Here is a 103,024-nt window from a genome sequence, read left to right on the forward strand (position 1 = left end):
GGTGGTGGTGTGTGTGTGTGTGTTTCTCGCGGGCAGTTTCCAACACACACCAGCTACTAATTGGCTTTCTCCAGGGAGAAAGATGTGGCGCTCACAATCTGTAAAAAACGTAAACCCTGAAAACCCGATGGAGCAGTTTCATCCTGTGCTTCGAGGTCGCTGATCCTGGAAGTACTTCACACAATTGCGTTTGGTTTGGCTAAAAAATCAAAGTTTGGGCTCTGAGCTCACACGTGGAGTAAGTAGTAGGAGAGTGTGTAACAACACCCGTATTCACTCCCTTTGTGAGTTCTGTGCATTCCGTCCTGGGAGGCCAGCCTAGCATCCAGAGGCAAAGTCGCGGGCCTGATAGGCCCCACCGGACCTGGGACAGAGTTTTTCCATAGGTGACAACCAGGAACGGGTCCTGCGCACCAGGCCAGCCCAGCGCCCCGCGCCAAACGCGGGGGACTGAGAAAGGCACAGCATTCTCTCTGCTGAAACCCTTCGCGGTTAGAATTTGGATTCCGACGTTCATTTAGGCTTCAGCTGGGCAGCGCGCAGCCCGCCCACCCCGGAGCCCTGGTGTCCGCGGCGGCGCGCGCCTCTCGGACGCCAGCCCGCCAGCCTTCACTTCCTCCTCTCCCTGCTCCGCCTCGCATTCCCGGCCGGGGGCCAGGTGGACGGCTCCCGGCCCAGGTGCGGGACGTGCGGCCGGCCGGATGCCCCTGGGGCAGCGGGCTCTCCAACAGGTCGCAGCTGGAGGCGCGGGCGGGGCGGGGCGGGGCGCGGAGGGCGGGGCACCGTGGGCGGGGCACTGTAGGCGGGGCGGCCGAGGGGCGGGGCGTGACGCAGTCGGAGCGCTGCCCGCCCTTTGAGTTCCAGGCCCTTCCTGGCCAGCGCCGCGGACAGGCTGGCTCGCGCCCGGGAGGTTTCCCAGCGTGGTCTCCGGGGCGGTGGGACTAGCGAACGCCCGTCCTGGTTGCCTTCGCGCCCGCAGCGCCCCCAGCCCAGGCTGCACGTCGCCGCGCCCCACCGAACCAGCCATGAAGCCGTGCGGAAAAGACGAGGCGGCGCCGGCCGCGGGCGACCCCTGGAAGGAGTGTTTCGAAGTGGCTGTGCAGCTGGCACTCAGGGCAGGACAGGTCAGCGGCTGGCCCGGGGGGGTGGGGACGCCCCCCGGGCCGCCCCTCTGCGCGCCCGAGCGCCCTCTGTGCGCCCCGCTCCATCCTTTGCCCCTGTGCACCTCTCCACTCTATTTCTCCCCTGGGCGCCCCCTCGAGCGTCCCAGAGGGTCCCTATTTCCTTCAGCATCCACGTGGGGCAGGCAAGGGAGGACTTGTTCTGGCCAGGTCCCACCCACAGGGCACTTTTCACCTGGTTACCGTTGTTCTGCTATCCGTGTGGTCGGCAGTTCAAAACCACCAGCAGCTCTTCGGGAGAAAGATTGGACTTTCCACACCCCTCAGCATGGACTCGATGGCAGTGAGTTTGGATTAAAAAAAAAAAAAGATAAGCAAAGGCACACTGTCCCCTGCAAAGACGCAAGGAGCCTCCCTCTTAGACCGGTGGGGCAGCTGGAGGCAGGAAGTGGGGGTGGGAGGCGATGGGTAGTGGTGGTTGGGCACTGTGACCGCCTGCTGCTTCTGCTGTCGACCACCAGTCCACCCGTTGCAGCTTGCCCCTGTGCTGGGTGTGAGACCCTGAAAGAAACTTTAAAAAAAAAAGAGAAAGGTTTTGCCGACAAACCTACCCTTTACCTTCCTTTAACCCCAGGGACTGGGGGAGGGGATCGCCTCCTTTATGTCTTGTGGCTTTCCCTAGAGTGGTGCAGGCAGCCACCAGAGAGACTGGGGCTGGGTGACCTCTCGTCTTTGGCCACTGAAAGGCTAAGTGTTATTAAGCTAAGGTGACTCGACTTTTGTTTTTGAGAGTGAGTTAGAATATATTAACTATGCAAATCCGTTCAGGAGTTTAAAAATCCCTCCAAGGCTAGAACACAGGCCCTATAGATGGATCCTGTGACCAGGCCATTAGTGTGCATATCCCTGGGTGTACTTCCCAGCCACGTGGAGATCTGGCAGATCCCAAATGACGGAGTGCTGCCTAGGAACTTCTCACACCGAAGGCGGATGAACACTGGGAGGCGGGGCCAAAGAGAGCCAAGGGCTACACTTGAAACTGGTTTCTCAGTTTGTGTGTTTGTACTGTGCATTTTCCTCAGTGCCCGGCCCGGTGTCTGTCTCATAGTAGGTCTCCATAAAGGTCTGCGGGGAGCAGGTGGTTGATGGACAGATGCCTTCCCCTGTGTTGGTTTCCTATTTGTGTAAGGCACAGGATTGGCTTCTTGGGGAGGTGAAGATGGCCAGACGGAGTGGTGTAGGCTCATACACCTTCAAAAGAGCTAAACAGAAATTGTTCTGATGTAACATCTGGAAACGCTGTTATCAGTTACCCCCTACATCACTGGTTCTCAACCTTCCTAATGCCACGACCTTTTAATACAGTTCTTCATGTTGTGCCGACCTCCAACCATAAACTATTTTTCGTTGCTATTTTATAGCTGTAATTTTGCTACCGTTATGAATTGGGCGACCCCTGTGAAAGGGTCATTTGACCCCCAAAGGGGTCTCGACCCACAGGTTGAGAACTGCTGCCCTACATGTTCAGCTCACAGTGTGACTTAGCCCAATGTGCAAGGTATGGTCAGACAAAGTGGATATTGCCTTACCTTGATGTTACCTCTGTGAGACAAAGTGTCATGGCACCGATTCTGACTCACGGCAACTCTAGTTGTGCTGACGTAGGATGATGCTCTATAGGTTTCAGGGTCTGACTCTCCCAGGCCTCCAACCAAACCTTTCTTTCCGTGTGACTCACCCCTTTTGCTTGTCAGCTGAGCATTGTAATTGTCTGCCCCTTCCTGGGGTTCCATGGTCTCTGACTCCTTTCACAGGTAGGCCCCACACCAGCGGGCCAGCCCCTCTTTGTTTTAAGGATGCCCGGCTGAGCTTCCAAGCACGTGTGGGTTGTAGGGAGTGTTGTGAAACTTCACCCTTGCCTCCATTACCTTCCCTGTGGGAGGAAAGAAAGGACCCAGACCCCCATGTGAGTCAGCTAGATAATGACTGCACCAGAGTTCTTCCTGTCCAGTCAGGGATGGAGCCCTGGTGGTGTGGTGGCTATGTGGTGGGTGGCGATCCTCATGGTCAGCAGTTCGAAACCACCAGCAGCTCCGAGGGAAGAAAGAATGGGCTTTCTACTCTGGTAAACAGCTACCGTCTCGGACACCCACAGGGCCTGTTGCTCTGAGTCAGCATTGACCATGGCCGTGAGTCTGTGGGGAGCCCTGCCCTTCCTACTCCCACCTCCCCTCCTTACAGGGGTTAGGACACAGCTACAGATCGTCATCACTGTGAACCAGGTGAGGGTCTACAGAGCGGATCATAGCCGTAGAGTCCACATTTTGTACACATTTTGTTTCACCTCATTCATGGCAAACAATGGCAGTATACCATCACTCACCCTAATTCCTCCTGGTGCTCCTGTTTCCATTTCTCCTTCCTAACTCTTTGAACTTGGTCTTTGAATAAACACTGCCCTGCTGCTCTTGAATGATTGAGGAGATGTAGGGACTTTATGCTCCACCATAAAACACTTCTTGCTTGAGACTTTGAAGGGAAGCCAGCTCAGGATCCAGAAGCTGCTGTGTAAACTCAAGTGAGCTAAATTATGTGTATTAGGCTTTTCAAATTTATATGCTTGAAGAAACAGAAGTGTTTAATGTGGTTTATTTTATTCAGTGAATTTATGTAGAACTTTAATAGGGCAGGCACAATTCTCAATGTCCTACAAACTTTAATTTATATAGGAGACATTTTCGGTCATTGCCACTTGCCAAAATCAAAAAAGCTTTTTCCTTTTGAATGGGAGGAGGGCAGAGTGAACCAAGATGCTGCCATTAGGAGTCTCCTCAGGAAGCCCATCGCCATAGGGTTCTCTTCAGCATTATGCTCATGTTTCCTGCCTGACTGGCTCTCTGTGAGTATCAGTAATGCCATTAAGTCAAGTTCAACTCAACAGAACCCTGAACAACAGAGGCAACCCTATAGGGTTTCCAAATCTGTAATCTTTATGAGAATCTGGCTTCCATGGAGTGGCTGGTGTATTTGAACTGCTGACCACTCAGCAGCAAAAAACATCACTGCATCACCTGAAGTATTATATATTATATTGTTTGAACACACCACAATTGATTTATTCATTTACTCAAGAGGATTTTCAGTAATTTCTAATCTGGAGTTATATCTTGAGTAATAATGTTGCTATAATTATCTTGGATACATCTTTTGGCTACATGTGCATTTCTGTTGGGTGATATATTATGATAGGATAGAATTGTGTCATAGAATATTTAAATTCTGTTAGTCATTTCCCAAAATACATCACTAATGTGCACAGTAAAAAAAATCATCTAACACCATTCATAATGGCTAAAATGGAGGGGCGGGGGGACTGACAGACAGCAAAAGTGTTGCTGAAGACATGGGCAATGGAAAGTCTTTCCACTGGTAAGAGTGTACATTGGCAGACTCTTCCATCAGCACATTGAACTTGAACCTCACTCTGACTTGGTTTGCATCTTCTCTGTCCTGTGGAACAGAGGGAAGAATTCAGCCAAGGAACAGTGTTGTGACAACATAATTTATTACCCTAGTTCCTACCTCATAGGTATGGGGCCATGCCTTAGTCCCCTGAGTCACTCATTCAATGGCGCTGAGAGTTACAGGAGACTCATCTGCAGACTCCCCCAGTCACAGGCTAATCAATGATCTCAATCTGTTTATGCAGACCTAGAGAAGGCCTCCAGGGAGAAACTATACTTGAGCTTCGTGTTAGAAAGGAAAAATTGGGAAGTAGCACAGCCAAGAACATGACGACGGTATGGTATGGAATAGAACACAGCACCAGGAAATTGCAAGAAATTTACTTTGGCTGAAAGATAAGGATGAATGTGAAGAGTCAAACCCTAGGGTGGGAGAAGATGGGATACAGTAGAGTCATGGGTTGAGGATCATATCCAACTGATCTAAGGTAGTATTGATTGGTTGGTTGATTGATTGATTTTGTAAGTTAAAGTAGACTCAGTGAGGAATTACAAGCTGAGGGTGAGAAAGACCTGGGAGTAAAGAACTTCCGGGGTCTGAATTCAGCCATTATGGGGATTTCATGGCATTACAGTGAGGTCTGGATTGGAGATGAGTGTATGAGACCTGTCCATCCTAATAGCTGCACAAATGGAGGGAGTCAGTTCAATTTAGCAACTAAGAATTTGGATCCTGGGGCCAGATTGCATCTGTTGGATTCCCTTTTCCTGCACTTTTAGCTGAACAACCTTGGACAACCGCCCTCATGGCACAGTGGCATAGGATCCAGGGAGGGTAATGAGCCAAAAGTTGACCAGATTTGGTCCTGAGAGCCCTTGTGCTACAAGCAAAGGGTCTGCCCCTTTCCCGGTGAGTTAGGAAGACCACAAAGGTTATGTAGTGGAATCCCATGAGATCTGGCTCTTGGAGAGGCCACTCTGCTCACGAGGAATGAGACCGAGGCAAGCAGAGCGTTTGGGGGCTGTTTCAGCAATCCCAGCAGGACTGGAGTAATCATACAGAATGGGCACTGTGGTTTGGGAAAATTAATCGGAAATAAAATCTAACCATTTCTGTGTGTAACTAGATGTGGGGTGTGTATAGGCGGAAGGAGCTAAGAATGATCCCTGATTCCCATTTAGGCATCTACATGGATGGCAGTACCAGCTCTTGAAAGGAAAGAGGCAGCTGCGAGGTGTGGCTCAACATGTTTCAGCAGAGGTGTCTGAGGAGGAAGGTGTGGAAATCCTGGGTGTGGTGTCTGCCGCAAGGGAAGAGAGGGGAAGTGTGGCTTTAGTTACAGACTTTCCTCTGATACATACCGGGGCACCCCGTCCCCCCCAAAAAAACTACCTTGATTTTGTCCCAAAGATATGTCTTTAATTTTTTTTTTTTAACAAAACAACTTCATCACCTTCAAAGAGCTCTCTGTTACACTTATTTGTCAAATCTGCAATTCCATTCTTGGATACATTTTTCAAACTCATCAGTTTGGATGGCTAACAGCACCTTCCTCATCTTTTTTCTTCCACCTCTTCTACATCGTCAAATCTCTGTCCTTTCATGTCCCTCTTCATTTGTGGAAACAAAAAGAAGTTGCATGAGTGAGATCAGGTGAGTCAGGTGTGTAGGACAAGAGAAGCATTGCTGTTTTTTTTTGTTTTTTTTGTTTTTGGCCAAAAACTGGTATCCTGAGATGGCTGCATGAGCAGGTGCATTGTCATGGTAGCAAAACCAGTCCCCCCGCTGTCACCAATTGTGCCTTTTTTGTTGCACACTGTTACTCAATCTTTTCAGAACCTCTAAATAGAAAGCTTGATTAGCAGTTTGACTTTGTGGAATGAACTCCAAATGTATTACAAGTCAATATTTTCGTCCACTGGGGAAGTTGACAGATGTCCAGAACAAGGTTTGTCATCAACCAACATTTCACCTGTTTTGAAATGAGAAAACCCACTTGAGTTTTCCTATACTGCTGTCCTTGTAAGCTGTGTTCAGCATCACAACAGTTTCTATGGCATTTTTCCTGAGCAGGTACCAAAATCTCACAGCCACACACTGTTCTCTTAAACCAGCTATCCCAAAAAAGGAGGTTCTAGTGAAACTGCTTTTATGAAAAATTCACTGTGACCAGAGAGAACCTCCCCAGGCGATGCCACTGGGTGCACTAACAGTGAGTTGCTCTATGCTCACCTCCTGGGAAAAATTCATACTACCAAAGCTGCTCTCTGGCCTAGCATAATTCCTGTTTTTTGGGGGGTACCCCCTTATATTCCCAAAGAAAATGGATAGAAACAATCGCGAAGATTGAAAAAAAAAGGAAAATTTAATCTTCAAAATTATATAATCCAACATCCTACTTATGAATCCTTAAAAGTTCCCTCCTATCCTACCCCCAAAGTATGCCCAAATTAAAGTATGCCCAAATTAGATTAGATGTATTCCAAATTGCCCACAGAGTCCCCTGACACATGCATCCTGTTCATGTACTTTGGCATAGGTTCTCAAACTTATTTGGTCTATTGTCCCTTTTCAGGAAAAAAAATAAATTCCAACACCCCTTGGCAATTAACCATAGTTTGGTTTATTTTGGATCAGGAAAAACAGTTGCATCGATACTGGTTAAGTTAGATATGCTTACCAAGAAGCTTGTTAGAAGTCTCCTGGTGTCTAGTTACCTTCGAGTTCAGTCCACCACTGATCTGCCAGTTGTCACACTGGGCTGGCTTGTATGATGCTTTTATGTTGGGACCTTTGCTGCTGCTGTTAAAAATGCCAGAAGGGTCCCCCATAGTAGTAGACAGGTTTCAGTGGAGTTTCCAGATTTAGACAGACCTGGAAAACTATTTCTGAAGAAAATGGGCCAGTGAAACCTTATGAATAGTTGTGGAGTGTTTGATAGACTCTCAGAAGATGAGCTCCTCAGGTTGGCTGGCATGTAACTGGGAAAGAGCTGCCTTGTCAAAGTGGAGTCGACTTGAATGATGTGGATGAAGTCAAGTTTGGGGAACCTTCACTTGCTGATATGGCATGTCTTAAAATGAGAAGAAACAGGCATAAATATCCATTAGTAATGGAACATGAGATGGACCAAGTGTGAATGTAGGAAAATTTGAAATTAAAAAAATAAAGATCAAAATCCTAGTTATTACTGAGCTGAAATGAATGAATGTTGACCGTTTTAAATCAGACAGTTGTTTGATATTCTATGTCATGCATGACAAATGGAAGAGAAAAGGCATCGCATTCATTGCTAAAAGGAACTTTTCAAGACCTATCCGTTCTGTCAGTGATAGGATAAAATCTGTACACAGAGAGAGAACCTACATTATACACTAACCACTCATGCTGTGAATAATGAAATTAATTCTACCAACTTCTGTCACCTGAAATCAAACAAACATGCAGTCTAGGTACACTGATAATTATTGATGATTTATTGCAAGCATTAGGAACAAAGAAGATGGAACAGGGGTCAGGAAATAGACCCTGGTGATGAAAATAAGGCAGGGCATCACACGATAGAGTTTTGTAAGACCAAAAACCTTTTTATTGGAAATGCTTTTTTTTCTTTTAATCATGTAAACTGATTATACATGTGGACCCAGCCAGATGGACTACATAGGAATCAAATAGACTACACCGATAAAAATAACAAAATATAGAAACACTCAGCTGAAAAATAACAAAAATAATGAAAAGCAGAACAAATTTAAAATAGGACAACTAACAGGCTAAACAGACTCTTACATTTTCTTAACTTTTTGAATTTTAACATTTTTATCGCTATTTCAAATGTAGACAGCTCAGTAGTTTAAACATATTGAACCGAGCTGTGCTCAGTATTAGCTCCCCATTTCTTGTACTCCCCCTGCTATACTGCTAAGAAACTATTCATGCAGTGTTGTTGGTATAGATTTGCCTATTCAGGATTTCATGTAGTGAAAAACAGAAAAACTAACAGGAAAATAAACTGCACCAGTAGTAACAACAAAACATAGAAAAACTTCGGTTGAATAAATAACAAAAATTAATAGAAAGCAGAACATATTTAAAATGGGTCAAAGGGAGAACAAATGATGAACTGTTCAATTTTTACCTAATGGCCTCAGCATGAATCCACTTTCCAGTGCACTCTGAGAGCAAAGCTATTGAAATTGCTGGTCCATGGTCACAGGAGATTCACTGGAGAGTCAATCCACATGGGGACCTGAGTCTTTCACTGTCATCTATAGCCTTCTGCAAATTGGATGCTCAGGATTTAATCTTCTCTGGTCTTGAGTTTTATTATTTGCAATCCTTGGATCGTACAGGTTGGCGTGCTTCTTCTATGTGGGTTTAGCTGTCACCTCACTTAAATGGCTGTTTTAAGACAAATGTTTAAGACACCAGATGTTATTATTTCTTTAAAAAAATCATTTTTTTGAGGGGAGATTTATTCTTTCTGATGATAGGGTGCCATTAGATTTCTACTCCACATTTTGCTGTAGCTCCCTCATATTTTCCGGGATTTCTTCTGGAGGGTATCCAATAGAACCATGTCAAAAGAACTAGTTGTTCTTAGATTAGGGCTATGCTTAAGTGGGAGCTCAAAATTCATTCATAGATCTATGGTCCCCGACTATGTCTGTATCTTCTGTCTGTCTGTCTGTCTGTCTGTCTGTCTGGTCTACTTTAGAGACTTCATTATCCTTTTATTGGGAAACATGATAAATCATCCCTATTTGGCAGATGGTAATTCTATTGATCGCATCAATAATTTAGCCAATGATACAGGATTTCAAGTACTATTTGGAAAATGAAAGTATACCTATAAAGGACAATTAAAAAATTTTTTTTACCCAAACACATGGATGGTTGACCTGTACATACTGAAAACTCAAATGACTGGACACTATGCAAACAATGACGGTTGGAGATAGGGCAAAACTTTCAATAACACTCATTCCTAAAGGCAGAGCCATGCCGGCTAGACGCAGACATGAGTTTGACTATAAATCTAGATTTCAAGAGCATATTCCAATTCACTTGATTTAAAACATGAAATCGGGATGATAGTTTTGACTTTACGCTGCTGTTGTTAGGTGCCATCTGGTCTTGTCTGACTCAAAGCTACTGTGTGCACAACAGAACAAAATACTGCCCATCCTCACTCTTTGTAGGTTTAACTCCACGGTGGCAGCCATCTGTCCGCACCCTCCCTCGTTTCACGGCCCCTTTAAGCGTGATGGTCTTCTCCAGGGACTAGTCTCTCCTGACAGTATGGCCAGAGTGTGTGAGATGAGGGCGCACGACCCTAGCTTTTAAAGAGCCTTCTGGCTGTAGGTCTTCCAAGACCCACCAGTTGTTCTTTTGGCAGGCTAAGGGACCTTCCAGAAGTAAACTCATTGGTTGTTGTCTGGTCTTCCGTACACACTGTTCAACTTTCACAGGCACATGAGGGGAGTGAAAGTGCCATGGCTCGAGCAAGTTGCACCACAGTCCTCAAAGTAACATCCTTGCTCTTCAACACTTTAAAGAAGTCTGTAGCAGATTTATCCAGTGTAATAAGTTGCTTGATCTCTTGGCTGCTGCTTCCATGGCATTGATTTTTGGATCCAAGCAAGATTAAATCCTTGAGAACTTCAATCATTTCTCCATTTGTCATGATGTTGTTACTTGTTGGTTCAGTGGTGAGGATTTTGGTCTTGTATACATTGAGTCGTAATCCATACTGAAGGCTACAGTCCTTGAACTTCATCAGCAAGTGCTTCAAGTTCTCCCCACTTTCAGCAAGCAAGGTTATGTCTTCTGCATATCACAAGGTGTTAATAAGCTTTCTTCCAATCCCAATGCAGCATTCTTCATATAATCCAGCTTCTCTCAATATTTGCTCATACAGAATACATGTGATGCGAGGCTAAAAACTTAAAAATTAGTTTTATTGACATATCTTACACAATCCAATATATCCATTCATATTTCTGTTGTTCCTCCCATCAAGTGGAGTTATACAATCATCAGTGCTATCAGCTCCCCATTTCCCCTCATCCTCTTCCCATACTCTCAGGGAACCATTACTCTTGTTATTACTTCTGCAGGGTTATTTATCTTGACTTCATGTACTGAAAAATTTTAAATATATAAATGAACATACTCAAACTTAACATGATTAATGAGGTAAAACAAATAGCAACCTTAGTAGTAAGAGGAGGAAATATTAAAGAACTAATGGATAATTATGTGGTAAATCAGTGCTATACCTCACCCTGGGTTTATCATCCTTCCCATGTGGCTCTTCTGAGATGGACTCTCCAGGTGAGTTTGGGGCCTTGCATCCATGCTCCTTCATATCAAGTTGGTTGCATGTTTTTGAACTTGTGATACCTCTTCCCATCAACACCTCATGATCACACAGGTTGGTGTGCTTCTTCCATGTGGGCTTTGTTGCTTCCATGCTAGGTGGCCGCTTGTTTAATTACATGCCTTTAAGAACCCAGACTGTATCTTTTGATAGCTAGGTACCGTCAGCTTTCTTCACCAGATTTGCTTATGCACCCATTCTGTCTTCGGTGATCATGTTGGGAAAGTGTGTATCATACAGTGCCTCATTATTAGAACAAAGCATTCTTACACTGAGGCAGAATTTAAGTAGAAGCCCTAAGTCTATCTGCTTCCTTCTTACAATGTACATGTTTCTATTTATATTTTTATTGTTTTTCCTCTTCTGCCCTACAGTTATGTTTAACCATCATTCACATGTCAGTAATTGAGAGTATACCACTTTGCCACACACGTTTAAAAACAATTAAAACCATGCACTATTCCCTTATGTTTTTACAACTATTTCTTGATCTATGTACAAGTTCTGCAAACACACAATGAACTGTTATGGAATTCCCATTCTTCTCAAGACTACTAATATTTTGTTATGTTTCATGCAGCCAAATGCCTGTTGAAACATTTTAATTGGCCTTCCATCAATTCCTGAAGCCTTGTTTTTGGCAAATGCTTTCAGTGCAGCTTGACCTTCTTCCTTTCGGTCTTGCTCACATGCTCCCTCCTGAAATGGTATGATGCCTACCAGTTCTTTTGATACAGCGACTCTGTGTACTCTTTCCATCTTCTTTGGATGCTTCCTGCATCATCTTACATGGAAAACTCATAAACTCAGATTCATAGAATTACATGGGGCAATGAGGAGCCATGTCTTCTTCCTTAAATGCCGTTTCATGGTCTTTTGTAGGGGAACAAATGGAGGGCAGACCTCCATGATGAAACACGTTTCTATGCCCAGAATAGTGGTTATTGCCCTAGCAGGAAATCTCAGAAATTCCTTTGGACCTGCAGATCTATCAGGAATAGCGGAAGTCAGTGTCCGTGGATCACACCTCTTGTGCCCACACAGGGCTTCCAGACTGAGCTTCAAGAAGTCCAGTGGAGGATTCTTGGAAGTTTGACTCACTTTTTACTATATTTCAGATTATCAAGAAAGCCTTGACGGAAGACAAAGATGTCTCCACGAAAACATCAGCTGCAGACCTTGTGACCGACACAGACCACCTGGTGGAAAATCTAATTATTTCTGAGCTGCGCACCCAGTTTCCTTCGCACAGGTAGGTGTCATTGTCGGGGTGAACACCCCACAGCCCCCTGCCATATTTATAAGCAGCCCCAGAATCCCACAGAAGGACATTGTGCCTGAAGTCGACGATGGAAAAACTCACACAAAGTAAGATTCATAGTCGGAGCCCACACACTTCAATTGGGTAGCAACCAAGATGGTCCTTGGTTTCCTTCTTCGCTCTCTTGTCATTGTGGCAGGGGGCCTTCTTGTAAGCAGATGGAGAATGAGTAGGGCTTCATAGGTAGCTGGCTTTTTATTTCACAGATAGGACTGGAATTGATTCCTCACGTCAGGGTAAACCAAAATCAGAAAATCAAACCTCCGCTATCGAGTGGTGTGTTAGTCTGGGTAGACCAGAGAAACAAATCCACTGAAATGCATGTGTATATAAGATAGAGTTTTATATAAAGGGAAAGTGTATATTAAGAAAGCATCCCAACCCCGTGCTGTCCAAGCCCACAAAGCCAACATTAACCCATATGTCTGACACCAATCCACAAAGTCCTCCTCCATCTCACAAAACACACACTATGACGCCGACTGCAGGAGGAAAGCCAAATCAGTGAACGTGTAAGCATCTCAGCGCTGGCAGGAGTCTCCACACGGGTGCTCCAGCACCCAGGGCTGCATCAGGGTAGGTCCATGTGGCTTCTCCTCAGGGATGTCTCACAGGAAGCAGGGAACTGGCTAAGGCAGCTGTACTCTGGTCTGACCATCAGAGAGCAAAAGACCCGAGAACTAGAAAGGCGAGGCTCACCAAGCCATTTATCTCTCTGCCCTTCAATTAATCCTACATGTATTTATCGGCCAGGTTGGCACAATGAACCTGAACTATCTCAAGTGGTTTCCGACTCATAGTGACCCTGTCTAGGGTTTCTGAGACTGTAAGTCTTTATAAAAGTCAACAGGCTCATCTTCCTCCCATGCCATGGCTTGTGGCTTTGAACACCTTTCCTTGTGGTTAGCAACCAAACGCTGATCCACAGTGTCACTGGGGCTGCATTTATGTCAGGATACTACCTTATAAATATGGAAAAGTAATACTTTTATAGCACTTTCAGGGGATAAGCCATTTGCCATACGTGGGGCTTCAAAAGTTCCAGGGAAAATTCCATTGTCTCTTAATTTCTGTTTCGTACTAACTTGTTAAAGACCCTTCATGTTTCTGGGGTTATTTAGTAGGAGAACAACCTACTCCAGAATGTCTAAGCAGCCTCTTTCCCCAAAATGGGGCACAAGGTGATGTACCCCTACCCGCTGTCACAGATAGACCCCTTATCTAGACCACAGTTGATCCAGGTCCTGTTTTGTTTTTTGTGTTTTTTTCTCTCCTAGATATAACAAGGGCATGTGTGAGAACCCTACTCTGCTCTCTCTCTTTCTAGATCAAAAGTTCCTAAACTTTAGAGGGGTCACCCTATAGAGAACCTGATATGAGTTATTCGTCTTTTTCCCAGGAAAACGTACCTCCAAATGCACATTTGCATTTTCCTCAGTCGTGTTTGTAGAAAGCTGAAGGAGTCTGGCACCAAGCTGCAGATTCTTCTTTACCTCCGGGGCCTACTCAAGCTCATTCTTTACTCCTGGGGTTCTAGAGAACATATTTGAAAACCATTGTTTTTGAGGCAAGAGATCTCTTTCCCTTGTTTAGAATCACCTAAAGACCTTCCATTCCAAAAATTACAATACTAGTTATTTGATTACTGGACATACATTTCTGTGGCTGACAGATTCCATGTTCATATGTGTTTACATGGCCGAAGTATACATGAATGCAGTTTGTTAGAGCAAAATACGTGTATTGTTGATTTGTACCGATGAACAATTCACATGACTGCACACTGTTTACACTTACCATGAAAATTGGAGCTAGGGCAGAACTTTAAAAAAAAAATCATTTTCAGGGCAGAATGTTCTTTCACAAAGGCAAAGCATATATGAAAATAGCACATATTTGGTAGCCTTGGGTGCCACTTAACGGGCACCCTGAAGGGCAGAATTCTGAATTGAAGTCCCGTTACTTCCACATCGATATCCTTGCGATAGTGTTTATCTGCGGCTGCTTCTGTTGGGCATATCAGCCTTAGGCACCTGGGAGTATTTCAGGTTCTTTAATCTGTTACCAGTATGTTTAAGGAAAAGTCCAGTTCACTGAGTGGGAGCTCCACGTCGAATACCGCTGCTGTGGTCTGCTGTGCCACTGACGTCTTGGTTCTCTCTAGTACACGTCCTGGGTTCCCAAGGGTTCGATACAGAAAGTTCAAATATGGCCAGTTAGGTACATACTGAGCTTATTTTCCCGTGGTGATCAATATACTTAATATTGAGCAGTATTCCCAGTGCATGCTGCCCCACCCGGTGTACCCATTGATCAAAGGCGTACCCTTTGATCAAAGGCGTAGTCATTGATCAAAGGCGTTGTACCCATTGATCAAAGGCGTAGTCACTTTCTCCAGGACCGACATGCCTTCTACATCACACCTCTTGACTTCGGGTTCCAGTAAGTTTCACTTATCACTAATCCCTCTTGTAGTAGTGTTTGTCAATTGGGTTGACCATAGAGTCATAGTGGTTAGGGACTGAGATCCGCAAGGTCTGCAGTTCAAAACCACCAGCTGTTTCTGGGGAGAAAGACAAGGGAAGTTCTCCCCGGTCCTGTAGGATCAAGATGAGTTGGAATCAACTTGATGGCAGTGAGTTTGTTTTGGTCCAGTAGAGTAATGTGAGATGGCAGCCACTGGCTGGGGTTTCCCCTCCCTCTGCATCATGGGAAAGAGACTCAGCTGAGATAAGGCCTCCCTGTCAGGGTGGTTTTTAATGTATGAACAAGGAGTGATTTAAGGTTCATGAACTCTAGGAATGCATATACCTCGTTGCCTGGGATACTGGAACAGAAGATTATATGACCTGGTAGAAAAACATCATGGCCTTAGAGTTGGAGCTGCTCTTAATCCTTCTCTCAAGAAAAACTTTTGATGTTACAGAAAGATTGTAGTAACCTGAGTATTAGAACCAACCCCCCTTCCTGTATACACACACACACACACACACACACACACACACACACACACACACACACACACACACAAAGAAAACAGTTGCTGAAGGTGCCCATGGAGAAACTGACAAAAAGAACCTGGAAAAAAATTTAAAAGCCAAGGATTCTTCAACCTGGCAGGACACTGCTGGTGTGCCAGCCCCTCAGGATGCCAGTGGTGAGCACATGGCTTACCTGCTGCTCACATAGCTCACATATCCTGCTGCTCATCCATTCTGCTCCCCCAGCACAAGTGGTGATTAGCTGAGTGGGAACGTAGCCAGGGGCATTCATGGCCCTCTGAGCTCCAGGACAGGGAAGGCCAAACTTGCTCAATGTACAGGCTGGAGACTTGGGTCTGTGGTGAAGAACTGTCTCCCAGCATCTGGCTGAAGCACTTGGAGTTTTGGTTTTGGCAGAGTGTCCTCAGAGCATTGGGAACTGACCATCCTGAGCAGGTCCAGAGTCAAGAGGGCGTGTATTAGGGAAACTCAGCTCAGGAGTGACTGAGTGTGTCTTCTTGGGCCCACGACTCATAGTGCTAACACCTGCCTGCCCACAAGCCCAGGCCCAAATTGTAAATGGGCCCAGCACCAGCATACAAATACCAACCAACAGAGAAGATACAACAAACTGCTTTGAAATTGGAAAGGAAACCACACCAAAAAAGCCCTACAAGTGAAAAAAAAGAAAAATTCAACAAAACAAGCTGAAAACAATGTAAACAAGACAAACAATAAGATAAAACCAAAAGAAGCAGAGATATCAAGAAGACAACCGAGAAACAAAAGGAACACAACATGAAAAATCATCATGAAAAATAAACCAGTAACACCATTACAAAAATAAGAAATGTTGACCAGCGGATGTACACTGGTACAGATAGGAACTGGAAACACGGAATCCAGGACAGATGATCCCTTCAGGACCAGTGGTGAGAGTGGCGATACCTCAAGGGAGGGTGGAGGAAAGGTGGGGTAAAAAAGGGGAACTGATCACAAGGATCTACATATAACCTCCTCCTTGGGAGATGGACTACAGAAAAGTGGGTGAAGGAAGACATCAAACAGTGTAAGATATGACAAAATTATAATTTATAAATTATCAAGGGTTCATGAAGGAGGGGGAATCAGGAAGAGAGAGGGAAAAATGAGCTGATATCAAGGGCTCAAGCAAATGTTTTGAGAATAATGATGGCAACAAATGTACTTGATACAATGGATGGATATCTGGATTGTGATAAGCATTGTACAAGTCCTCAATAAAATGATTAACAACAACAACAACAAAAAAAGAAATGGCATCAACAAAACCATGTTTACCAATAGCACCACTGAATATGAATGGATGAAATTCACCAGTTAAAAGACACAGACTAACAGTATCCTAAAAAAAGTGAACCTTTAATATTCTGCTTATAAGAAATGCTCCTTACATATAGAGGTAAACAGTGTAAAACTCAAAGGATGGGAAAAATTATCAAGTTAACAGCAGTCAAAAGAAAGCTGGAGTAGCAATAGTAATTTCAGACAAAGAGTTAAAAGTTAATGACATAATGAGAGAAAATGAGTGCATGCTTTAGTTATGAAAGCTCTAATTGAACAGGAAAACAAGCTTAATTAATGTATGTGCACCAAATGAAAGGCCACCAAAATACATTAATCAAATTCTTATAGAAATAAAGAGGCAAATAGATTATAACACTAGAAGACTTCAATACATCACTTTCAACTAAAGATTGATCAACTAGGAAGAAAATCCACAGAGATACAAAAATATTAACTAACATAATTAGCTTAATCTCAAAGAAATATATAGAACACTTCACCCAACAAAAATTCAGTTTACTTTGTAGGACCTATGGTAGCTATTCTAGGATAGATAATATTTAGATCATAAAGCATGCATCAATAAATTAAAAAACACTGAGATACCACAAACCATCTTTTCAGATCATAATGTAGAATTAGAAATCACCATAGAACAATCAACTCAAAAAAGATAAAAATAAAATACATGGAAATTGAGCAACACTTACTTTAGAACCACTGGGCAATTGAAAAAAATAAAGAACATAATCATAAGATCCCTCGAAACAAATGATAATGAAAATAGAACATATCAAAACCTTTGGAACACAGAAAAAAAAGAGTATTCAGTGGGCAGTTTATAGCAATAAGTGTACACATAAAGAAGGCAGAAAGAATTAAAATAACACCTTAACATGTCACCAACAACTGGGAAAAATACAACACAACAAACCATTGGGTACAAGAGGAAAAGAAATAAGAGCAGGACAGAAATAAATGAATCAGAAATTTTTTTTAAAAACTAAAAAAATGATTAAGACAAGAAGTTGGTTCTTTGAAAATATTAGTAAAATTGACTGGCAAACCCAGCAAAGCAAACGAATTAGAAGAAAAAAATTCTATGAATAAGAAATGAAACTGATGGCATCACAACAGAACCAAATGAGATAAATATATAATCACAGTATTTTGAAAAATTGTATTCTAACAAATTTGAAAATGTTGAGAAAATGGATAATTTTTTAGAAGTGCAATATTTACCCAAGTTGCCATAGAATGATGTAGAAAATCTCAATAGACCTATACAACAGGAGAAGTAGATATATCATTAAAAAAAATGCACTACCAACAAAATCTCTGTCAATATCAAAAGTCTGGGCCCAGGTGGTTTCACAGGGTAATTCTATCAAACGTTTAGAGAAGACTTAATACCAATTTTATATGAACTATTTAACAATATAAAGTGCACCCGATGCAAGTCAGAGTATTTTTTTCAGTTGCCTCGTATGCGTGTGAAAGCTGGACATGGACTAAGGAAGACGGAAGAAGAATCGATGCATCTGCATTGTGTTGCTGCAGAGGAATAGTGATGGCACTGTGGCCTGATGCAAGCACAAGCTGGTCTGTCTCGGAAGTACATCTCGAGTGCTTGCCCCTTGGAGGCAAGTCTGGAAAGACTTGGACGTACTTCTCTGGACATGTCAGGAGAGACCCGCCCCTCAGGAAGAACTTCATACTTGGTAAAGTGGAGGAGCTGCACAGAGAGGAAGGCCCCCAGTGAAATGGACTGACACCGCAGCTGCAGCGAGGGGTTCCAGCATAGGAAGAACTGTGAGGATGCTTCGAGAGCGGGCAGTATTTGCCTTGGTTGTATATAAGGTCTCTATGGTTGGAGCTGAATGATGGGACCTAACAACATTCCACAATATACAAATGGACGACATACCACCAAACTCCTTTTCTGAAGCAACTATAACTGATGCCCGAATCAGGCAAGGACATCACCAGAATTGAAAATTACCCAGATCAATATCTGAATGAATATAGATGACGAGATCTTCAATAAAATCCTAGCCAATAGAATTCAACAAAGCATAAAAAAATAATACCTCACGATTAAAAAAAAGAAGAGGAAGAAGAAAATTAGAAGAGTTGGGAACAGGAGCCTACCTTTATCTTGTTTATTTTTATAGCAGTTGTCGTGTAATATTTGCCCGCTTTCTATGCTGTTCCACTGGTGTACGTATCTATCATTGCACCTTACCAGGTTGTTTGACTGCCGTAGCTAGGTATTAGGCTTTAAGGTTGGGTAGTTTGAGGCCTCCTATCTGAGTATTTTCGACAAGCCTTGTACTTACCTTGGGTCTCTCCCCTCTTCGTGTCGCTGTTGCTGCTAGGTCATGAGTCATTCCGCCCCACGGTGACCCTGTGCACAACAGAGTGAAGCACTGCCGAGGCCTGTGTCATCCTCACAGTGGTTCCTGTGCTTGCGCCCATTGTTGTAGACGTGGGATGAACCCATCTCCTTGGTGGCTTACTGCCTTTTCACCGCCTTGCGCTGTACCAAATATGATGTCCTTCTCCAGAAACTGGTCTTTCCTGACAACATGTCCAAACTATGTAAGATGAAGCCTTTCCATTCTTTCCTTTAAGGAGCAAACGCTCTTTCAAGAGAGCTCGGCTCCTTTTAGCAGTCCATGGTATTTTCCATAATCTTCTTCTCCAGCACAGTTACCGTGCATTCATTCTTCTCTAGTCGTCCTTAATCAAGGTCCAACTTGTACATGCGTATGAGGCCATTGAAACTACCCTGGTTTGAGTCAGGCTTGCTTTAGTCCTCAAAATAACATCATTGCTTTTCGATACTCTAAAGAAGAAATCCAGTTTAGACAACTATTATTCAATTTATTCACAACCATAAAGATAGTGATAAAGAAATTAAAGAATTCTACCAATGACTTCAGTTGGAAATTGTTCAAGCATGCAATCCAGATGCATTGATAATTATTGGTGATTGGACTGCAAGAGTTGGAAACAAAGAGGAACAGTAGTTTGAAAATAGGGACTTAGTGATTGAAAGAATGATCACATAATAGCAAATACCATTTTCAATTACACTAGAGGCAACAATATGCATGGACTTTTGTACATGGAATACACAGAAATCAAATGAGCTACATCTGTGGGAAGAGATAATGGAAAAGGTCAATATCAGCAGCTAAACCCAGTTTAGGAGCTGACTGGGACAGTGGTAATCAGTCTTTCTATTTCTGTAAAGAATGAAGTTGAGATTTGGATAGGGATTATGGTGTATATGTAAATTGCTTCAGGTAGTATTGACATTTTCACAGTTTTGTCTGCCTGTCCAAGGACATGGGGTACCCTTTCATTTATGAAGATCTCTTTTGGTTTCTTGTAATACTGTTGCATAGTTTTCTTTGTACAGGTCTTTTGTTTCTTCTGTTAGATTTATTTCTAAGTATTTCATCTTTCATTAATGTCTACTTTGCAACTCTCTTAGCTAGTATACAGGAATCCAGTTGATTTCTACGTGTTAATCTGGAGTCTACTACCTTGCCAAATCTCTTATTGATTCTAACAATTTTTTGTGGAATCTTTTGGGATATTATATCAATCATTTAATCTCATCTCCACCTCTACGTCTACCTCTCCCTCCACCTCCATCTCCATCCGGTCTGCAAATAGTGTGAGGGTTTCACTTCTTCTTTGCCCTTTTGTATTCCATTTGTATTCCCTTGATTTCTTTTTGTTGTCTAATGGCTCAAGCAGAGACTGCCAGTGCATCATTGAATAAGAATGATGACAGAGGGCGTCCTTATCTTCGCCCTGTTTTTACTGAAATAAATGGTTTTTTCGTTTTTTCCTGTTGAGTGTGCTGTTGACTGTTGCCTTTTCATATACCGCCTTTATTATGCTGGGGAATTTCCCTTCTCTTATTTTGTTGAAATTTGGAAGTCAAAGATGAAGTGGATGAATGCACAAAGACTGATCTCCCAGTCGGTCGTAAGTTGAAGTGGATGGGTACTGGCCATTTGGAATCAGAACATCATATGGTTTACTGTGCCAGGCACCATCAGCTCCCCTTTTTTATCCTTTCCCTTTTTCTTTTCTTTCATACTTTTTCTTCAAAATAAAAGCTTGGTTTTATATTTTCTTTCATCGTTTGAAAATAACGATTTTTCCCCCAAAACCATTTTATTTGGAGTTGATACAGACTGGGTGGAGTGCAACTCCCTTATTCTGTTCACAGTACGGACACAGCATAAGTGTGGCCTCATTGCTATCAAAGTTGACTCTGTGGAGAACTTGTTTGCATCTTGCTAGTTCGGAGCCTACATTTGGTTGGTTGACACCTGGGTCTTTGGACTTAAGCCAACAGCCCACCATATTGCCTGTTGACTTGCCATCTCACCTACTGACCTTGAATTCTGCAGCCTTAAGGCTAACCTGAGGACCTTGAATTTATCCGTTCTCCATCCACCATGCTGTGGTCTTCCTGCTGCATCTTCCTGCTTCCTAGTTGCTCTTCCTGCTTCCTGATTCTGCAGCCCTCACAGCTACATGGGTCAGAAGTTTCCAGATTAACTTTTGACCCACAGACTTAACTAGACTGGACTTATCCACTGCTATAATTCTGTGAGATTTTTTCTCAAAAAATAGATAAAGATGTAGATATAGAGGTAAATGTAGTTATATCAGGGGGTACCAAAACAATTTTTTTCAAAGCTATATGCTTAATTTTTTTTTTTTTTACAAAACAACCTTATCGTCTTCAAAGTACTCTCCATTACACTTAATATATTTGTCAAATCTGCAATTCCATTCTTGGAAACATTTTCAAACTCACCTGTTTGGACAGCTGACAACACTTCCCTCATTTTTTTCTTCACCTCTTCTAGGTCATAAAATCACTGTCCTTTCATGACCTTCTTCATTCTCAGAAAGAAGTTGTACTGAGGGAGTTCAGGTGAGTAACGTGTGTGAGGCAAGAGAAGAACACTGATCTTTGCCAAAATCTGGCCTACAGAAATGGGTGTGTGAGCAGGTGCATTGTCATGGTGGCAAAACCAATCCCTGGTCTACCACAAATCAGGCCTTATTTTGTCACAGAGTGTTATGCAATCTTTTCAGAATCTCTAAATAGAAAGTTTGATTAGCAGTCTGACCTGGTGGAATGAACTCCAAATGCACTATCCCTCTCAGATCATAAAAACAAATTAAGATCATTTTGATCTTTGATTTCACTTGACAAGATTTTTATGGGCGAGGTAATGATGGTGCCTTCCACTGGCTTGATTGATTTTTGCTTTCAGTGTCATAAGAATACCACAATGTCTCATCATGAGTGATGACCTTGGGAAAAAAGTCTATTCTTTCAAAGCACCACATTTATCCAGTTGAAGCTCATTTTGCTGGTCAGTCAGAATTCGAGGCACAAATATAGCAAGGACCCTTCTCATTTCCAAATCTTCCATTAAAATTCATCGAACTGAGTTCCAAGATAATCCAGATAACTTCCCCATCCAGATAACTTCCCCATCTCTTCTCCATCTCGTCAGTTTTTGAGCACAAGTGTGCAAATTTTGTTGATAATTTTGTCCATTCAGAAAGTTGACTGATGAACGAGGTTTGTCCAGAATGAGGTTTGCAATCAATTGACAATTCACCATTTTAGAAATGAGAAAACCACTTGTACACTTGAGTTTTTCCCCATAGTGCCGTCCTTGTAATCCTTGTTCAATATCACAGTAGTTTTGTGGCATTTTTCCCAAGCAGAAAGCAAAATTTCATGGACACCTACTGTTCTCTCAAATCAGCCATCACAAAAAAAATGAGGTTCGAGTGAAACTGCTTTTACAGAAAAATTCACTGTGATCAAAGAACCTTCCCAGGTGATGCCGCTGGGTGCACTAATTCAGAGTAAGTAGTTCGATGCTTCCCTAGTGGGGAAAATGCAGCACTGCAAAAGCTTTGTCCCACAGAGCTTTTTCCTTCTTTTTTTTGGGGGGGGGTGGGGTGTGCGGGGAAGGGTTCCTCCTTGTAGAGGTAGATGCAGATATAGATGTAAATGTAGATATAGATATGTAGAGATGTATGCCAATGGTTTTGCTTCTCTAGAGAACCCACTCTACTACACACATCCATGTTCATCACAACACTATTCACAATATCAAAGTGATGAAACAAAGTAGCAGATGAATGGATCAACATGTATTTTACATACACAAAATAGAATACTTTGTAAAGTTAAAGTAATGATGAATCTGTTAATTGCTCGTGTGATATATTATAATGGATTGCATATGCCAGTGCCTGTGGTCCTATTTTGGAGGTCATGATCTGCTAATAGAAATAAGATGAGATTGAGCTCTGACCTTCGTGGAGGATGTGAATTGCACGGCATTCTTTGTTTAATGGCTGTTTTAGTTACTATTACTTACAGTGGATGCAAGAATTGTACGCTATAGTTGAGAGGAGAAAGAAAACTGTTTCTGGAGTGGCCTGAGAAAAAGCCTGGCTGACTAAGACTAGTAGGAGACCAATGCCCACAGGAAATACCTTACCAAAGGTCCCAGCCCATATATGCGTAAATAAGTAACAGTCCAGGAGTAGAGAATAGATAATTCTTTGGATGAAATTTGATTGGGCCGTGTAACCTCCCCAAGTAATTGTTCCTTGCCATGGGTTTGGAAAGAAGGTGAGGGAAGATATTGAAGTACTCACCTGTGAGCAATTGTGAACAGGATTCATTAAGATACCATCCTGCTTCGAATAGAAACTGAGAGCAGGGGGTGGAGCTTATCCCAAGCAAGAGTCAGGAGTGAGTGGTTCTTCTGGTCCTCATCTGACCTACACCTGCCTGACCTTCAGATTTGGGACCAAAGTATACTCACCACTGTGTGATACATTACCTTGAACTTATGTGATTTCTTCTGGATACTGCACCTATTCATAGAACCCAAACCCAAAGAGTAGACCCACAGGAGGTGTGGGGGAAATCCGAGGGGTTACCTGCCAAAACACTGGAAAACAGCTCTGTTGATTTAAGGGAGATAGTGCATTCGGAGTTCATTCCACCAGATCAGACGGTTATTCAAGCCTGCTATTTGGAGATTCTGAAAACATGTGTAACAGTGTGCAACAAAATAGGCATGGTTTGTGGCAGATAAGGGACTGGTTTTGCCACCACGACAATGCACCTGGTCACGCAACCATCTCAGTGTGGCAATTTTTGGCAAAAACAGCATGCCTCCCTTGCCCCACGCACCTTACTCTCCTGACCTCACTCTATGCAACTTCTTTTTGTTTCTGTGAATGAAGCAAGGCGTGAAAGGACAGCGATTTGATGACAAAGAAGAGGGGAAGAAAAAAATAAAGAAGGTGTTGTTAGCCATCCAAACAGATGAATTTGAAAAATGTTTCCAAGAATGGAATTGCAGATTTGACAAGTATTTTAAGTGTAATGGAGAGTACTTTGAAAGTGATAAGGTTGTTTTATAAAAATCAAAATTAAATACATAGCTTTAAAAAATATAAAATTCCATGTTTTTTGTATATAGCAGACTATCATAAAGGCTCGGCTTTTTGGACTTTTTTGATATCCAGTTTCTTGGAACTAGTTTGGTATTAACTCTTATAAAAGAAATTATTGCCACAGATATTTATAATATAATTCATGGGCCATCTAGTTAACATTTATTAACTCACCTCTGATGGCATGACCGAAACTGCTTGTCTTCGGTATGAGCCTTGTGCTGTTAGCTGGTATTGATGATTCCATGGGTCTTATGGTTCTCAGGTTGGACATTGTTCATCTCTGAACTGGACGGTAGACACAATTTAACTTGAGTGAAAGCAAAAGCAATACATAAAAAGGGCGAGGTCAGAAAACAATGGTGAGGCTAAAGAAAAACAAGGAGAACAAGTAACAGACGCAGATACTATGATATACAACCCGGCAACAATTGTAATCTATGAGTGGATGCATAGATACACACAAGCTTAACTAATATGGATAGGAGAATTGGACTACACCCATGAATGTACATAGGTTTGACAGAATATACTTGTACACATGTGTTTATCTTTGCTGTAAATATAGCTATGAATATTTTAAAGCCTACAGGGGGCAAAATCATAAAAAATTTTATCTTTAAATAGAAACCTTGTGGTAATTTCATGTCAACTAGGTAAATAGAATGTAGAATGGAGTTTAGCCTGTCAATCAGGTCACAAGGTCACATCTACCAGGAGGATCCTGGGAACTTTCTGCCTTCCTCCCTGGAGGCAGAATGCACTCTCTCTCTGCTTCACCGTTCTGTTGACAAGCCACATGGAACCACAATGATGGCAGCAAGAGCCTTGGAGATGTTTTAGCCACCACTGGATCCACAACATTTTCCACCCACTATGTGCATTCTTCCTGCATTCGGTATCATTTGAATGTGTTGCATCTAAAGAGGATTTTATGGACCAGACTCAGACATATGGGCTAGTATCAGATATATGGGCTAACATCAGAATTCTTGATCTGGACTTGATCTGTACTGGGCTGTGTTTTTTTTTTTCAATATAAAATTTCTCTTTGATATAAAGCTCTCTCTTACACATATGTGCGTGTCCCTGGATTTGTTTCTCTAGTCAACCCAGAATAACACAAACTTTGAATGAATGAATTTCTGGGTCTAGGTGCCCAGAATCATAGTCATGGGGGAAAATGTAATTCTAATCTTACATTAGTGAGTAGCTTGTGAGTGACACTCTAAGGTGCAATTGTTGGCCTCTCCCTGTCCAGAGCAAAGAAGAGTACAGAAAATGATAGCAATGCCTGGAAACAATTAGAGCACACATCCCAGCTTCTATAACCCTGGGACTAGAAGAACTGGATGGTGCCCAGTAATTGCTACCAACTTGTCTGAAAGGTTTTATACTAGAAAGTCCCGAATAGAGTGAGAAAAAAATGTGAAAGAATACTTAAATGATAAAGACCTGGTTTACTGATTAGATAGACTCTGTTGGAGCCCCGAAGATTATGACCTTGAGGCATGACCCTCATGGCTCACTTAGACACAGTTGTATAAGGTGAACAAGGACACTAGGGAGGCATGCAGGCCTTAGAAAACCATTTGGACCAAAAGGGCAGCATTTGCCCAAGGAGAGAGTTCACAAAGGAGGAAGGGTTAGGAAAGAATGGGGTCTAGAAATGGCAAACATAGGAAGACGGATGCAAGTTGTTACAGTGTCAAGATATCACTGGCATGATACTAAATGAGTATCATTTGTTGAGTGGAGAACTGATTTGTTTTTAAACTTTCCCACAATTCACAATCAAAAGTTGATAAAGAACAAGTAAAATAAGACAGGGAAGATTTTCTGGATATGGTCATCCTTTATAATATATAGCATTTTATTTTACAAAGTTACAAGTTCAGAAAACACTTTACAAAAAAAATAGAGAGGTGAGTAAGAATGCAGGAGAGAGAGAGAGAGAGAGAGAGAGAGAGAGAGAGAAGGAAAGCTTTTCCAAACTATTCCAAGGTATTGAACATAGGCCGTGACCCAAAACTAACTGGCTTTCAACTGATTGGTGGCTCACATCAGATCAAAACGGAGGAGCATGCCTTTGTCTTACACTCTGACAGAAAAGCCAGTGCCCCACCTACCAAACCAATGGGAATCATTATGTGGTGATGTTCACCCATAACATTAACCATCATGGTTTACTCCTCAAATTGGAACCTGTATCCCCACTGCCACCGAGTCCCTTCTGATTCACGGGAACCCCAGATAGGCTTTCAGAATCTGTAACCCTTGAAAGCCCAGGCATGCTCATCTTTCTCAGAGCAGCTGGTGTTGAACCAGTGACCCCGTGGTTAGCAGCCCAGTGCTTAATCCATTTGTTTATTTGAGAGTTGCTGTCAAGTAGATTCCTACTCATTGGGACCATATGCACAACAGAAGGAAACACTGCTCAGACCCATGCTATCCTCACAATTGCTGTTTGGCTCTGTTATGGTCTGTCTTTTTGGGGACTCACTTCTTTTCCAGGGACTGGCCATCCCTGATTTATCCTTTCTGATGACATATCCAAAGTACAAGAGACAAACTCTAGTCAACGTTGCTTGTAAGGACATTTCTCCAAGACAGATTTGTTTGTTCTGGCAGTTCAGGGGACTGTCATTATTTATCAGCACCGTAATTCAAACGTATTATGTGAATTCTGGCCTTATTTAGCCTTCATCTTCCAACATGCATATGAAATGATTTGAAAATATTGACTTTTGTCAGATGCGCCTTAGTCCTCAAAGTGATATCTTTACTTTTTAATACTTTTAAAGAGCTCGCTTACGGCCGGGTTTCCCTATGCAGTGAGTTATTTTTGATTTCTTGACTGTTGGTTCTATGAGCATAGCTTATGAATCCCGGCAGAAGGAAGTCCATGACAACGTTCTCTGTTTATCATGATACTGTTGTGGGGTCCACTTTTTAGGAGGTGGGGTTTTTTTTGTACATTGAGTTTTCATTGATATTAATGGATGTGTTCTTTGATCATAAGTGAATACTTCAAAAAATTTAAGAAAGAAAAGAGGAGAGTTAAACCTTACTCGAGTTTTGGGGGAAAATGAATAAAAGAAAAAAATAAGTAAATATTTCAAGACCTATTGACTTTTAGCAAGCAAGATTGAGTTAAGTGCATTTGGCAGGTTAGGTGCATAATCAGTTTTCCTCTAATCTTGATTCTGAGGTTTTCATGTACTTTAGCTTCCAGGATTATTTGCTTAGCATACAGATTGAATACCTATGGTGAAAGGCTACACCCGGATGCATGCCTTTCTTGATTTTACACCACGCACCATACCCTCATTCTGCCTGCCTGCTTCAGGCTTACAGTTAAGAGTTCTGGGATTCCTCTTCTCCTTAATGTTATCCACAGTTTGTTACGAGCCACAGTTAAAGGCCTTCGCGTGGACAGCAAGTCAGCATCTTCATCGCAAGTCAGCATCTTTGGTATTTTTGCTTTCAGTCCAGTTTCACTTGAGTGGACTGTGATAGCCTTTATTTCGCATCTTCTCCTGAAAATGGCTTGAATTTCATTCAGGCCCCGTCAGTATATTCCTGCAATTGTTTTTACATACGCATCAGCAAAATGTTACTTGTATTTGATACCAGTGACGTTGTTTGATCATTTCTACATCATTTTTCTTTGGGATGGGCACAAATATGAGTCCCTGTCAGCTTATTTGCGAGGTAGCTGTGTCCTCAATTTCTTGGCATAGATAAGTGGGTGTTCTCCGTCCTTAGTTCATTTGTTGAAATACTTACATTGCTTTTCAGTCAAGTTCTAGATCCTTATTTTCACTAATGTCTTCAAGGCAGTTTGGACTTCTTCCTTCATACCATTGATGCTTGATCATATGCTACCTCTTGAAATGATTGATGGCTACCAATTCATTTTTGGTACAGTGACTGTAATTCTTTGAGAAGTGATCTCCCCATTTTCTTCTGATGCTTCCTATGTTATTCAATATCTTGCCTATAGAATCCTTCAGTATTGCAACTTGATGCTTGACCCTTTCTTCAGTTCTTTCAGCTTGAGATCAGCTTGAGTGGACTAATGGGGCTCTGGTGGAACAGTGGTTACATGTTGGGCTACAGTCCACATGGTTTGTAGTTTGAAACCACCAGACTTGGCTTCCTGCTCCCATAAACAGTTACAGTCTTGGGAATCACAGGGGCAGTTTGACCCTGCCCCATTGGGTAGCTTGAGTCAGTATTGGCTCTGCCCTATAGCGTAGCTAGGAGTCAGCATTGACCCTGCCCCATAGGGTAGCTATGAGTCAGCATTGGCTTTGCACCATAGGGTAGTTATGACTCAGCATTGACCCTGCCCCATAGGGTAGTTATGAGTCAGCATTGACCCTGCCCCATAGGGTAGCTATGAGTCAGCATTGGCTTAATGGCAGTGAGTGAGATGCTTTGATTTTTGACCTTCTAATTCCAAGTCTTTGTACATTTCATCATAATACTTTGTCTTCTTGAGCTGCCATTTGAAATTTTCTGTTTCCTTCTGTTCCTTCATCATTTCTTCCATTTGCTTAGGTTACTCTACATTTAAAAGTTTTTTGAGTTTCTTTTGTGATCCTTTTTAGTGTTTTCTTTTTTTCTTGTCTTTTGTATACCTTTGGTTTTCTTCCTACATGATGTTTTTAATCTCATCTCACAACTCATCTGGTCTTTAGTCATTAATGTGCAGAATATCAAACCTGTTCTTGGCATGGTCTCTAAATTCAAGTGAGATATTCTCAGATAATATTTTGTGAACATGTTTTAATTTTTTCATTGCTACCACCACTTACATAGAAGCAATTGGTGATATGTCCCACAATAGGACCCTACCCTTATTCAGACTGATGATATTGAGTTTCTTCATTGTCTGTGTCCACATATGTGGTCAGTTTGATTTTTGTGTATTCCATCTGGTAAATATCTACATGTATGTTGTTGGAAATAAAAAGGAATTTTCAATGATGCAGTCACTGATGTTGCAAAATTCTACCAAGTGATCTTTGTTACTATTATCAAGACCCTTAAAAAAAAAAGTAGTTGCTGACTTTTTGTTTCCAACCTTTGCAATCCAATCACCAGTAGATTTCAGTGCATCTTGATGGCACGTTTGAACAATTCCAGGCTGCACCACTTGGTAGAATTATTCATATTTTTCATCATCAGATTTGTGGTTTGTGGGTAGATTTGAAGAATAGTTGTATTAGTTGTATTGACTGGTTTTCCTTCTTTGTATATTTTCTTATCACAGACAGCATTGTACTTCAAGACAGATCTTTACATTTTCTTTTTATTAGTGATTATGTCACCATTGCTCTGGAATCTGTTATTCTTGGTGTAGTAGACCTCTAGAGCAGTTAACTGAGTCAAAGATGCCAACAAGTACTCATTTCAGTTCATTAGTACCTAGATATCAATATCTATGCATTCCAGTTCATTTTTGTTGACATCTAATATTCCTAAATCTGCATTCGTACATTCTCCATTCCTACTGTAATGGATATTTGCCGCTGGTTCCTGTCACTTAGAGTCATGCTTCATAACCAAATGAGGGACCTGAGAACGTTGCCACAGCCATGTCATCAACGTTGACTCTTGAGGAGTAAACTTTTTTCAAGTTGCATTTTGAGGACTTTCCAACTTGAGAGGTTCATTTTGAGCCCTGTTTCAGGCCGTGTTCCACTGCTATTCTTATGATTTCTAGATGCTAACCCCTCAGACACGGATCACTTATTCCTGCTTCTTAGCATATCCTAGTCTGGACACTCCACTGAAACCTGTCCACTGTGGGTAGTCCTCCTGAAATTTGAAATATTGGGGACATAGCTTTCGGCAATATGCATGCCATCAGAGCCCAACAAACTGATTAGCGGTGGACAGTTCCTCAGAACTCTCCTTAATTAAAGACATCTAAACACAATTATAATGTCATAATTGTGCCTAATATGATACAACTGGAAATGTACTGACCTAGTTTATACTTAAGTCTTATGAGTCATGGTAAAACAAACAAACAAGAAAATGCATATGAAGGAGCTTATACAAGTTCATGGAAAAATGAAACTAAAAGGTAGTAGAATTTACAAGAACTTTTAAAAGTCTCACATATGTACACATGTGCATGTATAATAAAACAAGAAATATTCTGAAAAAATGACAGTCCTTGTTTTTGCAACTGATCAGATGATCAAAACTGGTACTTAGAATACGTTCTCCCACCACTCATTCTGTCTTCCTTCTAGCCTCTGCAGGCATCCGATCATTTTTCCCTGACTTTCATCACTGGGCCTGATCGTCCTAACACACATACTAGGGGACTCTTCTTTATCTCCGCTCTGTAATACCAATTCGATTTTCTCTGGATAATCAGAACCAGTCAGAGCAGCCAATATAGTAACCCCCTTTTCGCCTGTTGATCCATGGGCATGAGGGGCCTCAAGTGGTTGGGTGGGAACTAATTTCTAGTTCAATGGACTTTGTGTTCTCTCTATAAGTATGTCTCCCTTTGGAATTAAGACCTCTAGATTCACACAACATACTCATGGAAATAGGAAACCGCAATTTTGTCAAAGGGCCACTAGAGGCAGCAGTGAGTGTTGTCACTGCTTTTCCTGCCCCTTATTTATTGGCACTCTAGGCCAAATCCTGATGATTGTGATGGTCCGTCCTGCAGAGAAAAGCCAGATCGGACGTTTAGCACTGGATTGCCATCCACAGGGGAACTAACAAGCTCCACTTGTGTGATTTGTAGGGAGCCAGAAATACGATTACTCACTCACTCACTCGCTCACTCACTCACTCACAGCTCAGCAGAGTTAAGGCAGAGGCTTACTTAAGCATGGGGTCACTTTAAAAGAGCTAGAGCAGGTCCCCCTTGTAAGTGAGAGAGGAGGAGGATGATGGCTAGGGGTCTTGTTTCTACAGAGCACATTCAAACAGACAGAGGTTGTAGCTCACAGAAGTCCCTCTCTAATTAATTACTCCGTTTGTCACTGGGTCTTCTATATATTTCTTTCTAATTTATCCCAGGTGACAGTTCTGTGTCAGGATATCTTGAGTCTTAGTTTAGGCTGGGTAAAACGTTGCATGATGTCCCTCCCCAAGCTGTGACTGCCTAGCCTGGCCTCAAGGTTGAGTCAATCACCAGGCTCGTTCTCTCAGGGCTCATTAGTGGTCAGAGTATTCATTCTTAGCAAGCAGAGTGTTCATGCCTGTCCGTTTTGGAAAAAGCAGCACCATATGTTGGACACCGGTTAGCATTTATATCGCCTTCTTGAGAACAATTTCCATGCCCTGCAAGGTCTCACCACCTAACTGGTGCCATAATTGTGTTCTTAGAAGGCCACTGCATTGTTCTAGCGCCAGCTTCTTCAGGGTGATGGGAAACATCATAAGACAGTGGAGTCTATAAGCAGGAAACCACTGCTACATGGCATTTGCTGTGGATTCAGTTCGCTGGTTGGAGGCAACGTTGTATGGGATATCGTGGTGGTGGGTAGGCATTCTGTAAGGCCACAGATGGTAGTTCGGACAGGCACGCTGTGTACAGGGAAGGCACACTCCTCCTCCAAGTAAGAACCAAATGCAGCTCTTCCCATAGAAGGGGTGCGATGGAATCGGTGGCCCGAAGGTTATGGGTAGAACACGGCAAGGCGTAGAGCTACAGGAAGCACGCCCTGTTGGTCTTGCTGCTTGCAGGTTGGGTACTCCAGTCCGCGTAGCAAAGCTGACTTTAGGGAGAGGAAGCCCGTGTCGACGAGCTTAATGCATAACCTCTATTGCTGCCACAAGGGCCACTGTGTTCATGAGCTCGCCAGGTAATGAGCGAATGGTTGTGGAAAGAAGCGACTGGTTTCCACAGAAAGTATCATCTTATCCACTTGTTAAAACCTTCTTCTGCCAAGGTCATCCTGTGGTGAGCATTTACATAAGACACAGATATCAATTAATTTATTTTTTATTTAAAGCTTTTTATTTGCAAAGAATTTTGACATAATACTTCTCTCATAAACATTCATGATCGATAGTATCAAATCTCCTGGGCAGATGAAAAATGGCTGGTTTAAGTAAGAATGACTCTTCTACTGCCATCAAGTCCGTTCTGACTCTTAAGGACCCTCTAGAGCAGTGTTTCTCAATCTTCCTCATGTCACAACCCTTTAACACAGTTCCTCATGTTGTAGTGACCCCAACCATAAAGCTTTCGTTGCTACTTCATAACTGTCATTTTGCTACTGTTATGAATCGTCATGTAAATATCTGATATGCAGGTTATATTTTCATTGTTATAAACTGAACATAATTAAAGCATAGTGATTGATCAGAAAAACAATATGTAATTATAGATTGTGAAATATTTATTTCTAATGATAAATAAATGAAATTTTGTCTTGAAGCATGGTGTAGCATGGGCAATAGTCTTCACGCTGGGTACTCGTCTGTGGGCGTATTTGCATGTGGGCGGACCCACCTGGAGACGATAGAGGAGCGGTGTCTCCGTTCCTAAGACCATCGGAAATATGTGTTTTCTGATGGTCTTAGGCGACTTCTGTGAAAGGGTTGTTCGATCTCTGTGAAAGGGTTGTTCAACTCCCAAAGGGTTAAGACCCACAGGTTGAGAACTGTTGCTATAGAGGACTTATGGGACTTTAATTTTTAAAACATTTTTATTGGGGCTCTTGCAGATATTGTAACAATCCATAAATCAATTATTTCAAGCAAATTTATACATATGTTGCCATCTTCATTTTCAAAACATTATCTTTCTACTTGAGCCCTTATTATCAGCTCTTCTTTTTTCCTCTCCTGCCCCATCCTCCCGCCCTCGTGAATCCTTGATAAATTATAAATTATTAATATTTCATATCTTACACTGTCTCCCTTCACCTATGTTTCCGTTGTTCATCCCCCTTGGTTGGAGCAGGGGTTATAATTTGTCTTCAGCAGTTGTGTTGGGAAGGGGAGCATCACAGAATGTCAGGTTATTAGAACAAAAATTCTTGCATTGAGGGAGGGCTTGAGTGGAGGCTGAGATCATGGATATTTTAAAACATTATTTTTTATAGCAACACCTTTTGATTGACCCTTGTAAATGAAGGTCCTACATCCTTCTCCATGAACCAGGGGACCGTTTTTGGTGGCCCCATAGACTGACGATAGTGCATGTCTCTGTCTACCTCTAGCAGGGCATGCCTTGAACTGCTGTCCTTCGAAATGAAGCAGTAAGAAAATGAATTGATGTTCATTCCACATACATTCACATGGACAGTTGAACTAATGCATCAAAAATATAAAGAGTAAATAAGCGGAGAACTCCAGGACATGAAAAATCAACTATGGAAGTCTGGGGTTCAATAAACATAAGTAAGAGTTACTTCCACCAAAAACTGCTCTGTAAATCAAAAGTGTTGCTAACCAGAAGTGTCATAATTACCGCTACAAGGACATACTGCTGGGTGAGTCCCACAGACAATAGACAATGTTGGCACATGGTTTTCTCAGGACAAAGAGCCATTGTGACCAAAAGTGTCATCTCTGTGAGCAGGTGAGTGGCCTTTTGCTTCTCCAGGGCTGTTAGGAGAAGCTGCAAAGAGACTCTTTCCCCCTTTTTATGCCAGAAGACATAGCCATTTCTTTCCAATTCCAGTAGGAGCCAACTTCCTGCTTAAACTCAGCTCTAACGAAGAGTGGACTGCCCTTCTCGGGCCCCCCGGGCACCCACCTTTGGTTGAGTCATCTCCCTGCCCTCCTTGACGTGAGCATGTTTCTTTTTTGGCTTTTCTTTTTTTAAAAATTGTTTTATTATGGGCTTATCACAATCCATGCACACATCAATTGTGTAAAGCACATTTGTACATTCATTGCCCTCATCATTCTCAAAACATTTGCTCTCCACTAAAACCCTTGGCATCAGGTCCTCATTTTTCCCCTCCCTCCCAGGTACCCCCTCCCTCATGAGCCCTTGATAACTTATAAATTATTATTTTATCATATCTTACACTGTCCGACATCTCCCTTCACCCACTTTTCTGTTGTCCGTCCCCCAGGGAGGAGGTCACATGTATTTCCTTGTAATCGGTTCTCTCTTTCCAACCCACTCTACCTCTCCCCTCCCAGTATCACCACTTACACCGCTGGTCCTGAAGGTATCATCCACCCTTGATTCCCTGTGTTTCCAGTTCCTATCTGTACCACTGTACATCCTCTGGTCTAGCCATATTTTTAAGGTAGAATTGGGAGGAGGAAACATTTAGGAACTAGAGGAAAGTTGTATGTTTCATCGTTGCTACATTGCACACTGATTGGCTCATCTCCTCCCCGAGACCCTTCTGTAAGGGGATGTCCAGTGGCCTACAAATGGGCTTTGGGTCTCCACTCCGCACTCCCCGCCCCTCATTCACTATGATATGATTTTTTGTCCTGATGATGCCTAATACCTGACCTCATCCATACCTCATGATTGCACAGGCTGGTGTGCTTCTTCCATGTGGACTTTGTTGCTTCTGAGATAGATGGCTGCTTGTTTACCTTCAAGCCTTTAAGATCCCAGATGCTGTATCTTTTGATAGCTGGGCACCATCAGCTTTCTTTACCACATTTGCTTATTCACCCGCTTTGTTTACAGCAGTTGTGTAAGGAAGGTGAGCATCATAGAATGCCAATTTAATAGAAGAAAGTATTCTTGCATTGAGGCAGTACTTGAGTGGAGGCCCAATGTCCTTCTGCTACCTTAATATTAAACTAATAAATTTATGCTCATAGATCTATTTCCCCATCCTCATATATAAATATATTTGCATATTTACATGCCTTTATTTAGATCTCTATGAATGCCCTTTGCCTCCTAGCTCTTTCCTCTATTTCCTTTGACGTTCCTCTTGTCCCACTATCATGCTCAGTCTTCATTTGGGCTTCAATAATTCCTCTTGGTTACATTACCCTTGATCACACCCTACCAGGTCTCCTACACCCTCCTTCCCACCGATTTCGATCACTTGTTGTTCCCTTGTCCCTGGGTTTGTTGGCACCACTACCTTTTCCCCCACCTCTCCCTCTCCCATGTCCCCCAGGAACTGTTGGTTCTGTTGTTTTCTCCTCCAGATTGTTCATCCAGACTATCTTATTTAGACAGACCTGCAGAGATAATAACATGCACAAAAACAAGATAGAGCAAAATCAAGCAACAATATACAACAAAACAACAACAACAAACCAGTGACAACAAAACAAAGTAAAACGCAAGAAAGAAAAACTTGTAGTTGTCCTTTAGGAGGGTTTTCAGTCCAGTCTGTTGGGGCACAAAGTCCTGGCCCCAAAGTCCACCTTCAGCATTCCCTGGGGACCTCGCTGCTCTGTTCCCTTGCTGTTCTGTTGTACCCCCTTAGTGTTTTGCCTCGGTGTGGTGTGATCAGATCGGCCACAATTCCCACAGTTGTCTCCAGTGTTGTCCCCTGTAGGGCTATGGGTCAGTGAGGGGCGTCAGCGAGCATGCTTCTTCACTGCGCTATCAACTTTGCACCCAAACCAGACTTTAGTCCTTGCTACCGAGGGATGTGTGTGTGTTTGAGGTGTGAGTCCCTTTTTTTTAAAGATAAAGTTGCATGCCATGTCAGGGCATTAAATCGGGTTGCTAAGGAAGAAATCACTGAGCACAGACAGGGCTGGTACCAGGTATAGTAGCTATTTAGTAGTTTGTACACAGCATTGCCATTGTGGTCAGGAGCTTCAGAATCCGCAACCCACCATGCCCAGCATGGCTTTTCCCTCATCAGACCTTGTACCCCGCCTTAGTTCCAGCCAGCCTTGTTTTGAGAACACTGGCCCCTGGAACAGGACTCCAGCTGCTGAGCTTTATGGCCCCGCCCTACAGTGGTGTTGGGCACCTTTGTCTAAGGCCTCACCCAAAAGCACACAGAGGAGAGTGAAAGAGACCGTTTCCAGAGGGACGGAGTGAGGTGCAAACAAAAGGGCACCCTGAATCGGCGACATCTTAACTGTTCTGCCCACCGGCTACACACCGTGTGTGGAGGCAGGTTGTGCCCACAGAGTGCTGGTTCACAGACTTGGGTGTCTCTTATTTGCTTGCAACCTTGCGTCTGTTTTTCGCATCCGATCCTGGGCAAGCCAGTGAGGGCCTGTGCTGGGAGCCGTGGAGAAAAGGTGGCAGAGTCTGCAAGGGGTTCATGAACCTCAGCGAACACAGCATTGACCGGAAAGTGAAGGACCAGGCACTCTGTGGTACATTGAGCGTGTCTCCCATGATCTCTGGATTGGAAAAAATATAGGAAAAAAATTCCCACATTGCTATGGGAATGATTTACAGTGACTTATGGATTTTTTGTTTCATGTAGTTTACATATAAACAGCCCCATGTGGCTACCATATTGGACACCGATAGGCATTTGACCGTCCTTGCTGTGGATTGGAGGAGGATGAAGAACTAAGAATGATTGCCAGTGATGTGATGGACTCAAATAGAGCCAGCCTGGACTTCCACTTTGTACGGTCCTTTGTAAGATGTTGGTTTTCTTAGATTCCTGGGAGGAAATAGCTGCATATTCCTGTGAGGATCAGTGAATTCAAACTCACCGCCGTTACGTCGATGCCAATAATACTGACGCTATAGGACAGGGGAGAGCTGCCCCTGTGACTTTCTGAGCCTCTAATGGTAGCCGAAAGCTCCTTTCAATTAGCAGCCCAACCTGTAACCCATGTGCTACTGTGGTGCCTGGGGAGACATTCAGGAGACTCTATTTACAGAGGGACTGGCTATGAAGCCAGGCCTAGGGCCCCCCCTGCAGAGAGTGCAAATCCCAAAGGGGACAGCAAGAGACATTGGTGCTCCTGGGCTGGAGGGGTAGGGAACTGAACTCAAAGGAAGACGCTTAGAGGATTTCCACTTTGGAAAAGTGGGGAGCACTTCACAAGGGGAGGGTGGGAACAAATATTCCAACCTTACTCTGCTCCTGCTTTCTCCCCTCCTGCTGTTCCCATTGATTAAGCCGAGGGCAAGCAGCAGTTAATGCCTGCTGATGCGGAGACTAGAGAGGACAGGGGCTCTACAGAGGGCAGCAGAGAATCAGTAGGTGCCATGTTCCCTCAGTACCCAGGGAGGGGCAGGTGCACACCCACCTGGGTTCAAGCTGCAGGCCTAGTAGGCCGACTTGGGACTTGTCAGTTGTGGGTTTTTTGTGCCTCAGAACTGATGGGAGTCAGGCTCTGTGTCAGTCGGTGTTCTCTGCCCTACTCTGGTGGTTCCATTTTCTCTGGCCCACTCTCATCCAGACTGCATTTCAAACAGGTGGTTGGCTTTTGGTTTTGTGACCTCTATTTCCTGTTGTTTTCCGTCTTCTGTTCCTCCCTGGCTCCTTTCGACTCCTTGATGGTTTCTACACGCACACTCACAGCTGTGTCACACTGCTGCTTCAATCCCGACCAGCAGGTTAGCAGGGAGATCAAAAGCAAACACGTCTATTTAATCCAGAGAAACCATAAAGAGCTCTCTCTCTAAAAACAAAAACCAGTCAACAAATGAGGTGTGAAGTAGTTTGAAGCATTTTGCTTTGAGTTATGGAGACGTTTTCTTGATATTAGCCGATTCCATGCACGTGTAAACTTCTGCCCTTTCCACTACAGGTTCATTGCAGAAGAGTCTGCTGCTTCTGGCTCAAAGTGTGTGCTTACTGCCCACCCCACCTGGATCATTGACCCCATCGACGGGACCTGCAATTTTGTGCACAGGTAAGTGTAGCATACAACACTCCCCAACCCCGTCAGTGTTTAAAATGTCCTTTTCTCTAAGTGTTCTCTCTGCAGAAGCAGCATTGTTTTTTAAAGGCAGGAATATATAAGCAAAAAGAATCCTGGTACCACAATGGTAAAATCCTGCTGCCACCTGCAAAAAGGTGTCAGCTCAAAGCCAGTAGTGACCCCTCTGGACAAAAGACCTGGAGATCTGTCCCCTTAGAGGTCATGACTTAGGGAACCCCATGGGGCAATTTGATGGCTCTGAGTTGGAATGGACTCGGTGCATGACAACAACATAAAAACAACCCTGTAGAGGCGTTTCATGGTCACTAAAAGATAGCCAACACGCTTCCTGTTTGTGAGGAACCCAGACTATGTTAAAAATGACTGCTTGCTAAAAGACTATTGTTTACATTTAGAATACCGGGTAGGCCTTAAAGATTCTTTAATAAACCCTCTGGAGGAAACACATAGGATTGGGAAAATTAAACCAATGAGAGGGGAATCCCAGGGGGACTGGGACATCAGACCGAGTTGGAACAAACCAAGCTAGCATGGGAATTCTGGTTGGAAGCAGCTGGCCGCCCCTGACTGGTTTCCAGTGTGTTTGGGCAGACCACAGCCAGAATGTATGTGGGGGTGGCTACAGGCGCTAGTGGAAGTGAGGACAGGACATGCAGACCTGGGGGGGCTGCCCTAGCTGTGGGGACATGAAAAGAGTCTGGTCTCAATGTGTTCTCAGTGGAGGGAGCGGCACGTGCCAGACTTTAAACCTTGAGGCCGAAGCTAAACGTGCGTGTCCAGGGCACAGGTGTTTTCCACAGGGTGGTTCCTCAGATTTTAATGTGAGTAAAAATCCTAACGGAGTGATGAAATGATCGAATAATATCATGGATCGAACATGGAAGCATTCAGTTGAAGACAATTCTGAAGTAGCTGCTGCCACAGAGCCGCCAAGACCTTCAAGCCAAGTTCAGAAGGTGGTTCTTGGCTGAAAGTAGCGAGTCTCGAAACCGTGCTCCCCCGGGTTTTATCAACAATGCAAAGGCTTTTGATATGTGCATCAAAACACCTATGGATGGCACTGCACAAAGTGGGACTTCAAGAACATTTATGTGCGTCCAGTCAGGGCCTTGACTTAAACCAGGAGGCAAATACTTGAACAGAACAAGGGGATCCACTCTGCGGCTTAAAACAGAAGATAAGCAGCAGGGTCAAGTTCATTTGCTCTGCATGGGTTCTTCAAATCGTTTGTGGGGAAGTGGAATGAAAAGATGGCAATATGAAATATAAACTTTATTTCTCAACACAAGCTCCATCAAGGTCAAGCTATTTTTTTTAAGTGATGATACCAGCCACTTAGTCTATCCCTCAAGGACTGAGGGTGCTGAGTTAACCATGTCAGTTCAGTCTTCTTTTATTGCTAACTGAAGAATGATCCATCCATGCCCTTTAAAGCAGTTAAGATTCAGAAACAAAGGAGGCAAATCGGGACTGTAATTTGGATATCTTATGATGCCCTGTCAAAATGCCTGGTGGAAAAGGACTTTATGTAGACTCTTTTTCTTTTTTTTCTTGATAAAGCTTTTGCTACCTTTCTCCAAAACTCTCATAATAACAGATGTTGTTATTCTTTGCTCTCAAGTAAGTCAACCAGTACAAGGTCTGGAGGAGACGCATCTCCCCCCAGCTGGTTGCCTTGGCCCTCACTCTGCCTTTGCTTTGACTGGCTCCTTCCCACTTCCTTGTAACCATTGCTTTGGTTGCGCTTTGTCTTCAGGAGCATTCTGATAAGTCGTGTGTCATCGCCGGTCAAGAGACGTCGAAGAAATGCTTTAGGACGTTCCCACCACTGGTTTACAATTTCCTTGAAAGCTTTGCGCGTAGCTGCTGCTGATCTAGGTGCAATAGTTTCAGCATCAATTCAGCACAGAATTTACTCAACTTAAATTTTTCAGTCATAAAAATGTAAGCAGAATCAGTTGAAGGATCTGTGAGGTTGACTATTGCTTCTGCTTTTAATCATCCAGTTTTTTTTCTTCAATTACGATGAGAGAAAGATCAGTTTCCCTTGAAAACTGACGTGGGTCGTATGCCACTGGAGGCTCCACCATCTCGAAACAAGCTAGACATTTGCAATTGCTGCTTTCTTTGGGGGCATTATCCCCATAAACTTTTCATAAAGGAGCACTGATTTCACCACTCTTCCACCCAGGCTTCACCATAAATTTGTTGCTTGCTCTTACTTGAATTTTAGCAGAATTCATGTTGCTCTGATAGAGTTCTTTTTTTTTTTTTGTAGTTAATTCAAGGATCATTTGTTGACCTTAGGAGTGTTTTCCAGTCCAGTCTGTTGGGGCACCACGCCCTGGCCCCAAAGTCCACCTTCAGCATTCCCTGGAGACCTTGCCGCTCCATTCCCTTGCTCTTTTTATGCATATACATTCTCTTTTTCAGTACCTCAAATAACTTCTTGCCCTGACATGTTAAAACAGGGTAAAATTTGTTTTGGTTTCAAAATTTACTAAACCCCATGCAGGATTTTTTGCATAATAGCCATTTCCCATTAACTTTTTGCAGACTCCTTTTACTTATTGAGTGCATATGCCACGTAAATGTGAGAAACTGGGCTGTATGAAGAAGAACGTGGCCTCAAGGTGAGAGGACGACTCATTCACAACGTGCAGTTAGGCGCATGGCACAACCTTACGTGAAAGTGAAGAGGACGCGAAGCATTTCCAATGATGATCGAAGACGGAGAAAGTCTGAACAGAAAGAACATAAAAGTATCTACGACTGGGGCAAAGAATGACATCAAAATACGTGGCAAAGAAACTCACCTTAGGGAGGTTTCAATCATCTTCCCTCCACATCCGTTGTCCACACCCACAAAAGTAACAGTAACAAACTGAAGGCCGCTTTGTAAAACCAGAGCTCTCTTTGAGGAGGATTATGGTACGCCTAGTGGCATGGTGGTTAGGAGCTGGGCTGTCATCCCCAAGGTATGAAGTTTGAGACCACCAGGCACTCCACAGGAGAAACACACCGTTTTTTTACTCCCCTAACGAGATAGTCTCAGAAACCCACAGGGTCAGTTCTGTTCTTTCCTATAGGGCAGGGGAGTCAGACTCTATTAAAACGCGGGCCATTGGGTGCAACAGGCTAGATTCACGCGGGCCACGTCACATTTACAAACTTTGTTAAATTTATATTTTGAAGTGAGGATTCAGGAACAAGGAGAGGATAATTAAAACACTATGTAACTGTTTTTATTTAAACATTTGTTTTATTTAATATATTTATAAAATTTAAATTACTCTTTTTTTACCCGAAACTTGCTAGGGCTTTCCTCCTGCTAGTTTGCACTGGCCTCTTATGTTGTGATCGGAAAATATAACAAAGTAACTAATGAAAAACACAAAATGTTGGACAGCTGACAAACATGATGCTCAACTTGTAGAAACTTCCCTCTAACAATGTGAACTAGCGCTGCCGCTGGGTATGATTCATAACAGCACCACCCAGAGTGCGCTTTTGAACCTTTTCGCTATTGGGATCTGTTTGCATGACGTGACACTGAGAGTGGCAGACATATTGCTTCCAAACGTCGCCGGAACTGAGTCAGCAAGTTTAGACACGTCCACAGGCCCCCAGCAAAGGCACTGGGCCACGTGTTTGCTCGTCTTCAGTAGTTATAGCATTAACGGGGGAATTGTGTGCACCGTGTTGCCTTGATCTCCCCTAAGCACTAATTTCTTCAGAACACTTTTTCCTATTTTCATTTTATTTCAGAGCATCGCAGGCCACAAAAAATTACCTTGGGGGCTGCGTGCAGCCTGCGGGCCGCCAGTTTGACACCCGGGCTATAACGTCATCATAAGTTAGACTTGACCAGATGGTTCGTGAGGGGGTTTTGGTTGGATTTAATCCAAGGTATCTTTGGTCACAATGCCCGTGAAAGCCAGGCCATGCCTAAGGAAGACTGAAGAGGCAGGGCGTGTTGGAAACGGGGTTGGTGTGGAGTGCACCGTTGGCTGCTCAAGAAGGAACTCACCTGTCCTGAAAGAGGCACAGCTCAAAAAGAAAGGAGGGCGGCACACAGTGTTTTGGCTTCCTTTTGGATGTGACCAGAGAGAACTAATCCCTGGAGAAGGCCATGTTGCTTGGTAGAGTCGGTCCGATGGTTGCCCCAATGACTCAAGCTCAGGAAAGGTTAGGAGGCTGGCGCCGGACTAGGTAGCATTTGGCTTTGCTACGCATTGAGTCACGGTGAGTCAGACGTGACTCAAAGACACCTGATGACAAAGAAACCCCTGAGCAGCTGGTGCAGAATGGCCCTGATGTAGCAAGGCCGGGCAGGGCCCTGAATTGCATTTCTAACCAGTTAACATGTGACCTTTTGAGGCAACAGGATAGTGTGTCATTTGTTAACAGTTTTTCTCTGGAGGTGTTTGTTTCTTTCATTCATCCTTCCAGTGATGGGGGTGCAGGGGTGGAGCTCTACCTCGTGGGCAGTCACTCGTCTGACCATTTGAGGGTCTCTCATGAAAATTTGGGCTCTAGATCCAAGGTTTCCTGGGATTTTATTCTCTGCAACCCACCAGGGAATGTGGGGTCAGAGAAACAACTTGGAAGACACAATTTAAAAACAAGCTGTATTATGGACTATCATATTTCTAGAAGGCGGGGCTTTCTACGCCTGTACAGAGACATGGTGTTGGCACTCACTGGGGCAGCTCTAGGCTGTCCTGTAGGGTGGTTGTGAGTCGGCATCAACTCGTGGCAGTGGTTTTGTTTGTTTGGCTAGTTCCGGAACACATGGAGGGTCACCGCCACAGAAGTAAGCTCCGGCTAAAGGTATCTTTTGTAACTGCAGCACAGATGTGAGCTATTCGTATCATCACCCTCAGTCCTGGGACTAAAGCTGGTGGGAAATGTTCTGAGAGGGGGTGTTAGAGGAAAGCAGGTCTTGGCATACTCTCTGAAGGAGCCGCAGTTGAGCACCCCAGCCTTGCAGGCTCCCGCCCACCTCAGTTACCACTCTGGTTAGCATATGATTGAGTTCTTTTTTTCTTTTCTGTAAGGCAGCAATGTCCAACTCTCCCTTATGTGGGGGAAAGGGCCAGTTCCCCACTACTAATCGCGGGTTCAGTAAGCACAATTATATGGTTGAGATGCATAAAGATCATAATAAAGTCATAGAGAGCATGAGAGATAGAAGAAAGATTGAAGTAATGGAGTCAGACCCAATTCATGGTAGCATGCTCACCTCAGCTCCGCTTGGTGGTCCTTGTGGGGAGAGCCTGGCAGGAGGCTCGAGGACCCCGTTTATTGCTAACCAAGGGTTATAGCTGCTTCAGGGGGCGTGATTGCAGGTAACTACACATCACAGGAAGGGGCAGTACAATAGACATAAGTGTGACAGGAAGGGGATGAGCTAGGGCTGTACACATGATAGGAAGGGGAGAAACTAGAGGCATACATGTGACAAGCTGGGTGGACCCTAGATTCATGATGGCGGCCTAACCTTGGCCACCCTTGCGTGGGCTTGACCACTCTTGAATCTACTACGAGGAAATAGTCAACTACTATCCTTATCAGAAGGGACTGGATCCTACTTGTGGGATAAACAGTGGTGACTGTTTGCTCTAGATGGCTGATAACCCTTAGGGAGAATAATCCCCTGATATACTTCTGTTGACCTCCAAGTGTGTAGTCATTCGCAAGCAGGTAAAGTTGGCATATATTTGGGGGAGACAACTTGGGAGAAATCATTATGTTTCCCACACCCTTTTTCTGCTGGTTTTTGAATTCTAATGATGTTCACTTAAAGGAGAGAGATCATTTTGAAGACACTGAGCAGCCGTAACAAGTCTCAAAATTGCAAGATGACAGCCACCTTCCCACGTCTCCTGCTGTTGGCCCGGTAGAGCTGCGGTAGGAGCAGGGCCAGGAGAGGATGCTGTTGTTATCTGAAGGCAGGCCAGGCTCAGGCCTGTGGCGCTGCTTCTCTGTCTTTCCTCATCCCCAGGATGCAGGTCCCCCTTTTCCTGGAGCTCTCTGATATCAGCGCAACTAGATCTTTGAATGACATTCTTAATTGGAGGGGCATCATTGAATTACATCAGTTTTGTTTGACTTTGAGACTGTTTGCTTTCAAGTTAGGTATCTGCCAAGCATGGTCAGCTCCTCTTCTTGTGTTGCACACAGTTGTGAAATTGTGGAAGGTAATTAAAGAAAGCCAGAGCCTCACGTTGTAGAAAGGGCCCTCTCTCTGCCAGCGACAGTGCCACCCAGGAACTGCCGAGTCCGTAAAGTTGGGCAAAATCATTTTTGTTCTTCAAGTGTCATCCCCCTATTTTCCTTGCAGATTCCCAACCGTGGCTGTCAGCATCGGGTTTGCTGTGAACCAAGAGGTACTTGGCATCCACCCTTCTTGCTTCTCTCTGAGAGCCCGTGACTGCGTGCTGTTTATGTCTCTGCTTTGTGCTTCCACCTCTGGGCTCTTGTTTTTCTCTCCTCACCATATGCACTAATCTAATTGTGTGTTTTTCAATCTTGAAAGATAAACTCAAGGAAGTGAGCCAACCCAGGCAGATTTGGGTGTGGCTGGGTATTGCATTGAAAGTTTCTGTAGGAATCCTGCCTGCGTGGCACAAGTTTGGTCTCCGTATGATCCCCGAGCTTGCTGGCCTGGTCATAAACAAAGCAGCAATGTGATTATTTCAGGGTTCTCCGAGGAGTCCTGGTGATGTAGCGGCATCAGCAGGTCAAGTCCACGAGTCCCCTCACATGAGAAATATCACAATGTCAGTTCCTGTAAGGAGAAAGTGCCCCATAAACCTAAAGTACATCTTCAGGGTCTCTGAGTCAGAATGTGGATGGTTGGTTTGGTCCATACCTTCTAATCCAACAGTGTCAGAGGGCCAGCATACCAGACTGAGGATGATGGGTTAAGCTTTTCAAATCAGTTTAAACTATATCCCGTAGAAAAGTCTTTACTGTCTTTGCACTTCCGGTGGCCCTATTACATAGGGCTAGATGCGCTGTGTTTTCAGCGGAATCCCTGAAATTAGCAAAAGGTTTCTAGCATGAAAGCAGAAATTTATGCTTATCGAAGAGTGTTCAAGTAAAAAACCAAACAAACCCAGAAGTTTTAATGCTGTCCAGGGGCTGACCAGGATTGCCTATGGGTGAAGTGTGTTTGTAGTCTTGTCTCGTCATGGCCAGGGTCCCAGTGACCTCTCTCCTCCCTGCCAGCCAAGCCTCTGGGTGCCCCCCTCCTCCCCCTCTGCACCCTTCCATCTGCATACTCCACAAATGCAGGGCTCCCATGTGGCTGCCTGGATCTACCGCAGGCTCAAGCACCAATACAACACGAAGGTGGCTGTGGATCTGAGAATTGCATTGAAGCTGAGTACGTGGGGAGGGGCACGGGTAAACATTTCCTCTAGGTAGTGGGTTATCAGTAAACCTTGATTGACCTATCCCTCTGGAAACCAGCCTTCCTCTCCGGGCTCTGGACCCAGTCTCCCCCCAAGGGCAGTCAGGACCTTCTTTCGGTATTTGGCTGGGTGCGTCTCCTCAGTGCCCAACCCCAAAGCCGATCACACTTGTTGTGGTCACACCTGCATGGTGGGCAGCACAGAGAGGACAGTGACAAATGCCGGGGGAACAAGCGCTGAAGGAAGTGAGGGAGCATGATTGCCTTGGGTTCCTCATCACCATTTCTCTCTTCCTGCTGGGAGCTTCCGGTCTGCTCTTCTCGCCAGTCAGTGAGGCAGCTGCTTGCCCCCGTGGGATGAACTTCTTTGGGAAATTACTCTTCCTGGGGCTGTCCTTGGTGTCTGTGGCTCTGTCAATGTTACAGATGGGTTCATAATTCATTTTGCACCAGCCACTTTGAAGATTTCCTCTGCGGGACACAGGAGCCCTCCCATCTCCACCTACGCACACACACACACACTCACACACATGCGCACACACACACAGCCATACACACACTCACATACACACTCACACACACACACTTACACTCACTCACACACACGCGCGCACACACACACAATAAGTCTTCCTAAAGCATTCTTTTTTCCATAACTGTTGGTTACCAATGCTTGGTGACTATATTAATGTCAATATTACTTTATTGCTATTGAATATAGTTTTTTAAATACAGAGGAAGTTGTATTTTTTATCCGGGTCTAACAGTGAACCTAGATAGTGCTTGTTTAAAATGCCTTCTCAGAACATACCGTCCAGCACGTAAGCCACGGCAGCGGCTTAGCACTTGCAGTAGCTTCGTCTTTGAATGTCTGTGTCAGTGAGTGACTGCACTTGGTTTGTGCCCTGCCTCTGTTTTCACAGCTGGAATTCGGCGTGATCTACCACTGCACTGAGGAGCGCCTCTACACAGGCCAGCGCGGTCGGGGAGCTTTCTGTAATGGCCAGCGGCTCTGGGCCTCCAGAGAGACAGGTGGGCCTCTTGCCACTATCTCAGCTTACTGAGGGAAGATGTAAATGGAATGTGCCCTGAAGTCAACGTTGCACCAGACAGCAGCAATGATCTCCTGCTGGTGGTTTGGTCTTTTTTAAGGGACATTATAAAACACCCTTTAAGTAATTCCTTTTCTTAATGTGGTCACGGACATTAACTAGATCCATTCTACTTTGAACTCCAAACTTCCATCTTTCAGACTAAAGGAAACTCATTTGCAGCCATGGTTCGGTCGTAGCGGGCTTGGGAAATACACGGCCATCAACAGAGGGACAGTCATGCTGGCTTCCATGCTGAGGTGGCTCAGCCAGGCCCTGGTCCCCACCTGCAGTTCACTCTCTGGCCGCAGGAATAAGTCATGTAAGCAAATGATGTTTTCACACATCAGGGAAGTGTCTTGAACATCGCAGTATTATTCATTCAAGGTCTCAGGGACCCCCAGCAGCTTCTATAAAGTCTCCTATGGTATCTAAGCTCCTTGTACCTGCCATCTCTGAAAATGCCAATTTAGGGTTTCCTCCGACTCTTGCAGCTTTTCTACCTTACTGTTTAAACGACTGATATGCTACTGCTGTTGTGTTGCATTGTGAGTCAGGTATAGTGGGGAACCCAAAAGTTAAGACAGGGGAGAATAGTCCCGAAACAGTTGCATGAGGATTAGCACGTAATCAGAAGCTGGGTCAAATGAAAAGGAATGTGGCATCAGGATCAGAGGAAAGCATATTTGTAACCTGCACTATACAGACGGCTTGCTGAAAGTGAGGAGGACTGAGTGTACCTGCTGATGGAAGTCAAGGATTGAATCTTTTTTGGACTATGGATTACAACTCAGGGAAAAGGAACCCAACATCTTTACAATTGGGCCAATGGTAACATCTTGTAAATGGAGAAAAGATTACAGTTGTCAACTTCATCTTACTTGGTTGGGTTCACAATCAATGTTCATGGAAGCAGCAGTCAAGAGATCAAGCAACACACTGCATTGAGTGAATCTGCTGCACAAGATCTCTTTAAGGTCGTTATTTTGAGGACGAAGGTGTGCCTGAACCAAGCTATGGCATTTTCAGTGGCCTTATCTGCATGTGAAAGTTGAACATTGAGTAAGGAACACCAAAGAATCAATGCATTGGAGTTATGGTGTTGGTGAGGATGATCAAATTTACCATCGACTCCAATAGAGCAACTGAACCTGTCTTGGAAGAAGTAAAGCCAGAAAGCTCTTTAGAGGCCAAGATGGCGAGACTTTGTGTCAGGGAGAGCCCGGTCCTTGGAGAAGGACATAATGCTCTATAGAGTCATGGGGCAGTGCAAAAGATGTTTGGCGAGATGGATTAAGAACACTCGTAAGAAAAAATTTTAAAAATAAGAAGAAGAGCACTTGTGAGGGTTGCATAGGACTGGACGGTGCCTCATTCGTCCGCTGGGTAGAGGGTCGCGATGAGGCGGTGCCTCATTCGTCCGCTGGGTAGAGGGTCGCGATGAGGCGGTGCCTCATTCGTCCGCTGGGTAGAGGGTCGCAATGAGTTGCAGTGGACCTGGTGGCCCCTGCAAACAGCACAGCAATAGCTCCCTTTGTCCATCTTTTTATGCTCGGAAGAGTAGAAAGCACAGCTCCTGTGAACTGGCATGTTTCTGAAGCTGAATGCCCCCAAATCACCGCTGCCACCCGTTATTTCCATCCAGCATCATCCACCCGTCATCAGCTTCAGCCTGCAGGTTTCAGCACTTCCGCGCTGGCCTTCATCTCACCAGCAACCCTCTGTATGCATTCTCTTCGTGTACGTGCGGTTGGCATGCAGTAGATATACCAATTGTCATCCCCACTGTTGTAAATGTTTTGCATCAGTCATTTATGTTGTGCAACCATCCCCACTGTATTTCCAAAAGTTTTCCTTCACCCCAAATTTGGAACTTAATGCACTTTTAAAATAACTCCACTTTCTGTCCTCCCCACCACCTCGGATAACAGCTGCTACAGGTTTCTCTCTATGCATTTTCTTATTCTAGATATTTTGTGGGGAGAGGGATCATGTAGTATCTGCCCTTTCCAAATACTCTTTCCCAGTCCTTTTCTTGCTTCCTTTCTTTATTGTCTCTCTTTATTCTGTCATTTCCTCCTCTCTGGGTAACAATCATGTTGCCTACCTAGACGGCCTCAGAAGCCGTGAAGAGGCATCGCTGTGGTCCCTGCACTTCAGTGCTTCGCTGTTAGTGAGTGAGCCTCTACAGCACTGAGCACAGAGTACTCCCAGTGAGCACAGAGTGGGCCCGTGAGAGCCCCAGGAGCACACCATGCTCTCAGAGCAGCAACAAGGAGTCTTGCAGCGGGGCCATACCTGTACCTGTTGCGTGTACCACGTGAACACGAAGAACAGAACTGCTGGGAGATTCAGGGGGAGGGAGACACAGAAGTGGCTATTGGGAACATCGAAGAACACCACCCAGAGCAGAGAGGAAGGATGGAAGCCACCAGAGGCTTCCCAGGTAGAAATCAGCAGGTCTTGCTACCCATTCACTTCTTCTAAATACCAGAGGGATTTCAGAGCAGTTTCCAGCTGTGTCCCATTTCTCTCTCTCCCAGAAATGTTTTGTTTGGCTGTGTAAAAACTAGCCTTAATTATAATGTAGTATGCTATTAAAATTTCTTTAGATGAACATTGTTCTGTATTCCATATGATTATAATACTAACCTCTATTTACAAACACTCCAGCTTCCTGATTGACTAACTGTGTAGCGTAGACATTCGTTACAACTGCGTGGAATGCAGGCTCTGGCTCATTTCAGCCTCACAAGAGCAGACACTTTATCTGGTCCATCAGTCGGCACTTGAGAACTGTGATTAAAATGAAGATGTGTATTACTCAGCTACTGTGATAAGACCTGCCCTCAGCAATAAGAGGACATCGTCTCCTTTACACCATTGCTGTACTCATGGTCCCCAGCCCTTCCCAAGTCGCCCATCTTCCAAAAGTTTATCTATTATTATTGTTATTTTAAAAATTCTGGTGTGTAAGGCCCAGCGTGTTCCTGCCACCCACAGTGGTTTCCTTCTTATGGTGATTGGATTTCTGTAGAAGGTGTTATCATGCACCCGCTAGCAGTATGGCCTTTACTGGTCCTACAACTCACTGTCAAGTTCAGATTCTGCCAGCTTCCACGTGTATGACTTACTTGCACAAGCTCATGAACCTCTCTGAGCCTTTGCCCTCACATATAAAATGAGGATGATAATAATAATAATTTGAGGATTAACTCTTTGATGTCTAATCTTAATAGAAGACACCTGCATTCTCATCGCTTTTGTATTCTGTATGTTCCAATGTCTTCTTTTGATTAAAACACTTTGTCTTACTTGTCTGGGGCTACCATAGCAGAAAGACCACATAGATACCCTTTCACTTTACTAATAACAAGCACACTTATTCTCCCAGAGCTTAGAAGTGTGCATTCAGGGACCGGACGTGAACGGAAGGCTTTCTCTGTGTGTGAGCTCTGGAAGAAAGAAGGCCCTTGTCTCTCTTCGTGTATCTCGGCATCAGTCTTCCCCTGGGAGCAGACTCCCAGAGCAGGGATCCTGAGGCCAATGGATCCTCTCTGCTCCAGACTCTTTATTCGTGGTGGTGTTCAAGGTCCCTTTTGCGCCAGTCCGCTGGCTCTTGGTCATCAGGTCCATCTCGTAGGTAAAAAGGTAATGCAGGCCACACCCCAGGGACACGCCACACAGGGGGTCAAGACTGTACCCTGCCTGTGGGTGTTGCCTTCCACCCTAGTCCTGCCCCATATTTAGGATCAAGAACATAGCCTCGTGATCACTGGCAAAACTTAACCCTGCCTGCAAATGGAGGATGCTTACACTAGATCATGTCATGGAAGCGGGTTATATTCATTACTTAATTGCTGAGCAACATCAACACAATTACTCCTCAGCCACAACGAATCATGGTCTAGCCAGGGTTGACACACCATTGGGGCCATTTACTTAATTTAGAGAAATTGATTTTTAAAGCATTTACTTTATGTAAAAGAAGTGTATCTTTTCAAAGCCAGATGCACTTTAGTCCTCACAGTAACAGCCTTGCTTCCCAGCACTCTAAGAGGCTTGCGCCATAGATTTCCCCAATGCAACTCGTCTTTTGGTTATTTAACTACTGCTTCCATGAGCATTGATTGTGGAGCCACGCAAGACAAAGTTTTCGACAACCTCAGCCTTCTCTGCATTTATCATGAGGCTACTGTTGGTCCAGTTGTGAGGATTTTGGTCTTCTTTACACCGAGTCTTCAGCAATACATACTGAAGACTGTAATTCTTCATCTGCATCAACAAGGGTCTGAGTGACTGACTGTGTGTTTGGCACTTTGCCATTTAAGTAAAAAGTACTGTGTGCCCTCCAGATGGCAGTGCTTTGCAGGGCTGAGCCAGTGTTTTCCAGGAGTCTCCACGTGCTCCCAACCCGTGTCCCAGATATGGTGCTGTTTCTCCAAAAGCCGGAGTTCACTGGTCTAGGGACCAAGGGGTGGAAATAGGAGTGGCACTGTGCACTAATTCTTTAATGATGTACTTGCAAAATTTTGCTTCCTTTCCAGCAACCCTAAAAGCTACAGATAAGGAAGTCTTAGTTCCAAAAGGAACAATGTTGCCACCTTTAGACACAATATTGACGCCACTGCGTTGCATATTCAGACTGCCACGTGGCTGCTTTGGGCTCCTCCCCCCTCTGGATCAACAGGCAAAGAAGGGAATTACTGTATTTGCTGGTGTGTGGATATTACATCATGGAGATAACAAATAGTATATATGGAATATAGGGAATTCTCTAGTACTTGGGATTCCCAAGTCTCATTTTTAGTCTCTTAGTACTACCACATGACTACTAAAGGCCCCAACCCTTCAGGAATGATGGTTTGGGTCACCCGTCAAGGAAAGAACTACAACCAGATGAGTGGTATGCTGAAGGCAAAGGGAACATGGAAAGGGTGGTGGAAAAAAGTAGTTCCAAATACCAGCTATAACTTTTTGCCCAGTTATAGAAACAACAAAAAAATTATCAGTATTTTATTCTTACATGCATGTGCAAGATGTGAAACAGGCTAGTGCATTTTCAGCTGTTTGTCGATTTTAACATGTTAGGTGCAAGTACAACTTTGTAATTTTCTTTATTTGGAGATGGTTTTGTTTATGGCTTAAGTAGCCAAGTACAGGTGCCACGTTCATAAGGGGTAAACTGTGATGGTTAAGGTGTATATATGTACCATAGTGCATTCATCTGTTGATTATGAATTTATATTATTTCCACCTCTTGTGAATAGTGTTACAATGAACATTGGTGTACAAGTCTTTTTTTGAGTCTCTGTTTTAGTCTTTTGAGTATATATCTAGAGGAGGAATTGCTGAATCGTATCATAATTCTTTTCATTTGTGTGTGTGTGTGTGTTTTTTAGCAACAGTCAGACACTCTTTTCCACAATGCTTGTACCATTTTTTATTTCCACCAGTAACGTATAATGGTTCCAATTTCCCCCCATCTTTGCTAACATTCCTTCTTTTCTTTTTTAAAATCTCACTCAGCCTACAGAGAGGACAGTGGTATATCTTTGTGCTTTTGCTTTGCGTCTCTTTGATGAGTAATTAGGCTGACATTATTTCATTTGTTTGATAACCATTTGAATAGCTTCTTTGGTGAACTGCCTTTTCAAGTCCTTTTGCTTGTTATGTTTGGGTTGCTTTTTGTTGTTGATATTATATATAATTATGTGTTATTATATGCATAATTATATTCATGTCAAATATCTGATTTCCAAAGATATGCTCTCACTCAATAACTTGTTTTTTAACTCATTTAATAAATACTTTTGGTGAACCAAAGCTTATTTTATGAGATCCTATTTATTTTGTCATGTAGTGTTTTTGTTATTGTGCTAAGTAATTCATTTTTGAAAGCCAGGTCTGATGGGTGTTTCCTCTGGTGGCTCTTTTAAGAATTTTAGTTTTTATTTGTACATTTAGGTCCTGAATAATTTTGAGTTATGCGGTTTCTTTTTGTTTTCTTTCTTTTAGATTATTTTGAAATATTATATAAAGATATCTTCCCTGATGTGGACAATTTTTTTCTTTACGTTCTTCCATTGATTGTAGAGATAAGAGGTTACTCTCCTCCTTAGTCTGTTTTCATTTAATAATTGTGTATATGCTTCATTTATGATTATTTTTGGCTACTTTTTAGTTTGAAATTTGTTTTACAGAATGCGAGGGGTGGTGATTTTTGTAGTTTCCTACTATAGAGCTCTCTCTCCTGTTTGTGTGTGTGATATTAAAAAAAACTGACTAAGAAGGGATGCCTGCTGGGTAACTTAAAGAGTTCATCAAGATTAGTGTGCACTAATTTAAAAAAAAACCTTTTATTGGGGGGATCATAAAACTCTTATCATAATCCATCCATCCATCCATCCATTGTGTCAAGCATATTTGTTGTCCTCATCAGTCTCAAAACATTTTCTTTCTACTTGGGCCCTTGGAATCAGCTCCTCATTTTTAACATTCCCTCCCCACTTCCCCCATAAACCCTTGATAACTTAAAAATTACTACTATTTTGTCATGTGTTATACTGCCCAACATCTCCCTTCACCCACTTTTCTATGGTCTGTTCCCCAGAGAGGGGATTATATGTAGATCCTTGTAATTGGTTCCCCCTTTCCAACCCACCCTCCCTCCACCCTCCTGGTGTTGCCAGTCTCACCACTGGTCTTGAGGGATTCATCTGTCCTGGATTCCCTGTGTGTCCAGTTCCTATCTGTACCAGTGTACATTCTCTGGTCCAGCTGGATTTATAAGGTAGAATTGGGATCATGATAGTGGGAGGTGGGGGGATGCATTTAAGAACTAGAGGAAAGTTGTATGTTTCATCGTTGGCTACCCTGCTCCCTGACTGGCTCATCTCCTCCCCGTGACCCTTCTGTAAGGGGATGTCCAGTTGCCTACAGATGGGTCTTGGTTCCTCACTCCACACTCCCCCTCATTCACAATGATATGATTTTTTGTTCTTTGATGCCTGATACCTGATCCCATTGACATCTCGTGATCACACAGGCTGGTGTGCTTCCTCCAAGTGGGCTTTGTTGCTTCTGAGCTAGATGGCCGCTTATTTATCTTCAAGCCTTTAAGACCCCAGATGTTATACCTTTGGATATCTTGGCACTATCAGCTTTTTTCACTACATTTTCTTATGCACCTGCTTTGTCGTCAAGGATCCTGTCAGGATGGTGACCATCATGGAATGCCAGTTTAATAGAACAAAGTAGTCTTGCATTGAGGGAGTACTTCAGTGGAAGTCCAATGTCCATGTACTACCTTTATACTAAACCTATAAATATATGCACATAGACCTATTTCCCCATCATTATATATAAATATATTTACATATGTACATGCCTTTATTTAGACCTCAATAAATTCTCTTTGCCTCCTAGTTCTTACTCTATTTCCTTTTACTTTCCTCCTGTCCCACTATCATGCTCAGCCTTCATTTGAATTTCAGAAATTCCGCTCGGTTACATTGCCCTTGATCAAGTTCTGCCAGGCCTCTTACACCCTCCTTGCCACCAATTTTGTATCACTTGTTGTTCCTTTGTCCCTGTGTTTTTGTTAGCACCACTTCCTTTCCTCCACTTCCCCGGCTCCCATGTCCCCCCAGAACCATCTGTCCCATTGTTTTCTCCTCCAGATTATTTATCCCACCTATCTTATATATATAGACCTTCAGACATAATAATATGCACAAAAACAAGATAAGGCAAAACAAAGCAACAAAAGAAAACAAAACAACAAAAACCAATGACAAAAAAAAAAGCCTGTAAATAGTTCAAGGTCTGCTTGTTGACCTTTAGTAGTGTTTTCCAGTTGAGTCTGATGGGGTGCTATGCCCTGGCCCCAAAGTCTATTTTTGGTATTCCCTCAGGACTTCCTTGTTCTGCTCCCCTTGCTGTTCTGTTGCACGCCCTTAGTGTTTTGCCTCGGTGTGGTGGGGTCAGATCAGGCACAATTCCCACACCGTGTCTCCAGTGTTGTCCTCTGTAGGACTATGGGTCAGTGAAGGATGTTGTGTCTCCTGGTGGGGCTGGCCAGATGGTCTTCTCTGTGGATTGGCTGCTCTGAGTGGGGATATCATCCTCAAGGCTTGGTGGGCCAAGATGTGCTCCACTCTCTCTTCTTCCACCTTCATTTGCTCCCATGTGCTCTGACATGTCCTTTCCCGGAGCTGTATCTTCAGTGCTGTCCTCTGAAGTAAATTCTTCTGGGGGAAGGAGGAGTTGTCCATGTGGTTGGTATTGGGGATGGCCCTCTGACCCCTCTACTGGTTCCCCGCTTCATGCTGTATGTTGCATTCACATCTTGGAACACATGGTTGAAGTCTGGCCCCTCTTTCCCTGTGGAGATGTAAACAATACCCTCCCCTTGGGTGGGTTAGTCCCTGCTCCCCTCTACCCATTTTCCCCCTTATTTCCCCCTCCTTTTTAGTTGGCTACCATAAGTATCCCTGGATTTGGTCTGGCCCCTGCCAGACCCCCTGGACCTCACCCAGGATTGTTTGTATATAGTAACTTTTTCCCTATACCCCCTTTGCATTTTTTTAAGCTTAACTCAGCAGACTCATGTTGTACTTGTTCTTTTGTGCTTGGCTTACTTTGCTTAGCATAATTTCCTCCAGTTCTTCCCATGTGGTGATGTGCTTCATGCAATCCTCACTGCTTTTTAGTGATGCATAGTACTCCATTGCATGTTTGTACCACATTTTTTTAATCCATTCATCTGTTGATGGAAATTTGGGTTGTTTCCAACTCCTTGCCATTGTGAACTGTGCCGTGAAGAACATTGGAGCACAGATGTCTGGCCATGGTTTGTTTCTTGCCTCCTCTGGGTATATATCCAGTAGGGGGGTTGCTGGGACGTATGGTAGCTAAATTTCTATCTGCGTGAGAAATCACCAAATAGATTTCCACAGTGGCTGTACATACCTACAGATTCATCAGCAGTGGATGAGAGCTCCTGTCTCACCACAGCCCATCCAATACTTGCTGCTTTTTTATTTTTTGAATTGGGCTATCTTTAAGGGTGTTAGGTAGTATCTCATTGTTTTAATTTGCATTTATCTTATGGCTAAAGATAAGGAACATTTTCTCATATGTTTATTGGCCATTAAGATTTCTGTCCCTGTGAAACTTCTGTTCAGGTCCTTTGCCCACGTCCTTACTGGACAGTTAATTTTTTTCTTTTGGAAGCTAGCAGAGTATTGTAGATTTTATCAATAAGGCCTTTGCATGATATGTCATTTCTAAAGATGTTTTCCCAGTCTGTGGGCTCTCTTATTACTCTCTTGGTGAATTCTTTTAATGAACAGGTGTTTTATCTTGAGTATATCTCACTTGTCAATTTGTGACTCATCTGTATTTGTGTACTTCCCTATTTCTGATAGTCTGTGTATCCCCTGTGCCAAAGTTCTCAGATTGGCCCCAATTCCCTCATTGATGGCCCTAATATTCTGAGGTTTTACCTTGAGGTCTGTGCTCCACCTTGAGTTTATTCATATGCATGGAGTGAGATAAAGGTCTTGCTTAATATTTCTGCAGGTAGATATCCATTTTTTCCCAGCACCACTTGTTGAAGAGGGCATCTGCTTTCCATTTGATATTTTTTGGGCCCTTATCAAAGATCAGTTGTCTGTATGCTGATGATTTTATTTTTCGGTTTTCAGTTCTTTTTCATTGGTCTGAGTATCTGCCATTATACCAATACCAGGCAGTTTTGACCACTGTTGCTGTATAATAGGTGCTAAAGTCAGATAAAGCAAACCTTCCCACTGTGTCCTTCTTCTTGAGGAGTTCTCTGCTAACAGGGCTTCTTCCCTCTCCATATGAAGTTGGCAATCAGTTTTTCCATTTCTTTGAAGAAAGATGAGGGTAATTTTATAGGGATTGCATTCAATTTATAGTGCCTTGTGCAGAACTGACATTTTTACTATATTGATTCTTCTAATCCACGAGCATGGTTCTTCTTCCATTTGTTGATGTCACCCATGCTTTCTTGTGTTAGTGTTCTTTTAGTCAGGTATATCCCTAGATATTTCAATTTCTGCTTGACCATTGTGAAAGATACCACTTTTTGATTTCCTCTTCTGTGGTCTTATCTGATTTGTATAGCAGTCCGATAGATTTCTGTTTGTTCATCTTGTATCCTGCTACTCTGCCACATTCTTCTATTGCTTTCAGTACTCCACTTGTGGAGCCTTTGGGATTTTCCATATATAAAAATATATCATCTGCGAATAATGATGGTTTCACCTCTTCCTTCCAGAGGCGAATACCTTTGATGTCTTTTCTTTGCCTTATGCTGTTACTAATATCTCCAGTACGATTTTAAATAAGAGTGGGGACAAGGTGGTATCCTTGTCTGGTTGACTTTCTCAGTGGGATTGTGCTCATCTTTTCTCCATTGACTACCACGTTGGCTGCTGGTTTTTCATATGTAGCTTGTATTGTCTTGAGGAATTTCTTGAGTGTCTTAAACAGGAATTGGTGTTGGATGTTGTTGAATGCTTTTTCTGCATCTATTTATATTATGTTGTTCTTTTAGTTTTTCATATCAATGTCGTGAATGATGGTAATGGTCTTTCATATGTTGAATCATCCCTGCATCCCAGCCATGAATCCCACTTGGTCTTGTTTTATATACTTTTGTATTCTATTGGTCAATATTTTAAGAATTTTTGCATCGATGTTCATTAGGGCTATTTGTCTGTAGTTCTCAATTTTTGTGGGATCCTTGACAAGTTTCGATATCACAGTTATACTAACTTTGTAGACGTTTGGGAGTGTGCCATCTTTTTCTATTTTCTGTAAGAGTTTGTGTAGGATTAGTGTCAGTTTTTCCTTAAATGCTTTCTAGAATTTTCCAGGGAAGCCATCTGGTCCAGGGGAATTTTTTTGTTGGTAATCCCTTGATAACTTTGTCTATTTCTTCTGTTGCTATGGGTCAGTTAAGATTCTTGATGTACATTGGGGATAGTCTAGGGAGGGTTTGTTTTTATAAGAATTTGTCCTTGTCTTCCAAGTTGTTGAATTCATTTGCGTATAGTCTTTCATAGTACTGTGTAATTATACTTTTGATTTCATTAGGGTCCATTGTAATGTCCCCTCTTTCAATGCTCATCCTTGCTATTGAAATTTGTTCCCTCCTTTCTTTTGGTTAGGTTTTTCAGCGGTCGGTTGATTCTGTTAATCCTTTCAAAGAACTAACTTTTAGCAGCATTAATTTTTTCTATAGTTTTCTTATTTTCCCTCTCCTGAATCTCAGCCCTGATTTCTATTATTTCTCTTCTTTTGCTATTAGTAAGATTGTCTTATTGATTCTGCTCTAGTTGCTGTAAATTTTGTGCAATCATAAGTCTCTCTTTTTCAGGTGTACATTTATTTCTATGAAACTTCCTCTGATAATTGCCTTTGCTGTGTCCCATAAATTTTGGTATGTTGTTGATACAGTCACTGAAGATAAATGGGTGTATAAGCAAATGTGGTGAAGAAAGCTGATGGTGCACGGCTATCAAAATATATAGCATCTAGGGTCTTAAAGGCTTGAAGGTAAACAAGTGGCCAGCTAGCTCAGAAGCAAAAAAGCCCACATGAAAGAAGCACATCAGCCTGTGCGATCACAAGGTGTTGAAAGGACCAGGTATCAGGCATCATCAGAACAAAAGTATCTTACCATAGTGAATGAGATGGGGAGTGCAGAATGGAGACCCAAAGCCCATTTGTAGGCCATTGGAGATCCCCTTGCAGAGAGGTCTCTGGGAGGAGATCAGCTAGTCAGGTGCGATGTAGCAACGATGAAACATACAATTTTCCTCTAGTTCCTAAATGCTTCCTCCCCCACCACTATCATGATCCCAATTCTACCTTACAAACTGGCTAGACCAGAGGATGTACACTGGTACAGATAGGAACTGGAAACACAGGGAATATAGGGCGGATGATTCCTTCAGGACCAGTGGTGTGAGTGGCCATAGTAGGAGAATGAAAGGAGGGTGGATTGGAAAGGGGGAAACGATTACAAGGATCACCATGTGACCATCACCTTGGGGGATGGAAAACAGAAAAGTGGGTGAAGGTAGACGTCGGACAGGGCAAGATATGACAAAATAATCATTTATAAATTATCATGAGTTCATGAGGGAGAGGAGAGCAGGGAGGGAGGGGGAAGAGGAGGACTTGATTCCAGGGGCTTGGGTAGAGAGCAGATGTTTTGTGAATTATGAGGGCAATAAGTGTACAAATTTGCTTTACACAATTGATGGATGTATGGATTGTGATAAGAGTTGTATGAGCCCCTAATAAAACAGTTTTTAAAAAAGGAAAAAAAATTAAACCCAGGAAAAAAATTTGGTATGTTGTGTTCTCATTCTTGTTGGTTTCTAGAAATTTCCTAATTTCCTCTCTGATCTGGGCCAGTACACACTCCTTTTGCAATAGAGTTATTCATCCTCCAATTGTTTGCTCTTGTTTTCTTCATCTTCCTTTGAATATGTTACTCCATTCTCTGCTCTTCTTCATAGTGTCTGCTGATAGGTCTGAGCATATTCTTATTTGGGAACCTTTATATGTGATTGCTTGTTTTTCCCTAGTAGCTCTCATTAGTTTCTCCTTTTCCTGAAAGTTGGTGACTTTTTCTTGGGATTCAGTCTAGCTGGTGTTCTTTCAGCCTCCTGAATGATTGGCTCGTTTTCGTTCATTAAGCTATGGAAGTTTTCCTCTCATAATTCTCTCCCTATGGTTCCAGATGACTTCTTTGTTTTTTCTTCCTCTAGTAATCCAATTATTCTGATTTTGTACTTCTTCATAGCATCAGACATAGGTCTTCGTTTTCTTCAGCTTCTCTGATGATCTTATTATATTTTGTTTACATTTGTTAAAGTCTGCTTGCCTGTCCTCTAGGTCACTCGTGTGGTTCTCCTTCAGTTGATTGGTGAAGTTTGTGAGTCTGTTACTGGTTTTTGTTATCTCGTTTCTAAGCTCTTGAATTTCCCCTTGGTGTATGGTCTTTATCCCGTCTATGATTTCATCCTTATTTGTATTGTTTTCCTCATATCCTGTATTACTCCAAGCAGCATTCTGCAAATTTCTTTCTGTTGCAGATCAAAGTCTGCTTCTTTTATCCATATTGTTAGGTTCAGGACATCTTCTGCCATTGATTTTTGTTTCTCCTGTTTTTCGGTGAGGTTGTTGGGGTTGATTGCTGTTTGTATTGCGTTAATTTGGAGGAGCTAGGTGCCATTTTCCAGGGAGTTGAACAACACTGGCTGTCTCTGGAATCTCATTGGAATGCTTCATCGAACTGCCCGCAGCTATTTTCACTATGGAATTATCCTTTCACTTTATCCTTCTGTGGCTTCACTCTTTCCCTATTCAATCATTATTTTGTTATTTGGAGGGTAAGTTGGATGGTCCTCTCAGGGGATGCTGTTAGGGTTGTTGTGGACTCACAAGGTTGGTGCTGTACTGGATGATCTGGAAGAAGCTGTGATGGTGTGGCACACAGCAGTTTGGGGCAGCGCAAAGGGCATGCAGGAGTTCCTGCTGCAGTGGGAGTGCCATAAAAGGCTGGTGGGTTGCCCGATTTGGTGTAGAGCACAGCGAATGGTGGGTGGAATTTCCCTGGTCAGGTAGATCATTGTGGATGTTTGGGTAGAAGTTCCCGCAGCAGCTTGGAACATGGGCAAGTGTTGGCCGATCTGCCTTAGGCCATGTGAGGCACTATGGTAGGCTGGAGGAAGTTCCCTCAATCATGTGGGACCACAGTGGATTGGTAGGACCTCCCCAAGCCATGCAGGCTGGATTTACCCCGAAGAAGTTCAGCAGGGTTTCCCCAGCCACATTTTAAGCACTGCGGAGGGTGGGTGGGTTGAATTTCCCCAGGAAAAAGGTAGGTAGAATTTGTCCTGGAAGACGTTGGGCGGGATATCCCTTGGTAGAGCTGGGCGGGCTTTCCCCAGCCTCGGGTTACACTGCAGATGTTGGAGCTCTCCCAGCTGGATTAAGGGCAGGCGTGAATACCCTATGGTAAAGCGAGTGATCTGGAGGTCGGCAGTGCCGTGTGAGGGAAAAGGGAAAAAGAATGAAAAAAAAACTAAGCCTGCTGCGACTGTGAGGGTACAGAGAAGAGAGGGAAACAAACGTACCTATAGCTGATCCCCGATCCCTTCCTGTGAGACTGGAGAGGTTTAATCCCTTCCCTGAGGTGGTGGCAAGCTGTGGCTGTGTTTTGATTAAGCCCATTTGCTAACTCCAAGTAATCCAGGCTCTGGCTGAAAGCCCCCAGCTCCTCAAAACCTGTGGACATGTGCCTACTTATCTTTATGATCCTCCTCCTATAACACAGCAGTGTGGAGTTTCCCTCTTAGTAATTCCCACAATGATTTCTGCAGTGGTCCTCTGGTATGTTACTCAGTCGCCATCTTCCCGGAAATCCCCCTAGTGTGCACTATTCCTTTCAGACCATACATATACCCTATACCAGCAGTTCTCAACTTGTGGGTCATGACCCCTTTGGGGGTCGAACGACCCTTTCACTGGTGTTGCCTGATTCATAACAGTAACAAATCTACAGTTACGAAGTAGCAACAAAAATAATTGTATGGTTGGGGGGTCACCACAACAGGAGGAACTGTATTAAAGGATTGTGGCATTAGGAAGGTTGAGAACCACTGCCCTATACCAAGGGCCCATGAATTGGTATGTGCATAGCCTCCTTTCTGTCTGTGCTGCTCTCACATTGGCCTACAGTGGTTTCCTGTGAATGTCTATTGATGGTTTTGAGTTCTTATATTATCAAGTTCCGTAGTTGGCTAATAGAGCCCTCCTCCTCCTTCTCCTCCTCCTCCTCCTCCTCCTCTTACTACTGCTACCCAGGTACTGAGACCACATGGTAAGTGGCCTTAAGAGGCTTACCCACCCACTTGTGTTTCGTGTTTGGATATATACCTTCTGGATCTACTTTTTTGTTAGATGATGTCCCCTCCGACTTGCTGTTTGTTGTTATGAAAGGACATTTGGAGAAATTTAAAGAGCTATGCTGCTGTTACATAGCTATTCCAATTCAGAACTTCCCAGCATTTTAATCAATCTTCATGTTTTAGGTTTGTGTTTTCAAATAGTTGATTATAAAAAAATAATTGAAGTAAAATTTAGATCCCCTAAAGTAACCATTTTAGTGTATCATTTAGCCCATTCATAAGGTTGCACAATTAAAACCCCATACACAGTGATCACTTTCTCCCTGTTCCCCCAGCTCCTAGCTCTGTCCTCTAGGGCCTGCCAACAGACTCCACACAGTATTTATAAGTGCCCCTGACACTTCAAGCCCCATGAGGACACCGTGTCATATGGCACCAGTGGCAGAGTGGTTTACCTGGCAACCTGAACCTGTTGCAGAATTTTTTTGTGTTACTTGAAAAATGAGCTGGAGTAGCACACCCACATGAAGGACGTTTCCTTTAATATCCAAAGAGGTTCACCAAATACTGTATCCTTTTTAGTTATTGGAGGGGCCAGATGCAATAGCTTCTCATTCACTTTAATGGGAATAACTCAGCATACCTCACACTGTACTCATAAATTTCTCTGGGGTAGCAGAGACCTGAATTTTTGCCAAATTACTGCCTTACTTCTTAGCATGCAACGTCCTTACCATTAAATGTAGAACCATTGTTAACTTATTCATTACAATGTCCAGTCAGCACAATGTCATCAGTGTAATGGGCCAGTGTAGCCTCTTGTAGAAAGGAAAGGTGATCAAGATCAAGTGAATGAAATGATGACATAATGTTAGAAAGTTGATATATTTCTGAGGTAGGATTTTCCATGGACAATGTTGGTAGGAGACTAGGTTTTTCTTCAAGGAAAACCAGCCTTCCCTTCATTCAAAGGGTTGGAGGATTTTCATAGAATTGGTTGAGGGTCGGGACTCTCTAGCAATTCAAGTTAGATTGCTGTTCACTTGACCTAGATTTTTCAGTTGTAAAGGGGTACATGAATATTGAGTAGATTACCTATATACTTTAATCGTAGAGATACCGTGCAATATCCATACAAATCAGACTATGCTGATTTTTTTATTTGACCTTCCTGTCCATTATGATGACCATTTTGTCTTTGTTGATTAAGCATTGCCCTTTGCCCCTTCCTTCATATGATTCTGGAGAAGCTGGATATCACATGATAGAGTTTTGCTAGACCAACAACATTTTCATTACAAATTCCTTTTTTTGCAACAACACTGGGATGTATCAAGATGGAAAACACAGAAATCAAAATTGATTTCATCTGTGGGAAGAAATGATGGAGAAGCTCAATAGCAGCAGCTAAAATGAGGCCAGTGCTAACTTGGGACACACCGCTAATTATTCATATGTAAATTCAGGTCGAATTTGAAGAAAATTAAAACAAGTCCACAAGAGCCAAAATAGGACTTGAGTTTATCCAACCTACATTTTGAGAATGTCTGAAGAATAGATTTGCTGCATTGAACATTAGTGACGGAAGACCTGAGAGGTTGTGGGTGGCCACCAAGAACATCATTCTTGAAGAAAGCAAAAGATCATTCAAAAGAAAGGAACGAAAGAAGAGATCAAACTGGGTATCAGAAGAGACTTTGAAATTTACTCTTAATCATAGAATAACTAAAACAAATGGAAGAAATGATGAAGTCCAAGAGCTGAATAGATAACTTCAAAGGGCAGCTCGAGAAGATAAGTTAAAATATTACAAAGAAATTTGCAAAGACCTAGCATTAGAAAATCAAAAGGGAAGAATATGCTCAGCTTATTGTAAACTGAAAGAACTCAAGGAAAAAAATTCAAGTCTCAAGTTGCAGTATTGAAAGATTTTATGGGAGAAATATTGAATGGTATAAGAAAAATAAAAAAGGAGAGATGGAAAGGATACAGAGTCATTGTATAAAAAGAATTAGTTGACATTATTTCATGAGGTAATATATGAGCAAGAACCAATGGTCTTGAAATGAGGTAATATATGAGCAAGACCCAATGGTCATGAAAGAAGAATTTCAAGCTGTATGGAAAACATTAGCCAAAAACAAGGCTCCACAAATTGATGGAATACCATTGAAATGTTTCAGCAAGCTGATGAAGCTCTGGAAGCACTCACTCATCTGTGCCAGGAAAGTTGGAAGACAGTTCTTTGGCCAGCTGACTGGAAAAGATCCTTATTTGTACCCATTCTAAAGAAAGATGATACAATAGAATGCTCAAATTATAGAGCAATATAATTTATATCACATGCAAGTAAAATTTTCCTGAAGATAGAAAGCTTCCAGAGGTCCAGGCCATATTCCAAAGAGGCTATTGAACAAGGGTTATATCATTGCTGATGTCAGATGGATTTTGGTTCAAATCAGAAAATAGAATGACGTGTAGTATATTTGTGTTTTATTGACTATGCTGAGACCTCTGACTGTGGATTATAACAGACGATGGATAGCCTTTGGAAGAATGGGAATATAGCACACGTAATTGTGCTTGTGTAGAATTTGTACATAAAGAGGCAGGTATGCCAACAGAACCAGGGAGTGCTGTATAGTTTAAAATCAGGAAAGGTGTGCATCAGGTGTGTATTCATTCACTCACTGTACTTATTCAATCTGAATGCTGAACAAATAATTAGAGAAGCTGGATTACATGAAGAATAATTTGGCATCAGGACTGGTGGAAGACTTATTAACCACCTGCATTATGCAGACAACACATCCTTGCTTACTGAAAGGGAGGAGGACTGGAAGCACTTGCTGATGAAGATCAAGACTTGCAGCCTTCAGTGCAACTCAATGCAAAGATGACCCAAATCCTCACAACTGGATCAATATTAACATCATGATAAATGGAGAAAAGGTTGAAGTCTTGCTTGAATTCAGTGCTCATTGAATGAGCAGTCAAGGGATCAAAGACACATCACAATGGTAAATCTGATGCATCATACCTCTTCAAAGTGTCGAACAACAAGAGGGTTACTTTGAGGTGCTTGATGTAAGCCATGGTACTTTTAATCACTTTATATGCGTGTGAAAGTTACATTCTAGCTAGGGAAGACAAAAAACTCCTCAAACACCCAGTGTATTGGAATTATGGTGCTGGAGAAGAATATTGAAAGTCCCGTAGGCTGACAAAAGGACAAACAAATCTAGCTTCAAAGAAGTACAACCAAGATGCTCCTTCCAGGCAACGATGGTGAGACCTTTCAGGAGACACCAGTCCCTTTAGAAGGGCATTGAACTTGGCAAAGTAGAAAGGCAGCAGTAAAGAGGAAGATCGTAAGTGAGTTGGATTGACACTGTAGCTGCAGCAACAGGCTCAAACATAAGAACAATTGTAAAGAGATGGCATGGGACCTGGCAGTGTTTCCTTCTCTTATGCACAGGCTCCTACGAGTCAGGATGGACCTGGAGGCACCCAACCACCACCACCACCACCACCATGAGATTCAGTGGACTCTATTGTAGTTAGCTGTCTTAATTCCCACGGCCAAATGTGGTATATAAAATATCTGTCACCGCAGTATTCAAGGCTGCTGGGCTCCATTCACAAATGTGCCCTTACTGCTCTAGTAAGCTCCAGGTGTGAGCCTATGGGTCTGAGCTGATAAATCCACACTAACACGCCAGTTTTACAAAGCCTTTTTGATACCTTCTTCTACAGTGTGCCAAGGAAGGTCTGGCACTTTATGTGTTGTTGTTAGGTGCTATCACTTTGGTTCCAACCCCTGTGCCCAACAGAAGAAAACACTTCCCTGTCCTGTGCCATCCTCTCATTTGTTCCTACACTCAATCCATTGCTGCAGCCATTGGGTCAGTCCGTCTCACTGAGGCCTTCCCCTTCCTTGTTCAAGGCCCCTCTACTAAGCACAATACCCTTCTTCAAGGACTGGGCTTTCCAGACAACATGTCAGAAGTCTGTGAGACCAAGGCTCACGACCCTTGCCTCTAAGGAACATTCTGCTCGTCCTTCTTCCAAAACAGATTTGTTTGTTCGTTTGGCAGTCCACGCACTTTCAACACCATACCTCTTGATTGTGTCATTCTCGGCATAGTAAACTATGTGTTTGATTTTAAATGGCCAGTATCAGTCAATCTTAGATAACTAATAACCGGGTTATCAATCTTTACACATTCTAATTCATTTTTGACAACTTCAGGTTTTCCAGATTCATACTTCATACATTCCAAGTTCTGATTGTTACTCCATCTTTGCCGCTATTTCTTCTCCATGAGTTGTGCGCATTGATATGTGGCGATCCCAAAGGCCCTCCCACAGGCGTTACTCCATTCACGTCACCTGGTCAATTTTTCTTTGAGAAAGCAGCTCCTTCTCAGTCACATTACCCCCCACCCCCACCCCAAGCAAAACTGTATCCAGCATTATTAGCTATTATTTTAATAAGCAATCATGCGGTTCTGGCACCATCATTAGCTGTATACAACAACTCTCAACCTCCCTTCTTCAGTGGACTACTCAAATCAGAAAGCCCCATCAAACCCAATGACGTCTTCACCCGATGCCCTGAACCAGGAAAGCACAGAGTGAGGACTGACATTTCACCTTCAGCATGTGGTTGAACTTTTCCTGAGTAGCCCCTGACTTTCAGAAAATGAACCCAAATGGGAGATTTACCAAACCGAGATTCACAGTCTAGAAAAGGAACCGCTACACTCTGGAGGGATGCCACGAGGAGGGCGCCTCTTGAAATCCAGATTGCCGGGTACGCTAACAACCAGTGTTTTGAGGTCAGGGCCCGTTAGGTCTCTGGGTTTATGGAAGTCAAATCTGTGCTGAGGTCTGTGGGGGAAAAGAGGATCGGAGGATGTAAAAACAGATAATACTTTTTGTGTCCATCTCACAAGGCATTTGGGTCAAGGTGGACAAAGTGCATCAGTGTCAGGGGACCCCTCCTCCTGGGAGCCCAGAGGGAGCCTGTCACAGCTAGCAGGGCAAGGTGCCGTCCCCACAGCAATCCAGCTGTAGAGACATCCTTTAGTGACGTTCACCCTCCCCCGCCAAACCCCCTCAAAAAACGAGCCAAGAAGTATTCTGTGTGTTAACAGCAGAGCTAAAAATTCTGTATTTTTATAAAACTTGATAAAAATTAGTGTTGTGAACTGTTCAGTCACCAGAAGTACACAGTTATCAAAAAAGCACCCTCTTCACTTGGCAGCTCCAGCACCTTCAGCTTTCAGTGCCTGCTCTGTTTTGACATCTCCATTTCCTGCAGGGCAGTCCTCGCCGGCGTCAGCATTCCTCTTTTCCTTTGTGGAGAGTTCCTTCACTCCCTTCTTGGCAGGGGCCTTTTTCAGGCTTAGGCTCTCAGAGGAGCAGGTTTAACAGGTGCTCTTGCAGAGCTCCTCTGAGGTCCATCTTTCACCTTGGCTTTGCCTCCCTTAGCATCCCCTTCGGCCTTTTCTCCGCAATCACCTTTTCAGTGCCATACAACTCAGGCGGCCAACCTCAGGCAGAGACTGTCTCTGACTGTGTTCTGCTTCCATCCATCAGGCCTTCAGCACTGACCATGTTTCCAAGCTATGCATCAGGGATTCACCAGCCACTTACTCTTAAGTCGGCGGCCGATTCCTTCTTCATAGTCTGTGCTTAGTCTGGATGCTCCACGGAAACCGGGTCACTTTGAGTGACCTTGTTGGCATTTGAAATGTCTGTGACATAGCTTCACAACATCACACAAGCCACCGCAGTGTGACAAACTGACAGACAAGTGTTGGCTTACTGTAGGCCATCCCATAGTCGATTCTTCAGTGAACCTATCAAATAGGCTATTAGATACTTTGCTAACCTCCTGCATTGAAACATTGAAGGAAGCAGGAATGAGTGGGGAGACGAGGTCCTGGGGATGGTTTATAATGGTCAGCAATGGTTTATAATGCCGTAGACATCATCTCAGCAAGCCATGATGAGTGAGGGTAATATCATCAACTGTGGGCAAAACCGCTCCTTGTTGTCCTGATCATTGAGTAACTCACAAAGATGGAGTGGCGGCTTCAGAGAGGGGTGTGTGAGTTGTCAGGAACAGTTCTTTGGAGCTCCGGGGTCCAGTGTCCTTATCCTGATTTTGTACTCACGTCCCCGCCACAGCTTTCAAGATCCCATTTTTCCCAATCAGTACTTTCACATCCACCTTCAACCCCATGCAACATGTTAAATCCAAACTCTGGATTTCATTCCAGTATTATCCGCTCTGTTACCAAGAAGGCTTTCGGTCAGGGCACTCGTGGCAACTTTCAGGACCTTCAGACAGGATACAGCCATGTGGCTCTTGAGGCCCTAAACTCATCACGCTGTCTTGTGAAAGTCTGACCAACCAACCTGTTTCTTTATACTTTTCACTCTGATAAAATTGTAAAATATTTAATAAGCAATTACTTAGAGCCTTGCTTCTCACAATTATGTATCAGTTCTTGGCGATGTTTTGCAGACTGCTATTGCCACCTCACACCAGGGATTAACAATGCTCTCTTTAGTACTGGAGGCAAAGTTATCAGTGGCTTTAAGACTAGACGGACTTGAGAATCAGTTTATAAAATGCATTTTGCTTTTTCTAGAACCACTCTCAGTGCCAGAAGTAAAACCCCTGCAGCTTCTATATGTTACAGAGTCTAGCAAGTCCCAAATCTGCAGGGCAGATGCTTCTTCAGACGCACAGAACGGTAGTGGCTGACAAACCCAATAGTGGCAGCTCAGACAGCAGACTCACAGTCTGCACAAACTGGTGAATCCAAGTTTGACAAGTACAATGGTGGGCTGCTGCCCCTCGAGCTGCGTTGGCTAATAAGTCCAAAGGTCAGCAGGCAGTATGGCAGTTGCTGACCAAAGCCCCTCGATGAGAGTTAGATGCAGAACCCAGAATGAGCCCAGAGCTAGAGAGTTTTGCCAGGACATCCATATATATTCGATTTAAGATTATATCAAGTCAGGGCCGTGATTGGATTAAGGATGCTATATCCTATCCTAGTCCCCTTATATTGAATAAGGGCTTTAACTTGAGGAAGGCTGGTACATCGCCCTATAATCCTATCAGATCAGAGTCAATCACATCAAATCTTATCATGCGGAACGATTACATCCCTTCATAACTGCCAAGCCAGAGAATCACGGCTCAGTCAACTTGACACTCAACTCGAACCATCACAGAAGCTGACTGTGTACAAGCCTACAAAGCATTGGGCCCGCTGATGGAGTGATGTGCTGTAGTCTTGGCTTTCCCTCCACTTCATGGAGTGATTTCTTTTTGTTCCTTGACCTCACTTGGTGAGGCTCTTTTATGCCAGAGCAGCAAAGCCTGATGCAACATGACCCAGCCGAAAGTTGGCTGTTTTAGTCTGTTAGAGTGTATTGAAAAGCCAGGATGGACTTCTTATTGATCCTCCAGCAGCCCTCAGGCTTTCTGGCAGTAAATCCTCACCATGGCATAGCTTCTGCTACTTCCCCTTTGAGAGATTCATAACCCCTTCTTTTACGTTGAGAAACTTTCCTACTGAAACATCTCTTCCCAAAGACACAATTATATAAGAGTTTCTGTATCTACAATGGTATAGCTATCAGTGTAATCATGTTAGTTAACATTTTATAAGGAGAGATTTAGTTGATGAGACGTTCCCCCCTCCCCAATTGCTATCTTGTCCCTATGTGGAGTCATTTGCTTTGATTGGCGATTGAACAATGTGAGGTGTTACTTTCTTCAGGGTTCTCTAAGCAATCTGTGTCTGACAAAGGATTCCTGAGGAGAGATTGGCTAAGACCTATCCCCTTAACACTCAGGAACAGAGAGCAGCTTCCAAGAACGGAGGATTGACATCCTTAATTTTTAGTATAGCTACCAGAAGAAGAAGAAAAAAAAACACCCAAACTGTATTTATAGCATAAACCACCCCCAAATGATATATATTCTGAGAAAAAAAATAAGTGGTTGATCTTTGACGTTTGCTTCAGGGAAAACCCCAACCATTCAATTTGAACCAACAAAGCTTAATTTTCCTGATTATGAGAAATTCTTTCTTTTACAGATCTCTCCAAGGCCTTAGTTTTAACAGAAATTGGTCCCAAACGTGACCCTGCCACTCTGAAATTGTTCCTGAGTAACATGGAGAGGCTACTCCACGCCAAAGCTCATGGGTATGGATCTTCTATTCTTGGAAGCCCCTGTGACCAAAGGGAAATTTTCCAAATGCAAAACTTGTTAAAACCTTCCCATGGATTTAAAGGGGAGCCTGGAGCTACATGAGCAATAGACATGGCAGAACCTCCTGTTATGACTTTAGATATCATGTGACCCTGCCCTCAGCCCAGTGATTGATCATCTCAGCTGGGAAGCACAAGTAGCCAGACAGCAAGATGGGCAAGGAGGGCTTTTACTCCTTCGCTGTCTAAGTTTGGCGAAGGCAAGTAACTGATCTCAAGCCATCACCAGTGGAACCCCAGCGCTGAGAAACCTTACTTGAAGATGTATCACAGCATACGACTGGGCTGCCCTTGAATGGGCGCAGACAACTGCTGAACTGCCTCTTCCGTTCTCCTCCAGGGTCCGTGTGATCGGGAGCTCTACTTTGGCCCTCTGCCACCTGGCTGCAGGTGCTGCAGATGCCTACTACCAGTTTGGCTTGCACTGCTGGGACCTGGCTGCTGCCACGGTTATCATCCGAGAAGCCGGTGGGATTGTGATAGATACATCCGGTGAGTCTTCCTCTCTCAGGCGACAGTGGAGCAGACACTAAGGCAGGTAAAGCCACCCGTGCAGTGGCCAAGGCTCACACATGGCTAATTTTCTCCATGTCCTATACCCACGAACCACTACCAGTGAAAGTTTCTATCAGTGAAGCACTAAGCAAAGGCATCGTAAACGCTGTGGGCCCAACATTGGACTGCTTTTTCTTCTATCCCTTTGGGACTACAGGAGACAACATGATCAGCATCTGCTGCCTGGAAAATGGCAACATTACACGTTGAGATAACATTTCGACATTACACATTGAGATAACATTTCGACACTGTGACTAGCTTTTAATGTTGGATATATGCAGCTTTTAATGTTGGATCTAGGGCCTTCTATTCCTGTGATTTCTATTTTTTCCTTTGAGAGGCCCTGAGGCAGCTAGCAGATAGGTACAATGATGAGGGGGGTTCAGCGTTAGGTGTCAAGGTGAAGTGGGCCAGTCTCACACTTACCAATTTAGATACTGACTTTCCTTTGTGGCCCCCAGGGTCACACAGCTTTCCCTATCTCATACACCCCTTGGGGAGAGGCGGGGTCTCGTGCTGTACCCCCCTCCCCCCACGGTATTATGCTGGTGCACAGAGACAGCAGCAGCACTGGCAGGTGGTCAGAAACGCCGTCTCCAACCTACACCGAGCCTGCAGTCTCACAAGATTCCCAGGAAGCATGTGCACATCAGAATTTGGGAAGAACTGTTTCACCCTATGTGGATAACTGAAAATTTGATTTTTTACCTCCAAATATTGAACACAAACCCTCCATTCTCCTAGTAAGGTTCTCTCTGACTTACCCAGCTAATATGATGTCTGAGTATGCTCCGATCAGGGATACAGCAATGATGAAATGCTTAACCCACACCTTTGACCTTCTTAACATCATGACTATCTAGGGAAGCTGGTGAGAGCTCGAGGTGTGCAGAATGGTGGCATGAGCTTTGTTCCTCCGTGTGTGCTTGTGTGGTCAGCACTTCCAGTGATGCACAACTGTCCCCCCTCTCGTCCTCAGGTGGGCCTCTTGATCTCATGTCTTGCAGAGTGGTCGCTGCGGGCACCCGAGAGATGGCAGTGCTCATAGCTCAGTCCTTACAGACTATTAACTATGGGAGGGACGATGAGGAGTGACAAGGAGCAGACGACTCAAAGAAATGCTGAAACAAGGACGGGCCACCCTCTTGGACTCAAGAAAGACCCCACCCTTTAACTGCTTGCTCTTGGTGTCAGATATTCGGCGTGTACTTCATCGCCCCAAAGGGAGATGTGCCACGCATGTGGCCGTCTTTTTGAATCCGTGGATTTGGTGTATGCCTGGGTTTTCTCTGTAATCTCACTTAAACCTTTTCAGGTTGGTACAGGTTCTTCTGTGGGGGCCCAAACCTAGCTCTTATATGGCATCCTATTTATGATTCTGCCTTGATTTTTTCCATGTAAATCTCAGGTAATAAAGCATTAGCACTGCTAATAAAGTGGATTCATTCTCAGGCTCACCCCCATTGTGCTTACGAACACAATAAATCAATGTCATGGCACAGCTGGCCTGGTCCCTGTCATGAGTGTTTTGCTCCCAACCGACAGCGTTCAAGGTTAGGCTCTCTAAGAAGGTATGCATATGAAACCCAGAGAGATAGCGTTCTTATTTATCCCATGGTGCTGGTAAGCAAATTTACTTCAGTAGTTGTGGATCAAACTAGTATTCAAATCCAAGATATGGACGGAGACATTACAAAAGCACAAAGCGCTCAAAAACAGATCTCTGAAATGCCGTTGTTTTGTGGGTTGTTCATGAGAAGAAATTATATTTTCTGAACACTTCCTTTTTTAATTTAAGAAGTGGACTTGTGTGAGAGCATAATTCTTATCAGGAAATAAATTGACTCACCAGGTGTCTTTTCTAAAATTAGAGTTAAGAGAGTCAATCTTAAACCAGAGAGGAAATTCCAGGCCAAGTCTAGAACTTTCTCTCATATGCCGAACACTTCGTTCCTAGTTTGACCTTACCAACAACAAATATGGAATATTTTAAGGGTCCCTCGCTCGTATCTGCTATCTCTGGCCTTGGCAATTCCTCGGGGGGGGGGGGGGGGTGAGGTGGGGGGAGTTTAAAGCCATAGTCATTTGAGTGCCAAACTGTGAGCTCTGGTACCGAGTTTAGTGTACATCAAGAATAGCTGATGGAGGTACCTTGGTTGGTGGAGTAGTTTGGGCATTGGTCTGCTTAGAAAAAATAAATGTCAGAAGTTGAAACCCAACACTGTAGGCTATATTGACACTGACTCTGAGCTGGTCTTTATTGCCCTGAATGAGCTTGCATACACTATAGTGGAGATGTCACTCTAAAAAAATGTAAGGAAGTTTTCCTTAAAACCTACATGTAAGGAAAAAGAGAAACGTAAAGAAAAACAATTCCAAAATATGATGATAAAATGTATGTCATTTTCAATAAAATGAATAACATAAATGTAATCTGGGACTTTTAGGACATCGATGTGAATTAGTGAGCATAAATGTTTAATGCTTAAAGATAGAGGAGGAATGTGTGGGAGGCATAGAAGAAGAATGCTGGTTCTGAATTCAAGTCTTTATTCTCTTTTAATTAGTTCTGTGCCCTTGGGCCATGTTTTAAAGGAAATCAAGGCCTGAAGTTTTACCATAAGAGATCTCTAGGGCTTTTCTCAGATTCAGTGGCAAAGAGCCTGTGAACAAAGTGAGTAAATGCTGTGCCTTGCCAGAGCCTGGCTAGAAAAAAGAAGAGTGTGTGTTCCCAGCTGTGGTGTAAGGAGATAAATTTTGTTTTCGTGAGATCTGAGTTATTTTTGTATATGGTTCCATTGATCTCCTTTAAATATGGGAAGTATGCTTTAGCATGTTCTGTAATAGTTTCCTCCTTAAAGAAACAGAGCCTCCACAGTGTGAAATCAGCGGGCTGCCACTCGGAGCCCTGCCCCCACAGAAGAGCCTTCTGGGCCCCTCTCAGGGCAGAGTCCTTCCCGGGTCACACGTACAGTCGTCTTTGAAGAGGACTGTGCTCCTTTTGTTGTGGAATAGCTTGCTAGTCATTTTATGGCTTTTTTAGCTTTAATTTAATTTAGTGAAATGTTACAGTAAATGTGATTACCGTATATACTCGAATATAAGCCGACCCGAGTATAACCTGAGGTACCTAATTATTACCTGGGAAACTAGAAAAACTGATTGACTCGAATATAAGCTATTGGTGAGTTTCAATAATCAAAACAAATGAAAATAAAATTACTAAAAATTGAGACATCAGTGGGGTAATGTATTTAAATATTTATTTTAAATTAAAAACATAAATAAAAGGACCAGTCATTTAACATTAGTAAACCAGCACAGTAAGTGGAAAATAGGTTCAACAAAAACAATAAGGTATCAACAATGATATCTTAAGAGTACTATTCCCTGAGCTCAATCAGCAACCAAGCTAAAATGTAAAGAGTTAAAATCTTTCAAAACTGGATTCCTCATCATCATCCGTATCCCAATGCAGAGCTTCAGCTGGTGTGAGGTCATCATAGACACCGTTCTCACTGAGATCGCTGTCATCAAAAAACAAAAAAACCGAACAATACAGGAAATGTTGAAAATCAGATCAGGTCCAACGTGCATCTGAAGTGGGATCAGTTGACAAGGTTTTAACCATCGAAGTTGGGTTTATCTTGTATGATCATCTCTCCAGTGCTCTCTGTTTAGTAAGTACTTTCCTCCCATTTTACTACTTCCTTTGCATCATCAGAGGAGATCACCAGAGGTTATTTCCTATGTAGTTCCCACTGTCTTCCATAACCTTCTGTAGCCATTCTGACAATTTAAGCTCTGATACTATTCCCTCCTTTGGTTCAGATGATGGGATTTACAGTCCTTCAATGGCTGGTGATGGTGTGCTTGTTCCATGGGACTTAGTTGACATCTCACTTAGATGACTGCTTGTTTGGGGACAAGCCTTTAAAACCCCAAATGCCATTTTATGTGATAGCCAGGCACAATCAAATTTCTTCCCCACGTTAGGTTAATATCACCCATATCTTATGAAAGCTTCTTTAACAACTTGAGGGAATGAGTCACTGGGCCTGGAGGCTTTGGTCCATGGTTGCAGGGGACATGGAGGTCAACGACATAGCATGTCCAGAAAGACAATGTTCCCCATTCTAGATGATGTACTACTGGAGTCTCACAAGCAGTTGAGTGGCCATCTGAGGTGCAACTTTGGTCTCACCATATATGGAGGAAAGACAGGTAATGAAAATTGAAAACATGCAAACAATGAGTCCAGTGGACTAATAGACCATGCAAACATCAGACTTTCTGACCCGGCAATCAGAAGAACTAGATAGGACCCAACTACTACTTCCAATTGCTCTGAAAAGCATCCACAGCAGAAGATCTTGGATACAATGTGAGAAAAATGTGGTGCAAAACTCAAAATTGTAAAAAAAGAAAACCAAACCAGAATTACTTGGTTGCATAGAACTGAACTCACTGTGGCTCAATTTTCAGACAAACCATCGATGTATAAGGGATGGTTACATAACCATAACATGAGTGAGGTGCACATGCCATAGCATAATCTACCATGTGAACAGGGCAGCGTTTCCCCAAGGACAGAGTCCAGAAGGTGTAGGGCAGGAGGGATCATCACAGGAAACACAGGGTGGACATGGAATAAATGATGTTGCATGTGACATGACACAAGATGTGTTTGAATCGATGAAAAGAAAACCGATTTACTCTCTACACCTTCATTGCAATTTACAATAAAAAGTTTTCTAAAAAGATCCTTCTGCAGAACACTTACTTGTGTGAACTTAAAAGTCAAGAAATCGCAGCTCACCATTCCATTTCCTTACAGAATAGTGTTCACCTAATTCTCATGGTTGTACTTCCCCAAATGCTTTACTTTTGTCCAATAGTTTCCTTTTGTTAAAAGAGTTTTACTCGGAGCATCTTGTGAATGGGGTTCTTAGGTGCTATTTGAATCATCGGCGATCCAAACTCAGCAGGTGAGAGATGTGGCATTCTACCTCTGAAGATTTGCAGCCTTGGAGACCCTAGGTGGCAGGTGTACTCTGTTCTATAGGGTTACCATGAGTCTGAATCAACTCAACAGCAGTGAGTTTGGTTTATCCTCTAATCTCAAATTATATGTAAAAAAATTCAAATAGACCAGCAGTCAGGACACATGGATTTTGGGTCCCAATTTCCCCTTAGGGTTGCTGTGTGGCCTTGAAAGGTTTATGATTCTCTGTACCTTTGGTAAAATATGTAAATCTGAACTTGCCCTACCTATTCCACAGGGATAATACGAGGATGCCATGGGAGAGTATATCTATAAGTATCGAATGCAGTGAGATATTAGATAGTATATTTTCATTATTAAATACTACTCAAGAATAAAATGGACCATTATAACTTTCATTTCCACATGGCATTGTCCAATGCTAGAAATATTTAGTTAGTCAGATTGTACCCCACTTAGACTGACTGCCTGCTTTTTAAAACCATTTACAATCCATGCTAAAATTCTGCAGGTAGTCTCAAAAATAATGTCCAAAGCTTTTTTCAATAGTAAAGAATACAACACTTCCATCTTTATGCTTTTTACTATGTTGGCAAGATACAAGGAGAAGATACTGTGAAAGCATCAGCCAAGAGTGAAATCAGTGCTTTCAAAGGATGGATGATTGAGAAAAGCATGGCTATGAAGGTCGCATCTCTGTAAAACTCTCTTCGGACAAAACTTTTTTAAAAATGAGTGGACAAGGCTCAAGAACTTGAGTTCTGAATATCCCTGGAAGAATAGAAACCTCTACCAGATACAGCCTGGTATTTCAATGGGAAGAACCAGCATAAAGAACCTCCCCCAAACCAAGGATTCCACACTGCCCAGACCAGGCACTTAGAGAGCCGCCCCTCCCACAGTGTTCTGGTTGTCAGCAGAAGAGGAGCAAAGTCTTCACATTTTCCGCTCACCCCACCAAGAAAGACACTAGCACTTCAACTCAGAGGGGTGGAGGCCGCTCTGGGAGGGGGGGAATGTGACTGAACTCAGGTGGGAACAGTCCTAGGTTCCATGCATTACATGATTGAAAGAGTGGCAGCCCATTCTGCCTTCCTGGCAGACAGGAGTGATTTACACAGGCTGGAAGCTAACTCTCAACACCTAGCTGGAACTCTTGGAAGTGGATATGTCCTACAGAGGGTGATTGGGCAGGAAAACATTCAAAACATTTGTATTCAGAGAAAACAATAATTATTTGGGACCTAAAGGAAGCAGGAAGTATACAAATGACTTTCAGCATATCTTAAATTGGCATAACTTGAGGGAAGAAAAATCAGATCTCAAGTTAAAATATTGAAAGATTTTATAGGCAAAACTTGAATGATATAGAAAACATCAAAAGAAGATGGAAAGAATACATAGAATCAATGTACCAAAGTGTAGTATTCAACACTGCAGCATTTCAGAAGGTAGCATGTGAGCAAGGACCAGTGGTGCTGAAGGAAGAAATTAAAGCTGTACTGAAACTATAAACCAAAAACAAGTCTCCAGAAATTGATGAAATACAAATTGAAATGTTTCAGCGAGCTAAGGAAGCACTGGGAGCACTCACTTGTCTGTACCAGGATATTTGGAAGGCAGCTACTTTCCAACCAATTGGAAGAGATCCTTCCTTACTTATACCCATTCTAAAGAAAGGTGATCCAACAGAATGCTCAAATTATAGGAAAATATCATTCGTATCACATGCAAGTAAAATTCTGCTGAAGATCACCCAACAATGGTTGCAGCAGTACAGTGACAAGGAGCTGTCAGAGGTTCGGGTCTAATACAGAAGAGGATGTGGAACAAGGTATAACATGCTTGATGCCAGATGGATCTTGGCTCAAAGCAAAGAATACAAGAAAGATGTTTTATTGAGTATGCCAAGGCATTTGACTGTGTAGACCATAAAAAACTGTGGATGGTCTTGAGAAGAGCAGGAATTCCAGAACACTTCATTGTGTTCATGCAGAACTTGTACATCCATCCAGATGCAGTTATGCAAGCAGAACAAGGGAATACCTCATGGTTTAAAGTCAGGAAACGTGTCTGTCAGTGTTGTTTCCTCTCACCATACATATTCAATCGGTATGCTAAGCAAATAATCAGAGAAACTGAATTATATGAAGAAGAATTTGAATGTGGCATCAGAATTGGAGGAATTCTTATTAACAACCTGCTATATGCTGATGACTCAACCTTGCTTAGTGACAGTGAGGATGAATTGAAGGACTAGCTGACAAAGAGAAAGGATCGCATCTTTTAGTATGGATTACAAATCAATGTAAAGATGACCACAGGCTTCTCAAATGGAACAATAGGAAGCATCGGAACAGTTGGAAGAAAGTTTGAAGTTGTCAGAGATTTCCTCCTGCCTGACTCCACAATCAGTGCTCCTGGAAGCAGATCAAATGATGATGCATTAAATCTGCTGCCCGTGACCTCTTTAGAGTATTGAAAAACAACCATGTTACTTTGAGGATTAAGGTGCATGTGTTAGGTTGGGTTGACTAGAGAAACAAATGCAGAGATTCTCGTGTATGTAAAAGAAGGAGCTTTATCTAAGAGGTAATTGTATATCAGGAAAACATCCCAGCCCAGTCCAAGTGAAGTCTGATACTAGTCCATAAATCTGATACTAGTCCATAAGTCCAATTCTAGTCCATAAATCCCTCTTCAGACTCAAATAGCCATAAGCAATAATGCAAAATGCAGGAAGATCACAGGCTGGTAGGTGCAAAATCTTGTGGGTCCAATGGTAGTGGGGAACATCTCCACAACTCCTGCAGCTCTCAACATGACTCATCATCAGGAAGGTGAAGGCACAGAGAGTGGGTGGCCTGCCTCCAGAAAGTCATTTATCTTGGTGGGACCTTCAAAGGTGGTCATCAATCTGCGACCTGATTGACAGGCTAAACTCCACTCATATTTTCTTATAGGTGCCATGTTGCCAAAAACAAAAACTATCACAGTTCACCTGACCCAAGCCATGGTATTTTTAATCGCCTCATATGCATGTGGAAGTTGGTCATTGAATAAAGACAATGCATTTGAATTGTGCTGCAAAAGGCTATTGAAAGTACAATGGGCTGCTAAAAGACAAACCAATCTGTCTTGGAAAAAGTATGAAGAGGAAGACACTACAGATGGATTGACACAGTGGCCACAACAATGGACTTTAGCATAGGAACAATTGTGAGGATGGTGCAGGACTGGGCAGTTGTTTCCTTCTATTGTGCTTCAGGTCTGTTGTAGTTACATAATCTGTTGTCAGTTTGAGACTTAAGAGTGCAGGGGTGGGGTTTAGCCTGTCAGTCAGTGCGCAGCTTGATGACCTAATTTGGAGGCACCATGGAGATACATAGCTCCCTGGAGGCGGGACACAGTCTCATTCCCTGCGAGACATTGCTGGCTATGAGCCTGATAGAGCTGTGCAGATGCAGCCAGAGCTCTGGAGCCAGATGAGCCATGTGGAAACCTCTGTCAGTGCTGAGATGCTTACACCGCCACTGGATCCATAAGACTTTCCACCCACTGGCCTGTGATCTTTTTGCATTCAGTGTCATTGCATGTGTTTCATGAGGCTGAAGAGGAATTTATAGATTGGTATCAGATGTAGGGGCTGATATCAAACGTATGGACTCGATCTGGACTGGGCTGGGATGTTTTCTCAATAATCAATTGCTCTTGTATAGAAAGCTCTTTTTGGACACATATGAGTGTCTGTGAATTTGTTTCTCTAGTCAACCCAGACTAACACAAGGTCACAATGGGTTGGGACCAATTTGATGGTACCTAAAACAACAACATCAATAACATAGAGGATGTAAATGGATTAAATTCACAATTTAGGAGACTGGCTAGCAGAATAGATTTTTTTTAAAGCCAAGAAATAATTGACATATAAAGCCCCAAACAGACTATAAATCAAAGGATTGAGAAGAAAAAAAAATAGTCAAGTTAATGGTAGCTCAAAGAAACCTAGAGTCATTGTTTCAACCATTGGGTCAATCCTTCTCATTGAGCATCTTTTTCTCTGCCCTTCTACTTCACTGTGTTAGTCTGGGTAGACTAGAGAAACAAAATTCATAAACATTCATATTTATATAGTTTTATATAAGGGTACTGGATCATTAAGCATCCCAACCCAGTCCTGTCCAAGCCCATAAGTCCAACATCGATCTGCATCTCACAAAACACACACAATGATGCTGACTGCAGGAGGAAAGCCAAATCAGTGAACATGTAAGCATCTCAGTACTGGCGGGGTTCTCCACACGGATGCTCCAGCACTCAGGGCTGCATCGGGGTAGGTCCACGTGGCTTCTCAGGGATGTCTTTCAGGAAGTGAGCCTTGCCAGCTGAGGCAGCAAACTAGCTAAGGCAGCAGCAACTGATCTGACCATCAGCAAGCAAGAGACCAGACAGGCGAGGCTCACCGAGCCATTTATCACTATACCCTTCAATTAATCACACCAGTGTTTATTGGCCAGAATGGCACAATAAACCTTAACTATCACATTCACCAAGGACAATATCTTTCTACAGGGACTGATCTCTCCTGAAAACATGTCCAAAATATATGTCTCACCATCCTTGCCTTTGAGGAGCAAAGCGCTCTTGCCGTACTTCCCAGACACATTAGTTTGTCCTTTTGGCAATCCGTGGTTCTTTCAAGATTCTTCACCACCATTCAAACACATTGATCCTTCTTCAACCTTTCTTAGTCAATGTCCAATTTTCACATGCAAATGAAGCAATTGAAAATACTGTGGTTTGGGTCAGGGGCACATTAGTCCTCAAAGTAACATCTCGGCTTTATAATATTCTAAAGAAGTTTTAGGAAGAAGATTTACCTAATATCAAGCGCCTTTTGATCTCGATTGCCTCTTACATCAGTACTGATTGTGGACCCAAACAAAACAAAATCCTTGAACATTTCAAACTTTATTTCTCCATTTATCTCTCCATTTATACTATCGGTACATTTGTATAAATGCCGGTCTTCTTTACATTGAGTTGTAATCCATACCGAAAGCTATAACCCTTTCCCCTCATCAGCCAGTGCTTCAAGACCTCACTTTCAGCAAGCAAGGTTATGTCATTAGCATATCACAGGTTGTTAAGTCTTCCTCCAATCCCGATGCCACATTCATTCTTCTTCATATAATTCAGCTTTTCTGATGATTTGCTCAGCATACAGGTTTTGATTCGTATGGTGCGAGGTTACAATTCTGACAGACACTTTTCCTGATTTCAAACCGTGCCGTAATTCCTTGTTCTGTTTGCACAACTGCCTCTTAATCCATTGCAAGTTCCGCATGAGCAAAATGAAGTGTCCTGCAATTCCCATTCTTCTCAAGGCCATCCATAGTTTGTAATGATTCACACAGTTGAATGTGGTGGCAGAGTCAATAAAACTCAAGTGAACATCTTTCTTGTATTCTCTGCTTTGAGCCAAGATCCACCTGGCATCAGCCCTGCTGTCCCTTGTTGCACATCCTCTTCTGTATCTGGCCTGAACCTCTTGGCAGCTCCTTGTCACTGTAGTGCTGCAACCATTGTTGGGTGATCTTCAGCAGAATTTTACTTGCATGTGATACAAATGATATTGTCCTATAATTTGAGCATTCTGTTGAGTCACCAGGGTATAAATAAGGATCTCTTTCAGTTGGTTGGCCAAGTAGCTGCCTTCCAAATTTCCTGGTCCAGGTGAGTGATTGCTTCTAGTTTTCATAAGCTTGCTGAAACATTTCGATTTGTATTCCATCAATTTCTGGAGCCTTGTTTTTGACTAATGCTTTCAAGTGCAGCTTGAATTTCTTCCTTCAGCATCATTGGTTCTGGATCAGAGGTTGCCTGTGAAATGGTGTAATATTAACTAGTTCTTTTGGGTACATTGCTTCTGTGTATTCTTTGCGTCTTTCTTTGATGTTTTCTGTAGTGTTCAATATTTTGCCCATAAGTCTCTCAATATTTGAACTTCAGAATTGAATGTTTTCTTCAGTTCTTTCCACTTAATGTATTGTGGGTGTTACAACTTTTGAGGGGTGGTAGTGGTAGTGGTAGAGAGAAATTGATTTCTTAGAAATTTTCTCCAGTGCCAGTAACCCACAGAAGAGTCACACTACCAAGTATGCCTCCCCTGATCAGACATTTCAAAAGAAACGAAGGGAAAGAAACGGGATGAACAGCCTGTGGAAGACACTGGATGTTAGCAGCACTGATTGAATAACCAAATATATTTTTTTTCAATTATCACCATGATGGGAGTTTATTAGGGAAGTTAACAAGCCAGAGTCAGAAAACATTAAGAATACAGTCTTTTGTCCACAGCAGTACATCTCCCCAACCAGGAGCCAGATATCTCAGCTTCACAATCACATGATAGTGTAGTCTCTTGTCTGCACGGGCCTGAAAGCCCAGCTGCTGCTATGCCTTGCTCCTCTGCACAGTTTCAGGTCTCCTTGCCTCCCCTCTGCTCCCACCACAGCATATCCTCTACCACTTCAGGCAGGGATTTCACTCTTCCTCTTTCATGGCCTCAGGACTTGACTCTCTTCCTGATTCTGAGATATTTCTTTATACGGAGGTGTTTTGTTTGGTCTCTTTCTTTCTTTTTTTAAAATCATTTTACTCATACAACTCTTATCACAATCCATACATCCATCCATTGTTTCAAGCACATTTGTAGCCATCATCATTCTCAAAACATTTGCTTTCTACTTGAGCACTTTATATCAGCTCCTCATTTCCCCCCTCACTCCCTACTTCCCCCTCCCTGATGAACCCTTGATGATTTACAAATGATTATTTTTGTCATACACTGTCCGACGTCTCCCTTCACCCACTTTTCTGTTGTCCATCCCCTAGGGAGGAGGTTATATATAGATCCTTGTAATCGGTTCCTCCTTTCTACCCCACTTTCCCTCCACCCTTCAGGTATCGCCACTCTCACCACTGGTCCTGAAGGACTCATCTGTCCTGGATTCCCCGTGTTTCCAATTCCTATCTGTACCAGTGTACATCCTTTGGTCTAGCCTGATTTGTAAGGTAGAATGGAATCATGAGAGTGGGGGGAGAAAGCATTTAAGAACTAGAGGAAAGTTGTGTGTTTTATCGTTGCTACTCTGCATCCTGACTGGCTCATCTCCTCCCCGTGACCCTTCAGTAAGGGGGTGTCAAGTTGCCTACAGATGCGTTTTGGGTTCTGCAATCTGCACTCCACCTCATTTACAGTGATATGATTTTTTGTTCTTTGATGTCTGATACCTGGTCCCTTTGACACCTCGTGGTCACACAGGCTGGTGTTCTTCCATTTGGACTTTGTTGCTTCTGAGCTAGATAGCAATATCTCATATACAATAAATTCTGACTGAGACTAAATTTCAGGTCCAAGTGGAGGCACCAAAGGTGGGCATATCATGCCAGGATGAGGTTGAGGGGTACCTGGACATGTAGGGAAGGAGCCTTGGTGGGAGTCCTTGGGGAGAAGGGCCAGGAGGAAGACCTGGAGGGGAACCTGGTTGTGGGCCTGTGGGTTACCCAGAGGGTAGTCCTGAAGGTGAAGGCCCTCAGAGTGCTGGCATTCCAAATGTCTCCGGACTGAAGATGCTCCTGGCGGTGGTCCAGGGGGAAGGCTCATAGGCAGTCCAGGTTGCACTTCAAGATGGTGGTCAAAGAGGAGGTGGCCCTGGCCTAGGAGGGGCTTGCATCTGAGAAGGAGGAGCAAACTGTGGAGGTGCTTGCTGCCGTGAAGAACTAGATGTGTCATCAGAGAGAGTCATCTTTAAGTTGCTTTTGTACTTGTTTATCTGCTTCAGAATAATCTTCAACATCTTATGAAAATTCCTCTACTTCTCCTCTCTCCTCTGGGATTTCCTGACCTGCTATTCAAAGCACCATAACTTGATGGGGTGTCAGCTCCAACGTGTTCTGTTCTTTTTTCTTCCTTGCTTTTCCAGGCATATCTGCAAATCCGACACTCAGACCTAACTTTTTTCTTCATTGTTGTCTCTCTCATCATCCTGGTGCACAAATTCATCAGGTCTGTCAGTCTGGTTGTCCTCAGTCCTGTCATCATGCGTATCTTGTGCCATGTCCTTGAGTAGCCATCACCTTCACTAGTGCTAGGAACTTCATCATGACCTGGCTGAACAAGTTCAGGATTTAGAACATATCTTCACCTCATTTAGGAATGGAACGATCTAGAGCAAAGCCCACTTTACAGCCACCCATCTGTAAGACTTGAGGAGGAGAGCCTGGAGGACGTCTAGGAGAGTGTCTGCCAGGGGGAAAACATGGAATGCCATATTCAAGAAGAGGAAGTATAGAAACTGCTCAAGTTGGAGGTCCATCAGCTGTGGTCTTCTTACGCATGGAGAGTGGCTGAGCACCAGGATGTGGAATGGCCTGGATCAAGGTCAGCTTGTTATTGGTACAGATATGTGCACCGATGATCAGAATGGACAACCCAGAAATACAGCCAGGCACCTACAGATGTCTATTTAATTTTTTTAAAAAAAGGACTAAAGCACATTAAATGGAGGGAGAGATAGCCTTTTCTTTTGAAAAACTTCATTTTATCAGGGACTCATACAACACTTATCACAATCCATACATACATACATTTTAAAATTTGTTGCCCTCATTATTCTCAAAATATTTGCTTTCTACTTAAACCCTTGGTATCAGCTTCTCATTTTTGCCCCCTTCCCTCCCCGCGAGAGATAGCTTTTTCAAGAAGCAGTGCTTGAAAAATTGGACGTCTACCTTCAAAAGAATGAAACTCTCCCTAAACCTCATACCATGTACACAATGAGCTTAAGATAGATTAAAGACCCAAATATAAACCCTAGAAGCATAGTAATCATAAATGAAACAGGAACAAACAAGCATAAATACATTACTAAACATAATGAAAAAACACCCACACTGTTGAGAAAAACAGAGGACCGTGACATTTCAAAACACAGTGATGGACATCAAAATATTTCATCAAAAGTGTAAAAAGGGAACCCACAGATGGGACAGCTATTTGACAATAATATATGAGATAAAGAGCTAATTTTAAAAGTCTATAGAAAACCACAACACCTTAATACGTAAAACACAAATAATCCCAGTCCAAAAATGGCACAAGGTATGAATAGACAATTTAATAAAAATGATACCCATCTAGTCAATAATCCTATGAAGACATGGCTTATGATCATAAGCTATAAGAGAAATACACTCTAAGAGAAATACATCATGCCAAACATTGATGAGATACACCTCAAACCAATACTCATACCAACAACAACATTTTAAAAACAAGCTAAATGCTGAAAAGGATGTAGAGAGGTTGGTATTGGTGGAGTGAATTTAAGGACACATCTTCTCAAGCATCACACTTGCGCATTGCTGGTGGGACTGCGGAATTGTGCAGCCACTATGGAAACATAACATGGAACTTCCTTAACTAAATGAAAATCAACCAAGATACCACGGGATCCAGCAAGAACTACTCAGTTAAACAAAATAGGAACAGATACATGCACATTCATGTTTATCACAGCAATTTCTATAACAGCAAAAAGATGGAAATAATCACAAACCTTGTTTGTGGAGGAAGGGGTAATGCACTGGTGCATAAGCCCAAGAGACTATTATGCATTCCTGAAGGTGAGAGTGTCGAACATATCCTGACATGGACAAATCTGGAAGACAGGACATTATGCTCGGCAAATCACTCTCATAAAGATAAATATTCCGTGACAACATTATTCTAAAGGAAGGAAAGGACACGAAATAAAATGACTTTCACACTAATGAAAAAGACTTTGAAGATGATGATGAGGGATGGGGGAAGGGCCTTAGTGATAGCCACCCCAAACTGGCAAGCCACAGAGTCTCCTACTTTTAACTTGGACCTATCTCCTCACACATCATGCATACACATACATGCCGATATCACCCCAACCCTACAGCTTTTGTAATAAACACCGAGGGAAAGAGGGAAGCGTGACAAACACAAGAAGAGGCTGTAGAGCTCCAAATTAGAAGGCACAGTGTTCAAACCCAGGAGAGTGTACAGGGAAGCTGGCGCGGAGCCAGGCCACCAGGACTCCACGTAAATAGAGAGCCCCAGAGAATCTCAACTTGAGTTCAGACCAGGAAGATGAGAGGAGGTAACACTGTGGATGATAAGAGCAAAATTATTCTGGCCTCTGAGAATAACAAGATCTGTAGGTGTGACTCAGAGCATGTGTTTATTTATCTATATACAAGAGGCAAACAACTTCCTTGATTACGTTTTTTTACTAAGGCTACTAGGAATGCAGAGATTTCTATTTACAACTCTTCACAGTTCCCAAGTCACCATTTAAAAATCTGGAAAGACATCTCAGCTCTCAAGAAAGCGACCAGACCTTGAAGCTTCCTGGGGTGCCTGGTTCCTGGTAGGTTCACTGGGGAAAAGCCCTCTCTGGAGCCAGGAGGCCTGCAAGGGAGACAGGTGGAGAAGTAGGTCAATCAGAAGGAAGTGCCAGACTTCCTGGAGAGAATGGTGACGCATCTGAGCTTTGTGTAGTGAATAGGGGTTAGGCCAAGAGTCATGTGTTCCAGGTGGAGTGAGAAAGCACGCCATGGCTGAGCGCGCTGGGTAGGGCAGTGTCACTGGAACAGAGATGATTAAGGATCCTGTGGCCACTCAGAGCCTTGCGCACTAAGCATGAGTCAAAAGGCACCCAGAAAACATTTGAAAAATAATCTGTCACTAATATGTGTCAACATCTAGTGGTGAGCTAGTTATGAAAATTTTAAGTGAAAGAAAATTCTTAGGTGCAATGTGATTCCATTTGATCAGTTATCCCTACATTCACTCATTCTTCTGTTAGAATGAATATGTTGACACATCTGTCCACAAAATAAGTTCAGGACTTTGACAATGTCTCCTGGACTTTTGTTCTGAATGATGTACCTCAGCGGCTGGTACCTTCAGACTCACCTGGCCCGTCTTCCCAAAGATGAGGACTTGATCCCAATCCCCAGTCCCGCCAGTGGTGCCAGCTCAATTGTCGGCCTTAGGGCAGATTGCAAGCCTGCCTGCCATTTTCAACCAGCAAAAGTAAAAGTATCGCTAAGTCAATTATCCAAGTCAACCTCCAGTAAAGGAAGAGGCCGTGCAAGATCATGAATTGCTCAGGTCAAATAGATGATCAATTGCAAAGCCACCTCTCAGGGACAGAATGTCCTTGGTTTGGAGACACTCCGCACAGGGTATGTGTTGTTCTTAGCTCCCGCAGGGTGGCCTCATTGCTCAGTGTGGCCTCAGTCAGGTGCTGGTGCCAGGTTCGCCAAAACCAAGATGATGGAAAGCTCTTTCAGCCTTATGTTCTCCCTGCCGCTATTTTGGGTCGCTGCACCGATTGCTGCTTCCCCGTCATGTGGTGCTCCACATCTCAGCACAGGATGTCAGTGAAAGGCCCGTCTTCCATCTTTGAAATGAAGGTGGCTTCTCATTTTCCCCACACTTTGATTTGGGACATTAACTGCATTTTTATAAGGACTTGCAATTCTCTGTATCCCCGCCCATGCCCCCATCTTTAGTGGTCATTCTTATCTCAGTACCTACATTTCTGGATGCTTCAGCACAGCCTGATCTACATCCTGGATTTTCCACTGCAGTTACTCAATTCCCTCTGGATGAATAAGGCAACTTTCATTGTCCACCTACCTCTCAGTCTCCACAGTGGTGGTGCATTTCTTGTCAACTCTAATTTATTCTCTTTTCTTTGATTTTGAGATTTATGCCTTTAGATGTTTCACAGTCATTTTAGTGAGTTTCTGTTGGAAAGAGGGATGAATGTGTGCATTAAATTCACTGTGTTGAGTCAATTAAGTCTTCTGATAGACTCTCAGGGCCTCAGTAACTCCATATTCTGACATGAAAGAATTCTTCCTTTTTCTGAGTAACCTTTTAATTTGACCTGTTTATGTGCTGTTTATTTGACCTACATCTTGACAGTAGTAAACCATTCATTGATGTTCTCCAATAGAACTTAGTCATTTGTATGCTTTCAAATAGGGCAGGCATGTATCAGTCTGTTATACGATGTCCTTTTCCATCTTCATAAAAACCAATTGTGTTAGCAATTATATTTCCTTCTTGAGAAAATTGGGATAATGACCCACTAGGGAAATTTAAGATCATCCAACAAGAGTTGCAGCAGTACATTGACAGAGAACTGTCGGAAGTTCAGGCTGGATTCAGAAGAGGACATGGAACAAGGGATAAGATTGCTGATGTCCTATGGGCCTTGGATGAAAGCAGAATATATGAGAAAGATGCTTATTTTTATTTCATTGACTATGCAAAGGTCTTCTACTGTGTTGATTATACTAAACTGTAGATAATCTTGAGAAGAATAAGAATTCCAGGACATTTCACTGTATGCATTAGGAACTTGTACATGGATCAAGAGGCAACGGTCCCAACAGAACAAGGGCATACTTCAAGAAAGGTGTGCATCAGGGTTGTATCCTCTTGCCATACTCGTTCAAGCTGTATGCTCAGAAAATCATTAGAGAAGCTGGATTATATGAAGAATTAGGATTTGATGAAAGGCTTATTAACAACCTTCACTTTGCGGAAGACACGGCCTTGCTTTCTGAAAAGCGAGGAGGACTTGAAGCACTTGCTGATGAAGCTCCAGGCTTGTCGCCTTCAGTGTGGATCACAACTCACAGTGAGGATGACAAAATCCGCACCACTGGGCCAATAGGTAACATGATAAATGGAGAACATATTGAAGCTGTCAAGGATGTGGTCTTGCTTGGATCCGCAATCAACACTCATGGAAGCAGTAGTCAGGAGATTAAAAGATGCATTGCAGGAGTTGAATCTGCTGCACAAGACCTCTGTAGAGTACTGTAGAGCAAAGATGTTGCTTTGAGGACTAAGGTGCACCTGACCAAGCCATGGTATTCTCCTTCGCATCCTATTTATGTGAAAGCCGGACACTGAGTAAAGGAGCCTGTACAAGAATGGATGCATTTGGATTGTAGTGCTGGAGAGGAGTATTGAAAGTGCATGGGCTGCTAAAAGGACAAAGGAAAGCAAGAGTGCTCCTTAGAGGCGAGGATGACAAGACTTCATATACATACTTTGGACACATTATATTGTCCAGTCCCTGAAGAAGGACATCATGTTCGGTAAAGTGGAAAGTCAGCAAAAAAGAGGAAGGCCTTCGATGAGATGGATTGACACAGTGACTGCATCAGTGGGTTAAGGCTTCATAGGATCCACTGTTAGGATGGCACAGGATTGTGCAGTTCCATTCTGTTGCATTTAGATTCACTATGGGTCAGAGCCAACTCGATAGCACCGAACAACAACAGCAGGGAAAATTCTGTGCCAGCCTCCTTGACTCGGAGCAGATACATTTCACCGAGATATCTGATCATTGAAGACACACACACACTCACACACACACACACACACACACACACACACACACACACACAGTAAGTTAATTAAAGTCTTTCTCAACTCACTGCCTTGAGTCAATGCTGATTCGCTGTGGCCCCCGTGGGTTTTGGAGACTGTAACTGTTTATGGAAGCAGAAAGCCCAGTCATTCTACTTCAGAGCTGCCGGCAGTTTTGAACTGCAAACCATGGGGATCACAGCCCAATGCATAATCACCATGCCACCAGGACTCTATATAAGGATCACACATATACTTTAGGTTTTAGACCTACACGTGGGACTTTTTATTTTGCTCCTGTTGTGTGACATCCTGGCGTCTTTGACCCAGCCTTGTAACCCTTTAGATCACGGGATTCTGATTCTCCCCTCCTTATTTCAATCACGATAGCACTAAGGCACCCAGATTGAAGCACACGTGTTTTACCCAAGCCCCTTATTTCACATCACCTAATCCCTGCTGTTGGGCTGCTAACCACAAGGTCACTAGTGTGACCCACCAGTGGTTCTTAGGAGAAAGACGAAACTGTCTGCTGCTATAAAGAATTACAGTAAGAAGCCACAGGGAGCAGTCCTACTCTGTCCTACAGTGATGTTGGGAGTCAGAGTTTACTTGACAGCAGTTGATTTTGTTTTGATTGACCCCTGCCTCATAGCCAGGTATTCTCCGAGCACACAGTAAGCCTGCAAGTCCATTTGCTGCAGGAGAAATGGGTATTAGAACAGGATGTGTTCACTAAGGACCTCTTGAAATTAGCCACCAGTGACCCCAAAATTGTTGCAATCACCTTCCAAAACCTGAGGGATGTCCCCACATTGGATCACCCTATAATCTTTGAGAAACAAAGTTGTTGTTTTTTTAAATCATTGTACTGGGGGCTCATACAACTCTTATCACAATTCATATATCCATCTATTGTGTCAAACACATTTGTACATTTGTCTTTTTAAAAAAATCATTTTATTCGGGGTTCATACAACTCTTATCACAATCCATATATACTTCAATTGTGTAAAGCACATTTGTACATTCATTTCCCTCATCATTCTCAAAACATTTGCTCTCCACTTAAGCCCCTGGCATCAGATCCTCAGTTTTTACCCCCCCACCCCACTCCCCCTTCCCTCATGAATCCTTGATCATTTATAAATTATTATTTTGTCATATCTTGCCCTGTCCAATGTCTCCTTTCACCCACTTTTCTGTTGTCCGTCCCTCAGGGAGGCGGTCACATGTAGATCCTTATATTGGATCTCTACATCCCTCTACATTCCCATTCACATTTGTACATTTGTTGCCATCATCATTCTCAAAACATTTTCTTTCTACTTGAGCCCTTGGTATCAGCTCCTCATTTTCCTCCTCGCTCCCCCCACCTCCCTCACAAACCTTTGATAATTTATAAATTATCATTTATAATTATAAAATATAAATATAATTTATAAATTATTTTTTCATGTCTTACACTGACCAATGTCTCTCCTCACCCATTTTTCTGTTGTCTGCTCCCCAGGGAGGGGGTTATATGTAGATCATCGTGATCAGTTTCCCCTTTATCCTCCACCTGGGGAACAAAGTTTTAGGGCATGTTAATGCAGAGAATTGCTACATGGTCTGGAATATTGGGGTGTGGCTGTTTCATAGGTGACACACATGGAGGGCTCGCACCTCATGAAGCACCAGGTTGCGCTCCTCCAGAACCAGCATTGTGCCTTCAACTGCTTGAGAAAGCCCTCTCCTCTGTACACTGATTACCTTTACTTGTGGGTATTCTATACACATTGAAGCTGTTCTGATCCAGTACCAGCTGGGGGCCCGACGATGTCCTTGAGCTGGGAGCGTGCATGCCGTGGTGTCTGCAGGAAGCTCTGCACTTATCCTAATGTGAGTGCTGCTCAGAAGCCTCCAAGCTGGGGACATCTTGAGCCATGGGGGACTGCCCCTAAGACCGTCAGTCCTCGGCTGCAGGTTTTCGCTGTATCAGATGGAGCGGACCCAGCACCCAGGAATTAGGACCCTAAGCATCACTTTTCTGTGATGTACTGTCCGTGTTTAACAAAATGGCAGCATACGGCAACATAGGCTAAAGTAAGGAGATGAAGTATAATTTAAGTCCAACAAGGAGAAAATAGTCATAAAACAAGTCCATCCAGATTTCAATCAGGTTTTGACAAGACATCCTTCCATCTGCCATCCATCCTCTGGCTGTAATAACAATGGCCTTAGAGAAGCCATTTAATCACTGTTGATTATATTGAAGATGGAGTTATACTGTGGGAATTGACTTCTACAGTGTTGTGATGGAAAGAGAGTTAGCAATTGATTAACTCTTTCATGGACAGGAGCCATGACTTATTTCCTCAACATCTTTCCAGAACATTAGGGAAAATCTTAATTCAATTCAGTGCTACATGCTAATAACAATTTATTTAATATATCCCAATAGCACCTCTGACTAGGGCAGTGATTCTCACCCTGTGGGTCATGACCCCTTTGGGGGTCAAATGACCATTACACAAGGGTTGCCTAAGACCATCAGAAAACACATAAATATTTCTTTTTTTTAAATATTTCTTTATTTTAAAATCGTTTTATTACGGGCTGATACAACTCTTATCACTATCCATACATACATCAATTATGTAAAGCACATCTGTATATTCATTGCCCTTATCAGTCTCAAAATATTTGCTTTCCACTTAAGTCCCTGGCATCAACTCCTCATTTTTCCCCTCCCTCCTGCCTCCCTCCTCCCTCATGAGCCCTTGATAATTTATAAATTACTTTGTCATATCTTGCCCTTTCTGACGTCTCCCTTCACCCACTTCTCTGTTGTTCATCCCCCAGGGAGGAAGTCACATGCAGATCCTTGTAATTGATTCCCTCTTTCCAACCTACAATCCCTCTACCCTCCCAGTATCACCACTAACACCACTGGTCCTGAAGGAATCATCTGTCCTGGATTCCCTGTGTTTCCAATTCCTATCTGTACCACTGTACATCCTCTGGTCTAGCCAGTATTGCAAAATAGAATTTGGATCATGATAGTGGGGGTGGCGGGGGGGGGGGTGGCATTTAGGAACTAGAGAAAAGTTGTATTGTTTCATCCATGCTACATCACACCTTGACTAGCTCATCTCCTCCCCTATACCCCTCTGCAAGGGGATCTCCAGTGGCCAACAAATGAGCTTTGGGTCTCCACTCTGCATTCCCCCTCATTCACTATGGTAAGATTTTTTTTTGTTCTGATGATGCCTTATACCTGATCCCTTTGCTACCTCGTGATCACACAGGCTGGTGTGCTTCTTCCATGTGAGCATTGTTGATTCTGAGCTAGATGGCCGCTTGTTTACCTTCAAGCCTTTAAGACCTCAGATGCTATACCTTTTAATAGCCAGGCACCATCAGCTTTCTTTGCCACATTTGCTTATGCACCCATTTGTCTTCAGCGATCATATCCTGGAGGTGTGCACCCAATGATATGATTTTTTGTTCTTTGATGCCTGATAACTGATCCCTTCAGAACCTCGTGATCACACAGGCTGGTGTGTTCTTCCATGTGGGCTTTGTTGCTTCTGAGATAGATGGTCACTTGTTTACCTTCAAGCCTTTAAGACCCCAAATGCTATATCTTTTGATAGCTGGGCACCAGCAGCTTTCTTCACATTTGCTTATTCACCCGCTTTGTCTTCAGTGGTTGTGTCAGGAAGGTTGGCATCATAGAATGCCAATTTAATAGACTCATATTGTACTTGTCCTTTTGTGTCTGACTTACTTTGCTTAGCATGACTTCCTCCAGTTCTTCCCATGCAGTGATGTGCTTCATACTTTCAGCACAGCTTTTTAGCAATGCGTAGTACTCCATTGTATATATATAGCACAGTTTTTTTCATCCAATTGTCAGTTGATGGAAATTTGAGTTGCATCCAACTCCTTGCAATTGTGAGCTGTGCTGCAATGAAGATTGGAGCACATATGTCTGGCCTTGGTTTGTTTCTTGCCTCTTCTGATTATATGCCCAGTAGGGGTATTGCTGGGTTGTATGGTAACTCAATTTTAATCTGTTTTACATATCGCCAGATCGATTTCCATAGTGGTCGTACATACTTTCAAGTCCATCAGCAGTGGATGAGAGTTCCTGTCTCCCCACAGCCCCTCCAACACTTGTTGCTTTCTGATTTTTTGAATTGGGCTACATTTGAGGATGTTAGGTGGTACCTCATTGTTGTTTTAATTTGCATTTCTCTTATGACTAAAGATCAGGAACATTTTTTCATATGTTTGTTGACCATTCGGATTTCTGCCCCTGTGAAACATCTGTTCAAGTCCTTTTCCCACCCCTCAAGTGGGCAATTATTTTTTTTCTTTTTGAAAGCTAGCAGAGTATTGTAGATTTTAGTAATAAGGCCTTTGTCTGATGTGTCATTGCTAAAGATGTTTTCCCAGTCTGTGGTCTCTCTTATTACTCTCTTGGTGAATTCTTTTGATGAACACAGGTGTTTTATCTTCAGTATATCCCATTTGTCAATTTGTGCCTCCTCTGTGCTTGTGTCCTTCCCTATTTCTGGTAGCCTGTGTATTCCCTGCGCCAAAGTTCTCAAGTTGGTCCCAATTCCCTCAGTGATGGCCCTAATAGTTTGGGGTTTAACTTCAAGGTCTGTGATCCACCTTGAGTTGATTATTTTGTGCATGGAGTGAGATAGGGTCTTATTTCATTTTTCTTCAGTTAAATATCCATTTTTTTCAGCACCACTTGTTAAAGAGGGCATCTGCTTCCCATTTGATATTTTTTTGGGCCCTTATCAAAGATCAGTTGTCTGTATGCTGTTGATTTTATTTCTGGGTTTTCAGTTCTTTTCCATTGGTCTGAGTATCTGTCATTGTACCAATACCATGTGGGTTTGACAACTGTGGCTGCATAGTATGTGCTAAAGGCTGTTTAAGCTAGCTTTCCCACTGTGTCCTTCTTCTTGAGGAGGTCTCTGCTAATTCTGGGCTTCTTCCCTCTCCATATGAAGTTGGTAATCAGTTTTTCAATTTCTTTGAAGAAAGATGAGGGTAATTATATGGGGATGGCATTAGTGCCTTTGGCATAACTGACATCTTGACTATATTGAGTCTTCCAATCCTTTAGCATGGGATATTCTTCCATTTGTTGAGGTTGCTCTTGGTTTCTTGTAATAGTGTTCTGTAGTTTTCCCCATAAGGATCTTTTGTTCTTTTAGTCAAGTATATCCATAGATATTTCAATTTGTATTTGGCTATTGTGAAGGGTACCACCTTTTTGATCTCCTCTTCTGTGGTCTTATCTGAACACATAAATATTTCACAATATATAATTACATATTGTTTTGTGATTAATCATTATGCTTTAATTATGCTTAATTATGTTCAATTTTAACAATGAAAAGACATCCCACATATCAGATATTTACATTACAATTCATAACAGTAGCAAAATGATGGTTTTAAAGTAGCAACGAAAATAATTTTATGTTTCGGGGTCACTACAACATGAGGAACTGTATTAAAGTTATTAGGAAGGTTGAGAACCACTGGACTAGGTAGTGAGATAGACAGGAGGACACTTACACTTTCAAATCTATAATCAGTGATAATAATGGTCGCTATTCATAGTATAAGGCCCCCTAGTAGCATAATGGCTCAACTCCCAGCCCTCAAATCAGTGGGTCCAATTCACCAGTAGTTCTGTAGAGGGGTAGCCCTAGCAATCTTCTCCCGTAGAGATTACGGCCCACTAAACCTTATACTGCAGGCTAATTCTATCCTGTAGGCTCTATGTGAGTGAGAAGCAACATGAGGGTATACAATAATAATAGCAGTTGCAAGCTGGGTGTCAAGATCAGTTTCTAACCCCCACGTTAATATTTGAATCCACAATGAAGCAACTTGGAGTAAAGGCCTGGGACTCTACCTCTGAAAGACCACAAGCATTGAAAACCCTATTGTGGTAGTTACATAATTTCATGTCAACTGGGTAAATAAGTGTAGGGGTGGAATTTAGCCTGCTAATCAAGTCACAGCCTGATGATTCCTCTTGGTGGGTGTGGCCTTCTCATGAGAATTCTGGAAACTTCCTATCTTTCTTCTTGGAGGTGGGCCACATACCCTCTGTCTTGGTATTCCTGTTGTCTGGCCATGTGGAGACCCATGCCAGCACTGAGATGCTTCCACTGCCAATGGATTGAAAAGACTTTTCACCCACCAGCCTGTGATCCTGCATTGGCATCATTGCATGTTCTGTGTGACTCTGAAGAGGAATTTATGGACTAGGATCAGACATATGGGCTAATAGCTGACTTACGGGCTTGATCTGGTCTAGTCCGGGATGTTTTCTCAATATACAATTGCTCTTTGATATAAAGCTCTTTCTTACACACATGTGAGTGTCTCTGGATTTGTTTCTCAACTCAACCAGGACTAACACACCTATGGGGCACAATTCTACTTTGACTCATCAACAATTGGTCCGGTTTTGATTTTAACCTATAGTGTAGGGAACAGCTGTGATTTGGTGTTACAATCATCGCCTTCCATGCAGGACTCTCACGTTAAATTCTCAGCCAAATGCACCTCATTGTAAGTACCACTAATCTGTTGGGAGCCTTCTATCGACTGCCACAGTTCCATTGGAAACCTAGCTAGTGCTGGACTGGACAGCATTTTATGTCATGGTGTATGCAGTAGCCATGAGGTGTCATGAAACAGCAGCTAATGACCACTTTCCTAGGGGAGAGATAAAAGGAGATAATACATGGGTAGCTCTTAGTGACATTCCTCGTCATATTGAGTGTCCAAAAATGCTAGGTTTTTTGCTGTTTTTTTTTTTTTAGATATGCTATAGTTTGGTTCTGAGCTAAGTGCAAGAGTTACTTATATCCAACCCTTAGGAAGTTTACAGCTTACAGATGCATATAACATTATCAATGCCATAGAATTAACATGACAAAGTACCAGGGGGTAGGCAGAGAAGAGAAATGCACTGTGTCTGGGGGACACCAAAAGGTTGTACAGGAGAGATTGCATTTGAGCTACATCGAAAGGAGTTAGGGCTTAAATGGGTCAAGTTGTGTTCCACACAACAGAGATGCATTCCAGGTCAAAGAAGCTCTGCAAAAACCAGTCAGTTCTGCAAGTGCCTGCTAACCTCAGCTCAGTTCTAGCCAGGGCTGACTAGAGGGTAGGAGATGTGATTAGACAGTGAGGCAAGAGAATTGGTAATAATAAGGGTTAAACCTTGCTGAAAGAATGGGCTGCAGAGTTCAAACCCATCAGCTGCTCTTTGGGGGTGGTGGAGGTGGGGGATAAGAGGGGAGGTGGATGAGGTTTTCTGTTCCTATAAAGATTCATAGCATTGGGCATTTCTCTCTACATTATAGGCTTGCCATGATTCAGTATAGGTTTGAATGATGTCGGGAGTTCTATTTCTTTGGTTGAGCCCTTACTGACTACTTTCTCTATGCTAATCACACCAGCCTGGAGGAAGACCATGAGGTCTGTTGACAATGCTAAAGCCTGATTTATTCTGCAGGACAGAACAACTCGCCAACTGTGATGTCTTACCAGATCCACTCTTGCAGAAAGAGGGAGCACACAGTAGGCCCTCATTAAATGCATGCTGAATTAAGGCCAATTGAATTCACTTCATGTCTCTGGCTGCATAAGTAGAGAAGAGTAGGCATCTTAGAAATGTGATACAAATTAGTTTATAATTAAAAATAATGAGTAGATTGCATCATTTTAAATACATGGTTATTTTTTTAATCAATAAGACCGTAAGACAAAAATGGGAAAAATTCGGGTTTTTTTCCCTGTCAGGGACCACTGACAGTTCCTAAGATTGGCTCAGAGAAGACCTACCAAGCTTTATATCAAATGCAGAGTGCTTGTTAACCTGTACTTCCCTAGTGGCCTTCCCAATCGGCCTATTGACAGCTATGGCCAGGTAATCTATGCAGAGTTTAGAACATGAGCAGAGGGGTTGGTGGGGGGTGGGGCAGAAGAGCCAGCTGACCTCTAGTCAACTTCGGTAGGTTAATCAGTCCCTGGGGCATTTTGTATCTTCTGTCACCTAGTGGTTGGCAATAGACACACACCTCCTCTCTTCTTCAGGCTTCCAGCCCTGCCTGGTTAAGAGCATGGGGGGCTGTCTGAGGAGCCAATGAGAACAGGAGTCAGGGTGATGCGTAAGAACCATGGGCAGTGTAGCCACCACTTTTAGCAGTCCACGGGTCTGGGCACTGGGCACATCCAAAGAATGACCTTTGCTGTCTCTTGGCTTGGAATACCCTCCGACTGTCTTTCTACATTGCTTCCAAGGAAACACGTTGTAACTTCTGAGAAAAGTGTGAGCTGGTCACACTGTTTCCTGGCACGCTGAATCCTAGCCTCTGGGCAATTTCTAGTCCTCAGTAAGGCCAATCTGGGGGACTCTGGCTTTTACTTTTCAAAATATGCCTTCTGGTCTCCCTGTTCCTTTTTTCACAGCATTTAAAAAATCTCATGTGTTTATATGCCTTATTATGGAGATACACCTTGCATGTAATAACTTATTTAGTCTTCTGTATTCAGATCAGATTTCACTACGCAAAGCAAGATATAAATTTTCTATCACTCCAGAATGTTCCTCCACTCCCCGTTCAGGTCCTTTTTCCTCCAGGCAATTACTTTCTGATTTGTTACTATGCCGTATTTTTTCAGTGGAGGCTATCATGCCATACTGTAAAAGGAACAGCGTAGAGTGTGAGTTTAGACAAATACCTATACCTGTATAATCAACACCCTAGTTAAGATCTAGATCTTTATTGAAGAGGCAAACGCACAGACAAAAGCTCATTAGTGGTTTCCAGGGATTGCGAGAAGAGGAGGTGGGGGTTGTTGATTCTCATTGCTGTTGCTGGTTTCAGTGCCGGGGAGTTGTTCCGACTCATAGCAACCCCAGTGACCACAGAAGAAAGGCGGCCTGGCCCCGTGCCATTCTCACCTTGTTGTGTTGGAGTTCATTCTTGCAGCCATGGTGTCAGACCATGTCCTTGAAGGCCTTCCTCTTTTTCACTGCCCCTCCACTTTACGAAGGACGATCTCCTTTCCCAGAGACCAGTCTCTCCTGATAATATGCTCCATGTATATGTAACGAAGTCTCACTGTCCTCCTTTTTTAGGAGCATCCTGGATACACGTTTCCAAGACAGATTTGTTTGTTCTTTTGGCAGTCCATGGTACTTTCGATATTCTTTGCCAACACCATAATACAAACGCATCCATTCCTCTTCCGTCTTATTCAATGACCAACCTTCACATGCATGTGAGGGAATTGAAAACACTATGGCTTGAGTCAGGCATGTTATTTAGTTCTCAAAATAACGTCCTTGCTATTCAACACTTTAAAGAGGTCTTCTACAGTGGATTTACCCAATACAACGTGTCATTTATTTCTTGACTCCTGTTTCCATGAGCATTGATTACAGATCCAAACAAGATGAAATCTTTGACAACTTCAATCTTTTCTCCATTTATCATAATATTATCTATTGTTCATTTCGTTCCATTTAGAGTGAGAAAAAACTTTTGGTGACTTGTACAAAATTGAATGTAACTAGTTTGCCAAAAAGGACATTTAAATGGGGACCGACTTTGGAGGTTTCTGAAGTGGGGAGGGCAAGGGAAGGAAGATGAAGCAATGGATTTAGAAAGGTGACAGGTGCTGATTTGGGTTACATGGGGGATGGAGGACCACAGAGGGCTTAGATGGGATGGAAGGCAAGGGGAGCAGGTTGAAGAATGGAGTTAATGGTCTGAAATATAAAATATCCACTCAATTAATGATCTCTTAAGAAGTGAATATAACTACCGCCATTGAATTGTACACTTAAAAATTCATAAAACGGCATATTTTTGTTATGTATTTGACCCTTGAACAATCCAGATTTGAACCATGCGAGTCCATTTATGTGCAGATTTTTAAAAGCATCTCTTTCTAGTAAATTACATCCCACAGTAAAAAAGTGATATCTCACGATTCTCCCACGTGATGTTTACTACAATTACTGTAACCCTTGAATAACACCATAGTATTCATTCAAAGTACCAATAGTGATGCTGGAATGCTCCCAAGAAGCAATGAAAAATCATGAGACTCCAGGGTGGAGTTGCTTAATAAGCACTGTAGCTTGAGGTCTGCAGCTGCAGTTCCCTGCCTTTTCAGGGTAATCTAACAGGAGGACCATAGAGGAGGAGGAGGAGGAAGAGCAGGAGAAGAAGAAGGGAAAAGAAAAGGAAATTTGCAATGCTGTTGCTGCAACTTCACTCAAAGGTGTGAAAAATCATGCATTTTGGGGAAATAACCTTGCTCCCTCAGAAATGTAGCTTTTACGTGGGTGTTTTATATACCACATGTAACATGCAACATAGAGCTTTAATATGTGTTGCTCAACTATTTATTTGTATTATCACTAAGGTTTCCAGTGAACAATGGTTTATTAGTAGTTATGTTTTGGGGCAATCTAAAGTTATATGAGAATTCTCTATACCCACAATTGTTGGGGTTGGTGCTCCTGACCACCACATTGTCAAGGGCCAACTGTATATTTCACCACATTACATTGTTAAGATCCAGATTCCTGGTGGTGTAGGGATTATGTATTGGTCTGCGATCCACATGGTCTGCAGTTTGAAACCACCAGCAGCTCCAAAGGAGTCAGCATTGACTTGACGGCAGTGAATTCATTTGAGATCTTTTCCATAATTCTAGGAAGTTCCCGTGTGTTCCTCCCAAGTCAGTGTCATCCTTATTCTGAGGCACTCACTGTTCTGTTTTTCCCTTCCTGTAGCTTACGCTTTGAGCTGCTAACCACAAGGTTGGCATTTGAACTGCTTCAAGGGAGAAAAAGCAGGCTTCTCCATCCATGAAGATGTACAGTCATGGAAACCCACTGTCTTGTAGGGTCACTATGAGTTGGAATCGACTCGATGGCCATGAGTTTTTGGAGATCATTTGATCTGCTCTTGAACTTCACAGGAATGGATCCAGGCCATAAGTGCTCTTTGATGCTCTGCTTCATCTACTCGGTTGTCTCTTGATGAGTGTGGCTGGGGAGTCTATGCAAAGCTAGCTCAGAGTACTGATCTTTCCATCAGTCTTTTAAGTATGATTGAAGCCAATGAAGGAAACTTCGTTGCATGAATCATAATGGGAGATTCATGGCTTTACCAGTAGAATCTGGAGAGCAGGTCCAATCAAAACTGGCTTCCGAGAGGATTTGCTGGGCCAGTTAAATTAAAAGCAGAGAAGTCAACTCAGAAATTCTTGTAACTGGTAAGTTTGCAAGAGCTAAAAGCAACAGAGGCAAATACTGTGTGTGTATATATATACAAGTATATATCATACATATGATAGATATATATTCATGCAACAATGGGGATCTATGAGTAGATGATTGAATAGCCAAGCAGGCTGAAAAAGTGGGAGAGTGGGAGTTTATCTATGAATATATCTTTGTATATATGAGTCTATCTTTGAATATATATAGGCTTAGCATATTTGCCATAGGATATTTATGTTTATTTGTTTTTGCTGCAATTGAATGTGCTGGAGCATACATGGGACAAAGTTATGCAAACTTCTTAGATATAACCAAACACCTTGGGAGAATGAATTGCTGGGCCTGGGGGCTCAGGACCATAGTCTTAGAGAACGCCAAAGTCAGTTGGCATCTTGAAGTTCACAAAGATCATGTTTTACATTTTACTTCGGTGAATAGCACCTGGGATCTGCCCAAGGGGCCAAGGGAACACATAAACCCTCAGTCTCTACAACCCTAAAGGCAGAAGAAGAAGAACAAAGCAATGCCTGACTACCACTCCCAACTGCTCTGGACGTGATCACAGTAGGAGATGCTGGGTAAAATGGTGGGGAAGTGTAGTACCGTACTCAAAATCACTGCACTCACCTCTCTTTCAGAATAATGACCGTTTAGGACCAGCAAGGCAGCATTTCGTCAAGGACAAAGCACAGCGGGGTGGGTGAGAAGGAGGAATGGAAACAGGAAGCTCAGGGAGGGAGTGGCACAAGCAATGATCCATGGTGAGGGTTGCCCTGGGTGAGTCAAGTCAAAATATGTATGGATTACTGAGTGTGAACTGTAATCTTCACCTAATTCACAATAAACCTCTTTTTTTTTTTTAATTACAAAAGGTTCTGCAGCAGGTAGGATGAAAGTTTCATGGGGCGGGGTACAGTGGTTGGGGTAGGGTGGGGGTGAAAGGGAGATGACATCAAGACCAGGAAAAAAAAATGTTTGGAAACTGTGTTAGCAATTGTACAATTCTGCTTGACGTAACTGAACTATGGAATGATATTATATATGTATTAACCCCCTATTAATAATACATTTAAAATATTAAATATCATTTTTTTAAAAAGAGGTTCTAGTGACTGGTTTGGGGAACCCAGATGGATAAGCTTGCTAGATTTTCTCAAAGGACACAATGATCACAGGTGGTTATTATGAGGTCATCTGAAAAATAATTGAAAACTACATTAGTAAGAAAAAGACCAGAAAAGTTACACTGAATTTTTTTTTAAAAAAACCATGAAATGCACTTGCTCATTCTTCAAGGTTAGCAATGTTTTTCTGGTTGAACTTCACTGGGGAACCTTACTTCATCCACCTCATAAACCTGATCATGCCCCTTTCAAGTTCACTTGGATCCCAAAACCCAAAGAACACTTTATGAAGAACATCATGTATTCCCTGGATGATGCTAGAACTGTTTTGACAGAGTGTAAAAATAAATGTGCAGAATTATTTGAGGAAAGGTTAGAGAGAAAGAAATATCACCTTCAGAAGTGTATAGACTTAAGGGCTATGTCAAGAAGCAATAGCTTCATATTGATATATTTATTTAATAAAGGTATCTCTCTGATTTTGTATGAATGTCCTCATACAAGTCCTGCAGCCAATCAGCTTCCCATGTCCTTTGCAATCAACCTGCCCCTCTCCCTATTACCAGGCTGGTTACCTCTGAACTGGTTTCTGTTCTTATATCGTTGTCGTTTCTGGAAGGTTAAATATATGGGATTATACAGTGTTGTGGTAGTTACATAATCTGTTGTCAATTTGAGACTTAAGAGTGAAGGTGTGGAGTTTAGCCTGTCAATCAGATAGCAGCTTGATGACGTCATTTGGAGGCACTAAGGAGGTAGTAAATAGCTCGCTGGAGGTGGGACATAGGGATACTCCCTGGGGTACATTCCTGTGGACAAGATACATGGAGCTACACTAGAGCCCTGGAGCTGGAGGAGCCACCTGGAGACCTACGCCAGTGCTAACATGCTTCCACCACCACTGGATCCACAAGACTTTCCACCCACTGGCCTGTGATCTTCATGCATTTGGTGTCATTGTATGGCTGCATGATCCTAAAGATGAATTTATGGACTAGTATCGATATATGGGGTAATATCAGACTTATGGACTTGATCTGGACTGGGCTGGGTTGTTATCTTAATGTACAATTGTTCTTTGATATAAAGTTCTCTCTTTTACCCATATGAGTCTGTGAATTTTGTTTCTCTAGTATACTCAGACTAACACAAGTGTATAGTCTATTTAATGTGGCTTCTTAGCATAGTGAACTTGAGGTTTATGAGATTAAGCTTGCTGCAATGTTTTAGTAATTCATTCCTTCACATTGCTGCATAATATTCCATCATATGGACATGCCATCTTTTGTTTATTATTCCCCAGGTGAGGCACACTTGATATACACGTTAATGTGCAAGTTTTTAGGTGACCATAGTTCTCTTGCACGTGGTTAAATACCTAGCGGTAGGATTGTTGGGTTGTATGATTATATAAGAAACCGACAATGCTTGTCCGATTTGTATCCCTTATAGCCAATTATGAGACTTCCAGTTGCTCTGTATCCTTGTCGATACATGTTATTATTGATTTCCAAAAATATGACAGGTTCTACAACAGTTTAATTAGTATTTCATTTTAATTAGTATTTTTCTAATAACTAAAAATGTTGACTAGCTTATTCATGTGCTTATTTTCATCCCATCATCTCTAGTGAGGTATCTGTTCAAATCTTTTGCCCATTTTTATTTGGGCTGTTTTCTTATTGTTGAGTTTTGAAATTTCTTCATCTATACTGAATACAAATCTGCTATCAGATTTGTTATTTGCAATTTTTTTCTCAAAATGTACAGCTAATCTTTTAATTATCCTAACAAAAT

General features: G+C 42.9%; 1 protein-coding gene and 1 pseudogene across 2 annotated transcripts; one reads left to right on the plus strand and one right to left on the minus strand.

Moving 5' to 3' along the window:
* The first annotated feature begins 847 nt into the window (after positions 1-847).
* Positions 848-71,767, plus strand: IMPA2 (inositol monophosphatase 2). Of its 2 annotated transcripts, none has more exons than XM_075530008.1 (8): positions 848-1,124; positions 12,087-12,220; positions 37,798-37,902; positions 44,279-44,324; positions 46,276-46,384; positions 69,530-69,638; positions 70,045-70,196; positions 71,270-71,767. In XM_075530008.1, exons 1-8 carry the CDS (start codon positions 1,026-1,028, stop codon positions 71,308-71,310), a joined length of 795 nt encoding a protein of 264 aa, XP_075386123.1. In that variant the 5' UTR covers positions 848-1,025; the 3' UTR covers positions 71,311-71,767. The 2 variants fall into 2 exon arrangements, with proteins under 2 accessions (XP_075386123.1, XP_075386122.1); XM_075530007.1 differs by having other exon boundaries at positions 849-1,124; positions 71,242-71,767.
* A 10,905-nt stretch (positions 71,768-82,672) lies between these two features.
* Positions 82,673-90,469, minus strand: LOC142424059 (WW domain-binding protein 11 pseudogene; annotated as a pseudogene).
* Positions 90,470-103,024: the final 12,555 nt, after the last annotated feature.

Source organism: Tenrec ecaudatus, chromosome 13 (genome assembly GCF_050624435.1).
Source record: "Tenrec ecaudatus isolate mTenEca1 chromosome 13, mTenEca1.hap1, whole genome shotgun sequence".
Lineage (NCBI taxonomy): Eukaryota > Metazoa > Chordata > Mammalia > Afrosoricida > Tenrecidae > Tenrec > Tenrec ecaudatus.

Excerpts from the sequence above, each read along its gene's own strand:
- IMPA2 (XM_075530007.1), top strand. The coding sequence starts at position 1,026 with ATGAAGCCGTGCGGAAAAGACGAGGCGGCGCCGGCCGCGGGCGACCCC. Across the intron at positions 1,125-12,086 it reads TGGCACTCAGGGCAGGACAG|ATTATCAAGAAAGCCTTGAC; the intron begins GTCAGCGGCTGG and ends ACTATATTTCAG. Across the intron at positions 69,639-70,044 it reads CTCCACGCCAAAGCTCATGG|GGTCCGTGTGATCGGGAGCT; the intron begins GTATGGATCTTC and ends GTTCTCCTCCAG.